General features: G+C 45.6%; 3 protein-coding genes and 1 long non-coding RNA gene across 8 annotated transcripts in view; all 4 read right to left on the bottom strand.

Moving 5' to 3' along the window:
• The window catches only part of LOC119403318 (uncharacterized), a 58328-nt gene extending 40231 nt beyond the window's left edge, over positions 1 to 18097 (bottom strand). The window contains exons 1-2 of the long non-coding RNA XR_007417153.1: positions 17919 to 18097; positions 12327 to 12566 (exon numbers count right to left, since the gene is read on the bottom strand). This is a non-coding gene — a long non-coding RNA (uncharacterized LOC119403318). The remainder of the gene's footprint in view (positions 1 to 12326; positions 12567 to 17918) is intronic.
• Positions 18098 to 35051: 16954 nt separating this feature from the next.
• On the bottom strand, positions 35052 to 45574 carry LOC119402081 (uncharacterized). The gene is made up of 4 exons (XM_037669180.2): positions 45208 to 45574; positions 42596 to 42772; positions 38492 to 38731; positions 35052 to 35615 (listed from the first exon to the last, which is right to left on the bottom strand). The coding sequence occupies exons 1-4, from the start codon at positions 45284 to 45286 to the stop codon at positions 35263 to 35265; spliced, it is 849 nt and encodes a 282-aa protein (XP_037525108.1). The 5' UTR covers positions 45287 to 45574; the 3' UTR covers positions 35052 to 35262.
• Positions 45575 to 55250: 9676 nt separating this feature from the next.
• Positions 55251 to 68282, bottom strand: LOC119402080 (uncharacterized). 4 transcript variants are annotated; one of them, XR_007417152.1, is made up of 5 exons: positions 68173 to 68282; positions 67905 to 67927; positions 64213 to 64389; positions 59825 to 60028; positions 55252 to 55693 (listed from the first exon to the last, which is right to left on the bottom strand). XR_007417152.1 is itself a non-coding variant. In XM_037669178.2 (4 exons), the coding sequence occupies exons 1-4, from the start codon at positions 68264 to 68266 to the stop codon at positions 55521 to 55523; spliced, it is 648 nt and encodes a 215-aa protein (XP_037525106.1). In that variant the 5' UTR covers positions 68267 to 68282; the 3' UTR covers positions 55251 to 55520. The 4 variants fall into 4 exon arrangements, 2 of the variants coding, with proteins under 2 accessions (XP_037525106.1, XP_037525107.1); XM_037669178.2 differs by lacking the exon at positions 67905 to 67927 and having other exon boundaries at positions 55251 to 55693; XM_037669179.2 differs by lacking the exon at positions 68173 to 68282 and having other exon boundaries at positions 67905 to 68164.
• Positions 68283 to 80748: 12466 nt separating this feature from the next.
• LOC119402810 (uncharacterized) lies at positions 80749 to 96705 on the bottom strand. 2 transcript variants are annotated; one of them, XM_037669876.2, is made up of 4 exons: positions 96560 to 96705; positions 88188 to 88364; positions 82526 to 82729; positions 80749 to 81088 (listed from the first exon to the last, which is right to left on the bottom strand). In XM_037669876.2, the coding sequence occupies exons 1-4, from the start codon at positions 96645 to 96647 to the stop codon at positions 80952 to 80954; spliced, it is 606 nt and encodes a 201-aa protein (XP_037525804.1). In that variant the 5' UTR covers positions 96648 to 96705; the 3' UTR covers positions 80749 to 80951. The 2 variants fall into 2 exon arrangements, with proteins under 2 accessions (XP_037525804.1, XP_037525805.1); XM_037669877.2 differs by lacking the exon at positions 96560 to 96705 and adding an exon at positions 96232 to 96386.
• Between the last annotated feature and the right edge of the window lie 8002 nt (positions 96706 to 104707).

Raw genomic sequence — 104707 nt, 5'->3', positions numbered from 1 at the left:
CCAGAAGACTTCCGGGCAGGAAAAGGTCATCATTTTATGCTAGCCGGTCGCTATTAAAGGCAGAAAACCACTTTTTTGACAACAGAAAAAGAGCGCCTAGCCATCATCTGGGCTACATCCAAGTTTCGCCCCTACCTCTACGGCAGGCCCTTCAAAGTTGTGAGCGACCACCACGCATTGTGTTGGCTAGCTAACTTGAAGGACCTTCAGGTCGGCTCGCACGGTGGAGCCTACGACTTCAAGAATTTGACATAACCGTCGTTTTACCAAGTCCGGAAGAAAACATTCCGACGCTGACTGCCTGTCTCGCGCCCCCGTCGACCCACCGCCGCAGGACGACAAGGACGACGACTGCTTCTTAGGAACCATAAGTGCCGCCGACTACGCCGAACGACAGCGAGCGGACCCAGAACTCAGGGCCATGTGGAATACCTCGATGCAGGACCACCGTTGTTCCGAAGGTATTCATGCGCGGACTGACGTCGTTTTTCTTGCGCAACGGTGTTCTCCTTAAGAAGAACTTCTCTCCGCTCCGAGCCGATTGCCTTCTCGTGGTACCCTCGACATTGCGGCCAGAGGTCCTCCAGGCTCTGCACGACGACCCGACGTCTGGACACCTTGGTTGTTATCTACGCACGCTAGCAAGAATACAGGAGAAGTACTACTGGCCGCGCCTTTCCGCCGACGTCACCCGTTACGTAAAGACCTGTCGGGACTGTCAGCGACGCAAGACACCGCCCCCCACTAGGCCAGCCGGACTTCTGCAGCCTATCGAGCCACCACGGCGGCCGTTCCAGCAAATCGGGATGGACTTACTGGGGCCGTTCCCGACGTCCCATACCGGAAACAAGGGATCGTCGTGGCAACTGACTACCTCACCCCGCTACGCCGAGACAAAGGCCTTGCCCAAAGGCAGTGCCGCCGAGGTAGCCAAGTTCTTCGTGGAGCACATCGTCTTGCGCCATGGCGCCCCAGAGGTTCTCATCACCGACAGAGGTACGGCGTTTACGGCTGTCCTAACTCAAGCGATCTTGGAATACAGCCACACAAGCCACCGCCGGACCACCGCGTACCACCCACAGACCAACGGCCTGACCGAGCGTCTCAATAAGACCATCGCCGACATGCTGGCTATGTACGTCGACGTCGAACACAAGACCTGGGACGCCATCCTCCCATATGTGACCTTCGCGTACAACACGGCCGTACAAGAAACGACTCAGATGACTCCATACAAGTTGGTCTATGGACGGAGCCCGGCAACAACGCTCGACGCCATGTTACCAAACGTGACCGACGAGGAAAATATCGACGTGACCACCTACCTACAGCGCGCCGAAGAAGCACGACAGCTGGCCCGCCTGCGCATCAAAACCCAGCAGCACACCGACAGCCGTCGCTACAATCTTCGACGACGCTTCATCGAGTACCAGCCCGGCGACCGTGTCTGGGTCTGGACGCCAATACGACGACGCGGACTGAGCGAGAAGCTTCTTCGCCGATACTTCGGACCGTACAGGGTACTTCGGCGCCTGGGCGCACTCGACTACGAGGTTGTCCCTGACGGCGTTACGAACTCTCAGCGGCGCCGTGCACGACCTGAAGTCGTCCATGTCGTGCGCCTTAAACCATATTACGCGCGTTAGCGAATCTGAGGACTGTCATTTTGCTTTAATATTGTACTTTCTTCCTTGTGCTTATTGTTTATTGTACTTTGTTGCTTTATTCTTGTTATTTATTGTTGCATGCATTGGCCTGTTCTGTTTTCAGCATCGAGACGATGCTTTTTCAGAGGGGGGCATTGCCACGGGCGTCTCCTATTATCAGTTTTGCTTTATTCGGTTTTCACCCACAAAGACTGTCAGCAACGCTCAGCGCGAACCGCGCCTCATTGTTCGAGAAGCTTCCCGATCATTGTAGATCGTTTTGTTAAGATTGCGCGCAAGACGCGCACACTCGAGCTCATTCTAGAATTTGCGCGACAGCCAGCGATAACGCTGGAATATTCGACGGCACACGTTTAAATGCCGACGCGCCTCACCGCTTGTCAGTTGATCGACGGACGACGCCCTGTTCGCCGCTATCATTGTACAGCGTGTATTGCTGTAGTTCTAGTTCTCAGTTTCTCGGCCACAAGTTCGGCCAAATAAACAGTTTCATCTCGGACGTGCTGACTGTTGTCTTCGTCGACGTCACGACCACGTGACAATATTATCGAGTGCCTTGAAATAACACTGTATCGATTTGACGCGTATACGACAGTTCTTCATAGGTGGCATCTGAAAGGACCAAGAAAGGCAAGCAAATTCGTGCGAAGTGCTTGATGCTCCTGACATCATTCGCACATTCCTCGGCGCCCATGACGACGATGAAGCTATGGAAAGTCTATTAATCTGTGAGGCTCGAGCCGTCAAGCTCCTTTAAAGCAACTTGAAACCGAGCAAGATCAACGACTTCTTTAAATAAATTTTAGTTGTGCGAAGTAATTGGTGCGCGTATTTGCCATTTTCGCGACAAAGAAATTCTCACGAGAACGAACAAAAATGGCTTCCCCGGCGATTTCGTTATTGAGGGGTGCAACTCTAATATCGTAATTAATGCACAGTTCGCTTGCAGCAGTTCACATGTCAACAAAGCGTCCACACGCACACATTTCTAGTTCTGCCCACGGTATGTGGACTAACACATCGTTCCGTATATAGCAGCACACGGGTGTTCATCGCAAACGGTTATCTAATCCAGTGACCACTCAGAAGTCTTTCAGGAAGATGTTCGCCTTTTTATGAAGTTGCATTTCAGGCCAGGGTCCCAGTAAATTCTATATTGTGAGGGGTCATCTGTCCAAACTTGCTAGTTTCTTCTCTAAATTTTCTCGTTTATTGCGTATTTTACGCATTCCAAAAGAATATGCCCAACATTCTTTTATACCGAGGAGAAACCATTAGTGCCAAGGCGTAAATATAAGTAATCAACCGGACAATAATTTATTGACAGCAGCTAAACCACATGTGCAAGAGGAAGAGAAAAAGAACAACTTTAATAAACACGACGCTCCCATGTCCCATAGTTATGAAACGTCAGGTGGAAAATGTTGTAAAGACAGACGTATACACAGGCAGATGCACAGTAACGCGTAGGAAGTTATATGATAGTGTAAACTAACTAGGCACAAATTACCGCACGCTCCTTCACGAACACACACACACACACACACACACACACACGCGCGCGCGCACGCACGCACACACACACGCACACACACACACACACACACACACACACACACACACACAAACACACACACACACACACACACGCGCGCGCGTATATACTGCAGGCGTGTGCGAGAATGAGTTAGCGCTAATTTACACCTACCTTCTTCAATATGAGGAGTAATCAAGTACTACAACCGAAAGTTCTATGCTCAATACTAAAGTGCGGCTGCTCGCATTAAGAAAGCAGCGAATAGATACACTTAATTTCTCCTGAGCCTCAGAAGCTATTGTGCACAGTAATCAGGAAAAAAAATGAATGACAACACACAACACCGTGAAAAAAAAGAAGGAGAAAAGAGAAAAAAAATGTGAATGAATGAATGAACAAAATGAAAGCAAAAAAAAAAGTCGACACTTTTACAAACAGAATATTTGATTTTCAGACCCTTCAATATTTTCTGCCCAGGGTCGCTGCTATACCACCGAGTATTACGCGCAAAGAATATTGAGAAAAAGCCAAATGTAGTATATGGAAACCTGCAAAGAACACATGGAATATACATGGCGTGACAGGGGCTGTCGTGAAGGGAATTAACAGTCAGAAAACTGAGCAGGATACATAAAATTGCTTTTATTATCAAGAATTAGATGTGTGAATATCTACAATGTGTATGTTTAGGCGCAGCGCTTTTAACAAGCATAATGTAATGGGATATTTATGTTTATGGGCAGCGCAATTTGCTAGCTCCGCCGCATTGCGAACCCTAAATTAGGCGGGAAGTACGGCATGCGCAGGGAAGTCCCGTTGACGAAGCGTGTGCGGCATTTATTTCGACAAGAATGAGCAAAGGCGCTGTGTACGCACTGAAAGTCACGTGTATGTACACATTGTGCGAGTGTATTTGCAGTGAATATGCTTGTGCATACAGAGGTGTGAAATGACAGAGAGATAAGGCTAACTGTTATCTATCGCTTAAATTCATGTAACTGTGGTTAAAATGCACGTGGCGTGGTGTATGCGTGGTTGGGTATGATCGGCATTATATTAATGGTGTACATGTCTCGTGGGTTTGCGTTACAGCACATTCCGCTGGGACTTCCATTGCCTGCGCCTATCGGCATGCCAGGAAGCAATCACTACTCGGATTTGCTGACCTGCAAATCGAGCAGTTATGAACTGGCGAATGACTCATTGCGAAATATGACGCGTGGTGGTTCTCTGCAGCGTCATCTTTGTGGCGGTTCTCTAACCCGAGCTCTGCAAGAAAATAGGAGATTTGAACTTAATTGAATTAATCTTTTCTTGAGGCGTGCACAGTTAAACTTAAGAAGGAGATGACAAAGGGCATTAACGTCTCACAGGGTCCTGCAACCTGAAACAAGTTCGGGCCCAAGTGCTGGCAACATAAACTGAAATACTTTATGTAATACACGAATTGTGTGATACGGATCGGGAACTCTTCGATAAATATTTTCTAGTGTCTATTTCACACTTCTCGTCATTTGCGCCACGTGTGCGGTAATAAACTATGTAAAGTCTATGAATCTCCTGGCCTTCTACTTATTACGTATCTTTCTGCTCTTCACGAAACAAGCGAAGGCAGCTTCGATGTGACGCGCTCCGTCGTTGAAGATATGAATTCTCGCTTGTGACGCATTAATAAAATCCAGTACGATGCATCACTGAGTTGTGGTACAGCGTTAATGATTTTTGTCGCTTATAATTATTTCCCCACAAAATGCAAGATCGTTCTTTGCTTATTTCGTTCGTTTCTTAATGGCGGTGCCTTGGCTTTTTAGGGCGATGCTACAGAGAGCTCCTACAGCTGCTAAGCTGTGAGCGCATCAAAACAGGGCCATTTAGTTCAAGTCTTCAGCGTTCGAATGTGTGTAATCATTCCATTCTCCCTACGTTCCATACTCTTGGTTAAACCCGCGGAAACTGCTGTGTCCTGAGGGTTCGGGGTGTTTGGGGGGTTTGTTGTTCTGGCTTGGGGATGTGTGCTTATTGCGATCCATTGGTAATGCGTGTTTGAAGAATTTGTTTTCTGCGCTTGGCTTGCAGCGTTTTCGTTGTCAGGCTTGGCTAGGTTTGGTTGGCTTGGACGGTGTGTGTGGTTAGCTGGACCCGAGCCATCTGGTGTCATTGGAGGCATGGTTGCGTAAAGTTGGTTTGGAGGGCTTGTGTTGAGGGTTGTGTGTAAAGGGTTTGGGGGCCAGGGCGGGTTTGATGCTGGATGGTTTTGAAGTTTTACGTTGACATCCTCGTGTTCTGTCCCTCAATTCATTGAACTGATCTTCACTTTGCCGCTCTCTATCTCCACGCGGATGATTCTTCGCCTCTGGAAGAGCAGGGGTGTGAATAATTAATCACCGTTACAAACTGAACAGTTGTCATGAAACAATGATTTCGACGGCGTAATGCATATAACTAACGTCGGAACTACATCGGAAACACCAGCAAGTGGTCGTCACGGTACTAGCAAGCCCAACAAGTGTACTGGTTGGTAACACCAGTACACTTGTGTATGTGTACAGTACACCAATACACAGTACACATATATCAGACCACAAAGCAAACTATCAACCAGCAAGTACGGTATGATAGCAGCCAGTCATGCCTTTGTGAGACCAGATGCGGAAAGGGGTATTTCCGAACATAGGTCAACCCACGTGTCTTCCATGGCGGTAGCACAAAGTAAAACTCTAGTCTTGCTTGCTTATTAGGCGTTCCGTTTTGGCCTTCTCCCATTGTTTCCCCTCTATTAAAAAATTTCAAAAACGCAGAAACCAACATCTTCCAGGATGTTATCGAATTATTATTAGGCCATGCATCACATGCAGGGGATGGGATATGTGACCGCAGGCATCAACGGCACCGTGTAAGGGGTGCCGTTGATACCTGATACATACATACATATATATATATATATATATATATATATATATATATATATATATATATATATATATATAATTGCAGCGAATAACTTCTTGGACGCCGGTAAATAGTATGAATAAAAAGAAGACACACGTCGAAAAACAGAATGGTTTCTTTACGTTTCGGCCGTGGGACCGGCCTTCGTCAGAATAACAGAAGTGACAGTGGTGCTACAGCATATAAGCGCATACGTTTCGCTTGCAATGATCACGTGAGCGCAAACATCATAAAAGCAAGTGCAACAATCAGACATGAAATATATATTGGGGCCCCGTATCACATCCTACTTACAAGCAATCAGTTCACTAGTCACGACACGTGCATAAGGATTACAGGTGGTACAAGGAATAACATCTACAGCGGTCACTGATGCAAGACACTAAGTTTCCCTGCACTCTCATTCAAACCGCCTGCGATTGTATTGAACTTAAAGATGAAAAATGATTCGCGAACTTCCCTGTCATGAAGCGTTCGGAAGCCAGACTCTAGAATCGTGGCTCTAATGTTGTCAATATATATATATATATATATATATATATATATATATATATATATATATATATATATATATATATATATATATATATATATATATATATATATATATATATATATATATATATACCGGGTATCCCAGCTATCTTTAGCCAAGGGTTAAAAAATACAATATTCGAGGCAGGCGAGTGAAATCAGTTGCAAATTGCTGACAGCCACCTTGCGCGCTACAGACAATTTTTTTCTTGTAATTAACTAATTTGTTAATTAGGACGATTTACTAATTTGCTAAATATTGACTTTAGCCAAGAAATCCTGCTTGCGAAGTTCGAGAGCGTCCTCAAAAACCCCAACTCCAGCTCGTATGCAGTTAAAGCGGTTAGAGCTTACCGCATTGAACTTCTTCAGAAACCCATCTTAGTGATGTCGCACCAAGGAAAGCATTTGTCGGCTAAAAAAATGGTTGCCCATGTTCTCATTTGGGACTTTTACGGAATAGAGGCACCCATATTTTAACCCTTTGAGGGTCGATTTTTTTTTTGCGAAATGCATCCCAAAAATGTGGATTTCGTTATTGCTTAATTAAATTCTTCAGACGAACCTATTTGAAAAAATGTCTAATCTTTTATTTGGGTGGCCGTTACGTGACAACAAATCATATGGTTTGTTACATACACATGGTTTATTTGTAACAGCAAGATAATCTCTAAAAAAACATATGCGAATGTTAAAAAAACCATTTGTTGTGTAGTTCACAGACGTCAAAAATAAGTGTACGAAGAGGCGGTAAATGGAAACACGAAGAGAGAAAAGGCAATTTTGATCCACTCAGCATCGTATCGCCGCGCACGCTTTTTAGGTGTCGCTCACTCATCAACACCTGAGTCGTAACTAGTAAGTATGTCCTCGTATGACGGACTGACATTTACTGAATCAGATTCTGATTCAGTAGTCGAGTGGCGATTTGGAAGAAGCGGCGCTAGACTCACTTGCGGCAAAAAACCGGCGCGCACTTCCATAGCGCAAGCGCACTGCGCGGGTGAGCGCATTGAAGAAAATTGCGCAGTTGACAGCGCGTCCGAACAGCGAAAACAAGTCCGAAACCTACAATAATCCTTCGCATCATCCCCAACGACACGTAAGCGGTTTTTTCAGTCCACGAAACAGGAAACGCAACCACAGCGGCCTCATTTGTGTAAGTCAGCGCCTGCACGGAAACAGGCGTAATTGCGCTCCGGGGAGCAATAAACGAGAGCCTAACAAAATGGTCACCCTTCGAGAGATTCTAAACCGGAAAGCCGTCAGTTTTGCGGGCGTAACAATCGGGAACCGGCTGAAGAAAGAAACCGAAAGTAGCCGGCACACCGCTCTAGTAAAGCACAAAGACAAAAAAAAAACACAACAACATCTTCCCAAAGGGAACCCTGATGGGATGCGGAGAAGCAGCGTTGAGCACGGGTGGCGTCACGGGTTGAACGGCGCTAACGCGGTGGACAGGGTGAAGCGAGAGAGAGGTGACACGTACAGACATGTTTCAACGCGTACGTTAGGCGCGCGTCAGGTTTATTGCGCGTGAACCGACGAGTTGGCGGTGTGGCGAGCGGCGGTCGCGGTAGCGGAGCGAGCACCGGTAGCGGCAGGTGTTGCGGGCAAACGGACGAGGCGCTGCGGGCGCTGCGGCGAGCGCGCGGCAGGCGAGGGAGAGAGTGACGTCAGCGCGCACTGCGAGGGGAGCGTGACGTCAACGCGCAGCTGCGGCGTGACCTACTTGGCACCGCTCCAACACCTGCGGCGAGGGGAGCGCGTTGCGGCGCGTTCGTACGGACGCACGGAGGGACAGCGTTATTGGCCTCGAGGACATCGCGTGGCGCCAACTACGTTGTGACGTCACTCATAGGATGGCGGGTTGTGTCGTCTGCTGGAACACCGCATTTCCTGCGCTTTTGCCACGCGTTTTGGTTGTGGTTAACGCGCGTGCTTCCCCCTTGTTTTGAAGCTCATTACTTAAAGCAGCGGTATGAACTGATAATCAGGGAAAGCAAACCAGGTACAACTCGGTGGCCCCGGTGGCATCCGCGCGTCTAATTAGCATGCTACAATCATGACGTAAAGTAGTTACAGCTGACGTCATGAAGGACGATGCAAGCTATGTCGCGAAAGCTAAGCTGCTCATGCATTAGGAAATACTTTCCGTGTAGGAATTCTCAGACTTTGTATAAAACGAACAAGTGAAGTTGCAACAACGAGGGAAAACGTGCCACCGAACAGTAATGCCACCGCCTGTGCGGTGCACATGTACTACTGTCAACGAGCACGTGGGTATGGTGAGCGGAGTGCATCGCCACACATGCTCGGTTGTGCTGGTGGAATCTGCAAAACAATGGGCCGATTTCTCCTCCACTGCTCCTTTTAGTTGTACTCCGATTCGATTGAGGATTATTACGGTTTCGTTTTTTAAAGGCGATAGTCTTTCTTGGGGAACTTAAACGCAGAAATTTTGGTCTGTCTTTCTGTCTGTCTGTCTTTCTGTTTGTCGGCACGTCCCTCGATTCAGCCACTCGGCCAAAGTTGAACCACTTGCCCAAGGGCCAGCCGTCTTGAACTGGTACGGCTGTTCATACTTGTGAACGTTGTCGATCAAAAAGTAAATATCATGCATATCTGAGGTGCAACATCACTAGGTAAGTATTAGGTGGCGTGTTCCTTTAATAGAAAATGCATACATACGTAATTTTAAGGACCCTAGTTTCTTAGGCTGCGCTGAAAATGCATAAGAATGGAAGCTTGAGCGAGTTGGTATGCGTTCATCTTTGTTGAAACAGCGCTCACTAGACGACGACGAAGTAAAAGAAGGCACAGGACAGGCGCTGCCTGTCCTGTGCCTTCTTTTACTTCGTCGTCGTCTAGTGAGCGCTGTTTCAACAAAGCTGAAAATGCGACTGCGCTGAAATTTGCCTTCCTCCGTGCCCTTCGCACGAGCTCATTGTTGGGTTTCGGTTTCGGTTCTGTATTGCACTGCACGAATGCCATGGGTTGGTGTTGAAAAACTTTAGTTTTGAGAAGGCCAAGAAGGTGAAAAAAATATTTAAAAAATGAAAAAGCAGCGTTGTGGGCGGCCTTCAGGCTGCCGGTTGTGGGCGCCGCTCTGGCGTTCCTGTTTTACCCAGGCGACGTGTAAATAAAAGAGTGTGTGGAGAGTACTCGTTGAGTGCGGACGTTTCTCTGCTTCAGCGCTTCGCGCCAAACCGCGTTTTCCGGCTGGCTGGCGTCCCCGCCGGTCGCGTTGGTCACCGCCGGTCTTCGCCTGCTGCTGCGCCGGGACTACCAGCACGCAACACAGCACTCATGTTTCCCGACGTATTGCCAGATGGCGTCCATATCTCACACAGCGCCTCTTCTATCGTCTTTACACGACATTTGCAGCGAAGCACGCAGATACGCGGCCAATTTTTTTTTACTAATGACACGTTTACTTTTCTCCATTTGTCGGCAACGTATCGATGTTAGTTTTACGCGCCTTCAATGCGGGTTTAAACGTGACAAAATGTTTACGTTTCGTAAGGAACTCGCCGTAAGAGGTATTCGAGACGCGGGCGCTTTCCTTTATACTTATTTTCTTAATTTACAGTGAGCCTGTCGTTCACCAGCATCAATAAGTTCAACTACAAACGCCAGCCATAAGCTGCCGGGAGCGCTCGCGAGCACAAGTCAGCTGTTACCGAACATCTTAGCTGCGGCGGCGTACACAAAATCTTCGTCACAAAAGTGCTTGCTGCAGACCCGCGAGTTGGCGTTGGCATCTTTTCCCACTTTCGGCTTTACCAGTCAAGCGTCGCGCTTTTTTTTCTCTCTGTTTATTTTGCTTTTTTCACATTTGGGATAATCATGAAAACTTAGAGCGGGATCTGTCGCATACGTCTGCCACTGCGGCGCCGAACAGTACAACAACAAGCTGAAGCTGCTTGCACGGAACTTAGCACAGCTTACACGGTGATAATATCTCCAGCTGGCCTAATTAAGCTTCACACATTGAGAATTGATCCCAGCGCACCGCAAATTCACCCGATCGTTGCGTTTCACAACAACGACGCAGCAAGGCGATCAGGAGCGTCCTATCTGTGACGTCAAAACGATCGCAGCGCTGGCCTCTCCAGTGGAGGATCCCACGGCCAATACAGGCTAGTCAAAGAGCTGCTTCGCATCTAAAAAACGTAGAAATATTGGCTCAAGGAAAAAAAATTCACGTATTCTCGCAATGTGGTAGCACATGCCAAGCAAGAAAAATGACCGAAAAAGGCGCGCGTTTTAAACATACAGGCATGACGTAAATGTACAGGGGTGGTCAAAAGTTCCCAGGCTGCAACGCCCGGCCGAGGAGAGACAGCTCGCTGCTATCGCGGCGCTGTTATCGCAATCACGCCTTGGCGCACGCTGGTGTTTAGCGTGTGCGTGGAGGAGGGTGCATCCATCTGCCTTTCTTGCTCTCCTTGATAAGAAAGCAAGGTATAAAATTGGTTCGTCATGTTTCCTCACTGTTCGCTTTTCGAATATTTACTACTGTTCAGCGTACATCGAGGCGGCAGTGTTCCGTAAACTGACGCATCATGCTTGCGGCCGCATTTGCTAGACACTTTATACATTATTTTCGGCTTCCTGGAGAACAATATCGTGCGCTTAACTTTCCACTGGAACTGCGAGAGCTCTCTAAGTCGTCTGCGCTGGCCAGTTCGCTGCATACGAACATGGTCGGAGCCCGAAATGCATTCAGAAGAGCTTGTGTTGGGGCTAGTTGGAACATCTTAGTAGAATAAGCAGCGCTGCACAGTAGTATACAATTCGAAGAGCGAACAGTGAACGAACAGAATGCGCCATGTTTACTCTTCGATTTCTTATGATTGAAAGCAAGAAAGAGAGATGGTTGGACATCCTCCTCCACGCACACGTTCGACGCCAGCGTGCCCCAAGGCGTGATTGCGATAACAGCACCCCGATATCAGCGAACTGTTGCTCCTCGGCCGGGCATTGCAGCCTGGGAACTTTTCAACACCCCTGTACGTCTTTGACCGTTTTGTTGCTAATAGCAGATGACGTACATGTACGTCTCTGACCTTCAAAGGGTGTAGAGGAGCTTACGTTTTCCCTTTGTGTGATGGTTTTCCGTGCCTTTTCTTACTGACTTTCGAAACGACCAATCAAATTAGTCACTACTTCACTCGGCTGGACATACTTAAAAATCACGAACATTCTTTATTCAACGGTGGATTTGTTGCTGCACTGTTGTTTGCAGTCTGTTTGCGCGAAATGGTTGCTCTGTTTTTGATGTCAGCGTCATATCACTGTTTTAAAACAGAATTAAAGAACGTTATCTGTAGTAGATTCCGTACTTCCATTTATTGAGCTTGGCTGAACATTTATACTCCATGTGCAGTTTTCGTCGCTCGAATGATCATCGTTTTTTCTTCTTGTTTTTATTTTTATGCCGTTCTTACTCTTATTGTTTGGGAATTTCGAGTGCGTAGTCCGCTGAATCACCACTATGGGGTCTTAGGATATTGAAATGAATAACTAAAGATCAATAAGTAACGGTATTAGGTAGTGGTCCCTTCGTTGAATCATTAGTTCCTCAAAACGTATATTACTCGATAATTTGGGTATATTTGCTTCAATCCACTTACCACGACATTTTTTCCCATAAAAGTCATATATAAACACTCTGTTCTTGTCTTGTCGACAGCCAGTGTAGTAAAGCAGTCGTCGGATCTTCCCCCAGAAGTTCTTGCCGAAATCAAGCCAGACCGCCTGGCAGCATCCGCCACGCATAAGCCAATACTTGCAGCTCCTATGCCTTGGCTTTGGCCTTGGTTTTGGGAATATTGGCTTTGGTAGCGGTTTCGGATTTTCGAGTGGTATTGACACTGCGGTATGAGAGAAAGACCATGAGTTAGTTGCACTCCTTAAGGAAGGAGTTTCTCCAATGCGGAGCACACAATGCCTTCGAAATCGTGACCTCTATGGGTAATTCCGACCTCCTCGCTACTGCATCATTCCTATGATAGGCTCTGCTTGACAAAGCTAACCCTACAAGGCTTTGTTTTGTTTCTTGTCCTGTGCACTCGCGAAACCAACCGACATGAAGGCATAACGGGTCGTACATAACAGACGCACTGGGGATATACCCTTAGCCGGAGCTGAAGCTTATCAGTTGCTCTACTTTTTCTCCATTCCATGAAATTATCATTTGCAGCTCATTATATACCTCCTCCAGTCAGTGGTCTACTGCTTACTACGCACCTTACAGGGACACTAAAGAGAAACAATGAATTGGTTTAGATTGATAAAGCGTGCTCGGAGAACTCTTTTGTAGTCTATTTCAACACCATAGGTTTATTATTAGAGGAGAAAACCAAGTTCAAAGTTTCATTTTTAGAGTTCGCGCCGAACTTTGTAATTCGTGACGTAAAAGGTTTCAAAGAGCATTTAACGTATTTTGGCGCCACTGCCTGGACGAAATTTCCACAAACTCGTTATGTCAAGTCTCTGGCCCCCTCAGAGGACAATGTATCTTGATTTAACCGATTAGGAACTACGTATGCCCAAGCAGGCGCCGTCAAAAATATGTGACGCCACGGCAAATGGCGCGGGAATTCCAAGGTGGCGTCGCCACCTGTTTATTCTTTTTGCGCGTTTTCTCGCTTATTAAGCGTCTTCTCGCAGCAAGCGTGGTGTTTTTGGTATCGTAAAAGACTACTTTACTAATGCGAGAAAAATCGTTTTGCTCTTTAGTGTCCCTTTAAGAGTGCATTCACGGAAAACACAAATTGTAGGATCGGATCATGGACATTAAGTGTCTTCCATTGGCTGCTTGCTCCCCTCCCAGAAACTTTAAACAGATACATTTTTTTTTCTGGGAAATATCGTTTTACACCCTTCACAATTTGACCACCAGCAGCAAAATGCAGAGCACTGTTTCATTCCTGAACTGCTCACACGAACCTCTGCATGTCTGTGTGGACTCACGCATATCGAAATTCTTTTTTTTTTGGTATTATGCGATATATGAACCTAATTTGTGAAGTCTTGGGCTCTGTTCCAATGCCGGGCAAACAATGTGTGCCGATAAAAATTATGCGCGCCCTAGCACACGCCGTCAAAATCTATAACATCCCGACAAGTTGGTGCGGTAACCTTCAAGCGGCATCGCCGCACGTGATGTCTGTTTCGTGCGTGTTTTCCGCTTCAGCGAGAGTATTCTCGCGGAAAAAGTGGTGCTTTTGGTCTTGTGAAAGGTTGATTACTTAACACGAGAGATATCTGCTTGTTTCGTCATTATCATCATCAGCCTATCATACGTCCTATGCCCAACGAAGTTCTCTTCAATGATCGCTTACTCACGCTGCCCTCCGCCAGCTGATTCCCTTTCATCCCTCCAGAAATCTGAATTTCTTCATTCTACCCAACCTTTTACCGTCTTAGGCAGCGCTTCCCATCTCTTGGTATCTAATACGATGTTCTAACTGACAATCGGTTATCTGTCCTCATGAAGTAATCTACTGAGATGCATATTTTCCTCTTAATGCATATTTTCCAGGATATCGGCTACCCTGGTTTGTTCTCTGATCCACTCCGATATCGTCTTATTTCTTAATGTTACGATTATCATTAGTGTTCTGAATATACCTTGCTACTTTAAGGAACTATTCACAGTGCTTCATACGAAATCTAAAGCATAAAAAAAAAAACATGACTCCTCTAGAGCGGCATGCAGTATACGATTGTTCCAATTCCTGATGCAGTAGAAGAGGTATGAAGACAGACAGGTGGGTAGAGCGGTTAGCCGGTGGTCAGTCAGTTAATGCGTCAAAATGTACATCAATGTAAGGAAAACGGTGGGGGTTACGAAATTTAGACATTTGCAGGTATGAAGAGGAATCAGCACGTTATAGAACACCGGTCAGTCGCAGTTTCCGCAGCCCTCCACCAAGGCGTCCCTCATAATCATATCGCGGTTTTGGGAAAACCCCAGATATATTATTATTATTATTATTATTATTATTTTATTATTATTATTACTATTATTATTATTATTATTATTATTATTATTATTATTATTATTATTATTATTATTATTATTATTATTATTATTATTATTATTAGTTGTGGCGGTTTCGCGATGCTAATTCTAGGGAATGGGTTCAATTTCCGACAACGGTGGCCCCGTTTATGTGTGGGCGTAATTCAAGAATACCCTGGAAATTTGAGTGAAATGCCCTAATTAGCCGCGTCCCAGGCAGTGTGTAAGGCGTGTTTTGCGTATCCCTTTATTTTCTGACTAAAACCAGGGCTTTCTCTATAGCAAGGACGCCCGCACTTCTGTTTGAAGCCGTATAACATGTTTTCCTAGACTAAATGTGCAGCACCCTTATTGCCGCCATTATCCTCCGCCTCCACCCCATGATAACTACTTCAACGCGTTTATGTATTTGTAAGATACTTGGACGACCGCAGAAAAAACATTGAATAAAACACAAGAAAAGTGAAGTGAAATGCCTTGGCACACTGATGAACCACGTGATAAATGGGTAGATTAATTTCTTTTAGCACTGGCACCGTGTAACCTTTTGATTCCGTTCTAAAATTTGGATAATTAACTAATCTCGTTGATGGCGACATCGTGCTCCAGAAGAAAATGAGAGGAGAGCTTTGAGTTGCTATATAGTATTGCTAGGGAACACGCATTATAGTTAGCCAATGAGGGTAACAGATGGCACAAAAAATTATATCGTCTCCCGCTAAAGGGGACCACGAGGCGATGCGAAGCAGCGTTTCGGCATGTCGAGTCCGCGTTTCAGAGGGGGAGTGCGAGCGGAGAGGGGGAGAGGGAAAAGGGAGAAGAGAGGGGGAGAGGGAGTGGAGAGGGTTGGCGCATGCGCAGTAATGGTAGTCACGCCACACACCACCACCGCATTGAACTCCGAAATAAGATGCTTCGCATCTAAAATCAGTTTCGCTTCAAGGGCGAAGCAATGAACGCGATAGCAAGAAATTGGAATGTCAGAGGAAGAAGGGCAAGCAGCTCGGAACTTGCTGCACGCTGCTCAAGCACTAAGGACGCAGGAAAAGAAAACACACAAGGCGAGTGCGAACTAACAACTGCCACAGCTCGACACGTGCAGTGCGCTGGTCAAAAACGAAGGACGCACGAAAAGAACGCACAAGTATACACAAGACGAGGGCAAATTATCACAGTTGTTACTTCCAACTAGCCCCTACTTTGGCTCTTCCGGCTAGCAGTTCACTCCTTTCGCAAACACGGCCGCTGCAGCCAGCAAAGTGACCTTCATGTTGTCCATAGCTTTCACGCAAACTTTGCGGTGAAAGCACATGACGCACAAAACTCCCCCTCAAGAGATAAGCGCGCGAGCACGGTCGACCACGCCCTGTATGCCAAAGTACAAGTCGGAAGCGCACATCCCAACACCGGCGAAACACTAGAGAACTTTAGAATTGGGGAACCAAGAAACTTGCGAGCCGCCCGGGCGCATGCGCAGAACACAAAGCACTCTCGGACTCTTGCGCTCGCGTTATCCCAAGACCCCATAGCGCGCTCCTTTGGGCGGCGAACAAAGCCGGAGAACGCGCGACCTCAAGAAAAAAAATCCAGACGGCACTTGGCAGTAGCAAGCGAAGCCACAGCCCGCGTTTCCTGCTGGCGTCCATTCTGGTCACTAAAATAACACTTCATTTGGGTCTACTTGGTACACGTTCCTGAGGTTCGAATCCCCGGACGCACGCTTCGGAAAGTTTTTGTTCTGAAGATTTTTATTTGCGGCTTTTATGTATATGTACGTACTTACATATACATATACGGGACATGAGGGCGACGGCGACGGCAAAAACTATATTTGATGCTCTACGTAGGCCTGCAGAAGGAGCAGTGAGATGTTTTCTTTCATTCCCTATAGCTATTATTTGATTGATTATATAAAAAGGCTTTAATAACCGCTGAACATATGAAGAGTATAGTGTGAGAAATTTTCAGACCAATTTTTTGCGGCATATTTCTCGACAGAAAAGCTCGAGCCAGAAGGGCAGATAAGGCCGCTGGACTGGGGGGACGTCAAAGAACCCCAGGTGATCGTAATTTCCGGAGCCCTCCAGTATGGCGTCTCTCATAATCATATCGTGGTTTTCGGACGCAGAACCCCAACAGTTATTATTATAAGCAAGAGTACATGCGCAGATGTCGGCCTCCGTAGGCTTCCCTTCGTTGCCGAGAAATGCCGTCCGCGAGTATAGCACGTGGAGGCACGAGTGTCATGAGGATGTGAGCGTCTCCATTGTTTTGATCTAGCGCGAATGCTCTGGCTGCTATATCTGAGAAATGAGGGATATCCGATTTGGCAGTATACACATGCTCATTCGATATTGCAGAGCATGTTCGCAATATCGCACAAAAGAAACCGGAGAAGACAACACCGAGTAACTTACACAATAATCGCACGAATTGTCGCTGGAAAGAGCTACATTATTATCACGTGTTGCTGCAGTTTATTCCGGGAAACTAGAATTCGCACGGAAAAGGAAAACACAATTTTTCAAACGTTGCTCGCAACCATGCTAGAAAAGGCACGCTGCTGATTTTCCAGCACGTTTCAGGTTTGAAAACTGGCGAATTTGGTCCGCAATAATGTTGAAAATTGTGGAGCGCTCACGAATCTCAGAACGATAAACAAAAAAGATGACAGTGCTTGATTTCGGCACCTCCATTTTCCGTGTTCGTTTTTTTTAGCGATGCGCAAATCACGAATAACATCTCAATGCATCGTGCTCTATAAAGAAAAATGAAAAAAGAAAAAAAAGACGACATGATATCGTGCATATTTTTCTGGAGGGCTATTCTAAAGTTCTGCAAAAAAAAAAAAAACGCACAGTTACAGTTCTGTAGCTCGTTTGTTAACATTGTGTTTCGGGCATGTACAAAATATTTCGCTTATGTACCAAGTTCTTTTGATAATTAATATTGTAATTTCTATGTTATATTGGAATAGGCATGAACAGTACTAATTGTAGACGTTGCTGCTAATGAGCTGCTCTTTGATCTCTTGCTATGTAATATTGAAATATTCATGCACTGTACTTATTCTAAATTGATGCTTTTAATGCATCTCATTTGAAATGGATGATTTTGACCCTCCCTGTAACTGCCGATAGGCCAACAGTGTGAGTAAAAAAACAAAACTTCAGGAATGTCAAGTGGACGTACTCACCCACACTGCAGGCGGTTGTGCAATCATCAAACGTCTCGAACCTGTTGGGGCATTCATGACAAACGAAACCTTTTTCGCATTCATTGGTTTCGTTGCTGTAGCTCCAACTTAAAAGGATGGTATCGCAGCCCTCCACGGTTGTGGCCGTTAGACACTTGTTATGTAATTTTTGGGTGCCTGAAAAGAGTGCAGTGAAGAAATGCGTTTGTAATATTTTTACATCAGGTATTTCTCAGGATATATGTTCTCATTTTAAAGCATACACCTGCCTAAGTTCATTTACTCTGTAAAAGTAACACACATAATAAATACAAAGAGATGTAACGTTTCCGAAGTCTAACCACTTATAGTTTATGGAGTCACAGATCCATGTGTCAAAATGTCGCCAGAAGTAATAGCTATCAACGCCTAATTTCATACTTTATGCCATTTTACAGAGAAAACACTGCTCTGATTCGTTGCTTCGTGTTTCACTTGGCGTGGTCTCTCAGCCTCTCATGACGAAGGGTTGCAGTCATAACTTGCGCTCAAACAGATATAGACAGCTAGATACAGCGACTGCTTCACCTGTTCAGAAATGCTCACGTATTAGGTTGCAAGCACATCAATTGAGAACAACGTAGGAGTGATATCTTACCTCTCCCGAAGGCGCTCGCAAGTTGGTGTGGAATAACATACGCACTTAAAAAAAGGCATAATACGTGTGTGTTGCCCATGGCCACGTGTAATAATGTCCAGGCAGGCAATCAAACGGAGTTGTAGACTTTCAACGTTGCTTCGTCCCTCACCAAAAATTTAGCGAGAAATTACGACACAATAAAGGAAAAAGTTTCACATAAGGCTCCTTGCTTGCGACGCTCGGAACAGCGTAGTGGAGGGCAGCATAAAAGACATGTCGAAGATGGCAGGCTGCAATAATGTGGGCGTGCTGTAGAGTTCGAAGCGCGACCGCATTGTGTTATTCTTGCGGTGCTTACATTTATTCTGACCTTGGAAGTATCGCCGTAGCTGTGGCACAACAAAAGCAAGAAGTCCAAGAATATTTTAGTTGATCGGCTTGATACAAAGACAGCATAACAAAATGCACAGCGCGTGAGCGCGCGCGAAGTCAGCTACGCCACATTGTTATTTCTTTGTCATTGTACGTGTGGGTCATATACCTACGCGCTCTTTGCGTTTGCAGAATGTCGCATGCGGCACGTAGCGCGTGGCGTGGTTGGGCTAGCGCAAGAGGTTTCGGTCACAGTATTTGTGGCGCTAATCATAGAGTTTCCTAAAATTAAATAGAGGGGACTCTGGCGCTGCGATCGTTCAGCTAACATGGGAATGATGGGTAATACACAACTTTGCCTAGTCTTCGTGCTTGCGGCTTCAAACGTACTTGTGGCTTTGTTAATTGCTGTATTTTGGCGTTCATTTCGGATAAAAGAATAGACCATTGTGAACTTCGTGACCAGCTTTGATTTGGTGAGCCTAAAAATGTTAAAGTGGTGAAGTGGAACTGCTCAGTTTTGCTGAACTTCGTTTTGCGACAAAGCGGATGCAGCCGACGCGGAGCCAAACGGAGCCGAAAGAACGAAGTTTAGACAAATTTGTGTGCTACCCATCATTCCCATGCTGGCTGAAGCGTCATGCGTTGCAGCTCCCATAGACACTAGCGCCAGAGTTCCCTCTAGTAAGCATTGTAGGAAACTCTATGGCGCTAATATATGGATAAAAAATATTAAAGCAGCTTTCCATTATAGGGGTTGCCAAGCCTGAAGAAAGTGCGGAGCTGGGAAGCCTTCCTTGTTTCTCTTCGGTTTCTCTCTTTCTTTCCTCCTCTTTTTCTTTCTTTTTCTCTTTTTCGGTCTTACTCTGTCATTTTTTTCTTTCTTGATCTTTGTTTCTTCCTCTTGATCTGTTTCTTTCTCTTTCTTGCTCTTTCTATTTTCCCTTTTCTCTCTCTTTGTATTTCTCGCTTGCTTCCTCTTCTTTATTTTTGTACGTGTTTTTGCTTGCGTTACGCCAAGCGGCGACAGCATACGACATCATAATACAGCCCGGGCCCCTAAAGTCCTCCGCACATATCATCATCAAGGCGCTCGAACAACAAGACGAAGTCTTCTCCTTGGCGCGAGCGCGCGCTCAACTTGCTACAGACGGCTATGCTATTCGTGGTTTTGCCTGCGTTACGCCAAGCTACGACAGCATAAGATGACAGCATACTGCAGCATACGACAGCCCGGGCCCCTATAGGGCTCCGCACTTAAAAAACACCTCAAGCCTACATCTCAAGAGCTCAACAAAGGCTACATGACCAGCGTGGTAACTTGTAAGGCTCTCAGCTTCCACTCTGAGAGAGTAATAGCTCAAGTGTGCGACCGATATGCGCGTATGGGTTGTTCGTCTCCAAGGCGAGTTTCTTGTCGGTCGAACGCGGTAATTTTCACGACTAAAAAAGACGCTCGTTTGGACCAGTTGGTACATAGCTACTTAAAGTTGGGGCGGAAGGTTACGAACGAGAAGAAAAAAAGCAGGGACAAAGAGGAAGCATTCTTTCTCTGTTTCTCTTCCTTTTTGCTCGTAACCTTGCGCTAAATAAATTTCATGACATTCACCTCTGGACGTCGCTGTGCTTCTTTCCGGCACTTGAAGTCGCCGAATTGTCAATTGGCTGCGTCGCAATAACATTAATAATAGTTGTCGGGGTTTTACGCCCAAATAACCACGATATGATAATGAGGGACGCCGTAGGGGAGGGCTGCGGATATTTCAACCACATGTGGTTCTATACCACGAACCTAAATCTAAGTAGACGAACATCTTGCATTTCGCTTGCATCGAAATACGGCAACCGTGACCGGGATTTGACCTCCCGATCGTCGCGTCAGTAGTCGCCATTGTAAGTTAAGAGCAAGGGACATGAAAGCTCTGCTACTGTGCGGTATTTTTCATGCGGAGGCACCAAGGCACCATATGTTAACGTTAGTGTAATGATGAAGCATAATGGCGTACCGGTCTTACGTGGCGGCGTCATCTCTATCAAGAGCGTGAAGGAAGGAAATATAACTGGCGTTCGCACGCAAGAAGCGTCCGTGTGGTAGCGGCATAATGATTAGTGTATCGGGCATACGTGTTTATAGAGTGAAGGACGCTAGGCCTGATTCTTTGACTGGGCACTAACGACGGAAATTCTTCTTTGTTCATTTATCTTCACGACGTATCTGCGTGCCCTTTTACTAACGTCTTTTCCGTGACGGAAATGACGTTAGTAATGACGTGGCGTCACTTCCATGGCGGAAATGACGTCAGTCAAATGTTGGAGCATACTGACACAAAATGTTTTCGTTTTGAAACAAATACAGTCAATAACGTTCCTCTCGCTAGATTTAAACTCGCAGCTTATACAGAAACTCGATGCTAGAAACGCTGCGTCGGAAGCGCAAGTCTCATCAGGCGAGAAAAAAAAAACGCTCTCCAGATTATCCTGTCTAGAAAGAAGCGTGTTCGCACACTTGTGGTATTTTCCACAATGTTTTAGCGTTGCCGCATGTTGATGATATTGGTATTCTGACTTGGACAGAATATATTGAGCTTGCGGACGGAACACATAAGGAATACGATGACGACACAAAGTGCTTGTGTGTTCTCATGATCAGTCTGTTGTCATCGCTTATTCTTTTGCCATCGTCTTTTTTCAGTCCTCGTCACGTGGCGTTAATACATTGTGTTCTGTAAGAAAATTTGCATTTTTATAAAATTATATGACAGCCAGGTTCTCGTCGTTTTCGCACATGAGCTATACAGGGTGTTTCAGCTAAAAAGCACCAAGTATTAAAATATTAAACATAGGTGCTACGCGTCTGCAATTAGCGAAGTATTGTTCTGAGCCATATAGAGCACGTCAGAATATTTTCGTCCATTCAAGTTCGTTAATTAACAAAGATTGCTAAGAAAAATTTTCAATACAAAAGTTGTAGCGCTTGTTCAAAAACTGAATTTTTTAATCTATGCTAACTCCCCTGCTTGATTTTTTTCCGGCCTTACTTTAAAGCGCGCGAATTTTAAAGAATACCACGTGACTGCCGACTAACGCGCGGCGCTCTTAGTGCCCTCAACTGTAAGTTGAACGAATTATCAAAGGCTGCTCCGCGCACGAAGGTCGATTGAGCAGGCTACCGGTGATTGCGATGGACGCCAATTGATGATAGGGGCGTACCGTCTCAAGAAAAGTCTACGAAAGAGCGGTCGTCACGTGTGAGTGCATCTTCTTTCTCAGTCCTTCATCACGCTGTCACTCTCGCCCCTTCCGATGCGTTTCTTCGTTGGTGCGACAAGAAAAGAAAAAATGCCTACTCTGCATCAAATGCCGCCTACGATCTCATGTGGCATTTGCTCGTGGCTTCCGCTTTTTCGTTGAAGAATTTTTTGTTCTTGTTGTTGTTGTTGAAACGGTATGATCATTTTGTCACTTAACGTCCACCGCAACCACCGATAACCTGTACCATCGATCTGCGTGTGCGAAGCAGTCTTTGATAATTCGTTTACCTTACATGTGAGGGCACTAAAAGCGCCGCGCGTTGGGCGGCAGTCACGTGGTATTTTTTAAAAATTCGCGCGCTTAAAAGAAATGCCGGAAAAAAATTAAGCAGGGGAGTTATCTTAACATAGATTGAAATACTCGATGTTCCTGAACAAGTACTACAACCTTTGTATTGAAAACTTTTCTCTAGAGTTACTATTTAAAAAATTAATTAAGCAATGTTAGTTAATTGCCTAGCTTGGCCGTTTGCGAAAAATATCCTGCCATGCTCTATATGGCTCAGAACAATACTGCGCTAATTGGAGACGCGTAGCGCCTATGCTTAATTTTTCAATACTTGGTGCTTTTTAGCTGAAACACCCTGTATGTCGAGGCAGAACTGTTTTGCGCCGCTAAAGCGACCTTGAAGTGACTATTTTAGAAAAACTCATTAACTGGCTTTGTAATTATTCACTTCAGGGCAGTTGTTTATATGAGAAAGTTGTAAGCGCTCACAAATTATGACATAACTCTTTTTGAGAAATGAAAAAGGTTGCGCGGAGGCAAGATACATTTATCATCGAATTTTAAGGCCGATATCGAAACTGACCGTGCCCGGTGTGCAGGAGACGCGGTCGCTTCGTTACGTCAGACCGAAACTACCCGTGACGGCGAAGTGACAAAATTTGCATTACGCTGAATCGAAGCAGAATCTGGTGAGAAAGAAAGGCGAGTCGTCTGAAATTCACGCAGACCGCTTATTGCTTGCAAGCGATCTCTAGTGCTTATTTACTTATAAACTATATAACTACACGCAAAAGAACTCTTTCGCCTTTCTGAAAGAGGCATCATTGCATTGGATGCCCCAAAATTTTATTCTGTACAGAAAAAGAAAAGGTGGATATTATGGTTTTCTTGCGCGCAACGTAAAAAAACAGAGATGCACCAAACATAACACGCAAAGCTAAGGTGATGCGCTGATGAAAGTTATGTGAGTGGGGGCTTTTCAACGATGAAACACCGCGGCGATGCACTGTCATTCAAATTTTATCGCTTCCTTCTCACTGGAAGTCACGGTATGACGTAACGGTGCTGCCGCGTGCGTGGCCCGCCGGGTGCCCATTGGATTAGGTTGGAAAAAACCTTAGTTGTTCAACGGTATATAATTGCTGCTGTTGCCTTGGTCTAGACTGCCAGGGGTCCATCACTCGAGGAACTTCTCCCGAGGTCCCCGGCGATGACCCTGGCCCGATGGACAGCCCACTCCTGGTCTTCGGCGGTCTCGCTAAGGAAGGCGGCTTGCCATTACTTAACGAGGCACCCTGCGTCAGAGGGTCTTGCTGTTGTCTTCTTCCTACCTATTGGGATTTCTGCCTTTGCATCTCCAAAGCACATGCGCCATATCGCTAAGTTTCCATATCGGCGTTAAACTTCGATTATGAATATCTGAAATAACGTGCAACTTTTGCGACTTCTGAAAAATTCCTATATCATGAACTGCTACGGCCTCCAACGTTCCCATATTAACAAAAGGCCTGAAATCAGTAAGTGCGGTTTTGATTCCTGAGTTTTCGTTAATTAGTTGCGTCAATGTCTATTTAGCTTCAGCAGGGTATTTCCGCCTCGAAGTGCAGTTCGTGTGCGAAAGCGACGAGCTTGACTATGACAGCATTTGAAAAGCGCTATTAAAACACGCCTATGGTTTCGTTCACCTCGCAAGTATTTCGCATTCACGAGGCCGCGCTGTTGCGAAGGGTGGCTAAACGTCTCGAAGCGAACTCGGGACAATAGTCACGCATATGCAGGTGCTGTCATTTTACGCCATCGCCTAAATGTTTTGTCTCCCAGTTGCGACAACACTATATTGAAAAATATCTGCTGGTCATTTACCAGGAGCCTACTGTGGCTCTGACGTCATGCATTCAATCCATCTAAAAGTGCAGAGAAAGAGCGCTTTCGGAATTCTCGAAGTATTGTCATCCAGTATCTTATGATGAACATACTGACAACCAATGAAAGATGGTACCCTGGACGCACGATGGCGAAACGCACGTGCGAACGTCTTTCTCTATCGAGTTCACTGAACTTGGTCGGCTTGCTAACTTTGCTACGGAGGTCATGTGATCTGCTTCGGGATCACGTGACTGCATGCTTGTGCGACAGAGAAGGCGTGGAGTCGACGGCACAGTGACAGGGGTGGGGTCAACAAACTACCTTCAGGTACCAGTGCACCTGAGATCAGACAAGACAATATGGTTATGAAGCGAAGCAGGTTAGGCCCATAGCGCACATTTCAAACCGATCTGCGGTCTCTAAGCACCATACTTAAAAGGCCTAGCGAGAGCAGTCACCATTAGTGGTGTCATATAAAATGTAGCGCGGCACCGCTGTGTCGTCACGACGTAGCACTGAACCTTGTGCGCCCAATCAAAGACGCTCTGCCGACACCGGAATTTCTGCAAAGCGAGCACTTTAGCGCTATTGGCCACGAGATCCACCTATAGGTGGGAACACCATCGCCGCGTTAGTGTGGAGAGGCCATCGGCGGCGCGTATAGAAATGCACACAGCGTCGCTTTGTTGTGAGCGGTTTGAGCCGATTGTCAACGAATAAAATTCATTGCTTGCAGCTTACTGGTAATATATACTATCTTCATTGTTGAATAGATGCACAAAGATTATCCAACGTTACTACTACCAGTAAGAGAAGCGCAAACTGCCGAATAAAGGGATGCACTACATCACGTTTTTGGTTGTTTTCTCTGTACGTGTTTACCTTGTCTTCTGTGTAGTACGCACTGCTGTAGCACGACTGAACTACTTAAGTGTTTACTTCTTGTTCATTTGTATACCAGCCCATATTCCTGTGCAATGGTTCAATAGCGCTGTTCGTGCGAGTACACATAGGCAATTTTTTTATTGTTCAGTTCTCCAAGAAATGGAGGGCGGTTGATAAGTTTAGTTAGGAAAGCTACGTGATTGACAGCACTTTTGCGCCACGGAGACGTTCAACACGTACGTACTTGTTTTTGCTCCAGTAACAGAATGAAAAGGTAAGAGTTTTGCAAAGGTTTTTCATCGATTGAAAACGCGCACGACAGTGATGCAACAATGGTCCGGTTATTTTATGGGATAAGTGCATTTACATTTTTTTCCAACTAATAATGTCCCCTGCCTTCCGCCAATTTCTAACAACTCCACACAAATGTTCAAAATAATGAAAAAAAAAGATGAGGTTGTAAGGCACGCGACCGGGATTAATTTTGAACATTTGCGTTTTCAAAGCGTATCTAAATCTAAGCACACGGGTGGTTCCGCATAAATTTGGCCCCAAGTTAAAATTGCGCGTGGCAACTCCGCCTAATCACTGCCGTGTCATTCCATTGTCTGCTTTTTTTTCTTTTCTTTTTTGGGGACAGTTTGAGTACCGAAGTGTCAAACTTCACTTGATAGAAATATTTCACTGTAGCGGGACCACTACCGTACAATAAAAGGACATCTTAAGCACAACTAAACCTTATCGCATAACCGATGAACTACAGTGCCGCAGCTATACACCTAACAACAACGCGAAATTGCATGACCTAGAGCCTGGTTTTTCTTCACCAACGAGTCGCTGAAACGGTGCCTTCACACACTATTTAATGTTCCTCATGCTTGGGACTATGCCAAGCGCACTTTAGGATGTGCTTTAACCAGAAAGCTGCACCAACACCGAAATGATTCTCGCGAACGAAGGGCACGACACCAATACCCAGCCCTCTCGAAAGTCGCACTCACTGATCTTATTACAATGCGCATGCAGCCGAGCAAGCCCATTTGCTTCTGTGCACCATGTTAGGTATACGTACGAGCAGTTAAACTCGCGCTAACCTAACAGAACACACCGCCCTTTGAGAACGTGCAGGACGTACGCGCACATGCAAACACGACTTGGCTAGCAGACGACGCAGGGAGCAATCCACACTAGGCGCGCTTCAGCCAGTAGCCGCCAGGCGGCGACACCGCTCAATCTCGCGGCCAATCGCGTTCAAAGTTACAGTTGCACCGCAAGGGCGGGGCAATGAATGCGATAGCAGCTAATTGGAATGTCATAAGAATCGCTAGCAGCTCACTCCTTTAGCAAGCACGGCCGCTGCAGCAAGTGCATTGACATTCGTGCGGTCTATTGCTTCAACGCAAAGATTGCGATGAAATAGATGAGCGTGCGAGCACAGGTGACCGCACCCTATGGTGACCGCACCCTATGGGCAAAAGTACGGAACCGAAGGTGGGCAGCGCCACTCCGGCGAAAGACGGGGTGGCAACGCCCTAAGCGCACCCCCCTGGCTTTTGGTGCAGCCATCTCACGGGTGAACATGTACACGCCTCTGCAACGATGAATCACCTCAGGGATGTGCGTTCCACATGGTGCATATCATGCACCATGTGCCCGATATGACGTTGAGAATCCGTGAGCCTTCAATTGGACATTGCTGTCAGTCAAGTGACGCGCTTGCGTTGAAAACGGGCCTTTAGTCCCGTAAACCAAACTCGGGGATTCTTGAGCCAAGACATGAAAAGCTGAAGCTCTGGGGCAATGGCAGGATACGTAATTGTAGCGTCGTCTCTGTCAGCTGGAGGAGTGGAATAATCGGTCTTGGCTAGTGTTAAAAAAAAATGTTAACGTCCCGAGACACCAACTATATGAGCTAGTTTTGCGGAGGCAAGAAGCGCACGCATTAACAGCTTGAGAATAGAGTATACTGACTTTTATTCAGCAGCAAGACGTGCAGGCGGAGGTACCGGGTGTTGGCGAACACTGTCTCGCTACCAAGAAACGGCAAGGCTTCCCGACATCAACGCGAAAGAACAAGTTTAAAGAATAGCGGCGGAACCCTCGCGGTATTGCCATGTCTGCGTTCTAGATTGTCTGGAGGCGCTGCATAAAACTCCTGCATCGAAGCAACATGTGCTATGTATTAGGCATAAGGAAATGCTTGAGTGTCAACTAAACTTCTGTCTTCGCGGCGATGTGCAGTTCAGATAGAGAAGCCTAATTTATCGCGTCTCTTATTTGAATTATCGTGCGTTGTCGCGTTTATTTTTGCGCTGGTTCCTCCTTGGAAGGACAGAACATACATTTATTCATTTGTTAGCCTGTGAATGAGTGAGTCTGTGAGTGACTGAATTGTTAGGTTTATTGGCGAAAATTTGGCAATAAAGCCACAAGGCAGTACTATATGAAAGGATAATGAAGGCGATGGGAAGAAAGGATAATGGAGAGATGGGAAGACGATGGGAAGGCCAAATTGGGTTCCGTCTGCATCTAGGCACTGATGATGGCCTTGCTTACCTCTCATCCATGGTTCTTGTTGGAGGTCGCTCTCGACGGATTCGCACCATTCTGTCTATGGACATTCGCGCAGCATATGATCATGTGAGCCATGATGCTATTGTGGAAATTCTTCACTGGCTCCAATTCGCCAGTCGAGTCTGGGCGTACGTGAAAGCCTTTCTTCACGATCGCAGCTTCTCCATTCGCCTAGCTGGTCAACCAGTTGGACAGTTTGTTTCCAATAGAAGTGTCGCACAGGGATCTGTGGTCGCACCAGTTCTTTTTAACGTGGCCCTCCTCCCACTGGAATGGAAGCTGGCGCTAATACACCACGCAAAATACAACATGTATGCAGATGACATCGTGCTTTTTTTTCGTCAGTGCACCCTGAAATCAGCTGTCAAGAACAAGCTTTGCAAGAGGCCCTCAGCATAACTTATAACTGGTGCACCCAGATTGGGCTCGAACTCTCCAAAGAAAAAACGAAGTTTATGTCGGTTGCGAACAAGTATGGATGTCGTATACTAGGAGTTCGGCCTCTGCAGTTAATTTTGGGTCAGCAGCCGCTACATGAAACTTCAAATCTCCGCGTGCTTGGCCTGGAAATTCACGCCACCGGATCTGCAGGACCTTGGGTCAAGAGTGCCAAACAGCAGGCATCAGAAACAATACATCTCATACGACGGATTGCGAAGAAATCTGGGTGCGCTAACTCCAACATGGCTCGCCTCCTTGTCCGTTCGATATTGCAACCGAGGCTCGTCTACCGCGCCCAGTTTCATCACCTCACGCTGGCAGAGTGGGCACGTCTAGAGGCGATTAAGCACGAAACCATGCGGGTCATAACTGGACTGACACGTATGACTCCGTTAACAGTACTGCAACAGGAGTCCCAACTAAATACCATTGACGAGTTAGTACACCAGTGTCGCTGTGCGCGCAACCTGAAGCCATCAACGTTCTGTTCGGTTGCTGCATTGGCACTGTACATGGGCCAAGAAGTTCACCATACACCTTCAGAGACGAGCATTATTGCCCCGTGGAACAAAATGCAACTCACTGAAAACAAACCTCTTGGTCGCCTTTAGAGCCCGGTTCCGCACCAGGCGAACGCCCAAGTTTCCCGTCTGCTTCATGCAGATAACCTAGATGCCGCCACTGTCGTCGCCTATGCTGATGCCAGTGTGAGTGGCACCACCATTCACTCTGCTCTTGTATGCCCATTAATACCCGAGGCTGGCGAGACATGCTCGTATTTTGTGGGTCCCGCACCACCGGCTCACCTTGCTGAGCTGACCGCCATACGTGACGGATTGGCAGCGCTGATACCTTTTCTTCTACCTGACAGGTGCTTTCAGGTCATCATTCGTACGGATTCGACACAAGCTATCCACGATATACGACGAGTGTATCGGTCTACGTCATTCTCGGATAGTATTCACCGTCTTGCTGCCTCCGCATCTGTGCGGATACGTGTTCAGTGGGTGCCTCGGGCCGCTTTGCCGGGCCTTGTCAAAGCTGATTTGGAAACCCACCCACGAGTTACACCGCACCCACTACCGCAATTTCCTGAGGACGCTCAAGGACAAATGCTCTGGGAAAAAGAAAGCCTCCGACGTACCACACGAGCTCTTATAGGCTTCCCAAGCAAAGCTTAGCGGCGCTGCTGCTCTTGACAGGCAGCGCCATCTCTGGCAGAAAAAGAGAAACTGGGCTGTAAGCAGCGCCTGTTTTCCCTTCTCTCCACCGCGTTGCCGCTCGCTTTGCACATGCAGAGCTCTCGCGGTGCACTTGCGCCGCCTCACAATGTACCGCTTGCAGTGCGGCTTCAAAAGGATTTTCAAGCTTGACTGGCACTTCCGAAAAGCGAACTTGATAGCATGAGAAAGGCTCGCCAATCACGTTAACGGTGAAGAGCAGACGATCGATAACAACGACGCCCAACTCAAAGCGAAATGCATTTCCCAAGTCGCGATTACACCGTGTAGGACGTATACCTCGAGGTAAGTCTGATTCTGTCATGTTAAAGATGAATAATGGTCCACATGCACTCCGAAATGAAGCCGTACACGCTATCGATGTTCTGCGGCGTGGACTACGAATCATATGTTTGTTGTTTTGATATGGCATGCTTACAGTAGCAGCCGTGTACTTTCGTGAACAAACGTTTGCGGCGTGCGAAAAAAAGATTATACGGCCATGGCACAGCTTCCTGAGAAGGTTAGAGTCAAGTCCTCCGCGCCGCTGGAGAATCACCGGCCGATTAAGACGCGAGGCAGCTAGCTGAGCTTTAACCACTGTGAAGCAAGATGAACTGCTCGCCTCGTTTTTTCGGCTCTCGCGTCATGCTTGCAGTCTCTTTTTGTGATATCGACTTGACAGGCGTATAAAACCTGCTGCGTGAACGCGGCTACAAAATCGCACAAAGTCAGAAGGTGGTTACTTCAAGGTTGCAATTGCAAAACATGTATTAAGTGCCAGTTATATTTAGCGGCTTAAATATATATCACCCTAATCAAGTGACAAAAACAAAGCAAACCTGCAGAACGATGTCAAAGCTTGCTGCAAATGCACAGACGTCCGTTCCGGCGTGATAAAGTACAGCAAAGCTTCAATTTGGGCTAGTTGGTATGGCATAGCTATGTAAATGCGCTGAATGAAGCACAGACGAGAAACGTAACAGGGGACAGGACAAGTGTTGCGCACCACTTGTCCTGTCCCCTGTTACGTTTCTCGTCTGTGCTTCATTCAGCGCATTTACATAGCTATGTGATAAAGTAGCTTTCCCGACGCGTGAAATGCAGGCGCCGAACTTCTGACGATGTGCCGAGTTCAGTTGAATTCAACCAACCGCGCAATGCTAACGGTATAACGCGAATGTGAACGTTCAACAACGACTGGCAGGTCTCACGAACACGGGGAATCAAAACACAAAGTTGCTTCACCTACAACCGTAACTGGACTTTAACAATACGAGAAGACAGCGAGTAATCATTAATGTAGTCGCTGCGTGCATGCGCCACATTACTTACCGATTCAGGTAGTCGGAACGAACAAAAGCGATGAACTCAGGCAGCCAAAATAGAAGGCGAGACAGCGCTCTCAGCTATCCACGCGTGCCGCCTTTATTTCTCGTACGACACGCCCGGGAAACGATACAGTTTAACACGTGAATCGCGGGCCTTGGTGTTGTCTGCACTGTTGTGGCTGGCCGCTAAACCGCAATACTTCGGACCACGCTTGCGCTTCCGCGGGGTCGCTTCTGCCATCGCTGAAATGCGCAACTTCGCACAGCAAGCCTCTCGGTTCAACGTACCCAGCTGACGGCCCCCCAGTTACCCGCACCGAGAGAAGAACGCGTGCGCACGTGCGCTACCGCTACCGTGATTGGGGCTGAGTCGGCCGCGCCGAAGGTTCAGAGCTTTCCGAAAGAGCCGCAGCGCGGCTGGCGCGGCGCTGTCGTTGCGCCGCAAACTTGTGCTTGGGTTCCCTATACCGCCGTGTGGGTCAGACCTCCCTGGTGGTTTAACCCGCCGAGAGGAGGCTACGTTGCGGAGGCTGCGTGTTGGGGTTGCGCTTACCCATCCGTGACCACCCTTTGGGAGCAAAAGAACCGCGGCCCGTATGGTACATCGTGCTCATTTGGCAACACCCAAATTCACGATGTAACTGTCACACACTTATTGTGGACTTGCACGGGTCTACAATTAAGCGGTCGTCGTCACCTACGTTCAACAGGCCTCAGGCCTGGCCGACCACCCGTCCTTGACCGTTGGATTAGTGGACCTCACCACCGCTCATTACTGGACTTCATACACGACGCAAATTTGTATGTGTATTTCTGAATCAATAATTATTATGTCTAAGGGCAGACTTTTGAAAAAAAGAAAGATACAGCTTAAAATATATTGGAAAAGATTCTCCTGGCCTTTAAAAAACTACAGATATCTTTTACTGCAACTAAGACAGGTTCTCATCAATCAAAATGTAGATGGAAAGATGTTAATGCTTTTTACAGTTTGCGAGAATATTTGTGTCTTTCTTTCCTGAAAATGTTATATGTTATTAAATGTCATTCACGATAAGAGGTTCTCTTCATTGTAGACACTGGCTGGCGCTCTTGTCTCAGCCAGAAATTGAGGCAGATGTGTACGTCCCACGCCAAGACGACCTAAGATCATCTGAATAAATCCTGCTTCCTAAGTAATGTGCTCCCCGAATGAAACGCGACATTTTTTTTGTATAAGGACAACTTTGATTAATTCCTCCAGATAACTGTGTTATGTCGTTACGAATCTGGCCACTATAGGTAATATTGGCGCTGATGACGTGTTCGAGTGGAAATTACACTGATATGACAAGAAGTTACGACTCTGGAGACAAAAATACGTGCATCGCTTTTCGTGTTTCAAGCCGTGAACACTGTGCATGACGTCCTCCCTTGTAGTAAAGGTTTAACGATTTGGAGTTTGTTGTGTATCCTGGTGTCCCAATTGATCCTTCTGCCATTTGGTGTTGGACACATGTACTACTACTCCTTTGAAGGCGCCTTCATACGTTTCAGTTATTTATGGGATCGCAAGAATGCTGATTATCTGCCCTTCGTTTCCTAATATGCCAATATATCTTAACACCCAGGCCAGACGAATTATCTTGCCATGCGGTCCAGCTATGAGCATCATCCGCAAAATGTCTCTGAGGAAGGGTTTACGGTCTGATTTAGTAAGCGAAGCCTATATTGCACAAAGGAGTCTGTGTATGCGACTGCTTACGTATAGCAGAATAACGGAAAGGTGTGCGAGTTGGTTAGGGTTCATAGTAAAGCGTACGGGGCAGCGCTAGAACGAATACAAGGACGAGGATACAAGGGCGCATATCCTGTCTTTCTAGTCCTTGTATTCGTTCTAGCGCTGCCCCATACACTTCACTATGCTTACGTATAACTGCCAAGAGTCGACGTGTACCTGTAGCTGCTCGCCCCTGTCCTCCACCGAGCGCGAAATGACGCATTTGACGCGTAGCCGCGTGAGTACGCGGCCCTGTGGTTGGGCCTTCAACGTCAGGCCAGCTGAGCCTACTCGTGCCGCGTGTCGGAGAATGCGGCGAGGTAGGTAGCATGCCGTCAAAATGCAAGACTTTAAAGGACCGTACGCAAAATTGGCGGTATGCTTTCTGGATAAACACTCCGGATTTAGTGGTGGTGTGTTCGATACGCTGCGTTTTGAGCACTTCACCGCGATTCTCAACTTTAGGGAAGCGGCGAAGCGTAAGCACGCGATCGAAGTGTTGTCTCGTGCCTTGTCAGAAAAGGAAGATGTGGCGAACCTGAAAGTTAGCGGTACGTGGAAGGAGACGTTGCTGGGAGGTGCGGTTCTTCGCCTGCCTGCAATGCACATATACGTGTAAGTCAAATTCCGAAGAACCTGCCGAAGTTGAACGCCGTAGAATAGATGAACGGCTGGTCTCGCCCCGGCTGCCGTTCATGTGCATGCGCTGTCTCACGCGTCGTGGTGGACAATGCGGCATCCGAGGGCAAGTTGGTGAATGTGCCCATCGACTTAAAACGCACAGCAAGAGCTTTGCTAGGGACATCGACGATGACATGGCGAGCGGCGTGCAGACCGGGCGTCCTCTGCTTGCGAAGCCGGCGCACATGAAGAACCTCGTGAAGGTGTCGGACGTCAAGACATAGCTCGACTTCTCATGATTCGCTGGTCATTCACCTTCCCAGGGCAGAATGGGCTTGATTTTTAGCCACCACGAATTAATAACTCGTGACACAAAAAATACATGAAGGCGAGACTCGATTGCGCACCTCCCCCCCCCCCCACCACACACAAGCAGTAACGCATACAGATGCTAAACATTATAATGCGACTTCACACACGCTGAAACATGCAGAATCATGTACTCAATGAGTGCTCAGCCTCACAATCTTTCTTCATTTTGTATTTTGCAACTTGTAGTATGAATATCTTTCGCTTAGACCCCTTTTCATGTTTTGTGGCCACGGTCACTGCTGTTATTTCAAATATCTCTACGTAGAAAATTAAGGTATCGCCAAAATGTTTTTTGTAGAAATATCGAAATCACATACCGGAATCAAAACACTTCCGTGGAGCGAATAAATAAATGTCACATAACTGAATACGCAGCATGAGATTACTTTTATTATCACCAAAAGTGATGCGTGAGCATATACAATGCTCATGTTTATGCGCTGCGCATTTAACAACTTGGTGCAACATTTATACCTATGAACAACGTCGCTCATCGGCTCCTCGTTGTGAATTCACACAAGGTGAGACGTCGATGCAGCGAAGTTTTTCTCGAAGCATGTGTGTGGCATTCATCATTGAAGAAGGCATGAACAGAGGAGGACTGTATGTACTCAAGCTGCCTATATATATATATATATATATATATATATATATATATATATATATATATATATATATATATATATATATATATATATATATATATATATATATATATGTATGTATATATATCGTGCAATCGTACTTATAGAGAATTGGCATACGTATTCAGATTTATGAAAAGAGATAGTGACAAGGCTGACTACTTTTATGGCAATTCATTCTTGTAGCTATGGTTAAAATGAACCTGCATCAGTGCATGTGCGCCCAGACATGCGCCACAGCTGCTTGCTTCAGTGCACGAGAGCACGCTTGCCCAGCTGACACCCGTCAACATTCAATTGCGGCGTGCCTGTACTAGGACTGGCTGACGTGTGAATAAATCAATCTTGAACTAAAAGAGAAATTGTAGCAAATCGTGACCTGTAATAGTTTATCTCGGTCAGCATCTCACGCTTTTGAAGCTTCGTTTAGGTTTAGAAGATGTCAATGACATTTCCTGAAGCTCTAAAATTCACCTGGACCCAATAAAGCATATTCGATAAGCAGAATAGTAACTGTTTCAGAAAGTGCTTTTCATGGAGCGTAAAGTATTTTCTAGCGTGTGGGCCCTGGTGCAGGTTTGACACTTAATATTATTATCTCCGCGTGTAGGGTAGCATGCTAGCCAAAGTCTATTTGTCATCCCTGGCTTTCATATATTTTACCTCTTTCTTTCTTGATTACGCTCATAACAGAAGGGCAAGAAATAAGCTAGAAATAAGCAAATATCGCGCGTTCACTTGTTCACCTTGTGGCCATTTCGCGCGTTCTACCGTGTGACCTACAAATTCATATTCATGAGGCACTATTACAGTGCAGTACCATGCATGTATATTAACAGCGGTGCACTAATGAATGTTGTCATCATTGTTAACTAAGCAAAAAAAGGGAGCCTATTTCATGCTTTTTTAATAATTACGCCGTCAGGCTATCTAGCATCAAGCTTGTGCTATCGACCATCAGCTGTGGTTGCAGACATGCCATCGACCGTCAGCTTTCGTTGCATCACAACAGGGTCCTTTTATGAAGATGTTGCTTTCTTGATTCCATCGTCCCATCGTCCTGACGCTCCATGGTGAAGGTTAGACATTTGGGCCCTGTTCTACTGTGTGGTGTTGCTCTGTAGAACCTGCCTGGGGGAGTTGGTGTGTTGGTTGGGTGAGGTTTGCTTGTCGTGATTGTTTGACACTGTGGGCTTCGATGTTTCATTGTTTAAGGTTTGCCAGAAGGGCTTGTTTTGTTCGGGGGGTTTAGGGCGCGTAGCGGGTTTGGAGGTTTGGTTAGGTATGGTGGGTTTGGGGGGCTTGTTTGATGGGACGGGTTTCGTGGATGGGACGAGGTGGGTGCCCGTTAGTCTTGAGGTTTTACGTGGACATCCTCGTTCTCTGTCACGGAGTACTTCAAGGGCATTTTCGTTTTGCGGCTCTCCTTGGCCACGCGGACGCTTCTTCACCTCTGGAAAAGGAAAGAGTGTGAATAATGTTATTAGAACGTGAACTGATTATTATGACGATGTGCTGTATACGCCATTATAACGGTTAAAAATTTTGGAGCCTTACGTGCGAAAACTAGAATATTAATATAACGACATTTCTCTTCGCTCGCAGCTACATATATTCATTGGGTAATTCTTTTTTCGCGTACTGTACGAATACATTGGATATTTCGCTGGTGCGCAGCACGAAGGCGCACATGTACCTGAAGAGGTTTAATTTTGACGCTGCAAAACTGGCCTCCTAAAATCAGCAATGAAATAGATGTCACCGCATATAGAAGCAATAAGAACATATTACACACACAAAAAAAAAGAGCTTGCTTGAAGGTCTCTACTGCCCATTCTGTGGAATCGAGTGTGTCTAGAATATTACAGGAAAATGCGCTTCGTCTTTCTGTCAAGTTGTTCTGTACGTTTCCCGACTTGCTGTATATAAGATCAAATAAATCCTTACGTTGCTCTCTGCTGTACTGGTATAAAACAGTGCGAACATTGCTAACTCATCGATGGGTGGGCTGCTGCGTTATTTCTGGCCTGTGTGCCCGATACGTTGGTTGGTTGGTTGGTAACAACTTTATTGATGGTCCGGTAGAGCTTTCGCCGACTGGGCTTTAGGTCTCCCACGTGGGGACGTCGAGGCCTTGCCTCACCGCCGCCTCGCGGGCCTGCTGCCCCAGCCTCGGCGACCAACTTTGGGCCCGATACGTTCACTCTATAATTTTCAAGCGAAGGTTCTTATGAGCTGCGGGTTTCGGTGAATGTGTATTACGCGAAAAATTCGGGCCCGGAACGAATTGATAAGTGCGGCTCTCGAAGGTGCTCACCTTAATTTTTATGCTGATTTTATTTCACCGCTTTAACAGCAAATTTAAAGCATGATCTGTTCCTGGTATGTTATTGGATTTGAACGTCGTTGGTATTTCTTGCCAGTTTTTTTTTAAATAAATGTATACAAGGAGACGTTGGTGCGAATGTGTGGTGCCGGCTAGTCCTCTTATCTTGCACGATACTTGTCGTAGCGAAGTAGAAAACCAGCACAAAGCTACACTCACGCAATTAGACCAAGCTCTTCAATCTGTCCACGCAGCACAAAAGTTGACGAAACACAAGTTTTCACGCAATGGAACTGTCCACGCAAAACGTAAAACTTCGCTAAAATGTAGTCATAGGCCATCATAAATCGCCTGAGAATTGTCTCTTAAGTGCCGCACTGTAACTGAAACGATGAGGTTTTTACAAAGAATTCTGTGGTAAAACGAAAACACAAGAATATTGAGCAAAGCCTACCGGTTAAAAATAACACGAACGAAATTTTATCCGATTTAGTACTTTTGTGATAGTTCTGATTCCTCAAAAAATTGCTTTACTGCACTCCCAGCAATGTTTTGAAAAGTTCCGCGTGGCCATGGGCCCAACATTTACGCTACTGATGGGGACCGTTTATTCAAACAATTAGTTTTTATAAAAGTTTCTTCGAGGAGCATCACAACTTTTACAGGATAGATGAAGGTGCTCTATGTCTTCTTCAGTTTCTCCACAGGAGCACGTAGCACTGTCAGATTTTCTTATTCTATACGGGAATATCGTCGTATAGGCCGTGCCAACCCGAAGCCTATGAATGATTGTTTCTACAGACCGGCTAACCTTTATCGGAATATTAAATTCTACGCCTGGATCATTGCTACATAACTGAGAGTTCTGTACACCATTTGCGAACCAAGTTTTTTTGGACAATCGACAGCACAGCTTATTCAATAGACATCGCGCGTCACTTGTCGGTAGACGTAGCAGTGGTAAATTATTCTCCTGATGCGCTGCATGTACGTACAATGCGACCAGCTGTGTCGTTTCCTATGATTTCACGTGGACTTGGAACCAACTGGAACATTATGCTGTGGTTCAAATCTCTCGCTATGGCGTATGTTAATGACTGTTTTAGTAGTCTTGTATATATTTTTACTGTATCCTTACTGCTATTGTTCTGAAATCTGAGTTAAGCGTTCCGTTCAATTCCCTCTACATGTAACTTCCAGTTGGGCTCTTAGAAAATTGAAATAACTGCATGAACCAAAAACTGAGAGCTATTCCGTGGTGTGAAGGTAGATGTCCAATGCAAATGCTTAGCGCAGAGATGGAAATTTCGCACCATAGCCGAACACACACCCCACAACTAAATTGGAAATGTCTGTACAGAAAGCCGCCTTTGAATTTAGCGCATGATTTTATAGAGTTTGCCATTTGAGCAGCATGACATTTGAGTATTTTTACTGCCTTCTCTGTTTCAGGAAGCCATCTTGTGAAGCTCGCCGCTTATGCTTGGCGTTCTGGCACGATCTCAATGAGTCTTTAGCACCTGTTTGTTTGCTTCTTCATATCTAGTAAACCAGTGATGAGTGATGGGGTTCACTCTATTTGTATGTCAGACACGTTTTTAACAGCGAATACGTTTAGGCTAGCCGGAATTTTTGGCTAGCCTATCAGAAAACTATCACGGTATGTGCCACAGAAATTGGGCAAATCCCACTACTCACCACTGGTCCACTAAAAATGAAGAAGGCCACAGTTAGCCAAACGAATCACAGCGGAGTGATTGCGGCGAATCGAAGACCCCGAGTACGTAAAACGAGGAGGAAATACTGAAGAACGGGAAAGGCAACGGCGGCTGCGAGAAGACCCCGAAGCGATGGAAGGCCTACGCTAACGACGAGGCTACAGCTTAGCGGTAGTTGATCAGTAATAATCGTTCCGAAAAGATTAAGCAGTGACCAATTTGTTAAATCAATCGTCGTGGCATATTTTCGTTAGGTAATAAATAAATACAATTTCATTAACTTACCACGGCACTTTCTTGCAGAAAAATCGTATGCGAATACTCTGTCCTTGTCAAGGCGACATCCAGTGTAGAAAAGTGCTCGTCGTGTCCTCCCCCAAAAACCCTTCACGAAATCAAGCCAGACCGATTGGCAGCATGCACCGTGCATAAGCCAATACTTGCAGCCCCTATGCCATGGCTTTCGTCTTATTTTGGGGAGTGATGGTTTTGGCAGTGGTCTCGGCTTCGGGGTCGTTATTGATACTGCAATACAAAAGACACACTTAATAAAAAATACACAGAAAGTCTGCAACATGATGAACTCTGTTGCTAATTCCTACCATGAACTCATTGCTGATCATTCCTAGAATACGCTCCACTTGATAAAGTTGACCATGTGGGGGTCTCTTTCGCTTCTCGTTAGGTGCACGAGGCTTATAAAGTAGCCAGAACTGAATTGATAGTCTGCTATATTTCGGATAAACTTTTTCTCAGTTTGAGGAAATTAATATTCAGACAATTATCTGTTAACTTGATACGCACCTCAAAGGGACGATAAATGAAAAACAGGTAGCTATAGAGATCCTAAATTAATATTTGAGAAGTACACCATTCTTTTACATGACAACCTAATTACTAGAATGCATGTCATAGTTTGCATGTCATAGTTTTCCGCCCGAATTTTTCGCCGAAACGCCAATCTGTCAGAGCCTGGGAGCCTTGGCAGATTTCGAAGACTGTTTTTCCGTATTATGTCCACATCCTCCCTATAAATTGCTCCGCACCTTGATGTTTGCACTCTAGCTCTACTTAAGTGGAGATGAATTCAGTTGTCCCATTAACACATTAAACCCTAGCAGAATCCGTAAAAATTCTCGAAGTCACGGCGGCTGTGTAGCGACAGCTCAAAGTGGCGTCACCACCTGTATTTTTTTCTTTTGTGCGCGTTTTTCGATTATCAAGTATCTCCCCTCGGTAATAGCATTGGTTTTGGTATCGGGAAAAAAGCCTCTTTCATATTAGTTCGCTTTTAACCGAGTTCCATAACAAATCTAAGGCATAAAACAGGAGTGTACTTTTCAATATTTCTATAGGCGAGGCGTTACAAGTGCGACCACCGCCTTGCGCATGCCGAGCCGGAGGGGCTAGGAACATTCCCGATTATTCTAAATTGTTCTGATAATGAGCGCGCAACACGAACAGTACAGCTTGCTCTGGAACTGTCACGGTCACCAACGATAAGGCTAGAACTTTCGATGCCACAAGTATAAATACAAGCACGCCTTACTGCTGATCAGATTGCCGATAGCCGACGCTGTGATCGCACTGCGCTGCTCAGGCAAACGCGCGGGTTCGCTTGCTGGCAATGGTGGCCTCATTTCAACGGGGGCAAAACTTCAGTGTCATCGTCATCATCATCAGCCTGACTGCGCCCACTGCAGGGCAAAGGCCTCTCCCATGTTCCACCCATCAACCCGGTTCTCTGCTTGCTGCTTCCATTTAACACCCGCAAACTTCTTGATCACATCTGCCCACCTAATTCTGTCTCCCCCTCACGCGTTTGCCTTCTCTTGGAATCCAGTCAGTTACTCTTAATGACCAGTGGTTTTCTAGCCTACACGCTACTTGCCCTGCCCATGCCCATATATTCATCGTGATTTCGGCTAAGATGTCCTCAACACCCATTTGTTCCCTGACCTACTCTGCTCTCTTCTTGTCCTTTAAGGCTATTCCTATCAGTTTACATTCGATTGCTCGCTGCATTGTCCTCAGTTTAAGCAAAGCCTCTCGGCTTCAGCTCTCTAGGCAAGTACCTGTAAGGTGCAGCTTTTACATACCTTCCTCTTGAGTGATAGTGGTAAACTACCATTCATGATTTGAGAAGGTTCAACTCCAGTGTAACTGCAATGCAAGTCCACTGCACTTATCTCTAGATGCACAGTACGGAACTCCTGACTGTCGCCAGTAATCTAGAGCTCCGAATCTATATAGGTATGGCTGAAGTTGATATCATGGATTTAACAACTGAAGTTTGAGAAAAGGATTATTTTATACGGCAGACTGCAGTCAGGTCAACATTGCGTGACGTTCAGGTCACCAGCATCGCTTTATTTTATCCTCGTCACCTTTGTGACAAAGCGCACCTTCACTGATAGGTTGTGCCATGGCACAATTTCCCGATATCAAGTGCCCGAGTTTATGGGGTCTCGGGCTGTTGGTCATGTGTAGATTGCATGCGCTTTTTAACGAGATATATTAAAGAGCTCATTTCGCCGAAATTTTGGTGTCGATGTCGGTGGAGGCGTCGTTGGTTGCGAGCGAAAAAAATCGAGAACGATGCAAATAAATATTGAATAAAAAATTCATGTTCGAGTAAGAACTGAACCCGTTGCCTTGTGCATGACAAACAGGTCTGGGTTCTACCACAAAGCCACGCCAATGCTTGAAACTGCTTCGAAAAAAAAAGTCACAGTTTCGCCGCAATGGCGAAGCAATGAATACGATAGCAAGAAAAGCGGCCCGTGATGGACGCGCTGCTACTCTGCATAAACATCTGCCCCCCGGCAGCAACTATACTCGCGGACAACTTTTCTTGGCAATGAAGCGAAGAGGACAGAGCCACAGGGCACGTATCCTACCGCTAATGAATGTAGTCCCACAATTGCGTCCGCATTTTCTGCGTGAGATATATAAAATACTCCTTCATTTTCAACATGTAGCTTTTTGAGACGGAACGCCGCGCTCACAAGAGAGGTACATGTACTATTTCTTTTACTTTATACGTGGTCACTGCGTTTTTGCGCGCGTGAAAAAGTCGCGCCTTTTACTCGTACCTTAGACGCTAAGCAGCGCTTGCGTCGAAATGCAACGCTAGCCATCACTTTCCACGGCGTTACGAGACGCGCGCCAAACCGGATTACTTCGCGTAGCAGTACATGTGCAGACGCTCCGCCCCCGTAGCTTTCCCTTCACTGCCAAGAAAAGTTGTCCGCGAGTATACCGCGCGAGCAGACAGCGGAAGGGCAAGGTTCTCCCTGCGCAAATATTAGAAGTGAGCGAGCTGGCTGACGACTTGTAAATGCGCCCGTTTAGGGAGCTTTCATGTGCGCGCCTCCATGCCTCCGTCGGAGGCACGGAGGCCCCTACGCCCGTTGCCCTCCTCGCGCCATCTCGCTTGTAATGAAGAAACGCTTATAAGCGCCTGCCGTCTCCGAGTCCTGCCACCGGTAAAGGGTGTGTATATAACGCTCGCCGTTAGCTACCTGAAGGATCTGCTCTTTGTGGCGTAATGGCTCTGTCATCGTCGCCAGAAGAATGGACGATCGAGATATTGTTAGAACTACCAGGTTTGAAAACCGAGGAACTTGCTGCATACTAATTTCGTGAATTTCGAAGTGCTAACAAAAATCAAAGCGATAAAAAAAGTAAGAGCGCAAGTATTCGGCGCTGTTCTTTCAGTACTCTTTTTTATTTTGTAGGCGTTTCGGAATTCATGATTAACATTTGAGAAGCATCGCCATGTCTCGAGTCATCATAACAGAAAGCACATGTAAGCTGACGCACACTTTGTTGCGATAGCAATTACATGGACAGTCTCGACTGGTTTTTACCGTCGCTGTCGTCATGCACCGTATTTATATGAGTATATAAAGTCCCAAAGAAAAGTAATTTAGAAAAATGCTCCCAAAGCGCGGAATCGAACAAGCGACTTCTCGCTCCGCAGTGCGTGGCGCTAACCACTACGCCACAAAGCGCAGATCCTTCAGGTAGCCAACGGCGAGCGTTATTACACAGCCGTTACCGCTGGCAGCACTCAGAGACGGCAGGCGCTTATAAGCGTTTCTTCATTACCAGCGAGATGGCGCGAGGAGCGCAACGGGCGCATTTAAAAGTCGTCGGCCAGCTAGCTGGCTTCTTTGGTTTGCGAAGGGAGAACCTTGCCCTTCCGCTGTCTGCTCGGGCGGTAGTTGCTGCCGGGGCGCTGATGTTTCTGCAGCGTAGCAGCGCGTCCATCACGGGCCGCTTTTCTTGCTATCGCATTCATTGCTTTGCCCCTGCGGCGAAACTGTGACTTGTTTCATAGAATTGCACTGAACAACTGTACAACTATAAAGTGAGCTTACTTACCCGTACTGCAGGCGTCAAAGCAATCATCAAATGTATCGAACCTGTTGGGGCATCCGTGACAAACGAAGCCTTTTTCGCATTCGTTCGTTTCATTGTCATAGCTCCAGCTCAACAAGATGGTATCGCAGCCCTCCACTGTTGTAGCCGTTAGGCACCTCTCGTGTAATGTTTGGGTGCCTGAAAAAAATAGAGCGTGTGTATAGCAGTTAGACGAGTTTGTAATATTTTCCCGCACGGAGTCCTCAGAAAGTAAGTTTCTCACTATAAAACATGCCCCTTCCTTAAAGAAGTACTGATACAAAATTTTCAAGGCGAGATAACTTGTGGCATAGTTCTGTGCGGACACACGCATAATTTACTAAATATCAACAGATAACATAGCCTAGAAGATATTTAAAATCAATTTGCGCGTCGATGCACTGCACGTGAAACGCTCCTTCGGTTTTCGGGTAAACAACCTACCGCCACCTGCGTACAGCGTTTGCGTTGGCTGCCACGATCCCTGCGACGCTCTCTCCTAGCGGACCTTCTCAACGGTATATGGGGGCACACTCGCACGGGATCACAAAGGCGCATGTGTTTGCCTCGGCATTGCATTTTTTAGAGGGTCACGCATATTTACAGCGCCTCAGAGGGGATTATAATAGCACCCAGGAAGCCTTCGTTGAAAAGAGATGTCAACGCGGTGCTAATGTGCATGCGGTTTTGTGTGCTCACTTAGCCAGTTATGTTTACATGAAAACCGCTCTGAGTCCCGCCTCAGTCGGCGCTCTCTGAAACCGAAACTGTGACTGGGCGCTATGAAAACGTCTCCAAATAATTGACCATAGCGCGTTCGAGCAAACGAGCTTTTCAGCCGTAATAAGCCGGTCGTTAGCTAATTATTGCAACAGAAAAAAAACAAGATACAAAATGTTTGTGTCCGTGCTGCTTTAAAATATACAGTTAATAAAAACACCACTCAAAAAGGTTTGCAGTTGTCCTCAATACGAAAGCTGGAGGAACTGCGGAGCAGTGATTGGGCTGTCCTTGGGCGACGCTCGCGTTCACGGGCAAGCAAGCACTGCCGTTTCGAACGTGCAGTCTGCTCGTGCTTTTTCCTTGCGTGAAAGGATTCCGTCATTTATCATGCAGTGGCGCCACCTCCCCTCCACATTTCCCTCACCCACTTTACTTCCTCTTCCCCTTTACATCACACGTCCTCGCCCCTAGCTTCCCTTTCCCACGGCCTTGTTATACTATACTACACACGTCTATGCTATGATATACCCCCTCCTCCTTGTCCTCCTCCTCAACCCTCTTCCCTTTTCCACCTCTTGCTATACTATACCACATATGACTGTGTTCTGCTTTACCGTCTCCCATCCTCCTTTCCCTCATCGTTAACCTCACATACCTCCTCCTGACACTCTGTTACCATTCCCGCCTACTTGCTCTATTATAGTATACATGGCTACGCTATACATGGTTTAACAGACGCGATCGCACAAGGACAAAGACGAAAAAAGAAGGACAACAGGACAAGCGCTTACTCGCAACTAAAAGATTTATTGAAGAAAGAAGCATATAAATACAACATTGTTGTCCTTAGTTTTTCGTCTTCGTTAGTGTGCGTTCAGGTCTGTTCTTATGCTATACATGATTTCGCCTGCGTGACGCCACACATCGCTATGCTGTGATTGACCTTCTCCTCTCCCCCCTTTTCCTCCTCCTCCTCGCTCTGACATCACACCTCATCACCCCCTAATTTTCTTTCCTGCCCCCTAGCTATACTATACATGGCCATGCTTTACATGGATTCGCCTGCGTTTCGTCAAGCGTTGGCGTGAGATGAGTGGGGATGACAGCAGATGACATGAAATGGCATGAGCCGGCAGCCCGGGCCCTTAAATTGCTCGGCACGTAAAGCTACAGGGATAATACCGTCTCTGAAGGTGCCTGACCGGCCTGGCTGCCGGGCGCACTTCCGTCTCTGCTCTCGTCCCTATTCTCAGTCAAATACAATGTTCTTCCCCATAAACTGAAGCTTTCTGCACCTCCCGTTGTGTCACACCGCCACCGGGATCGGCCCACTTTCCACCGCTCGACGGTCCCCATTGTTGACGTCATCATGAACATCACGATGATGACATGATGACGTGATAAATTGAGATTGTCGTGGCGCCATGTAGTGACGTGCTCGACCGCTCGATGAAGGTCACGCATTTTTTTTTTGTGCGCTGACATGCGCAGGCATGCCGCAAAATAAAGGGGGTGTGTCATTTAAAGCTCCAATGTAAAACAGTTCCAAATAAACGCAACAGTTCCATAAAACAACCATACGTGGTTAGATTCAGGCTAAAATGTAGGCATAAATGTAGTCCCAGAAGGGATATCTGCGAACGCTTAATTTCCTACTACGCGACAAGTGATAGAGAAGACAGAACTGTGGCTGACATTTTTCCTCCATGTTTCATTGCGCATGGTCTCTTCTCCCTTTCATTTTAAAGGTTGGGAAGCAGTGTCTCATCTAAAACACGCCTGGACAGCTGTAATACCGTTGCTTCACTTCACTCAAACTTAAATAGGTGGCAATCATTTCACGTAAGAACGACATAGAAGTTGGCTCTTACCTCTTTCTAAGGGGCTTGCAAGATGCAATGGAACGAGATATGCGCTTAAAACGACGCATAATGCACGTGCACAGCTCATGTCGGTAGATAATAAAGTCCAGGCGGGCGACGTAAGAGGATTATGCTTTTTGGATTGCGACGTTTTTCTGTGCCTCACAAAATTTCACAGGAGACTAGGACGCAACAATCCAGCAAGCTCGCGTTAAGCTGCATGCCTGAGACGCTCTCCACACCGTGGGAATGGGAAGCAAGAGAATAATGTTGAAAAAGGCACGCTACAACATCTGGGGCTTGTTAGCGTGCGAAGTGCCACCGTATTGTGTGTTATCCTCGCTGTGCTTACGTTTGTTCCCGCGTTGGAATATTCGCGGTACCTTTTAAAGAGACAAAGGCGATAACTACGAGAACTTTCTTTTTCTTCGATTAACCGGTTTATCATTACGACAGCATAAAAGGTGTTGCGCGCAAACGTGTGCAAACACATCTGCACCGCATCGTCATTTCTTTCTGCCTGTAGGTGCGGGTCTCTAACCCATGCAGCATTTGCAGAGGGAGAGAGAATGCTTTTTATTGAAAAAGCAGAACGGTTAGCCAGCGTGCATTGACCTACTTGCTATTCTGTTGGGAGAGATGAGGAGGGGGGGGGAGGCCATAGGAGAATGAGATATATAATAAAAAAGTATGAATAAAGGTAGGTCTTTTAGTATGCAGTATAGGCTTGGCAGCATGCCATGAACGCGAAGGTTCTGCAAGCGATTTAGGTCATAGTACTTATGATGTCAATTCCTAGATTTCGTAACAATACCTCATTCATATATACTAAAAAAACGACGCAGGCCACGGGACCAACGTCATAACTTGCGAGGCGCACCCCGCTTCTCAAATCTGAGCGTCGCAGTTCGTAGCGCGCGCCCGGTACCCGTGAACGCCGATCTTGTTTCAGGCGCGTTTATCGTCGATCGAACGCGGTAATGTCAAGACTTAAGATGTTTTTATTTTTTCCTGTACTCCGCCATGGCGAAGGCGTAGCGTGCATATGCACAGCTACGACATAGCTGAAGTAGAACCGAGAAAACGAAATCAAAATGCAGCTTCCTAAAGGACAGATAGTTTGGCAAATGTTAACAGTAATTGTCCTTCGTTTTCAAGCTTCATTGGCTCTCAGTAGCTGAAAGCATGGTGCATGAAGACTGTCCGGCCCAGTGGATCAATTCATTTTAACACAAAACTGCTTTATGCAGGGGTCACTCAAGACGTCACCTCTGTCACGGAAGTGAAGTCGGTAAAATGCGCAATAACAGCTTTTATTGTTCCGGGTGACCTGGGAGTCGAACCTACGAACTTTCGGTTCACGACGATACTTTATAAATGCGTCCTATATCTCTCGCGCTTTTTCCCTCTCACAGGAAAAACAGGAACGTCCTTGGATGGCGGGGACAGTGCCGCCGTCTGGGAGTGGTGAAGTGAGGTACTGCATGACGACACTAACGAGCGCTGACAGGGAGCGCTTCGTTAGTTCCGGCGCAACGGAGGCTTTCGGTGCAATATTGGAGCGGTCTTTCTGCTCATTAATTAATGTTATTTCCCCATCATCTACGGTCGGTGCAATGCGGCGTGTACGATGATTCGGTTCGGTGACGGCGCAGTTACGTGCTTCACCTTTCTCGTCGTCCTAGCGGCTGACGCCTCGTCACCCGAGTAGTGCAGCTTCCTCATGTACTTACGGTGTTTCTCCCCTGCCTACTGAGTCGCGTTCGACAGCATCGACTCATAAAACTGCTGCAATAAGCGCCACAGAAAGGCCGCGACGTCGACAGGCGAATGATACGCAGTGAGCCATTTTGCGAAGCGAGAGACATGCCAGCGGAAAGTGGAACCCCTTTCCGCGTTCACGGCTCAGGCTACGAACCCTGCCTGTCGCGTTCCTGAAGCGCTGTGTGGTATATGCAAGAACACAGGCGTAGGTTACGCTATTACGGAGAGCGCGACACCTTGGCGTTTCCCTCCTCAAATGACGGCGTTTTGAATGAGCGCATATCGAGTATTGATTGTTGGTTTGTTGATGCAATATTTCCGCGGTATTCACCATACGCTGTTTCCAGGTGTTAACCACCTCAGCTGTACCACAAAGGTTTAATTATGATCATGGACGTTAGTCGTCGGGATGGAGATGTGCCACTAGGAGTCAACGTCGGTGCATTCACGTGAAGAGGTGCTATAGCTGCCAGACACCAACAGTCATGGTGCAAGCTCTTATATATAAATTGTGATTTATGGCGTAGTGGGTACCTTTCTAGTGTACTTGTATTGTAGCCCCAAGAGAGCTTGACGGGTCTAGAAACGGCGCTCTTCCAGCTTTCGCTGTGGCTGTGCTGCGGTTTCAGCGCAGGCCTGGCGTTTTTTTTAAATAAAGAACCAACTACTTCTGAGAAGACGCCTTTCACTTACGTGCTATTACGTGTTATACCGGTTTCCATGAGAGAGTGATTAACCTGAATTTTTTTATTTTTACTTGCGCGGCCAGCATATTAACTGCATGTGCATCTATAGTCCATTGATGCACAGAAATAAAAAAATATATATATTTCGAAGCCCCTGTCCTTCAGGGAAAATGATGAAAGCGCAGCTTGGCGTGCGCGTGCCGGGCGCACTACTTTTCCTCCTTTCTCTATTTCTTTCTATCGCATTGCACGAAGAGAGAGAAAGAATCAAAGAAATAGAGAGAAAGAAAAGGATAGAAAGAGCGAGAAAGAGACAAAGAGTGAGGGTGAGAAATAAAGAAGATAGTAAAAAAAGGAAGTGAGGGTGAGGGGGAGAGATGTGTGGCTGAGGAGGAGGAAATGGAGGACGGGATAGAATAAACGATACAATAAACGAAGTGAGCAAAAGAGAAATACAGAGAGACAAATGTAGAAAGAGAAAGAAAGAGCGAAAGAGAGAATCAAAGACAGAGAAAGAAAAAGATAGAATAAAAGAGTTAGCAAGCGAGAAAATAGAGACAGTGAGAAAGAATGCGAAGAAACAGGAAGCAATATATAAAGAGCACGAATGAGAAAGAAATAGAGCGAGACAGAGAGAGAAATCAGTAAACAGATATAAACAGAAAATAAAGACAGGAAAAAAGAAAAGAGAGAAATTAAAGAAAGAGAAAACTAAAGAGAAATCAAGAAGGTTGCCCTGCTCCACTTCTTGTTAAGGCAAGTGGTACCACAGGCGCGAAGGTGCCATAATTTTTCGATGGTAATAATTGACCTCGAACTCTTAGGCAACAATGAAAAGCGTGGTTACAAGAGGCTTATAGTTTTGCTGACCTCAATAGCATTCCGAATTCAGTCCGCCGGCCTGTTTCTAAGGGTAGCCAGACGTCTTGAAGCAAACTCAGAGTGAGAGAGAGAAATGTTTTAATGAAAAGCTGGAGATGTTTGCCTGGCTACTCGCCTAACATGCTACTCAGGCAAACTCAACACAATAAAGCTGAATAGTAGCGCATGTGCATGTGCCGTCATTACAATCATACATCATTGCCTAAACTTCTTTCCGTTACATGAAGCAGCAGTTCATTGTTAAATGCTTGCGGGTCATTTGTTACCAATATCGTTTGTTACCGAGAGCCCATTGCGTAAGGCTCTGATGTTTTTAAATAATTTTTTCTTAAATAGGTGGAAAAAATGCGTTAGGTGTTATTGAACTACACTTTATAAGGTATTGCATTAGCAATACACTTGCCATATAGTGACGTCAGAAGTAGCAAATATACTGACGTCATAAACGCGTTGTTCCGACTGCAAACGCATAGAAACGACTTTCGCAGTCGTGGTCACTGAACTTCTTCGGTTCGTGCACCTTGTTATGGAAATTATGTGAAAAAGGCTACGCGTTCCACCGATGATCAAACCACCGACGGCGAACGACGGCGCTAGCCGCCATTAGCGTACAGAGGGTATTGCTTGTACTTAGAGTTCTCATTTTCTGGGCACAAGCTCGCCAAATAGAAAGTTTCGTATTTAGCAGTCTTACCGCAGCGCTCTTAACCGTCACAAATACGTGACAATATGGTTACCAACATATGAGAATATGGTTACAAATAGCTTAGGCTTCTGGGGCATGTTTAAGTCAAATTTCATGTTGTTATCACTGTGCCTAGGTAGGTAGGTAGGTAAAAACATTAATTTTACTATTAAAATGAAAGGGGAAGATTGCTAGAGAGAGGGAGAGGTTGCTACACCGAGTAGTCATCCGCAACCATCTCTGCGTAACCCAGGATGGCCGCCCGGATGTCAGGTTTGGAGCTGCTCATGGCAGCCTTCCAGTGCTCCTCATGAACTAATACTTCACGTAGGGACGGGAGATGTGGGAGCTTAGGGCACCGCCGCATGGTATGATTAAGATTTGCATTCGCTCTAAAATAATATTTACAGGTAGGGGACGCTTCTCTGGATAGCTCCTGCTAACTGGAGCTGTCATGACTTGTGTGACGTAAAATGTGGGGCCACAGCTGCGTTGTCTTCGGCGCAGTATGAAAACATCGTCTCATCGAGCCTGCATTCCCTCGCTTCGTACGCTACGGTATATAATATTACAAAACTAAAGGCCTGTTCAGTTTGCTTCAGGTATTTTCCTGAAGCGAAAAACATTTCGCACGCCATGTAAGGCCACCCTATGTGATTTCCGTGCCACTGCCGAAACACTGAGCAAAAAAATTGGCCGCGTATCTGCGTGCTTCGCTGCAAATGTCGTCTAAAGACGATAGAAGAGGCGCTGCGTGAGATATGGACGCCATCTGGCAATACGTCGTGAAACACGAGTGCTGTGTTGCGGGCTGGTAGTCCCGGCGCAGCGGCAGGCGAAGACCAGCGGTGACCAACGCGACCGGTGGGGACGCCGGCCAGCCCGAACACGCTGTTTGGCGCGATGCGCCGAAGGAGAAGAAACGTCCGCACTCAACGAGTACTCTCCACAAACTCTCTTACTTACACGTCGCCTGGGTAAAACAGGAATGCCAGAGCGGCGCCCCCTGTCATTCGTACAATGCAATACTGATCCGAAACCGAAACACAACATGAGCTTGTGCAGAGGGCACAGAGGAAGACAAGTTTCAGCGCAGTCGCATTTTCAGCGCACCTTAAGAAACTAGGGTTGTAACATTGTAGGGCGAGTAGGGCCAGAAGGACCGTCACGACGAAAACCTGCCTCCTCAGTCGTATTCGCCTGGAACGTTGGTGTGGCTTCGCGTTCCCTCCTCCGCTCCTGGCCTTTCCACAAAGCTACTGCCTAAGTACGAAGGCCCCTACCGCGTCCTACATCAAGCATCCCCAGTTAATTATATGATTGAGCCTGTTCAATCATCTACGGACCGCCGTCGTCGCGGCCGCGAGACTGTTCACCTCGATCGACTGAAGCCGCATTATGACCCACCAGTTGTACCTGTTCCTTAGGTCGCCAGGATGGCTCCTTTTCCGCGGGGGAGTGATTTGTAACATGGTAGGGCGCAGACAAGAACGCCTGCGAAAGAAGAAGACGAAGACGGTTGTTGTTGGCGCTCGCGCTTGCTCGGCTTGGACCGCTGATCGCTTCAGCTGCGGCAATCTTTTAATAAACGCGTTACTGTCTCAACGTTAAACGCATACCATCAAGGTCTTTAAAAGTGCGTGTTAAAGGCACGCACCGCATAATACTTACCTAGTGATGTTGCGCCTCAGATATGCGTAATGTTTGCTTTTTGGTCAACAATGTACACACGTATGAACCTAGTCAGCCGTTCACGATGGCTGGCCCTTGGGCAAGTGGTTCGACTTTGGCCGAGTGGTTGAATCGAGGGACGTGCCGACAAACAGAAAGACAGACAGAAAGACAGACCAAAATTTCTGCGTTTAATTTCCCCAAGAAAGACTATCATCTTTAATAAATGACACCGCGCGGTTACAGCTCATATTGCTACGCAGGACTTCATACATTTCGGGAAAGGTTGCCCACTGCTACACCGTCGCTGCGGTGGCTTAACGGACTGAGTTGTTGGGCTGCTAAGTTCGAGGTAGCGCGCTTGATTTAAAAGGCGGGAACAGCGATCTACTGAGAATTAGGTGCATGTAAAAAAAAAAATCCCAGGTGCTCAAAATCAATGCGCAGTCCGCCACTCAAAATCGTATCGTGATTTTGCCACGTAAAGCACTAACAATGGTGTTATTATTATTGATTGCTGCCACTAAAATATGAAAGAAAGCTGTAACGAAAGAGCCAGGCTACAGTAAAAACTTTGTAGACAAGGCGTGCCAGCGTTCAGGTAGTATGCGAGGGATTATTGGTCAGCTGCCAGCCCGTAAAAAGATCATGTACTACGTGACGCCAAAAAGGTAGAAAAAGAGTGTTCCACACTCGCCGCCATGGCTGCGATCGGCGCTGACTAACACTCCTAGGTTTAAATACACATATATACCCTATAAAGTGGACGGGGGGATGACCGCCGCCGTAGCTTAGTGGTAGAGCATCGGACGCGTTATTCGAAGGTCGCAGGTTCGGTCTCTGCCGGCGCAATGATCTTTTCGTCCCCTTTACATTCTTCCCATTTATATCCCAATTATTACAAATAACATCACCTATAATTGGCTTGGCATTATTGTCTGTTAGTTCTCAATAATGTTGTGTCTAACAAAGAAAAACGAGCCCTTATAAGTCATTTTCTTTCCTTCATTTATGTACTGTACTATAGGAGAGGAGTGGTAAATGCTCAAGACGAGTTGCCTTATGGGTTTCACGATGTCGATGCCTTGCACTTGTGTGCAGTCCATACGGTTTGCGAAGTATTGATGGGCAACGTTAGTCCATAAAGACAAGTCAAACCATTACTATTCTGGCGCAATGGACGGTTTCGGTTTAGGCGTTATTAACGTTAAGCCTTAAGATTTAAGTGTGTCGTCAGACGCTGGCCTTGGATGACGCGGCTTACTGGGGAGAAAGCCACGTAACGTCTCAAGGGCGGCCATAAAAAACAGGGTTACAGCCGGAATCGAACCCAGTGATTCTGCATGGAAGGCAAGTGTCTTATCACAGAGCCACACCAGTGCTTGAAACTGCGAGGAGCCGCGTTAACAGATGTAATATTGCATGGCAGAAGTGTAGAATCGCACCAGGGATCTCAACGTGTAAATTGTATAACGAGTATGTGGTTCACTGACATCATTTCCGTCACGGATGTGACGTCGGTAAAATGCACACGAACAGATGACAAAGAAAAGCCAAACGAAAATCATGGCAGCTTCGCACAAGCGGTGCCAAGCCTGAAAGAAGTGCGGAGCTAGGTGGCCTTCCTTGTTTCTATTTATTCCTGTCTTTGTTTCTCCTCTTCCTTTGTGTTTTTCTGTGTTTCTTGTATTGGTTCTTTGTACCTGTTGTTTTCTATTTCTGTCTCTTTATTTCCTTCTCTTTGTATCTATTTCTTTCCCTCTCTCTGCTTCTTTCTCTTCCGGTTTAGCTCTTTGTTTTTTCTGTCTCTTTCTTGTGCATGTTGTTTATTTCTCTTTCTCTCTCTTTCTATGTATTTTTCTCTCCTTATATCTTTTATGTCTTTATTCCCTTTATTTCTCTCTATTTTCTGTTTCATTTTCGTTGTATTGCTTTCTTTTTCTCTCTTTTTCTCTCTACTATTTTCTCTTTCTATTTCTTTCTGTCACTTTCCTTCTATCTCTTTCACGTGTTTCTTGGGCTCCACTTCGCCGAGCAGAGCATTTAACACTCGCACCTTCTGTACTCGCTAGCGGGGTTGCCCAATTCCGGTGGGGCAAAGTCACCTTTTTCCGCGGACACCAAAGATTGCACGGCCAGCATAAACAGCTCTGATGTTAAAAAGTTGTGTTTATTTGAATGACCTGGGAATCGAACCCACGATCTCTCGGGTCCGCTACGATAGGACCCGAGAGATCGTGATAGGACCTGAGAGATGCTACCATTTTCTTCATACACTCCAAAGCTGTGAAAGACAGAATCGCATTCTCTGCCCTGCACTCAGCCATAACTTAGTCATGTTAGCATGGCGTGGAGCGTAGTTTCTGTTTAAAAATTCGGAGGCTTCAAAATGCAAGTTTCCCGGAGTTTTTTCTGGCTAGCTGTAATGAGAGGCGGTTGATATAGATAAAAAAAAAGAAGATTGTCCCCGCACCAGCGGTGAGAAGCGAAGTTAGGAAAGGGTAACAGCACTGCCATACGTCCATAAACTAGCCCACGGTTCGAGCAATGTCGCCAAGACATATGGGATTAACACAGTGTTTTCTGCTCCAGAATAGCTATCTAGAATCTGCCCTCTTCTTCAGAAAAAATAGAGGGCAGTGAAAAGAAGACGGACGGTGGTGAAATTAAAAATGTGTCCACTTACGTACCTTGTAAACGCGGTGTTGTATATCAGATTCCCCTTACTTGCGGTAAATCATGCGTGGGACAAAGCCGAAGACGTATTAACATTCGCATAGAGGAGCATAATCAGTGTTGGAATAAGCCTAGCGCATCGCATCTTGCGTCGCATTGCAATACGTGTGGCTGCTGTCCTGTGTTTGTAGATGCGGAAGTACATTCTAGGCGCAGTTGCAAATTAACCCGTGAAGTGATCGAAGCATTTTACAGTCAATCAATGGGATACTCATGCGTTAGCCATGCGTCGACATCCTTAACAGACAAAGAGCTTGCATATCTGCTTGGCACGTGTAATGTTAAATGACAAATCTGACTTTCTTGCTGATGCACAAGTATTGCTTGTTAAATGACATGTTTGACTTTCTTAATTATACGCATGTCTGCAATGCTCGGCTTTGTTTTACTGTATCTTTTTTCGAAATAAATCTTTCTGTTGCAAGACAGCGCTCGTCCGGCGCACTCTGTTTTACGTATTCGTGTTTTAGTGTTGCAGCAATCATGCAAGTATTCCTACTAGCCCAACTTTCCATTCTACTACTACGATAAGAGCCAGGCGCTGTACCCACTGCCGAGGTGTGTAAAGATTTCCACCATTTACAAAAGTAAAAACCATCATCTATCATTATCATCTTTAGCATTAACATAAAAAAGTGCGCTGCTGCGTAGGTTCGCGTATTGCCTTACAGATATCTAGTGGGCATTTCGCTAAGATAGACGACGGTGATAGTGCTCGCATGAGGCGTACAAAGGGTTGACATACAAAATGTATGTATTTGCTCTTTGCAGCTAATTTGTTTCAAATGAGTGCAGGAATGCATTCGCCTTCTTGTATTACACCAGCACCTACAGAATTTTTTCTCAAGTAAAAAAATCAGGCGAGGCTTGCAGTAAGGGGCGCCAGGCTTGAAAGAGCTATACTGGACGACTCTGAAGACTCATCTGGTTGCTTCTAGATTGTTTCTAGGCCTTAGCTAGGTGATCCAGGTGCTGGGTTACTTCTAGGTTGTCGTTAGGCTTTAGCTGGGTGATCTTAGGTTGTTTCTACTTTGATTCTCAGCGCAAAGAGGTTCTAGTTAAACCCAAGACACACAGACACGACACGGATGTCCGAACTCCAGTGACAGAACCTCACGTTGAAATGAAGCGTTCCCATTTCCACTAGATCTAATGGCACGTGGTCGTTAGCCTAGTCCTTCGATCGCTTCGGGGTCTTCTCGCAGTCGCTGTTGCCTTTCCCGTTTCCTAGCATTCTCTCCTTGTACGTACTCGTGGTCTTGGGTTCACAGCCGTCGCTTCGCAGCCACTTGTTGGGCTGACTGTTGCCTTCTTCCTTTTTAGTGGAAGTTGTGTGCAGTAGGATTACCAAATTTGTGTGGCCCATTCCATTTATGATGGTGATAGTTTCTGATACGCCACACAGTGTCACATACCCATTTCATGATGATAGTTTTCTTCTCAAGTTTTAATGGACCAGTTGTGAGTAGTGGGATTTACATACTTTCTGTGGCACATACCAGTTTATGAGGATGATAGTATTTTGGTGCTGGGTGAATAGGGAACGATGTGCTGAACAGCTGAGCTGTGAAAAGTGCGATAACACTTACAATCGGTGCTTACCTTAGATATTATTTATTCAAGAAATCTTAGGGTTTGCAAATATTTTTCAAAAGCCGTGATTTCAATGACGAATGTAGACTGAAGCGTCGGTGTGCAGTTGCTAATAAAACGGTAGCCGGAGGAATGAGGTACTTTATTTTGAGCGCATAAGGTTGTCATTGGAACGCCAAGCGCTGAGACGGTAGTCTCGCGTTCAGCGCTCTACTTATACAGACTGTTCAGTAGGGAATGCCAGTGGGAACACCGCGTTATGTGCAAGGAACGATGAAATATAGGGCCATTTATTTAGCAGAATCTCACTTGTGAAGATGCACACGAGGGTTAGTCTGCCGCCCAGAATGTGAAGGTGGCAGCGTTTCATTTTCTACAATTTGTCGAATTCGTTGCCGTGCCTCTTGAGCCTCACTTTTGGATTCTTGTTTTACTCTGGGTGTCTGGTGAAATGGTCCACCTGGAAGCTTGTCCACAACTGGACGAAATAGAATAAAAACATAAAATTCTCAGTGAAGGCGCTCAATTCCTCCAAATAACTAAACTCGCCAACTGTCAATCTACAAATATGCTTCATGAACAAAAGCTATTTTTTAAAGAAACTTATTGTCAACAATGCTTTCACGTTGCTGAAACACGGGCAATTATGCTTTGGTTGTCTTTATAAGATCCGCTGCTTACCATGGCTTACCATATTCCCTTACTCTCCAGAAAGATGAATAAAGGCTTTTTCCGAACCTAATGCTAAGAAAAGCGCGTTTACGGTCGCGCAATGCGTGCAATATCCAAATGTGCGCGTTCCGCTGGCAATGGAAGTGATGTATAAATATATATATATTTCTTCGTTAGTTCTCTCTTTCTTTTTGTATTTTTTCTCCCTTTTTTGCTTTTTTTGAAAGTATCGTCTGGCCCCAAAAGTGGGTGGGCGGCCCTTGTGCAGCGGGTTCGGCCATGGCCGTTTCATTTCACTTACATCCTCTGTCATCCGAAACTGTCAGAGTAAAATAAATATTTTGTTTCCTGTATTGTAGTACGAAGTTTTTCACAATACATATATATATATATATATATATATATATATATATATATATATATATATATATATATATATATATTACAGGATGCCGTGTAATACGACGGTACGATGCTTGTATTTTACAACACAGGGGTGCGAGCCAGAGACCGAAAACCTGGTGAGACAAACGGCGATGATGAGTACGATGATTTGTATGCACGGATGATGAAGGTGAGCTAGATCAGTCTGCGCTATGACTATTTATTTATGTATTTATACTGCAATCCCACGTGGGAGATTATAACAGAGGGGGAATTACAATCATCAATCTTGTACGGAAAACATGAATCTGAACACATACATAAATATGGAAGAAAAATATAGTTCTAATACAAACAATACCCTTAAGAAAGGACAATAGACAATATTTACAAATACATTATCAACCATATTGATAAAATAAAATCCAAGATATGCAGGATAATAAGTATTGCTGAAACCAACTCGCATATTCAGATTAAAAAAAAAAAAAACATCAGTTTTTATGTCTACACAATTTCAGAACCTAAGTTACGCTTTACGAAATTTGCCCCGTTTACGAAAGCGGTCCAAAAGGTACAAAGTTAGGAGGGGCATGAACGCCGAGAAATAGGGCTTTAGGCGAGAGAGATGGGCGATTTCGGTGCTGCAGCGGCGGCAGTAAATAGCTGAGCGCAAAGCACACACGCGATTGATTACGGCAGTTGTTCGTTCGAGCGCGGACAGTCTGAAGAAATTTTTCCCACAGCCGCGATGTGCGAACAGGTGTCCACCGGAGCACATCGTCAGCTGGGCGGAACAAACCAACCCTGCAAGCGGATTCACACTTGGCCTCAAAGGAGGCGAAAGCGGCAAACCTCATCAGAAATCCACTCGCCTCACCGCCTAAGCGGCCGAAAACCGATCCGCGGCGAGATTCATCTGAAAAAAAAAAAATCGGTGCAAGACCAATTGTTCCGGCACGTGATAGCGCAACGCCTTTCAGCATCACAGGATGTTGTACTTTGGCGGTACTAGCATATAAAACACGCCACATAAGTAGAGTGTACTAGAACATGGGAGTACTCGGAACGGCTGCAGCACCAATGTACAGAAAGTGAAGCACATACAGTGTCAATCCACCTGCGGCGCTGCTATCGGCAGTCTGCAATGTGTCCTCGTGTAAGAGTTGCGCGCGGCTCCGCCAAAGTGGTGCTGGGGTAGAATGCCCGCTTACCACTCAAAAGTTCCGGTTTCGAATCGCAGCAGCAGATGGTGGGCTTTTCTTCTTAGTGTCACTTTTTATAGCTGTGTTGGTTTTCTTTTGTTTCTTAAAACTAGCTTCCGTTGCTACGTATTGCTACAAAAAGTAACGTAAAATGTGAAATCTCGTTTCGAGTCTTGTATTCGCGAAAGTCTCGGAGGCCATACATTAAGCTTTTCTTCAATCCCGGGCGATGGCGCTGGAAATAGCTGCGCTCACTGTCAAATTTCTTCTATTTTACTTCACATTTTGCGTTAATTTTTGAACCAATACGTAGCAACTGAAGCTGGTTTTAAGGAACAAATGAAAACCAATACAGCTATAAAGCGTGACACTAATAATAAAAACCCACCATCTACAGCTGCGATTCGAACCCGGGCCTTTTGAGTGGGAAGCGGGCATTCTACCCCTGCACCACTTCGGCGGAGCCGCGCGCAACTCTTAAACGACGACACATTGCAGACTACCGATCGCCGCGCTGCGAGCGGATTGACCCTGTTTGTGCTTCACTTTCTGAAGCTCGTTCCGAGCACTCCCCTGTTATAGTACATTCTAACATAGGTTTCCGGCCGCAAATTGACTATGGTGGCCGAGGTGTCGGCGGTGATTCGCATCGGCGCAATTACGAACTTCCTGTGCTGCATGACTAAATCGCATCCTAGAAAAGGACGTGTTCCTCAAGATCCTGATTTCAACTATTATTGCCAAGAAGGCTGGCATTAGCGGAAGGTGCAGGAGCAGCGAGTAGGTATGCCCCGCCATATTTCGCTTTTTGCACAGCCGGGCAAATCTGCCGCTTATGTGTCCGCTTATGTAGTTTCTTATGTAATCTGTGTCCGCCTATGTAGCTTCTGCAGGTGTATCTCCAGAAACAACGGCTTGAAAGGTTGAATGCTATCTCTTTCTTTTGTGTTTAGCATGCGTAACTTGAATTTGGTATGAAATAATAAGCTCATGAAACGAGGAAAAAGGTAAGCATTCTCTTCATTTGCTAACACAATAATAATTGTTGGGAATTAACGTCTAAAAGCTACGATATGATTATAACCGACGCCGTAAGGGAGGGCTCCGAAAATTTCGATCACCTAGGGTTCATTATCCTGCAGCTAAATCTAAGTACACGGGCCTCAAGCGTTTTCGCCTCCATCGAAAATGCGGCATATATATATATATATATATATATATATATATATATATATATATATATATATATATATATATATATATATATATATATATATATATGTTAACTCGAACGACCACAATAGCCCTTGGTTTCCAAATAACTGTTGAGGTTCGTATTGCATTATATCATATCATATTTCAGTAAAGTTCAATGTCAAGTGCAAGTCCGCGACGCCATCAGTCCACAGCCTTTTATTTTCTCGCATTTATTTAGCAGCCTTATACGTACTTTCGCTTACTCAAGGCTTTAGGAACTATACGAAATCGCCTATGGCCCGAGAGGAATACACAAATCTCCCTGCCATCTAAGCAGATGAGATATAGAGGCGTTTCGCGATAGTATTCGAGGTAGCTTTCATTTCTGCATCGTAACACATAACGTATTTTTACATTGTCACATTTTGTTCCATTAATGAAAGAATGTCTTTATTATGGATGCATAGAAAAATTATCAGTCCCTCTAGCTGAGGCTACGGAGACAGCAGGTGAAACCCTATGCTCCCACGAGGCACTAAATTATTTTGACGATCTCAGTAGATTTCATAATTCCGCACCCCACCCCTTGAATCTTTTTGCTGCTCACACGGCTTGGCACTAACTCCGGGATTGGCACGGTTGTTTCATGAAGGGGCTATATAATGTGAAGAGGCCATCAACGTACCTCATCACGTGGAGTCATTGAATGCGTCATCATGTGGTCACATGACGTTTGACACAACTCATATTCCCGACTACGCCTGACACAGGAATTCTTTTACTCGTGAGACATGAAGCTTTGGCTTCAATACCTTTTCCCTTTAGCCGATGGTTTACTTGGCAGGCAATTTTAATACAGTGCAGCCAATAAAACTGATTGCAACAAAGGTGATCTCAATATTACGAGAACTGAAACCAGGGCGAGCTTGTAAGTTTGCATACTTGAGCAGGTAGCGCAAAAACGAAGACACAAGCGAGGAACAAAGACGGGAGACGAGCGCTCGTCTCGTCTCTGTTCATGGCTTGTTTCTTCGTTTTTGCGCTACCTGCTCAAGTTTGATCTCAACGTCACAGTGTTGAATTTTTTTTTCTTTTGAACGGAAGAGCTATCGAGTGAATCTTGTAGCTCAAGCGATCGTCGCCATACTTACCATGACATTTTTTGAGGCCGAAGTCGTATTTATATACCTTCTTTTTATCTGGCCCACAACCGCTGTAATACAGCTGTTGGCTTAGTGTTCCAAACCGGGTCTTCCCATATTCAAACCAGAATCCTTGACAGTCGCTAATATGAACAAGCCAACGTTTGCAGTCCCAAAAATATGTAAGTTTCCATCTTGGTTTCTGTACAGGCTCTGCGAGATAAAAGTAAACAAATATTCCGTTTTATGGAAACCATTATTTTCCTACAGACAATGCGACTCGTCTACACCTGTACATAGAATATATATTTCAACGGTCAGAAGCACAAAATATTAAAGAAATAACGCGAACTCATTTTTGTCTGCTCCTTTCGCAAAAGTCGCTGTAAATCTTCGCGATGAAAACTTCAAGGCGAACAACACTGACTTTTCCGCCCGGACCTGCATATAGTAAGTGTAATGTTCTATTCATAACGTGCTGTAACGTGCACCTAAACCTATGTACAATGGCGCTTTTCCGTTTCGTCTCTATCAAAAAGCGGTCGCCCTGGCCATTAACCGAATCTGCAACTTAAGGCTTAGCAGCGCGGTGACTTGGACGCAATATAACCACCGTGGGTCGACTTTCTATATTAATGAGAGCCAGTGACGTAGCCGGAAATATTTTCAAGGGGGGGGGGGGTTCAACCATATTCTCTATGTTGTTTGTGCGTGCGCTTGTATGTGTGCGTGTATATGTCCACATGCAAAATTTTAAAATTTCAGGGGGGCAAGGGGTAGTTCAATTCGCCCCCCCTCCCCCCCGGCTACGCCACTGGTAATAGCTATTCTATTAGTATAGAGCAGGGGTCGTCAAAATTTTGAGGCGGAGGGCCGAGTTGCATGAAGCTAACACAGCGGGAGCCGCACGACAAATGGGGGGAAGGGCTTTGCAGGCAGAGACCAAATTCGGCGAATTGACAATAATCGCTATCTATATTCAATGGAATAGGGAAATAATCAATAATAGTCATAACTGACAATAGTAATAGTTATAACTGACAATAACCGCAAGACTTTTTCTGACTAAGTGTGAAGATGGGGGACAATGCCAACCGGAAGCGATCTTTCTTTGTTCCTGTCTAACCACATTTGAGGTCAAAGCTGCCACGTCAGCCTTCAAACAGGAAGTGACAAGGGGAGGGGTTCTGACATCGTGCCGAGGCCGCAGGTTGCCAACCCCTGGTATAGAGCATGCTCAATTAGGAGGACAAAACTGCAAGGCGTCAAATATCATCCCACGAGCAAATTATGCTGGTTGAAAAGCAAGCGATAGCTTATTTATGCCAGATAGTGACAAAGTATGCAACTCATTTGAAAATTGCCACCTACTGAACTGCTGTATTAACATTCCTATAAGTACCGAGTGACTGCGTGCGGCAGCGACGTTGATTCACGGCCCTGTTCGAATTAACGATGAGCGCCCGCTGAAGCTTTTTTTGGGAGACTAAATTTATGTAAAGTGAGCATTGATTACAGGATACCCGTCTGCAAATATGAACATTTGAACTTGTTTGGTGGAGTCACTTTTCATAAAGAGTGGGTATATGATAAACAATGACCTCGTTATCAGAAGTGAACACTTGCACCATTTTCACCCCATCGCGTGCTCTCAGAGTGTACAAGTTCAAAAAAGTTATTTCAATGTGGTAGAAGTGAACACTTTGTACCTTCTTTCGTACTATAAAACAAATAGGAAAACTCGGTTTGCTTCAGAAATAGCGAATTGCCAATTAACGGAGGCGAATAAACGGCAAAATAATAATGCGGGAAACGTTTCATTGATGACATTATCATCTTTGTTGTGGCGCAAGGTACAAAAAATTCGGCAGATCCCACGTACCGTGGGAGTCGATTTTATGCGAAGCATGCGGCGGGTAGGTGACTGTGGCGTAACTTCTTTTACTGAGCGACACGTTACAAAATGACGCTAAAGATTTGTATAAATTTTATACGCACACATATATATGTATATTGGAGAGCCGCATATGTGTTATATAACCAGTTGTTTACGGTTGGGTAACGCTGCCAATGGCAACGTGGGTATTGCAAACACCAGAAGTGGTAAGCTGATATGTAGTGCTTATACGTGTCCCGACAACGCACGCATGTTTCACGAACCCGTGTGCATGTGTGCAAGAAGTTCTTGACAGTTCTTGAACAAGGGCATCATCACCGTGATCACTGAGCACCAGCAGCTGGTCATGACTTGTTATAGGATCCGGTCGTCATCGTGGTGACGAGGGGTCTATGTGCAGTGAAGTATGTCGTATAGTAGAGCTGTTGGAATTCGTGGATGCCTCGGTCATTTCGTCAGCAAATTGTTTCCGAACAGAGCCGATGATATGTCGGAACCTGAAGCCACCCATCGCGTTGGTGAGGTATAGGCCGTCGAGGCTGGTAGGCCTGGATAGTGCTACGTAGACAAACATCAGTGGATGGTGTTTGTCGTATTCGTAGACCACATGGGCATATGTGGCCTACGTAGCCTAGTCTACAAAGTGGCTGTCAATCAATCTGGCATTATCCTCGGTCAGCATGAGGCCATCGCCCAGCCTCGTAAGAAATGAAAAGGACACTGCGTCGTTCTTGTGGACGAAGTGCACTTTACGGTGCGGTGATGTGGATATCATAGGTAACTTTCGTTAATGTATTCCTCGGGGGTCGAGCAATGCTTCATTATCGCTTGCTGAATCATAGGAATGCAAACGTAATGTTTATTAGGCTGCTATAAAAACGGAGCCAACACTAGAACTACAGACGTTAATCGGATATGACGCCTGCATCCTAGGAGTACACATCGTAGGAGTATGATGTAGTGTTTATTGCTTTCTTGTAAAATTAGATAGCCAGCAGCACAACCACAATTGACGTTGCACCGATATTACGCCTGCGTAGGCTGTTTTTCCATACCAGTTTATAGACCTGGCGTTGCTCAGTGGTAGAATACCTGATTGCCACGCAGAACGCTTGGGTTCGATTCCTGCTGGGATCCTAATTTTCATTCTTTCCATTCGTTGAGTCAACGCTGCCGATGTTAGTTTTCCTTAACGCTCTAGCATATAAGTTACCAATGTCTGTTCTCGCCGTTCCTGGGTAGATATAAACTGTTAATCACCTGTGGCGCATACCCGTACACGGCGGCTCGTGGTAAACGAGTATGTGCCACACGTGTCTAGCGGAAAGGGTTTGACGACGTACGCGACAGGATTTTAAAGTTATTCATGTCATGACCCGGCAATCATATTCGTCAAATCCTCTTACCCTCCCATGCAAATTTTCGTCTACACCAAGTTAGGGAGGCGATCATGAGAGCACCGAGACGTAGGCGGCTAGATAGATAGATAGATAGATAGATACGTAGATAGAAACGCTCAAAGTGCCAGAGGTTCGCTAAGAAATGCTTCGCATTTAAAACCGAACACAACATGCTCAAACATTACCTTTCGGAGAGACAGCATATATATATTGCAGCAAGGTTGACAATTCGGCTAGTTGGTAAGCAAGGCATGTTGTTGGGCTAGTAATGGACTAGCAAGGCATGCTGTGGGGCTAGTTGGTAAGGCTCCATTATGGTTAAAGCAGCGCAAATAACACGAACGAAGAAGCGCTTGTTGTGTCTCCTTCTTCGTCCGTGTTATTTGAGCTGCTTTAATCATAACCGACGGAAGATGTTTTCTCACTCCCAGTGCGCATCATTTCACATTCGGAGTACGTTGTGGGACGAGACTGTTGCAGTGGTGTTTTGGAAAAGAAGTGCCGCTGTCATACTGATATGAGCTGCAACATTCTGGATATCACGTATACGTTACCTTCCTTTATGAAAACATTATAAGAACAGCAATGCCTCATCATTATATTAAAAAGACATTCAATATTGTAGAACTTCTGCTCGGATAATTATACCACCTGACGACTGGCAATCACTGAGTTCAGTGAATCCACGAAAAAGCCTCGACATTTTGTGCACGCAATGTTGTTGAGAGTTTCTTTTTGTTATATGTTAGCATACATATTACGCAATGTGGTGCATGGTATTACATATAAGTCAGCTAAGCTTGCAATTTTGCCGCTTGCACAAACAATATTCCACCGTTATAAAACGCAACAATTCAAGCTTATTTTAACTGCGCCTAGTGACAGTGCGCCGCTAACGTAGTGAGCAAAAACGGACACAGGTTATTTAGTTGTTTTGATTCTCAATTCCGGCTTCCATGAGAACCATTGAAGAATCAATTTTGTTGTAAGGCTCAGAACGAAAGCAATCAAAGAAGCAAGAATATTTTCAGTTCTTGTAGTTCTAAAATCCTTTTTTTTTTGTAATCTCAGTGCATACCACGGCGCATGGACGTACTTACTCTCCGGACAGGTTATTCTGCATTGCTCTTGCGTCTCGAATCTGTTCGCGCACTCCGCGCAGACAAAGCCCTTGTCGCATGTTCCCGTGTCAGTGCTGTAGCTCCAGCTTAAGAGAATACTGTTGCAGTCTTCCACTGTGGGCTCGATGAGGCATTTTCCGTTCAATTTATGTTTGCCTGAATAATGAGCAAAAAACAAACAGCAAATGGCTAGCGGCCACATCTCTTTGCGTGGGTGAAATACGTAATTGAGGCGGCTCCTAACGCTTCCTGTGAAAGAAAATATGATGCCTTTTAAGTTCAAAACACAATGCTGAACATATTTTTGCCTGGTAAAGATGACGTTGCAAAAAAAAGCAGGAAATATTTCGATGAAAATTGTTCACGTGCCATCTTTTATTGCCTGTTGTTATTGGACATTGCTACACTTCTTACAACATTGATTTTCATGCATTTTATGCCTTCACACGCTGCTCTCCGTTTCGCTCTCCGTTTCAAGTACTAGTGTTCTTGCCCATTCCCTCTATACGCTCTATGTACCTGAAGGTGTTATCAATGAATAAATAAACAAAAAAGCTCTTGTCGACGAAAAGCCAACATGACAAAGCAAAGTAAGATAAGCCAAGTAAGAGAAAAGGTTACACCAACAATGAGCAACATCTTCTAAAGGGAAAAAACGAAGCATAGGAAAAACCTGGTGCGGTTGTGGGTTGTTTGATTTCGTATCTGTACATGTATTATGAAGGGCACTAAGTGATCATGACTTCATAGACGTTAAAACTACAAGTGTAGCTGGCCAGAAAATGCGTCTTAATTCTTCACCTCTTTTTGTGGGTATTGTGAAACTTCTAGGGTGAGAGAAAGGCAGAGGAAAGACAGGGAGGTGAGGGTAAATCTCCGATTTTCTACCCTGTACTGGGGAAGAGGAAAGGGGTTGTGAAATCATTAAAGGGAAAAGACACAGTCTGTAACTACACACTGCCAAGTCATGACAATGGCACTGCCTAAAAGCAACACATGAACGTAGTCACTGAACTGTCACAACGTGTCGTTCAGTACGTTTTTCTGAGAAACCACAGTACGCTCTCATAGCGGCTCGCGTTGACGTCCGGGTGAGTCAGTTCCCTAGAATTTCGCTTTCGGTCAGAGAGCGATTGTCCAGCTGATCTAATTCGGCTCAGAGAGCTGTTGTTTGGGCGTGAAAGCAGGTGCACTCACAGCGGATGTGCGTGATGGTTTCGCTGCTATCGCAGAGTTCACACAATGGGATATCAGACATTGCAATAGTGACTGATTATGCCTTCAAGAATGCTTCTCCAAGCCAGAGGTGGACAAGCAAGGTAGGATTCCGTCGTGATAGGTTAGCTGGGATAGGTAATTGAATATCAGGGTCCAAGGTATTAATAATAATTGTTGGGATTTAACGTCCCAAAACCACGATATGATTATGAGAGACGCCGTAGTGGAGGGCTCCTAAATGAAAACGTGCAGCTAAATCAAAGTGCACGGGCCTCAAGCATTTTTGTCTCCACCAAAAATGCGGCCCCCGAGGCCGGGATTCTATCCCGCGACCTTCGGGTCAGCATTCTAGTGCCATATCTACTAGACCACGGTGGCGGGTGGGGTCCAAGATACGCAGGCGTCGATTTGTGAACGTCGGTCCACAGGTACAACGTTAACCCTTTGAGGATCGAATCCAAAAATGTGTAATTTTTTTGTTGCTGAAATAAATTGTTCAGACAATTCTAGTTAAGAAAAAAGTTGTCTAAAATTTTTTTTCGTGACCGTAAAGTGACAAAAAGTTCTTTTTGTTGTTATATACACATGGTTTATTCGTAGTAAAATCAAGCAAAATCCCCCCAACAAAAACTTTACGGTTTTTTATAAATAAAAATTATGCATTGTATTAAACATAGCTCACAGACATACAAAAATAAGCGCACCAGAGTACTTTTCCGGTTAAAGATGTTCGTGCTCTAACACTAAAAACTTTTCAGCGTGTGATAGTCTTTGAAGCATGGCTCGCCGCGCACGATTTTCAGATGTCGCTCCTTGATCGTCATCGGAGTCTGAACTCGTCAAAAAATCCTCGCCTAACGAAGTGAAATCCGATGAATCAGATTCTGATGCGGCACTTGGGGAATCGCATCGGAAGAATCGCTGCTCCACTCACCGGCAGCAGAGCAACCGGCGCGCGATTCCGTAGCGTAAGCGAACTGCGTCAGTGAGCGCACGGAAGAAAACGCTATGGTTTTGTGCCCGTCCGGAAAGCAAAACGAGTGAAAATGCTACAGTAATCCTTCGTCTTATCGCCAAGAAGACGTGGTTAGTTTTTCCGAGACCCCAAAACAGGAAACGCCATAACGGCGGCGTCGTTTGTGTAATTTAGCGCCGCACGGAAACAGATGTAATTGCTCCCCGGGGAGCAATAAACGAGAAAGTAACAAGCGGTAACCCTTCGATAGATTAGAACCCAAACAGCCATCAGCTTTGCGGGCGCAAGAAGCAAAAACCACCCGCAAGACGAAACCGAAACCAGCCGGACCGCGTGCGCGTGATCTGATGGGCAATTGAAAGCCGCCGTGCCTCGTTGGAAAGCAACCAAAAAAAAATAAAGACAAAGAGACATCGGCGCATTAAAAATTTCACGTATTCCCGAAGCGTGGAAGCACATTTCAAGCAAGAGAAATCATAGAAGAAGGCGCGCGTTTGAAACCAACCAACCGCGCCGCGGACGCGCTCGGTTGCGCAAGCGATAGGCGGCGCGCCGTTTTGCGAATCATAAAAAAAAAAGCAACAAGGGAGAGACATCGTCGCATGAAAAAAAAAACTCCACGTATTTCCGAAGTGTGGCAGCACAGGCCAAGCAAGAGAAATGTTTGAAAAAAGCGTGCGTTTTAAAAATAAACGCTATGCCGTACATGTACGACAAAAACCCTTTGGTACCAGGAAGCTTCTGCCGTACATGTACGGCGAAAACCCTCAAGGAGTTAATATACATGGCTTTTTGAACGAAGAAACAGCGCTAGAAGAGGACAAAGACGAGAGGACACAAACACGGCTCTGACTAACAACCATATTTTATTGCCTTGTTATGATCCATTATGTTTAAAAATTATTTGCCAGCTATTATATGTCTGAAACTATTGTTAAGCACGTGTTACTGGGGAGATGTACTTTATTTTGTGTATATTACTATTGCGTTTAACATGGCATATGCTTTAATTCGATGTAGTGACTTCATACATTGTATAACATTGTGTAATGTTGTATCATCTCTGTTTGACACTTGTGTAAAATCCATGCTGCAACATGCGCCTGAACAAACGAAGAGAAGTAGGGCCCTCGTCAGATGTATTGAAACACATCTAGCCAATTTACCCAGTATGTAGTGTTCACTGTAAACCGAAATAAAGCTTTTTTACTGTCTACTTGCCAGTACGCTGCGGTAGTTTACAACGGTACGCTCACATGCGGATAGCAGGGTTCAGTGGGAGAAAATGGGCGGCCCCATGATATCGCGACGGAACTTCGACTTCCGGTCCCATTGTGGGCGGAGCCACCGAATTGATCTGGGGAGGCCTCGGGCTCCCCTAAATATCTATTCCTTAGGACTCCAATGAAATTCTTGCCATGTAATGGCGGCAGGAAACTCTTACACTTTAAATAAATTTCAGGGCAACTGCGCTTACCTTTTGAAGCGTTGTGTACATGCCTTGCAAATTGCACATGGAAGAAACAAGCAAGTAAAACAACATGAAATAGTAGCGCATGACCCATTTGAACAGGGGCCTAAGGACACAGTAGTCTATAAAAGTCGGCTTCCTGCTTCACAGACCTCTATAATTTGTTGGAAAAGGATACCTTAACCGAGTTGTCATACAATGCTCGCCTAGGAAGACGTACTGGATACATATCCGATGCTGTGGACTTTCTTAACAAAGTTTGAGTGCCACTCACTTGAGATAAAGGCAGAGTGCACATTCTGAAAAAGAAGCGGCATTGTTTTATGCCCTCGATGACGGCGGATGTTAGCCTGTAAATTTTGGAACATTTGTTCGAACAAAGCACGTCCGGTTGTCTGAGCAGTCTGAAGATGCCTGCCCTATATAACGGTTGTATAACAAAGAGTCTTGCGCGTCATCGGACAGCTGCATCTCGACCTTCGTTCGACAAAATAACCGTTCCACGTCGTATACGCATGGTTCTTGCGCGTTATGACGCCGCATAGCTAGTCGCTGTAAAAATTTTGCAGCATGGTCCTTGCATTTGTCATTACTGAAAATCCTACAGTGCGATACTTCGTTCAACGTGTGATAGTTATTGCGCCAAATAAAAAAAAAACACAAAACACGATTGGACTGCGGGAATCAAAGGAAAACGCAGAAAAGAAAGCGTGAGCTGTCAACTGTCAATTCTTACGTTAAACAGGAAAGATATTCAGCACATTGGAAAGGTTGGCAAGTTGGTTCGGATTAATGCAGGAAATGACGCGAGAAAACTACTCCAAAGAAAAGGCGCAAGGACAGCAAGAAGCGAGAAATCTTCCGGGTTATGACGTAGTCAATAATTCACGACACAGAAAAACAAGGGGAGTCGGTTTTGCGCTGTTTGTCAAAGCCAACCACGAACCACAAAGCCAACTTACTTCATTTTGAACCACATACATTACTGGAATACGAAGTGACATTTCTTGAGCTTTCTTTTAGCGACGTGGTATATCGCTCACTATCCACTGACCTAACCTGTTTATTAGAAAGGGCGTTAGATGAGCAATGCACCAAAAATAATGAGGCACTTCTATGTGGCGACATTAGCTTACACCTACTAGATCGCTCTAATATTTCATATCGGACGCTATATGAATTACATAGGGTTTCAGAGTCGCATCACTGCGCCTACGCTTGTAAAAACCACTTATGCGGCGCTCAGTAATCATATTCTGTGAAATCCGAAGACTATCACGTGACCTCCAGTATAGTAGTTAGGGATTTATCGGACCATTTGCCACAGTTCTTACCGGTATAAAAATGCGTCAGGAGGCTAAGCCGATGTTCCTAGAAAGTACGCGGGTGAATGGAATTGTACAGTGAAAAGACATAGGAGAACTTGTCAGGTGTCGGTATTGTGCTTTCCGCGCCACGTTCGTAGTTAAAGCAAAACAGACATAGGCCACTCAGCACAAGGAGCGAAACGAATTTATTGTGGCCTGCCAAACTCACACGACCACACAAGGCAACCAAGAGTCCACGTGCTACGTAGCGACTCTCTTCCGCCGGCGAACGAAGAAAGAAGCCGCAAACGTAACGCGGGCTGCTCCTTATATGCCCGGAAGTTGGAAGCGCGCATCGCTGCTGCGCAGTGGTGTTGTATCATGGTCAAAAGGTGCCATGGGCAAAGATGTCGCGCAGGACATGGTGAAGGGCCCGCGACGTGTGCACCGTCCCCGAACATGGAAGGCACATATGCAAATGAAACGTACGAATCCTTGAAGAATGCGATATCGCAGTGCATGGTGCTAAACCAACAGCGATGTTGCTAAACCAAAGAATAGCGATTGCGTTTAATTAAACAGACTATACCAGACTTTGAGCAGTTGCTTGCATGTTGTTAAAATAGTGAATGCGAGATTGTAGAAAGATTCCTCCTTCCTAATATTATTGCCACGCGGCGCCAGAGATGAGAACGACAGGCCAAGCCCTAGGACTTGAGGAAAACTCAGTCATATCCCTGGCGATCATCTTTCCTTCTTCCATAGTGTGCTCACGTCTGGCGGGGAGAAACAGCGTTTGAGAATATATTGAAAACGTATGTGCAGCACTCGGAGGGAGGCACGCAAGACGGAGCCAAGTCTGTACGAGAGATAACCAGGCGTCGTCTTCTTCTGTACTTTGCTCTTCTCTGGCGCCCCGTGGCATCACCACCGGCGGCGAAGCCACCATCCCAGTGCTCAGCTGGTCAGAATGATAGCGCTTTAGCCCATTGACTTGAACAATATCAGAAGACGATCCTGCCGTGATGATGTGAAGAGGTTCGATCTCGTATGTCACATCGGTGACTTGGTGCACGACACGTTACGGACCGGAGTACGTCAAAGTCAACTTCTCGCACAGGCCAACTCGCCGTGACGGTGCCCAGAGAAGGACTGTCTCCAGGGATGAAATGGACAACGCGGCGGCGGGCATCGTAGGAGTCGTTGCTTTTCTTGCGAACCGCTAAGAAGCAGGCGGGCAATCTCATGTGCCTCGAGAGCACTAGGGATTACATCAAGGGCGTATTCTGATGTCGTGTTGGCAACGGCAGCAAGGAGCGTCTCAAAAGATTGTGTGCGTTCTCGTCCGTACAACAGGAAAAATGGAAAGAAACCTGCAGTATCATCCCGGGACGTATTATAGGCAAATGTTACGAATGCCAGAGCGGCGTCCCAATCTCGATGGTCGGAAGAAACGTACATGGCGAGCATTTCTGTGATAGTTTGATTAAGCCTCTAGGTGAGCCCGTTGGTCTGAGAGTGGTACGCAGGTGTGAAGTGGTGTTTCGTGGCGCAAGAGTGCAATATGTCTTGGACAGCTTGGGATAGCAAGTAATGACCCCGATCGGTAAGCAGTTCTTGAGGAGCAACGTGGTGAAGTATGACGTCTTCTAGGAGGAAGTCAGCGACGTCGGTTTCACAACTGGTAGGAAGGGCCCGCGTGATCGCATACCGAGTGGTGCAACCCGTGGCATTATTATTAATGCTACGGTGAAACACCCGTAAAAGTCGCGAAGTTCTAAATGAAACAGAGCTAGCAAACATCCCCTATAAGGAACAGTACGCGCACACGCATGATGAGTAAAGAAAAAAAATATGAAGAAGACAGAAGAGCAAAAACAAAAAAAATCTAACGCGTTAAAATCACACCACGACCCACGGCATGACACGCACAGCATTTATTTATTTATTTATTTACAGATACTGCAATCACCATTTGGTGATTTTAGCAGGGTGGTACATCAAGTTAGTTATGAACAATTGCAAGTACAATGACATATAGTATATACATGTTATACAATGAATACAGGGAAAAATACTTCAACGGGCGAAAACATACAATAAAAATACAAGAATACATTTAACAATCATGTACAGTAGTATGTGCTACGATTCAACTGATTAGTGCACTTTCTCATTTCGATGAAAATAGTGCCAATGAGGGTGCTGAGACAATTGCATTAGTTAATTTATTCCACTCGACTATGATGCGAGGAAAGAATGAATACTTAAAGCAATTATTGCGTGTGGGAAAGGGGGTTATGGTGAGGTCATGTCTCTGCCTGGTAGAGTAGCCAGAAGAAAAAGAAAAAAATATCAGCTATGTCTACTTGATAATGGCCGTTAATCAGTTGATACAAAAACTTAAGCCTTGAGTTAAGGTATCTTAATGACAAAGGTGAAAGTTGAGCTCTGGTTAATAGGTCCGTAACAGAAGTCCTTGAAAAATTATTGTAAATAAAACGCGCTGCTCGTTTTTGCACTTTTTATAATTTGTTAATGTTAGTCTTAGTAAACGAATCCCATATAATAACGGCGTAATCTAATATTGGTAAAACAATTGATTTGTACGCTAAAAGGCGGACAGAAGGAGTGGATAGCTTCAGTGAACGACGTAGAAAAAACAGTTTGTAAGTTGCATTCGTCGTTATGTGTGTAATGTGTTTGTTCCAGCAGAGATCATTCGATATGTAAAGCCCCAAGTACTTATAATTAGTGACTTCAGACAAAAAAGTGTTGTTAGCATTGTATCTGAAATGCAAAGGACTTTTCTTGTGTGTAATTCGCATAAAAACAGTTTTATCAAAGTTAATGACCATCTGCCATTCCTCGCACCAAGAGGCTACTTTTTGAAATGCCTGATTTAACAGAAGTTGATCGCATGTGCTATGAACCTCTGAGTACAAAACACAGTCATCTGCGTAAAGTTTCACTTTAACAGGAATTTGTTCTACAATATCATTAATGAACAAAAGAAATAGTAGAGGTCCTAGGACTGAGCCCTGGGGAACGCCAGAATCAACCGTTACATATTTTGAGTTACAATCGCGAAAGGAAACAAGTTGTTGTCGTTTAGTCAGGTAAAAAGAAAGCCAGCCCATTAACTTTTTGTTTTTAACCCTTTGCGGTCCAAAACCTTTACCCACTTTCCGGCTCTAGCGGTCCGAAACTATTTCGCCAGTTTCTGGCGCCGCGAATAAAAACACAAGCTGTGGAAGAGAAACGCACAGGATATTTATTTTTGCTCCTGCATTCTGCAGGCAACTCTTTTAGTGATATTTGGGCAACGTATGATACCGCTCAAAGCATTCCCCTGTGTGCAGGCCAGGGTTATTACTGCTGGTTTCCACCGCCGCCGTCGTCGTCTTCGTCACTCACTTCTGTCGAATCACTGTCATCACTGTCTGGTGGAGGCACGTAATTCTCTTCCTCACTAAAGTCATCCTCGCTTTCGCTAAAAGCACCGCCGTAAAACGCACGCGGTGAAAACGTGGCCATGCTTCTCAGCGAACCGCGCGCGCGAGTGGGTACGCGGGTACGCTCTAGGCCCCGTGCTGATCATAGTGCTGCACCCTAGTGTCAAAAAAGTAAAACCTCAACAAACAAAGCTCACTTATTCCTCAAGAGATGGCCCTTCATGTATACAAAAAATGCGCGCGACTCGCGGTGAGAAAACAGCAAAATTTAAACCACGAACACCCTTGTCGGGCGGGGCCCGACAGCGGACCGCTACGGCCGTGTTGCGTTGTCGGGCGCTGCCCGACAACGGACCGCAAAGGGTTAAGTACTTTCTCTAATTTAAAAAGTAATTTTTTGTGAGAAACCTTATCGAAGGCTTTGGCAAAGTCCATAAAAATTGCATCTATTTGATTGCCGTGGTTAATAGCTTTCGCAAAATCATGTACGGTTTCAACTAGCTGAGTGCAGGTTGAAAAGCCTTTTCTAAATCCGTGCTGATGTCTAGTTAGGAAATTGTGTTTGTTGAGAAACTCTACGATATGATTGTGAATTATATGTTCTAATATTTTGCAAGATGTTGAAGTTAATGAAATTGGTCTATAGTTACCAACCTGGTTCTTGTTTCCTTTTTTATGTATTGGTTTAATTCGGGCAGTTACCCAATCATGCGGTAGTTCACCATCGAGTAATGATTTACAGAACAGTGCGTGCAAATACTTTGATGCCCATTCAGCATACCTTTTCAAAAAGGCATTGGGAATGCAGTCAGGGCCGGGTGATTTTTTCGTATCCAGTTTCAGTAGCATGTTTCAGCATTGCATACGAGAGTTTTGTATCGTGGGTTCAGAACAACGCTAGCAGAATACTGCGAGCTTCATAACGCATGTATAAAAAAAAATTCACTGACAATTACGATACTCTCTAATGCGAATTCTGAGCGCAGCTTGGTGTTGAGGAGCGCGAAGTGTGTTTGAAATTTTGACAATCGCCAGTTGTAGCATTGTAACATTCGTTACATATTGCCACAGAAACCATCAGCGCCCGAGTGCTACGCGCATCACTCTGCATTGCAAGCATCGCAAACCAAGCTAAACGCCGTCAGTGCTCGAGTGCTACGCAGACCAGCCTGTGCATTGCAGGCGTTGCGAACGAAGCGAAACGCCGACAGCCCCTTACGACAAGCGAAGCCAGCCGCAATGCACGTACCAGCCCTGCAAGCGCAAGAGCTCCGACCGTAGGGCCAGCGGGCATGACGGAGGAGGAAAGCGAGGTTAGCGGCCAGTGGCTCGTGATATCGACAGACTCCGCGTTCGCTTTCTTTCGTACTCCTTTGCTTCATCGGTTATGCCGACGCCAGCAATGCCAACGGCGTTGCCGCTCAACGCAGGAACGGACTCCTAAGAGCTGCGCCCTAATATGACTCAAGAACCAATTAGCCAATTGATTATGAGCATTAAAGGCGTTGTAGCACAGGGCATTATGAATAAAGGGATCAAGAAGAAACGACAAACGCACCTTGTTGATAGAAAGGAGCGCTAAAGCGGCACCTTCTCTAAAATAGAGCAGGCGCTGGCTAATAAAGAAACGGGGACGCAAGCAAGAGACGCATGTAACAGGCGCTCACGGGCCTATTTTAAATGCGAAGCATTTCTTAGCGAACTTCTGCGACTTTGAGCGTATCTATCTATCTATCTATCTATCTATCTATCTATCTATCTATCTATCTATCTATCTATCTATCTATCTATCTATCTATCTATCTATCTATCTATCTATCTATCTATCTATCTATCTATCTATCTATCTAGCCGCCTACGACTTTGTGCTCTCCTGGGCGCTTGGTTCATCGAATGTGCACCAAAATTGGTATGGATTATGACGAACATAAATGTATGACGAACATAAATGACAAGTCATAACATGAAAATCATGACACGCATGTCATGTACAGCATGATTTACATGCTACGCTCATGGTGCGCTGGCGGCCGTTTCGCTACTTTGATATACACCAAAATTGGTATCCTTGCGACGTGACTGTGTGACGAACATAAATAACACGAGTTAAGATGACAATCATGACACTCATGTCATGCACAGCATGACTTACGTGCCACGCTCATGGAGCGCTGGCGGCAGTTTCGCTAGCTTGATATACACCAAAATTGGTATCTTGTGACGTGACTGTGTAATGAACATAAATAACACGAGTTAACATGAAAATCATGACACGCATATCATGTACAGCATGACTTACGTGCCACGCTTATGGAGCGCTGGCGGCAGTTTCGCTAGCTTGATATACACCAAAATTGGTATCTTGTGACGTGACTGTGTAATGAACATAAATAACACGAGTTAACATGAAAATCATGAAACGCATGTCATGTACAGCATGACTTACGTGCCACGCTCATGGAGCGCTGGCGGCAGTTTCGCTAGCCTGATCTACCCCGAAATTGGTATTGCGCGACGTGACTGTGTGACGAACATAAAAACTCGAGTTAACATGAAAATCATGACACGCATGTCATGTACAGCATGACTTACGTGCCACGCTCATGGAACGCTGGCGGCAGTTTCGCTAGCTTGATCTACCCCGAAATTGGTATTGCGCGACGTGACTGTATGACGAACATAAAAACTCGAGTTAACATGAAAATCATGACACGCGTTGTCATGTACAGCATGACTTACGTGCCACGCTCATGGAGCGCTGGCGGCGGTTTCGCTAGCTTGATATGCACCAAAATTGGTATCTTGTGACGTGACTGTGTAATGAAGATAAATAACACGAGTTAACATGAAAATCATGACGCGCATGTCATGTACAGCGTGACTTCCGTGCCACGCTCATGGAGCGCTGGCGGCAGTTTCGCTAGCTTGACCTACCCCTAAATTGGTATCTTGTGACGTGACTGTGTGACGAACATAAAAACACGAGTTAACATGACAATCATGACTCGCGTGTCATGCACAGGATGACTTACGTTCCACGCTCATGGGGCGCTGGCGGCCGTTTCGCTAGCTTGATATACACCAAAATTGGTATCTTGCGACGTGACCGTGTGAGGAACATAAATAACACGAGTTAACATGAAAGTCATGACACGTATGTCATGTACAGCATGACTTGCGTGCCACGCTCATGGGGCGCTGGTGGCCGTTTCTCTAGCTTGATCGACCCCGAAGTTGGTATTGCGCGACGTTACTGTGTGACGAACATAAATAATAGGAGTTAACATGAAAACCATGACACGCATTTTCCTCAATGACATACAAGACGATGTATGCAGCTCTTTGCTGGCTGCTTCGCATTACATCGATTCCCACAATTCGTGGGATCTGCCGGCTTTTTTAAACCCCCCACTCCCCGCCCGCCTCCTTGTCCCATCCCGTTTCTTTAGCAATACTTCGTTCCGCAGCAAGCATTAACGAACTTGCCCAAGCAGATGTAAAGACATTCCGCTATGCTACAAGTTATTCCAGGACAACAAGCTAAGAATCCCGCATCACTATCAACACTGCTGTCAGGCCTGGTGGCGCAGCTTGTAGGGGTACGCCACTGTTAAGCATCCCTATTATTCTATTGTTTTTACCGTAGGTTGCCAAGCGAACGTTACTTGTTTCCAGATTGGGGGGGGGGGGTAGCAAAGGCAACGAAAGAGGCACCTATAATGAAGACTTTATTAATCGTTTGTAGGTTTGCCTACATTTTTGACGCGATCGTATAAAAACCGGCTGTGGTATATTCATAAAAGCTGCAAAGAAATAGTACAAAACAAATTTCATCAAGATCAAGACAGCAGTTTAGTGAAAAAACGCGGGACATAGATGTCCCACTGACACACGAGAGTGTTTTCAAAAAGTGGGAAAACACTGTCCCACTGTCTCATGAAGGCGCCATCTCGAGATTGCATCAACGACTATGTAGGATGGAAACGGACGAAGCAAGTGGCACAGTGTATCACTTCTCATGTTGTGCTAAGAAAGGTTGTGCGGACCTCATTTTCAGCAGTGGAAGACCACCTGCACCTGCGCCTCTTGGGAGCCTTCATAGCGCCGTGCTCTGTTCCTGTAAAGCTTACTTCACCGCATGCATCCAACCATTTTTTTTTTGTCCATTTGCCTGTCTTTGCTTTGGATGTCGAAATTTTCGAGTACGGCTGTTGTCCCTGAACATGTGCCTACTTTTCAAGGGTTATATTATGTGGAGAAAAATATTTCCACGCATGAATATCCGCATTTACAATGAGGATGATCGTGGCAATTTCGCAGGGATTGTGTTTCGATGCATTTATCGGTCAAGCTATTGCGCAAATTTACAAAAACACGTGATGACTGGAAGCTAAAATTGCCTCTCTGAAAAACCAGAAAAAATTACCCGGCATTGAGATTTGTAGGTTATTTCTATCTGGAGAAGAGGAAAATTCAGGAGCTATCATTAAAAAAAATTTGTCGAAATTCAGCGCGATTTTAACACTACTTCCGCCCTTTGAAAGCGCGGTAAAAGAATTTTCTTCGGGAATATGAATACTTCGGCAAAATATAAGTGACTTAGCGTTGCGCTAATTGCAACGGGTGATGTGGGACAAAATTTTTCCTGCAGACCTAAAAGTGGGCCGTATGTGTCCAACTGTCGCACAAAGGGTTAGGCGGCCCTCTGGCTTCACTGCTCCTGGTATTTGAATGGCCATGCGCTCATACGCTTCGAGACAGCTTTTCGGGTCTTCGAATGATGATTCGCGAAAAGTTGGTGGATCCCTGGGTTGTTGTAGCACGACTGTCGCGGGCGGTGGCGCAGTGGCTGTCATCGTTGCTGCCGCTGTGGTCGTGGCCTTTGTCTTCCGGGTCTTAACGGGTAGGGGCCCGTGCTCTGGTAGTACGCCTTACCGCCTGCGGCTAGCTCGCTGGTCAGGGTTGGTGTCGATGTACCCTTCGCGACTTCGGCTGGGTTCGCGACTTGACGGAGGCGTCCGGAACATGAACGAACAGCACCTCCACTGGATGTCACGTGGTTTTGATTGTGAAAAAAGCTGGAGGTGCAAGATTGGGAAATACGTACCTGTTTATTTGGCGGAAGATGGGCCAGGAAAATGAAAAGTCAAGGTAGAAGCAATTGACGCTGCATACTGATGCAGCGTCATAAGTTCGCCGTGGATCATATGAAGTGGCGTAACTTTAGCTTTGGTTCAGTGCTATATCTAGTTTCTTTTTCACTTTGTCTTCGTCTCTGTGCGCTGTCACCTTTCTAAGGTGCAGTACCAACTAGCCCACCACGCCATCCTCGTCGAAGGGTAACGCTAGTCCTCAAAGACAAGTCAAAGCATCACACGTTGGGCACAATCGGCAGTTTCTGTTCCGGCATTATTAGTCTTAAGCCTTAAGTAACTCAGCAGGCGCTGTCCTTGAAAAATGCGGCGTGTGGTACGCAAATTCCAGTGACCTCTCAAGTGTAATCTTAAACAGGATTACAATCGGAATGGAAGAAGAGACATTCTGCGTGGCAGTCAAGTGTTCTACGACAGAACCACGCCAGTGCTTGAAACTGCTATAAAAAAAAACGCCAGGCCTGCGCTGAAACCGCAGCACAGTCACAGCGAAAGCTGGAAGAGCGGCGTTTCTAGAGCCTGTTAAGCTCTCTTGGGGCTACAATACAAGTACACTAGAAAGGTACCCACTACGCCACAAATCAAAATTTTTGTGAAGTTCGGAAGCACCCACTAAGCCATTATTCGTCATTCTATGGAGAAGCGAGGCACCAGCTACACGTCTGTAAGGCATTATGTGCACTTTGTTGACGTGACGACTGATGACGATGAAGAATTATGGCTCAGCCCTTTGTAATGGGTTGGAATCTTTAAACGGCCCACCAGTTATGTAATTTCCATTGGGTGACGCCCAGTCGCTATTTCCCTCTCCCGTCATGCTGTATACGTTGACGTGGAAGAGAGACGGGGGGGGGGGGGGAGGGCGAAGAACTTTATTGAGACCCCGAGGTAATGGATCATGCGCTTATGGGCTTCCTTGGCAACCAATACAAGTGCACTTGCGAGGAACCCACTACGCTATAAATCATTGTAATTTACTGAGACCCCGAGTAAGTGGATCATGCGCTTATGGGCTTCCCTGGCAACCAATGCAAGTGCACTTGCGAGGAACCCACTACGCTATAAATAATTGTAATTTTTTAGAAATAGGGCAGCAGGCACTGTGCCATTTTTCGTCATTCTACAGAGAGCGTTGGTACCTGCTAAACGCATGTAAGGGATTATGCGCACTTTGTTGATTCCGCGCCTGATGACGATGAAGAATTATGGCAGAGCCCTTTTGTAATGGGTTGGAAGCATTCAACAACCTACTCGTTGCGCAATTCGCAATTGTTTGACGCCTGGTTACAGAATTCGCGTTGTACGACGCTTGGTGCTTATTTTAATTTCTACCACGCTATATTGCATATGCTAATGTGGTTCCTTCCCGACATGAAGCCTGTATAGGACCTTTTTGCAAGGCAGTTTCAAGCACCGGCATGGCTCAGAGGTTGAATACTGGGCTCCCACGCAGAGGGCCCAGGTTCGAACCTCGTTCCATCCTGGAATTTTTTCTTATTTAGTTTTTTTTCTTATTTCGAGCGATACTGGTTACGGACACCGGCGGCGGCGGCGGCGGCGGCGGACAACTACGGCGCCAAAAACGGCCGGAGAAATGATCTCATAACAGCTTTCGCTGTAAAAAGTTAAGACTGCTTGGGGACGACTCGTTGAATCTTACAGACGTGTAGCTGGTGCCTCGCTTCTCCATAGAATGACGAATAATGGCTTAGTGGGTGCTTCCGAACTTCACAAAAATTCACAAAAATTGCGCAACGACTCGTTGCGCAATTCGCAACCCACTACGCTATAAATAATTGTAATTTTTTAGAAATAGGGTAGCAGGCACTGTGCCATTTTTCGTCATTCTACAGAGAGCGTTGGTACCTGCTAAACGCATGTAAGGGATTATGCGCACTTTGTTGATTCCGCGCCTGATGACGATGAAGAATTATGGCAGAGCCCTTTTGTAATGGGTTGGAAGCATTCAACAACCTACTCGTTGCGCAATTCGCAATTGTTTGACGCCTGGTTACAGAATTCGCGTTGTACGACGCTTGGTGCTTATTTCAATTTCTACCACGCTATATTGCATATGCTAATGTGGTTCCTTCCCGACATGAAGCCTGTATAGGACCTTTTTGCAAGGCAGTTTCAAGCACCGGCATGGCTCAGAGGTTGAATACTCGGCTCCCACGCAGAGGGCCCAGGTTCGAACCTCGTTCCATCCTGGAATTTTTTCTTATTTAGTTTTTTTTTCTTATTTCGAGCGGTACTGGTTACGGACACCGGCGGTGGCGGCGGCAGCGGCGGCGCGGCGGCAGCGGCGGCGGCGGCGGCGGCGCCAAAAACGGCCGGAGAAATGATCTTATAACAGCTTTCGCTGTAAAAGACCCCATGCACGCTTCCTATCGGGAGGTAATTGATGTTAACAAACGTAATATTGCGTGGCAGAAGCGTTGAATCGCACCAGGCGTCACACCATGTCTACTGCGTAAGAGTGAGAGGCGTAAGGCTTCCCAACACTTACAAAGGGCTAAGCCGTCATTGGTCATTATTATCAGTCGCATCAACTAAGTGTGCTGCCACGTCGGTTCCCGTATTGCCTTGCCGATCCGTAGTGGGTATTTTGGTAAAGTCTACACCTCTTCGAAACAGCACATACTGAGACAGACAAATGCGGAGCGTTGGGTTATGAAAAGCAGTATGCACTCGCTCGTATAGGCTCAGGCAAGAAGGCTTATTTTTTTACCTGCTTGTGTTATAAGACTGCAACACTTGCCTTTTTTTCGTAAGCGAAAAATGCGAGAATGCTTACACTCACAACAGGCATAGTGTTCAAAAAATTTTGATAGTGTTTGCAACTATTTTTCAACCGCAGGGTTTTCAAAGACGAGTGTAGATTGAGACGAGGGTATGTACTTGCTAGTGATAAAAAGCAATGCCGGAGGAGTGAGATACTTTATTTTGTGCTTATAAAGATGCCGTTGGACATCGAAACCCTACGAAGGGAATGTTATATTCAATGCTCTACGCGTACAGAGTTTTCAATGTGGAGTGCCAGAGGACATCGCGCTATGCGCAAAGAATCATGAAATGTGGGTCATTTATTTAGCAAAATCTCACTCGTGCCGATGCACATGAGGGTCAGTCTGCTGTTCAGGATATCGAAGGTGGCAGCGTTCCATTTTCCATAATTTGTTGAAGTCGTCGTCTTGCCTCGTGAGCCTCCGCTTTGGATCCTTCTGCTTCGTTGGTTTTCTGGTGAACTTGTTTAGGTGGGGGCTCGCTCACAGCTAGAGGAAATTGACTAAATACATTAATTCTCTTGTGAAGAGCGCAATGCTTCCAGATAACTAAAATTGCCAACTTTCAGTGCACAAATATGATAGAAAAAAAAGGATTTTTATAAAGAATGTACTTTGAATACTACTTGCCCGCAGTTTAGATGCGGAGAATTGTACTTTGGTTGCCGCATCACATTCATAGATTACCGTGCTTGCCAACTTTTATTGCACAATAGGTCGCAGAAACAGTAATTGCGCTTTTCGAAGATTTTATTTCGATGCCCAGAAGGACGCGCTTATCGTTGAGCCTGTATTCTCAATGCGTGTGATATTCAAATGTTCGTGTTCTCTTTGAAACCTGATATACATGTGAGTGATGGCATAGTGAAGACGTGGCCTTAAAAGTACAATAGTAATTTGTTTATACACCAACAGGAGCTGTCCTACACTCAAAGGCATACATTGGGAAAAGACAAAAAGACAAGACTAACAAGCTACGTGAGGCGTTTCACTCGCGTGGAGGGAAAAACATACAATAAATATCACGTGAAGATCCCCAGGCTCTGTCCGCCCGCCGCGGAGCCAACCTTCGGTAGCCCTATACAGGGCGTGAACCCGCACGAGGCATTAGAACAAGATGTGAACTTAGCAGCCTTTGTAGTACAGACGAAACATGTCCGCAGAATTGATTTGCCATACATATGTATTCGCAATGGTATTTTCACTCTTTCTTAAAAAAAAAACATTTTGCTTTTATAGAACACTTGGCAGACCCTTGTATTTACTTTGACGACCTCAGTCAGTTGACTCGTTAACGACCCCGCCCACTTGACGCTTTCTGCACGTCACCTAGTCTGGCACTACCTCGGAGATTGGCCCAGGTTTCACCGAGCGACGTTATTGTCTGAAGACTTCATCTAATGATGTCATAACGCGACGTCACTGATGACGTCATCAATTGGCCACGTGAACTTTAGTACCATTCGTGTCCACGACGACGCCGAACACTGGATATTTTCGGTCTTCATAGATATAAAACTTTCGCTCTAATAACTGTATCCCTTAGGCGCTGGTTTACGTAGCGCGCGGTTGTAATATAGTCTACAGAGTTGAGCTCAATGCCACTGTGCTGATAATTTTCTTCCTTTGAACGTAATAACTATCAGGTGAAGGAGAATCTGTTGCTGAGGTTGTTGGTACATACTCGAAGGAACGAAATAAACCAGTTTACGGACGCGTACGCAAGAAGGACGAGAAGTTGTAAGACAACGCCTCCAATGTTGCATCACTCATTATCACAACGAAACTGGCCCAGGAATACTCTTGAATGCTACATATATATCTTGCCTGTCGTCTTCTCTTCTTGTGTACGCGTCCGTAAGGTAGATTTTTCGTTCTTATCAGCTGACGTTTATACCTAAATCAAACAGTCGCCGGGATACTTACCATAACATTTCTTTGCCTCGAAGTCGTATTGATATATATTCTTTCTGTCTGGTCCGCACCCGGAGTAATAGAGCAGTTGGCTTATTAGTCCAAACCTGTTCTTCCCAGTTTCAAACCAGAGTTGCTGACAGCCGCTACCACGCATAAGCCACTTTCTGCAGTCCCAATGTTGTCTCCCTTCCCATCCTGGTTTTTGTACAGGCTCTGTGATATAGAATCAAGCGCACATTCATATTTCATGGAAACAACGTTTTTCTACAGACAACGCCATCTGTGGCCACCTGTATTTAAAATAAAAATTGAACAGATAGAAACAATACGTGCTCAAAGAATAGCGCTGACTCCTTCGTGTTGGCTACTGCCTCAAATGCTCGTGCAAGCTATCGTTAAACATTCAACACCAACGGCAATGACTCCTCCTTCTTCGCCGCGCCTATACTTAGCATAGTGTTCTATTTAGATTTTATTACTGTGCTGAGTTCAATATCACGAGTTCATCGTACGTTCAATATTGCTGTCAGCTATAGCAAACAGTATTGGTAGTTCATTCCCATATCACAATCACCTGTGCTAAAGCTGTATGAAAAATATTTGCTTAATGATAACATTTTCTGCGTTTTTGAACGGTCTACCATAATTATCTCATTATAGCTGCGCCGAGAAGGAAGCGATAGCTTTTTTTACGCCAAATGAGGAAAAAGTATACTACGCAATTAAAAAACTGGGACCTATTGAACTGCTTCAGTATTCCACATTTCGACAAATACAGATTGACTGAGTGCGGAAGTTATGTGGAATCGCGGTCCTGCTCAAATGAACCAAAAGTGCCCAATGAAGTTTGATTTGGAAGACTAAATTTAGGGAAAGTGAACACTGACTACTGGGTTCCCTTGTACAAATTTGAACGCGTGAATTTATTCAATAGAGTGGCACTTTCCATTAGGAGTGGACACACACACACACACACACACGCACACACACACACACAGATATATATATATATATATATATATATATATATATATATATATATATATATATATATATATATATATATATATATATATATATATATATATATATATATCATGAACAATGATTCAGTTTGCCCTAACGTTAGCACGCAGTTTAGAGTACAGACGTGAGTATTATTGAAACGAAGCGCACTTTACGGTGCGATGATCTGAATATCACACGAAACTTTCGTTAGCGTATTCCTTCGGGGTCTAGGAACGCTTGAATATAGTTTGCTGAATCATAGTAATAAAAATTTAATGTTTATTAGACATTTCTTAAAGCGCAGCCAACCCTGGAGCCACAATTGAAGTTAACCCGGCATGACAGCTGCGTCATAGGGGTACATATGTCATGTTTATTGCTTTGTTATAAAATTAGATAGCCAGCACTGCAACCACAATTGACGCTGCACCGATATTACGCCAGCATCGGGTTTTTTACCTCAACAGTTTCAAGACATGGCGTCGCTCTGTGGTAGAATACTTGACTGCCATACAGAATGCTTGGGTGCGATTACTGCTGGGATCCATATTTTCATCCTTTGCATTCATCACGTCAACGCTGCCGATGTCGGTTTTTTCTTTACTCTCTCGCATTTAAATTACCACTGCCTGTTCTCGCCATTTCTGGGAAACTATAAACTGTCAGTCACCTGTGGCGCATACCCGCTTGGCGTGGTCCATGGTATATGGGTATGTGCCACACATAGGCGTGCGAAGGGTTCCCCTTCAGGGGGGGGGGCGAAGGTTCGTCGCAGCACCCACCCTCCCATTATGTCAATGTATGGCGCTGACATTGCCCCCCCCCCGAGTCGCAGCCCCCCCTCCCTATTATGTCAATGTGTGGGGCTGACTTTGTCCCACCCTCTTAGGTGAATAGGGGGGGCACCCCCCCTGACCCCCCCCCCCCCCCGTGCGCACGCCTATGGTGCCACACATATCTGGAGGAAAGAGTTTGACGAAGTACGCGACAGGATTTCCGTATTCATGTCATGCCCAGACAGTCTTATTCATCAAGTTCTCTTACACTTCCATGCCAACTTTGATCCACACCAAGCTAAGGAGGCGATCACGAGAGCACCCAGACGTAGCGGCTAGATAGATAGATAGATAGATAGATAGATAGATAGATAGATAGATAGATAGATAGATAGATAGATAGATAGATAGATAGATAGATAGATAGATAGATAGATAGATAGATAGATAGATAGATAGATAGAAACGCTCAAAGTTCCTTGGGTACGCTAAGAAATGCTTCGCATTCAAAAGGAATGCGAAGAAACAGGAAAATATTAAAGGGGAAGCGTTTCCTTGATTATATCCTCGTCATTGTTGTGGCACACACAAAAAAAAATCGAAATAATTTTCCAAACTATCTTTTGGGCCTGCTGAAGAAAGGCTTCGATCCTTCCCTGCGGGAGTCGGACGAGTCTATTGCATTTGTGCGAAATGACCGAATCGTAGCATTAAGAACTACTAAATTAGATATACCACATGTATGATAATTTCCTTTATGTGAAACCTGTAAAAGTAGCAATTATAGTATAAATAAATATTCACAATTTTGCAATGTATACTCGGGTAGTTATACGTACGTGATGGGTGGGATCCCTACGTTCAGTAAACCTGCAAAATAGCCTCCACGTTATGTCTAGGTAATGTTGTTGAGTGTTTTTTTAAGTGCGGAGTATTTAGGGGCCCGGGCTGTCGTACGCTGTCGTATGCTGGCATCGTATGCTGTCGTCGTCGTCTCATGACGCCTGGCGTCACGCAGGCAAAGCCATTATAGCATAGCCATGTAACCAAGCGGACGGGAACGGGTAGTGTGAGGGGGAGTGCCGTACGGGTGAGGAGGAAGGAGAAGAGAACGGGAGGGAGTAATGCGTAGCATAGCCATGTATCGCGTGACGCAAGCACAACCATGTATAGAATAGCCATTTATAGTATGGTATAGGAAGGGTGCCGGAAAGGAAAGTAAGGGTGAGGAAGAAGGGAGAGGGTAAAGCAATGCGTAACATGCATGGTGCCACGCAGGCATAGCCATGTATAGCATAGTCACGTATAGTATGACACAGTAAAGGTGCGAGAAAGAAAAGTAAGGGTGATGAGGAGAGAAGGGAGGAGGAGAGAGTGTCGATAATAGCATAGCCATGTATGGCGTCCCGTAGCCAAAACCATGTATAGCAACTGTCATGCATAGCACGGCATGCAAGGAGACGTGAAAAGAAAGTGAGGGTAAGGAGGAGTAATGTCAGGCTCAGGAGAGTGGGAATAAGGAGGGGAGAAAGAAAAACATAGCATAGCGAGTATAGTACTCAATAGCCATGTGTAGTATATTATAGCAAGGGGTGGGAATGCGTAGCGAGCGTGAGTAGGGTTTAGGTGACGGTGAGGAAGGGGAAAGGATGAGGGAGAGGGGGGAGCAGAGTATAGCCGTGTAGAGTAAAGTGTAACAAGGTGGTGGAAAAGAAAATTGAGAGTGAGGAGGAGAGCCGTGAGGGTGGGTAGGAAGGACAGGAGGAAGGGAGGGTACAGAATAGCATGGTCATATGTACTACAGAACAGCAAGGGGAGGGAAATGAAAGTTACAGTAAGGAGCAGTGATGTGAGGGTAAGGAGGAGGGGGTAAGGCATAGGATAGCCATCTGTAGTTCAGTATAGCAAGGGAGAATGAAAATTGAGGGTGAGGAAGAAGAAAAGGATGTGGGTGAGGGCAGAGGATAGTATAGCCGCGTGCAGTACAATATAGCGAAGGTTAGGAAAGAGCACTGAGGGTGAGGAGAATGGGTAGACTGGAGCATAGCATAGCCGTGTGTAGTATAGCATAACAAGGGCGTGGAAAAGGAAAGTGAGGAAGAGCAAGAGGAAAAGGAGGAGGGGGAGGGCGCCACTACATTACAAATGGTTTCCTTTCCCGTCATAGACGCCGAGCAGGCAGCGCGTTGAGAACGCAAGGGCCAGCTTGGCCGTGAACACGAGCGTCACTTAGAGGAGCCCTGCAATCCTTTTACAGCATGGCCGCAAAACGGTGCCGATCGGTAGTCGAGGCTCCTGAGGACACGCGAGCCAATTATTATAGCGCAGCGCGCGGCCTGAAATTTACAATTAATTCTCAAAGTCGGCTAGAAATCATTCCCTCTTTTTTCTACATGCCACATACCCAAATGCGACATTACCCAAATGACCGCGCATTATACCCAAATTCACGGCCATTGGCTCACTTGAGCATCGTGAGCTGCATAGTTACTGTGGCCGCCGCGGGAAGGCGAAACGTGCTGACGCGCGCTAGCGACCACACTGAAAGTAAGCCGCTCGTTCGAAGGAAAAAAAAAAAGACAATATAGGCCTACTCAAGCTCACGACGCGCGTGACGTAACTTTTTCCCCCGTGCCATCCATAGATTCTATGCTTCAAGCGCGCTCGCCGGGACGAAAGAAGAGAGAGCAATTACAACTTGCGACAAATCTCTGTAACGCCGCTCGTACTTGACGGATTGCAAAACATTTTGTGGTGGTCGATTCGTGAAACAAGAAGGAGGTCATTCGGTGGTTACTTGGAAAAGTGTTGCAGTGCCTCTTTACGGGCAGGTGAATCACTGCCTGGAGATGACTGGGGTGCGAATTATTGCTCCGAAAAGAGTTGGATTGACAGTTCATTTCATTGATTTCTTTCTTTACTACCGTAGCAAGAACTTCGATCAACGTTCGTGATTCTTTTTAGCAGAAGACCAAAAAAGACCGAAAGGTCGGCGCGCGGGCGGCGGAGAGCGTCGCCTGCTTGGCGCGCGGTGTGGCTTGGCGGCACTGCGCTGCTTGGCGCAGAGCCGCCAAGCGGCGTCGAGGAGGGAAATCGAGAGAGTAACAGGAGAGGGCACGGCGACGATCACGCGGCACCACCGTGGTTCGGCTAGGGTGTACTAGAACTGTAGTTCAGCTACTCGCGGGCGCTCTCCGCCTCTAGCCATCAGATGGCGATACGCTCAACGGAACCATGACCGAACATTTTCTGGCCGCTTAGGTGCGCGCAGTGTGAACACCTGTATATTCTTACACCGTGGTGGAACTGGATAATTTTTTATACAATGTAGCATACACACTATGAGGTTTTGCACCTTCTGGGAGAGCTTGACAGTGCCTTGGCTAATGACAGCACTTCTGATTTCCCTGCACACGCCGTAATGATGCTAGTCGGTTATAACGTGGCAGCAGCATGCACAGGACCGGGTTGATGAGAGGAACATGGGGGAGGGATTTGCCCTGCCGTGAGGCCCATGATGATGATGATGATTACACATTACGCAAAGTGGTATATGTTATGACATAAAAGTTAGTTAAGCACAGGGTTGTGCCACTTGCACAAGCAATATTACGCGGTTATGAAACATAACACGTGCGAGGTTATTTTAACTGTGCTTACGAAGGTTATAGTGCGAAGCTAATGTTATGAAAAAGAACAGAATGAAGACGCTTGTTATTTGGTTGTTGAGATTTTCAATTGCACCTCCGCTGAGAGGCATGGGAGAATCAATTTTGTTGAATGGTTCAGAACGAAGGGAATAATACAAGGTAGCAAATTTTCAGTTTTCCCTGTGAGAAAATGTTTTTCTCAACCGAAGGCATACCACGGGGCATGGACGTACTTACTGCCAGGACAGGTTGTCTTACATTGCTCCATTGTCTGAAATCTGTTCGCGCAGTTTTCGCAGACAAAGCCCTTGTCGCATGTTCCGCTTTCCGTGCTGTAGCTCCAGCTTAAGAGAATAGTGTCGCAGTCTTCAATTGTGGGCTCCATGAGGCATTCTTGGTTCAGCCGATGTTCACCTGAATAAAAAGCAGAGGTAAGGTACATTTGGAAATTGTTATGGGTTAACGTTGTTCGGAAGATTGATATTAGCTGCTGAATAAACCGTTAAAAATATTTCAGAGAAAACGTCACAAGGTCCCTTATGCATTCACTACTCGATGGTGAAAGCCATCGTCTTTTAGGGGCGAAGCTCCTTAGGGTGTGGGCCGTTGCTTCCTCTGTAGTAGTAGTATGTATGTAGCCAGCTCTAGTTTAATGAATTGCTCACTAGATGGCGTTTCATGTATTTCTTAGAGTTGCGGTTTAAAGATGACAGATGACGCTTGTATAATGCGAATGTCGCATGTCATTGGATGCCTGCGATCGTAAAAGGCGCTCGCTCTTGGGGCGCTTTCTCTTTCGCTCGTCGCCGGAGGGAGGAAGACAAGGCGCTCGCTCTTGGTGCGCTTTCTCTTTCGCTCGGGAGCGGACACTTTCCCTGCATTTCACCCATCACAAAGCGGTGATAATGAAGGGACCACGTAAACCAACAGTACAATAAAAATTTTATGTTTAATATATACACGGTGTTTCGCACTCTTTATATGATGTACCGGGAGAATTTCACAGAAGAGTTTCACGGTTTACCAATGATTCCCTCCAGAGCTTCGCCCCACTCATCATCATTCACCCCGTGGATATGCTGTGATTTTTTTCTTCTGAGTCAATGTATTGGTCCTGCCCCACGACCCTCCGAAGGCTTTGTGCAACTAGCGTGCTTCTGCACTGCCTGCAGGACCGGAGGCACCTCACCTGGTTTTGTAATGCCTCCGTGACAGGCCCACATTGCCCAAGCTACGGCGTCATGTGATGACGGCATCATGTGACGTTACGTCAGGCCAAAATTTGCGACATTGTGATGACGTCACAAAATTTAGCGATCTGCGTCTACATGACGACGTCATATGGTGACGCAATCACGCGATGATAATTTTTTGCATAACTCGTGCTATGTCTGACTCCGTGGGAAGCCGATGGCGACGGTCAATTTTCCCGTTTGATGAGGAACCTAAGCCTTTCGCCTTAAAAATCAACGTGGAAAGAACTTGACAAAAAAAAAGAATGCACATGATCGTCGTCTAGGCTCAAAGGCAGTGTGGGTCTTTAGATGCTCCGCAAATAAATTCCTCTTCCCAAAATGGTGCTCTAGGGAGACTTCACGAGAGCAAAGGAAAGACAGCAACATATTGTGACGAAGATTGAAAGCACACTGCCGACAAAGGAAAGTGCAGCACTACGTAGGAGCCCCTGTTGAGCGCTGGGACGTCCAGATTACTAAAGTGGCATTTTCAACACTATTGCTCCTTAGTGAGAATGCTCACGATGTATCAAAACTGTTTTAAACGTAGGAGATTAGAATTCGTAGGTACGTGTAAGTGGTGGTGTTATGTCTGCCATCAACGACTCTGGAATTTATGTAAGCTTCACACGTCGAACATTTTCGAAGTAAAACGCCCTACTGAAATGTCAGAGAGGCGGGAGGGACACCAATAGTACGCTCCTAATTCTTTTGCGCATTGACCACAGCTAGCAAGACGAATTTCTTTGTAATAAAGAAGTTTATTCCCTTAAGGCCATCAGACGTTTTTATAGAAAAAATGCTTAATATATAGAATAGCGGAAACCTGAGAGAAATGGTGTAATATTTGAAGCAGCAAGAGGGGTTGTGTTGTCTCTTGTCTCTACTGTTATTGCAAATACTCTGACCATAATATTACACGACAGTACATTGTACAAACATAATCTGCTCATAGTATGCTACGTCCCTAACACGCACCTCTTTCGTTTTGATATTTTATAGCAAGATACGGAGGTTGAACGTTCCTGGGATCACGCGCTAAAGAAGACTTCGATGTGATGAGATGAAACAAACCAAGTTTTTCAGCAGCGACAAATATTAGCTATCCGTTATAACGCGGCCATAAGGTAGCCAAGGGTGGTTTACTGGGTAAAACTACCTATCCCCAATATTTGTGAAGTTTGCGTATGCCTATTCACGCATACATAAAAAGACATCCACTCACATACATATGGGATGTCGCCAGCCCCTCCCCTATCACCGAAATAAAATCGTGGCTTCGCTCTTGGTGATGGCTTAGCTGTCAGGCACGAGCACCCAAGTTTGATCTCCGGATACGACAGCAATACTTTGACGGGAGAAAAATTGAATAACAGTAAATTTAATTTTAGGGCGTGAAAAAAAAAAACGCGAGGCCTGCGCGGAAAGCGCAGCACAGTCACAGCGAAAGCTAGAAGAGCGGCATTTCTAGAGCCCATACTAAGCTATTTTGGGGCTACTCATACAAGTACACTTCCAAGCTACTCACTACGCCATAAATCATAATTTCTGTGAAGTTGGGAAGCACGCACTACGCCATTATTAATCATTCTGCGGAAAAGCGAGGTGCCAGCTACACATTTGTAAGGATTAATGTGCACTTTGTTGATGCGTGGGCTGATGACATTCAAGAATTATGGCTAGAGTCCTTTGCAATGGGTTGGAAGCTTTGAACGACCCACTAGTTACGTAATCCCCATTGTGTGACGCGGGGTCGTTATTTCACTCTCCGACCAAGCTATACAACAGACGTTAACATGAGTAAGAAAAATAGAGGGAAATAACTTCATTGAGACCCTAAGAAAATGAATCATGGGGCCTTATGGGCTTCGTTGGCAACCATAATAGTGCACCTGCGAGGAACCCGCTATGATATAAATCCTCATAATTTTTATGAAGCAGTGAAGCAGCCACTATGCCATTTTTCGTCATTCTGCGGAGTACCGTGGTACCCGCTAAACAAGTGTAAGGAATCATCCGCACTTTGTTCATGCTGTGCCTGATGACGGTGAAGAATTATGGCAGAGCGCTTTGTAATGGTTTGGAAGCATTCAACAACCCACTCGTTGCGCAATTCGCATTGTTTAACGCCTGGTCACTTTGTGTGAGGCCTGGTTGTTGTTTTACTCTTCTACCACGCTGTTTTACATCTGTTAATGCGATTCCCTACCGACATGAGGCCTGTATAGGTCTTTTTGCAAATCAGTTTCAAGCACCGGTATTGCCCTGAGGTTGAATACTGGGCTCCGGCACAGAGGGTCCAGGTTCGATCCCCGTTTCATCGTGCACATGTTTATTTCGTTTTCTTTTCTTATTTCACACGATAGCGGTTACGGACACCGGCGGCGGCGGACAACTATGGCGGCAGAAGCACCCGTTGTTGTGATCTCATAACAGCTTTCCATATAAAACTACAGACATTAAAATTAAAACGGAGTTGCCCGCCAAGGAATGCATCCTAATAACAGCAGTTTTCACAAATAAAGGAGAATGAAACAAGCCTAAAGAAGAGTGAGTAGAAGTGAAAGACAACCCAGATCACTGCCTTGAATATGTGATGCTTCATTTCGGTGGAGGCGAAATGGTAGAGGCCCGTGTGCTGTGCGATGTCAGTGCACGTTAAAGAACCCCAGATGGTCGAAATTTTCGCAGCCCTCAGAATTATATCGTGGTTTTGGCACGTAAAGCCCTAGATATTATTAATAATATGTGGTGCTTCAAATAGCTAGCCGCTGTGTGTGTGTGTAGGCGAAGGAAATAGTTGAGGCGGCTTCTGACGTTTTCGATGCCATAAAATGTGAACGCTCTTAAGTTAAAAGACAACGCTGGCAATGTTTTCTAGCTGGCAGTTATAACAATGAATGAAAGAAATCAAAATACTGCAATAAACAAAGCGTTTACATGCTTACAACACAATAGTGGCGTGACACTGTTGCTAAAAATATAGGCTATTAGTGGATTGTTCATTACTCTTTCAATAACCAAGGTCTTTTGACGAAAATGTAGTATGACAACAACAACAACAACAATAACAAGGAAGTTAAAAATAGGAATTGAAACACCATATGAAAAGAAAGAAACAAAGTGTGAGGAAACCTTGGTAAGTTTGTAAAAAAAATCACGCCATAGCCACGAAGGGAAAGAAGGGAAAGGAGATAATCCGGTAAACTGTGAATGCTCGGTACAATTCCTCTACTGTAATGTAAAGACATCACACGTGGTATAGTACCGATTGTGGTCAGGTTGTTGTCGAACCACAAGCGGTCGCAGACCTTGCAGCTGTGGCCAAACGTGTGGTCGAAGAAATCGCGCTTGAAGCGCGCGTCGGAGCCACCAACTTCAGGTAGCGACCGCTTTAGGCGCTTGACCGCTGCATCCCGCGCCCGTACCTCTTCGAGGTTCTCTTGCCGCCGCTTCTGCGCTGCTTCGGCTTCGCGGGCTTGTATCTCGGGGTTCGCACGACGCTGACGTCTCTCTGCGGCCTCGCGAGCTCTCACCGCAGGGTCTTGGCGGTGAGCCCGCGCTGCTGCTGCCTTGCGAGCCCTCCGCCTTGTCTTCTTCGTTCATGTTATTATTATCGAAGCTCACTACCGGAGCGGAGCGAGCGTGCACATGCTACAGTTGGCTATGCTATATGTGGTTTTGCCTGCGTTCATGTCATCATCAAAGCTCTCGAAGAACAAGAGGAAGAAGACTTCTCTTTCGCGCGAGCTGCGCCTGTAGCGGCCCCCTCTGGAACTACGGTTACGGTTACGGCGCGTAACGCGGCGCGGGCGCGGGCCGTAACGCGGCCCGCGCCCGCGCCGTAGAAAAGTGGCAGAAAATGCGTATTAATTGTAAACCTCTTCTTAGGACACTGTAGAACTTTCGTATTTCAGTCGGGCACACGTGGAAATTGAATTGCATAGGGAATCTTTTTGCATGGTATTTGCTACATGATCAGAAATCAGGTGAAGACATGGCTGAGAAATGTCTACGATGTCATAAATATGACTTCCACTAGGAAAGTCTTAGAGTGCTTTCTATGTGAAGAAATGCGTCATTTCGAGCATATATTTCTTGTCAGAGACAATGACTAAACAAACGTTGCAAATTTCACTACAATCAATGTTTTATGTAAAACAGTTTCTACGTATGCACTTATCCAAAAGTATTTCGCAAAATGAAAGCCAGACTCAATCAGAATTAGGAATTTTAAGCATTAACAGATAAAAGAACATTGAATTTGTGAATAATGTGTCCAGGACACGACAGTTAATTACGTAGCGGTGGAATATGTATGTAACAGGTCGAGGCAGGGGATGAAATTTTAAATTGTGTATGGAATTCACTGACGATTGCTTCCCTCTTGATATGACAGATTGTGCTTGCATCAGTCTTCAGCTACTGCGTGGTTGCAGCATTATGAAGAATTCATAAGAGCGATTAGGACTGCCCTAAAACACCTTCTGTTCATCCTAAGGCTTCACCGGGACACGGAGTTAAACACGATGTCGCAGATGGACTAAGTGCGTCATTCTTCAAATTTTAAGCGTTTTCCATTATACACATTTGAATAGAAATAAGTAAAAATGGCTGTTTTATTTTTACAAAAACTCAGGTCCAGGTGAATATCACGTTTATTTAGGAAAGCATACAGCTCCTTTAGCCTGAAACTATGCAAAATAAGTTGTGGTGACATAAAGAAGACTGACTCGTCTTATGCTGAGCTTTTTGCAATAAGTGAATATACAAATGAATTCGGCTTTTTTTGTATGCAGAATTGACATCCAAGTCATTATCTGGTTGCTTCAATAAAATGATGACTGTTTTAACTGGAACTGATAAAAAAACACTACGCCATAAATCATAATTTGTGTGAAGTTGTGAAGCACTGACTACGCCACTACCCGTCCTTTTGCGGAGAAGCGAGGTACTCACTACACATCTGTAAGGCATTATGTGGGCTTTGCTGATACTCTGCCTGATGACGAGGAATAATTATGGCTGAGCCGTTTGTAATGGGAGCATTCAACCACCCACTCGTTGCCCAATTCGCATTGTGTGACGCCTGGTTACAGAATTCGCGTTGTGTGACGCCTGGTCGTTATTTCCCTCTACTACCACGCTGTCTTACATATGTTAATGTGGTTCCTTCCTGAAATGAAACCTGTCTAGAATCTTTTTGCAACGGAGTTTCAAGCAGCGGCTTGTCTTCGAGGTAGAATGCAGGGCTCCCACGCAGATCTACCGGCTCAATTATGGATATTTTAAATGCGAAGCATTTCTTAGCGAATCTTTGGCACCTTGAGCGTATCTATCTATCTATCTATCTATCTATCTATCTATCTATCTATCTATCTATCTATCTATCTATCTATCTATCTATCTATCTATCTATCTATCTATCTATCTATCTATCTATCTATCTATCTAACCGCCTACGTCTGGGTGCTCTTATGATCGCCTCCTTAACTTGGTGTACACCAAAATTGGCATGGGAGGGTAGGAGGATTGGACGAATATGACTGTGGTGTCATGACATGAATAATGTGAAAATCCTGTCGCGTACGTCGTCAAACAATTTTCTCCAGACAAGTGTGGCACATGCCGGTTAACCACGGGCCGTGGTGTACTGGTATGCGCCACAGGTGATTGACAGTTTATATCTACCCAGGAATGGTGAGAATAGACATTGGTAATTTAAACGAGAGAGCGTTAAGGAAATCCGACATCGGCAGCATTGGCCGAACGAATGGAAAGAAAAAGAATTTGCATACCAGCAGGAATCGAACCTAAGCATTCTGCGTGTCAGTCAGGTATTCTGCCACAGAGTCACGCCAGGTCTCTAAACTGGTTTGGAAAAACAGCCTATGCAGGCGTCATTTCGGTGCAACGTCAATTGACGTTTGTGGCGCTGGCTATCTAATTTTACAAGAAAGCAATAAACACTACATATGTACTCCCACGATACAGGCGTCCTATCAGATTAACGTCTGCGGTTCCAGTGTTAGATCCGCTTTTATAGGAGTCTAATAAACATTACATTTGCATTCCCATGATTCAGAAAGCCTTATTGAAGCATTGCTCGTTACGTATGATATTCACGTAATTTCACCATAAAGTGCACTTACTGTCGATAATACTGACGTATGTACTCTAACGTGAGGGCTGACGTTACGTCGCACCATAACTTAGCCTTTAAATGCCAGTGTTGTCTACATGCCTGGTAAGACCATGGTGCGCACACAGCTACTACACTCACAAAGACACGTCGATCTACCTCGTAACGCTTGGCGCAAAGCCATAAAATACAGCATAGAAGTACTCGCTGACTGCTTCGCAAGAAACCGACCCCCACAACACGTGGGATCTGCCGAATTATTTTTCTTTATTTATTTTTTATTTCGCGCGGTGGGGGTGGTGGCAGCGACAGACAACTACGGCGCTGTTGTTCCGATCTCATGACAGCTTTCGCTGCAAAGGTATTTGAGAATGAACACCGATAAGCGTAAACTCGGGCAATGTGGTTGTGCCTGCAGGGGAGAAGTTAGAGCCGCAGACGCGTGGATCCTGGCGTTGATCGGATATCAAGAGCCGGACGCTCATTGCGCCAAAGTGTTGAAGCGACTTCACTCGCCAGTTGCCTTACACGATGTCGCAGCTTTACAAGTCATCAATCGATAGATTTGTAGCGCACAACGCAGTTAGAGTAATCTATGGTGTCCCAGAAAATAAACCTCGAGATAAACACTGTCGTGTAGCTCACGTCAACGTTGATGAGACTGTAATACAGGCAGACGACATACGTCACTGACGTGGGTCAGTGACGTAGGCTGGGCATACGCAGTCAGATCCGTCGCCGGTGCTACGTGTAATTGAATAATTCTACTTGAACTGGAAGCCAGAAATTGAAAACTCGTTCGCCTGAGCCGCTACGATCTGTAGCGATTCGCATGTTTAGTCTTGTAACAAGTTACACACTTCAGGTAGAGCGCTTAAATTGGATCGCAAGAGACTTGCTTTACCGGCTGAATGCATTTGTACAAAATCGCCGAAACCAGTTCGGATCCCTTTAATGTTGTCTACTTTCTATTAACCACTACTCTTTGGTAGTTTACATAAGTACGGCGACTTGCGGGCTGTCAGTATGAGTTCATCTTTAAAAAGTGCGAAAAAACCAAAACAGACAGGTAGGAAGGAGACAGGACGACGCGCTTCTAGCAACTGTTGTGATTTTTTCGTCTTTTTAAACATGAACTTCATCCAACTCGCCCAACTGTCCCTACGAAGAAAACGTACGTGCCTACAGTAAAGCCTTACACATTAATAATATTCAAACACAACTGTGCTCACCTTCTGAAGCCTTTGATATAGGAATTGCACAATGCAAATATAGGATACAAGCAAAGAAAACAACGTTAAATAGTAGTGAATCACCCATCTGAACAGTGGACCATGCGCAAGGACAGACTAGCGTGTAACTGTCAGCGTCCCGCTTCACAATTCTCTATTATTCCGAGTTGTCATACAACGCTCATGCAACCGAATTGTCATACAATGCTGAGCTAGAAAAATGTACTGCATACGCATTTGGTGCTGCGGACTTTCTTAAGAAAGTTTTGAATGTCAATCACTTGAGATGGAGGCGGAACGCGCGTGTTCTGAGATGCGGTATTGTTGTATGTCCTCGGTGCGCGCGCATGCTTTCAGTCGGCAAATTTTGGTATAACATTCGTTCAAACAAAGCACGTCCGTCATCCGAACAGTATGAGGATGCCTCGCCGATATAACGGCAGTATAACAAGCAAAGCAATTTGTGCGTGCCTTAACAACTGAATCGCAGCCTTATTCCGCGACAATAACCTTTGCACGTCGTACACGCATGGTTTTTATGAGCAAAAGAAGGGGATGTAAAGAGCTTGTTTCCTTGTTTGACACAACCTTAACGAATACCGACAGATAATGAAGCCTAGGAGGCTGCTGTAAAAGTTTAACTGCTGTAAAAATTTCGCAGTACCTTCTTTGCGGGTTTGTAGTTATTAAAAATGCTATAGTGCGATACTTCGATGAACGTTCAATAGTTGTGGCGCAATTTGACAACACGAGGGGACTGCGGGAATTGAAGAAAAAACGCAGGAAAAGCAGGCGTAAACTATGAACTTTTTATTTTTAAGAAAAACGAGAACCATATTGAACTGAATTGAAAGATTGGCGAGTTGCTTCGGATTCATACTTGAAAAGGCGCGAGAAAATTTACCTCACAGGAAAGGAAGAAAGCACGACGACGCGAAGATATGCCGCAGGTTACAACGTAGTCGGCAATCAACTACAGAAAAAAAAAACGGGAGGAGGTGTTCTACGGTTTGTCAAAGCCAACTATGAATTTGAAACTTATCTCAGTTTGAGTACACAGATATTGTTCGAATATGAGGTGGAAATTATTGACCTTTCTTTCGACATCACTGTCGGCGTGTTATATCTCTCACCAAGTTCTGAGGTATCCTGCTTGATTCAAAGAATTAGAAAAGACGTTAGGCAAGCTATGCACCAAAGGAAGGAAGGAAGGAACAGGAGAGAAAGGAAAGGCAAGGATGTTAACCAGTCCAGGACCGGTTTACTACCCTACACTGGAGGAAAGGATGGGGGAGCTTTGAAGATAGAGAAAGGAGAGAGAGAGAGAAGGAGAGCAAGCACGCGCAAAGTCACACGCTTCACAGTCACGATAGCGCCTGTAGTCTATAACCGCCGGTGCAAGTCTGATGTAATCAAGAAGTTGAGCACTGCCTTTGTCGCCTTCACCTTCGATGACCTCTCAGCACGACATTCCAGAATATTAACAACAAAAAAAAATAAGCAAAGAACTTCTATGTGGCGACATGAATTTAAGCGTATTCGATCAATCTAATAATTCATATCGGATGTTACGTGAGTGACAACGGTTTGTAAACCTCATTATTGCGACTCAGCGTGTAACAAACACTTCTTCGACGCTTATTGATCATACTCGTACAAGGCATAGTGCATGAGCACGTCGTTAAAGACTAGTCAGGGATGAAGACAGAAAGAAGGTAGCATGCCGCGCGAGATGCTATCAGCCATTCTGTGGCACTGCTCCTTGTAGATACTGTGATATACTCTCCTCTGTCTCTCGGGTTCATTCGCGATCTCCGCGACAATATTATTTACATTCCTAAGTCTGCAGAAATGACCTTCGGTGTAGTAGATACGGATCTATCGGATTATTTTCCAGCGTTCTTACTTGCATAAAAATGTCTCAGCAGCCTAAACCGATCTGTCACAACTACACGTGTGCATGAAATTTTACTTCGAGAAAATTTATCTGTAATACAAGAACAGGTCGTGGAACGCACAGATGCGTTTTTCAAGCCGTCCTATACATATAGGACACTGGGCATTATGGGTGCTATGTGCGGGTGTGGTAAGCCTTGAAACATTTCACGTGCACACCGACATTGCACTTCTTCCTCTCCAAGACGTGTTTCATACAAAGCACGCGTTTGCTCGGAGAAAGCGGGCGGCACGTGGCAGCATGAAAAGCAAGCAATGTCTAGGCTTGCACACGTTGGGAATAAGGCCTGCGTGATGTGCTGTAGGTGGCGCTAGTCATCAGCTAAAAAATTGCGATGTAATAGCATCTTCGACTGGTCGTTTGAGAGCGCTCTGACTGTGTTTGAAACTGTTGAATACAACAGCTTTGAACCTTTTCAACAAGAACAAGCAGGTCTGCAAGTCATGTTTCTCCTTCCTGATCATGTTTTCACCCGATAATGTTTGTAGGAATGGTTAGTCGGTATTTTAGATACTTTTTTCAGCGTCTGCGGAGCACTCGAAAACGACCAGTCGAAGACACTATTAGAGTGCATCAAAGAAGCGTGCTATACAGGGTGTTTCAGATAAAAAGCACCAAGTGATAAAAAATAAACATAGATGCTACGCTTCTCTAGTTAGCGCAGTATTCTACTCAGCCTTATCGAGCACGTCAGAATATTTTTCCAATCCGCCAAGCTCGGTAATTAACAAAGATTGCTCGATGAACTTTTTTAATAGTAACTCTAGTGAAAAATTTCCAATATCAAATTTGTAGCGCTTGTTCGGAAACATCGAACTTTTTTATCTATGCTAAGATAACTCCCCTACTTAATTTTTTTCCGACCTTTCTTTAAAGCGCGCGAATTTTCAAAAAATACCACGCGACTGCCGCCTAACGCACGGCGCTTTTAGCGCCCTCAAATGTAAGTTGGACGAATTATCAAAGGATGCTCCCCGTACGAAGATCGATTGAACAGGCTACCGGTGACTGCAATGGACGCTAAATGATAACAGGGGCGTACCGTCTAAAGAAAAGTCTACGAAACAGAGAAAGCCACGTCTGAGTGAATATTTTATCTCAGTCCTTCATCACGCCGTCACCCTCGCCCCTTCCAATGCGTTTCTTCATTGGTGCGATGAGAAAAAAAAATCACAGTATATCCACGAGGTGAATGATGATGAGTGGAGCGAAGCTCCGAGGAAATCATCAGTAAACCGTGAAACTGTTCCGGCAAGTTCGCCCAGTACATCATATAAAGAGTGCGAAACACCGTGTATATATTAAACATCAAACTTTCATTGTACTGTTGGTTTACGTGGTCCCTTCATTATCACCACTTTGTGATCGGTGAAACGCAGGGAAAGTGTCCGCTCCCGAGCGAAAGAGAGAGCGCGCCAAGAGCGAGCGCCTTGTCTGCCTCCATCCGGCGACTCCGAGAGAAAGAGAAAGCGCGCCAAGAGCGAGCGCCTTTTACGATCGCAGGCATCCAATGACATGCGCCATTCGCATTATACAAGCGCCATCTGTCATCTCTAAACAGCAACTCTAAGAAATACATGAAACACCATCTAGTGAGCAATTCATTAAACTAGAGCTCTAAGAAATACACGAAACGCCATCTACTGAGCAGTTCATTAAAGTAGAGCTAGCTACATACATACTACTACTACTACAGACGAGGGAACGAGCCACACCCTAAGGAGCTTCGCCCATAAAAAATGCCTACGCTGCATCAAATGCTGCCTACAGTCTCATGTGGCATTTGCTCCGTGGCTGCTGCTTTTTCGTTGAATTTTTGTTATTGTTGTTGAAACGGTATGCTCATTTTGTCGCTTAACGTCCATCGCAGTCACTGACAACCTGGTCCATCGATCTGCGTGCGCGAAGCAGCCTTTGATAATTCGTTCAACTTACATTTGAGGGCACTAAAAGCGCCGCGAGTTTGGCGGCAGTCACGTGGTACTTGTTTAAATTCGCGCGCTTTAAAGAAAGGCCAGAAAAAAATTAAACAGGGGAGTTATAGTAACATAGATTGAAGAATTCGATGTTCCTGAAGAAGCGCTACACCTTTTTTTATTGAAAACGTTTCGCTAGAGTTACTATTTAAAAAGTTCATTGAGCAATCTGTTAATTACCGAGCTTGGCGGATTGTAAAAAAGATATTCTGACGTGCTCTACGTGGCTAAGAACAATACTACGCTAAATGGAGACGCGTAGCGCCTATGCTTAATTTTTTAATACTTGGTGCTTTCTCGCTGAAACACCCTGTATGTAGGACACTGGGCATATATGGGTTAAGGGCCATTTATCATAGAGTTTCATACAATACCCTAGAGAGGAAACTGGCGCTGCGATCGTTCAACCACCATGGGAATGATGGGAAGTACAGGCTTCGGATTGGATAGCGTTAGCTAGCGAACTGTCTACAGATCTCGTTCTACAGTTTCAGTTTCGTTCTTCGCGAGGCATGGGTAGTGGAGTGCGTTTCAGAGCATTCAAGCAGCGCCTTTGTTGTTCAAAGAGGCTGAAGACCGCTAGATCTCTTGGTTTGCTGCAACGCTGCAGCTTTACAGGTTGTATTTGACAGTTTTAACAAAGCGTCGTGCACTCATCGCTGCGCACAGATGTAGCGTCCCATGTCAGTGCAGCAAACTGCATAGAGTTCACGTTTGTTTGATAAGCACGTCTTACCAAAACTTGTTCAAATCAGCTGCAAAACGACGGCGAAGCTAAGTAGACGCACCGTCGCGCTCCTCTGACTCGACTTCACAACAAAACGAGAGATGCGTTGGAGGCAGACCACTTGAACAGACGCACCTTGCATCGCAGCAGACGATACGTTAAGTGTTTCTCACTCAATACAGTACTGTAATTTCCATAAATAGATAATGCGTGCTTTCGAGGGAAAGACAAGCGCGTTTGTTTCAAGTGTTGTAAAGAGAATAATTCATTAATTGGTGATGCCAAATCTGGAACACAATTGCAGAGCAATACATACCCTGGTGGTTGAATTTGTCCGGGTTTCAGTTCCACCTCACGGTCACGCAAACGTTTTGCAATAAGTTTTACATACAAAAGAATGAAGCAAGTTTTAATTGGAAATAACTTCATATCACTTTGTTTTACACTCGGCAAACAAGCGTTGCGAATCTCAAGAACCTAATCCATCCGAAGCAAATCCGAAGCCTGTACTCCCCATCATTCCCATGGTGATTGAAGCGCGTCTCAAGGAGCCCTCGTAGACACGCCAGATTCCCCTCTAGGTATTATTGTAAGAAACTCTATGCCATTTATAGTACGACGTCACATCGACGCACGCGCACGCTCGGCACAGCGAAGCTGCGCTAGCGAACGCGCAACGAAGCCCGGCGCGACCGACGCTACCGGTGCCCGTCGAAGCACCCCGGCTGAGGCGGCGCGAGATCTGTTCGTGACGAAGGGCTGCCCGGCGCGCGCAAATGCGCAAGCGCCAAGGTGACTCGGTTTTCGCGCCAACGTAATGTAGCGAACGTCGCCGCCGCTGGCTGACTGCCGAAGCGCTCCCAAACGGCTCACGTTAGTGTCATGATGCATTACTTCAGTTTACCGCTCCCAGACGGCGACACCACCTGCGCTCTTTCCTGTCTCCCTCCTTCTTCGTGCTGGTTGCGCAGCAAGTCGAGTTAACAAAAATACATCGCCTCGCCAAGCAACACTAAAAAAAAAGGAGCGAGAAAGGAGCAACGGGCTCCGTTCCTCCTTCGAAGCAGCGACTTTCTCCTTTGCGGACGATTTACTCGTCGCGCCCTCTAGCGGCAAGCGCCAAGGGAGAAACCTTTCTCCTCAACCAACCTGCGCGTGCGCGCATGCGCACGGTGAGTTAGATCGTCATTCCGTGCTGCGGAGGGCGGCCGTCCTTTCGCGCTCACTCGGCAGCCTCAGACCAGACTATCCAGTGGTACCGATCTCGGCCAGTCGCGTGCATTTACTTGTACCTAGGATTGATGCGAGCAACACACGAGTGACGTTTATTGTTTTTGTTCTATGTGTTGAGTAACGAGTGTGGCGATTTTTTCTTCTTTTTTTATAGGCTTAGCGTGTGCGCGATGCGCCGCATACTTCTGTGTGTCTCGTGTTGTTTGTACACGTTTGCGCACGATCTGCTTGTCATAAATAGAGTGTGTCCCGCTTCACAAAACAGTCTTGTTTTAATGAACACCTTAGACTGGACACCAATAATTCAATTTTTTTCGGCGTTAACATACTTGGCAAGAGCACGCCTTTTTAGTTTTACACAGCACTTGTAGCACTTATCAATACAACAAGCAATATAAAGAAGCATGAAAGTTAATTTTTACAACATTTAACAAACGTGATACCACTGGACAGTGCATGCGTGAAAGTACGAAAAAATATAATTGCTGGAGTTTGACGTGTCGAAACCACCGTATGATTATGAGGCACGCCGTAGTGTGGGACTACGGATTAATTTCGATCAACTGGGGTTCTTTAACGTGCACCCGAACATAAGCACATGGGTGTTCTTTGCCTTTCGCCCCCATTGAAATGTGGCCGCCGTGGCCGCATTTTAACGTTAACCTGCATCATAATTGCACATATCTGAAAAATAAATCAATGACTTCTGTCAATTAAGCCAAAATTCTCAATCACATGCGTTTTAGAATACACATTATATCACTGAGAATTAGGACCAACATATGCACGCGTGCAGTATGCATCTGTCGATCTCAGGATTTTGCTTTGGCGTGCGAAATTCAACACGAAATGCGCTTCTAATGACAGCTGTGCACAGTAGGTAATCACTAACACTCTCACTCACGTTTGTGAAAAGAATATTTCAAATCTAACGGAAGACTAACCACCGCCACAAAGACAACCACACAGTTGTCGCACAATGACCGCAATTTCACACGCCAGGCGAATACCGTGGCGTAAGAGTAGCAGAGCAGCATGTAGGTACAGCGTACTGAAATATTACAGAACACGTAGTGTGGGTAGCGTTCTTTTCCATAAGTCGCGCAGTGTAGCACCAGTTTCTCTACTCAAGTAACCGAGCTACCGCGACGCCAAGAGCCACTGACATCGCTCTCGAAAGACCACCGTCCGGTGCGAGGCCATCTTGTCTTGTTTCTTCGCACGACCCGCGTTGTAACGTGCGTATGCACAAATGAGACGGCCGTACCACATCAGAAGCATTGTCATTGAAGGGCTAACAGTTGAACGAATGCATGGCCCATCGTCATAGTTGTGGTCAACGCATAAATAGAATGTGAACAGATGTCAACGCCAAATCACTCAACGAAGTCGACGCGACGAAAGCGACAGAATCTGAACTGCATGTTGCTGATGTTGCGCCCTCCCACAGTAACTATTGAAAATAAAGAAATACGAGAGAGAAATTTCATCTGTTGCCGCTGTCGGAAGATGGCGCTACTTCATAATGTCGTCGGAATGGTATGAACGGTTCTCAATATGGTCGTTTTCGCACTAACTTAACTCTGTAATTATATTGGTTATTATTATGTGGCTTTAGATTAACTGGTGCGCTTGGCTAAGCCATAGCTACTATTTAATAACGTCGGCGTATATTGTGACGCAGTCATGAAATCGTAGAGTTGAAGAAAAATGACGATCGCTTGTGCCACCATGGTCCACTGTAATTCAGTGACTATATAAGGGCCAGCGCCTCATAGATGGGTATGTGTAAACGTCTGTAGGTATGCGTCTGTAGTGAATTGTTCTTGTTATAGGTTTTATACATGCGAATGAATGGTGCATGTATTGAATTCATTGTGTGTACTATGTCTGCCTAGTGAACGTGTGCGTATTAATGAAAGCTGTATCAACTTTCCCGTGTCCTTGAGTAATCCATGAATGGGCCTACCTCCCCGAAATGCCGTGTGCAGTATCAATGTACGCCGGCTCAGTCAGAAACAACTTTTTTTTTTTGTATTCTTTAATCCCGCTAGATGGCGCCAGCTACCACCTACTTCACGGCCGCGGCGCTCTCACAGCTCCACCTACTTATATGGAGCTGAACATCTATCTATCGAAACTATGCTCTGCTGCGCCGGGATTGTTTTGATGCTACAGAATGTACATTTTGGAGGCACAAACGCGTGGATAACGTCGCTACACCGTGTGACGCTTCGACAAATAAAGACAGCAAG

Source organism: Rhipicephalus sanguineus, chromosome 8 (genome assembly GCF_013339695.2).
Source record: "Rhipicephalus sanguineus isolate Rsan-2018 chromosome 8, BIME_Rsan_1.4, whole genome shotgun sequence".
NCBI classification, from domain to species: Eukaryota; Metazoa; Arthropoda; class Arachnida; order Ixodida; family Ixodidae; genus Rhipicephalus; species Rhipicephalus sanguineus.
The sequence above is the reverse complement of the archived record's forward strand: the minus strand, read 5'-3'. Positions and strand labels throughout refer to the sequence as shown.

Excerpts from the sequence above, each read along its gene's own strand:
- LOC119402081 (XM_037669180.2), bottom strand. The coding sequence starts at position 45,286 with ATGAGCTGTGCACGTGCATTATGCGTCGTTTTAAGCGCATATCTCGTT. Across the intron at positions 42,773-45,207 it reads TGCAAGCCCCTTAGAAAGAG|GCACCCAAACATTACACGAG; the intron begins GTAAGAGCCAAC and ends TATTTTTTTCAG. Across the intron at positions 38,732-42,595 it reads CTTTGACGCCTGCAGTACGG|TATCAATAACGACCCCGAAG; the intron begins GTAAGTAAGCTC and ends TTTGTATTGCAG.
- LOC119402080 (XM_037669178.2), bottom strand. The coding sequence starts at position 68,266 with ATGTTCCAAAATTTACAGGCTAACATCCGCCGTCATCGAGGGCATAAA. Across the intron at positions 64,390-68,172 it reads GCACTCTGCCTTTATCTCAA|GCAAACATAAATTGAACGGA; the intron begins GTGAGTGGCACT and ends CTCATTATTCAG. Across the intron at positions 55,694-59,824 it reads CGGCCTCAAAAAATGTCATG|TTGTGGACAAGCTTCCAGGT; the intron begins GTAAGTATGGCG and ends TATTTCGTCCAG.
- LOC119402810 (XM_037669876.2), bottom strand. The coding sequence starts at position 96,647 with ATGGGTGATTCACTACTATTTAACGTTGTTTTCTTTGCTTGTATCCTA. Across the intron at positions 82,730-88,187 it reads TAAGACAACCTGTCCTGGCA|AGCCTGTACAAAAACCAGGA; the intron begins GTAAGTACGTCC and ends TCTATATCACAG. Across the intron at positions 81,089-82,525 it reads CGAGGCAAAGAAATGTTATG|CTGTGAGCGAGCCCCCACCT; the intron begins GTAAGTATCCCG and ends AATTTCCTCTAG.